The following is a 144,179-nucleotide window of genomic DNA, read 5'->3' as shown; positions in this document are numbered from 1 at the left end:
AAACTATTATCTTAAAAAAAAGATCAATATACGAAAGCCCATTGTATTTCTCTATACTAGCAACATAATCCAAAAATGAATTAAGAAAACAATTCACAAAGAATAAAATACTTAGTAATAAATTTAACCAAGGAAGTGTAAGATATATACTGAAAACTGCAAAGCATTTTTTAAAGAAATTAAAGATCTAAATAAGTGGAAACACATCCCATGTCCATGGATCAGAAGACTTAATGTTGTTGAGATGGCAATCTATAGACTGAATGCAATCCCCATCAAATTCCAATGGGCGTCTTTGCAGAAACTGACAAGCTGATTCTAAAATTCATGTGGTAATGCAATGGAGCAAGAACAACCAAAACAAGCTGGGGGAACAAAAAAGGAGGACTAACACGTCCTGCTTTCAAAACTTATTACAAAGCTACAGTAATCAAGACTGTGTGATACTGGCATAAGGATAAGACATATAGATCAACAGAATAGAACTGAAAATTCAGAAATAAACTCTTACATTTAAGGTCAACTGATTTTTTTTTTTGGCCACACCACACAGCTTGCAGGACCTTAGTTCCCCCACCAGGGATTGAACCTGGGTCCTCAGCAGCAAAAGCACAGAGTCCTAACCACAGGACCACCAGGGAATTCCCTAAGGTCAACTGATTTTTGACAAGGGTATCAAGACAGTTCAACAGGGGAAGAACAGTCTTCAACAAATAGTGCTGGCACAACTGAATACTCACATGCAGAATGAAGTTGGATCCCTACCTCACACCATATAGAAAAATTAACTCAAAACAGATCAAAGACCTAAATGTAACAGGTAAAACTCTTAAAAAGAAAACATAAGAATAAATATTTATTACTTGGATTAGGCAATGGCTTCTTAGCTATGAAATCAAAAGCACAAGCAACCAAAGAAGAAAGAGATAAACTGGACTTCATCAAAATAAAAAAATTTGTGCTGCAGAGAGCATAATCAAGAAAGTAAAAAGAACAACCCAAATAATGGTAGAAAATGTTTACAAATCATGTATCTGACAAGAGACTTGTATCTAGAATATATAAAGGACTCTTACAACTCAATAATAGAAAGACAAATAGTTTTAAAAAATGGGCAAAGGATGTGAATATACATTTCTTCAAAGAACACAGAGTGCAAATGGCCAATAAGCACATGAAAAAAACATTCGACATCATTAGCCATTAGGGAAAAGCAAATCAAACCATAATGAGATCCTCTGTCACATTACTTGGGTGACTCTAATCAAAAGGACATATGGAGTAAGAGTTTGGGGTTAGTAGATGCAAACTATTATATATAGAATGGACAAATAACAAGTCTTATTGTATAGCACAGGGAACTATATTCAATATCCTGTGACAAACCATGATGGAAAAGACTATAAAAAATAATGTATATATATATATATGTATAACTGAATCACTTTGCTGTACTGCAGAAATTAACACAACACTGTAAATCGACTATACCGCAATTAAAAGAAAAGGACAGATAATAATAAATGTTGGCAAGGATGTGGAGAAATTGGAACCCTCACGCACTGCTGATGTGAACGTAAAACAGTGCAGCTGCTTTGGAAAAACAATATGACAGGTCCTCAAAACATTATACATAGAGTTACCATATAACCTAGCAATTCTACTCCTAGCAATATACTCAAGGAAATGAAAATATATGCCCATACAAAAACTTGTATATGAATTCCATAGCAGCATTATTCATAATATCCGAAAAGTAGAAACAACCTAAATGGCCATGAACAGATGAATGGATAAACCAGATTAAATATATCCATACAATGGAATATTATCCAGCCATAAAAAGGAATGAAATTTTAATATATGCTACAACACGGGTGAACATTGAAAACATTATGTAAGTGAAAGAAGCCACATACTGTGTGAGTCCATTTAAATGAAATATCCAGAATAGGCAAATCCATAAAGACAGAGAGTAGATTAGTGGTTATCTAGGTCTAGAAGTGGGACGTGAGGGGAAAAGTAAAATGACTCCTAATGGGCATGGTTTTCTGAGGAGGAGGGTGATGAAGTGTTCTGAAATTGATTGTGGTGATCGTTGCACAATTCTGAATACCCTAAAAACCACTGAATTGTATACTCTAAATAGGTGAATTGTATGGTGTGTGAATTAGATCTCAAGCAAGCTGTTTATTTTTTAAAACTTCAATGGATCTGGGACCTCCCCGGTGGTGAGTGGTTAAGAATCTGCTTGCCAATGCAGGGGACACGGGTTCGATCCCCAGTCTGGGAAGATCCCACATGCTGCTGAGCAACTAAGCCTGTGTGCCGCAACTACTAAGCCTGAGTGCCACAACTACTGAAGCCTGCGCACCTAGAGCCCGTGCTCCACAACAAGAGAAGCCACCGCAATAAGAAGCCCACGCACCATGACGAAGAATAGCCCCCGCACACCACAACTTAGAGAAAGCCCTTGCACAGCCAAGAAGACCAAATGCAGCCATAAATAAATAAAAATTAGAAAAAAAAAAACCCACAAAACTGCAATGGATCTGACAGTCAGGAGGACTCTGGTGACACCCAGCCAAAGCCATTTCAGTGCCATGTCGGGGTGCTGGAAAGTGACAGGCTGGGGAGTAACGTGAGCGAGGAAGAAAGGAAAATACTTGCAGAAGACTCGGGAGGCTCATCTGTCGACGAGCAGGAGTGAGGCCTGATGCAGGGGAGGGCTTAGGGGTTTGCAGGCCTCCATGAGACACATTATATTCCTAAGCCTGAGATCCAGTTCCTCAGAGAAGATGGTGATGATGACTCTGTGGGCCTTTCCAGCCTCTATCCTGATGCTGGCTGGACTGGCCAGGCCAGGCCAGTCCTCTCTTCTCTATACCACTAAAACTTAGCAACCTGGAAAGGCTTACCACACACCCTGCCTCATCTTGGAGCCCTTCCCTGGAGGTGCTAGCTCCCACTGACCTCTTGCTTCTCAGAATGCTCTCACACTACACACAGGATGTCCTCACCATACTATATCTTACAGTTTACTGAAACAGCCTCCAAGTATGGGGAGGATGCAGGAACACACACACTGCTTCCCTAGCCTGTGAGGACAAGGGGACCCAGGCATGGTTCCAGCTTATATATCCCTGACTCTTAACTCCCACCTGCTCAAGCAGGGCTTCTGCAGCCCCCTGCTTGGTGCCCCAAGGATTTCTGGGAGCTCCAGGGAATGCTCTGGAATAGTCCAGGAAGGTCCCATGCAGGGTCTGCTGTCTCTTCCCTATGCTGTTCTTCTGGTCACTCTGTCTCCCAGTGAGGATGCATCTCTTGTTGGTGTTGGTTATGCTTTGTCAGAGGGGTCCCTGAGCAGCATAGCTTGGATGTCACTACTTCACTAAAGCAGTGAGAAAGCCCAGTTTTTAAGGACTACCTTTGCTCTTGTGCTTTCTATGGAGTCAGACATTTGGCCATATGAAGCTTAGCTCAGGGTATGTCCTAGTGGAGGAACTACATGGCATGCAGCCTCAATCAGCCTTAATGCTACAGCTTATAACCTCGAAGTCAGTATGTTCTCTACATAGGCCATGGGATTCCCTAACGATGACCAGGTATCCCTGATTCACTGATGCTAACCTGGGGACCTGATTTGAGGAACAGGATATTGCTTGTAACCCAGAATCGTGAATCTGCTAAACTCATTCATAAAGATTTCTCTTATGACCATTGCCCCTCGCCTGGGCTTCTACAGGTTGACCTCCCTTTGAGGAGATGGTCATTGAATCTGGGTTTCTAGGAAAACCATGTTTTCCTTGGTGACTACATGTGCCATCCATTCCACCTGGACCAGAGCCAGCGAGTAAGATACACTTGGGCCCTAATGTTTTCAGAAGAGCACCAAGTCCCATGGGGCTGGGCTTAAGATGGGAGAGGGCCTTCTGCATACCCTGTCCCCCTCTTGAAGAACAAAGATGCTTATTAATTAGCATATGAAAGAAAGGCTCTGATAAAGCCTACAGTAAATGGTATTTAAGTCTTCTGAATGCAGTGCTTCCCAAACATATTTTTCCATGGGACCCTTTTTTTGTCCACCCACCCACTACCATCCAGGGGCACATCACCCTAACCGTAAAGTCCAGAACTTATGACTGGCATTTGGGGCCCACCCTACAGATTTCACTGGTCAACCTCTCTCCTCTCCTGCCACCAGTCCTCTCCACATCTTGCATGTTCTCCTCCAAGGCATAGCCCACAGCTGTCTCCACCTGCTGGAGCCACCTGTTCCCTTAAACACCCAAAGACCCCTTTTCCCACCTCATACCCACTGTTGGCTACTGCTTCCAACCTTGAGTATCCTTGAGTACCCCTGGATGCCTGTCCTCTCTCCCTCCTCCTTTCCAGGTCATTCCTTGTTGCGTCCTGAGTTGCCCTTGTGAGGTTATGGGCATGGGATACCACACCTGACAACAAACCAAGGGGGCAGGACTGGGTCTTGAAGAGTTCTCAGAACCTGAGCCCCCTCACTCAACTTCCTACCCCACAGGGACTCTGCCTCAGGCAGCAGAAAAGCAGAGGGCGGGATCGGAGGTGAGATGGGGGTGGGGTGACAACCCAGTACCAGCTTCTCCCCTGGGCAGGGACCAGATGCTGTCCCCATGCCTGAATTTGACACTTGGTGAATGAACGATCAACGATGGTTCTTAGAGGGAAACCCCTACCCCCATTTCGGACACATTTCCCACGTGGGAACTGGCCAACTTCCCCAAACTCAAGACACATCCTGGCTGGAGCTGGCTATGGGCCGGGCACCTCCGGGGTTAGCGGGTCAGGGCGGGGTGTCCTGGAGAGCCGCGGATGGGCCTCACACCCAGCCTGGGCCAGGACACCCAGTCCTTGGCGGAGGCCCAAACCAGCTCTGTTTACAGAATCTGTCAGCTCTGTTTCCCCCTCCCCCTCCCACCACTTCCCCTAGAGTCCAGGGGGCTGGGAGATGGCAGGCGGGGCCTGAGGGAGCCTAGGAGGCAGCCAAGTCCCAGGCCGGCCTCTCAGTACTCCTCCCCTTCTTGGCTCCTAGGGTCTATCCGCCCCGTTCTCCAGTCTTCTGGTTTCCCCTTTAAAGCATTGAGTGGGAATGCGCATTTTAAAAGAGAAATCTGTAGAAGACAATGCTTACTCCCAAGGCAAGTTTAGCTAATGGTGGAAAGAAAGGAACAGTGCCTGTAGGCACAGGGAGACTTTTCTAGGCAAGGGGCTTCCTGGATACCTCCAGACAGCCTGGAAGGAGGTTCCCTCCTTCCTCAGGACCCCAAACCTATGGGACCCTGGGAGTTTTTCCAGAACTGCCGTAGGGACTTGGTGCAAATTAGCTGTAGCCGGGCGGGTAGGCCGGGGGCTTTCGAGGGGCAGACACGTCTTGAGATAAGGCCAACGGCCGGCCGGGCCGCAGTGACTCAGCTGCGGCGGCTGCAAGGAAGCTCTGCGGGCCCTGAGGAACGGGACACAGGAGGCGGGGCCCAACCCGGGACGCCCCGCCCAGCCCCAGGGCTCCGGGAAGTTCCGGCCCACCACCCCCAGCTTCCCAGAGGCGCCCGGATTTCCCACGGGTTTCCCCATCTGCTGCAAATAGTAACAAAGGCTGGCACTTTCAGAGCGCTCACTGTTAGGCACTTTGCTGGCATCGTGTCTTGTTACCTCCATCAGGGCTCTGAAGCAGGCGCCACTATTACCTCCATTAAGAGACATGGAATCTGAGGTCAAGAGATGCCCAGCGACTTGCTCAAGGTCACACAGCTACTGAATGGTAAGGGCTACAGTTTCCAAACCCCCAGACACCTCTTGCCCCTTCCCAGCTCCCATGTCTCCTATGTCTTGCCCCTCCAGGTGCTAGCAGGTCCCCTGGGGGGTGCCTCCCTAGGCAAAACCAGAAACCTGGACATCCCCTGGCCTGGGGCTAACTCAGTTGAAATATTTATCATTTTGAGGCAATTGCAGTGGTCTTGATTACGTGTCTGCTGAACTCCCAGCCTGGTTTCAGGTGGCGGCAAAGTTTCCCAGCCCTAAGTTTCCCTTTGACCTCCACTTTGAGGGGAAACTCCTAGGAACAGGGCTATCCCCGGGGAACACTGCCGTGACAGCACCCAGCTCTGTCCTCTGGAGAGACGCAGTCTCCAGAAAGCCCCTGCCTTGCTCACAGATTAGCTCCCCAAACCTGGGACCTTGCCAAGTGAGAAGCTGCTGGCTGACCCCTGCCTGTGTGGGGTCAGGGCCAGGACTGTGCCACAGAAAGCCAAGTCTGAGCCCCAGAAGGGGTGGAGGAACAAAGAGCACCCTGGGGCTGCCCTGGAAGGTAGTGAGCTCCCCGTTATCTAGGGTGGGGGAGCACCTGTGGAAGAAATGATTCAAAAAGAGGGTGGGATGAGATGACCTTTAAAACCCCGAATTTCTCTATTCTATGAGTCAGGCAGTGTCCAAGTGAATGGCTTGTTCTGACAGCTGCTTAAATGGAAACTTTCCCAGACTCTCCCACTTCCTTCCCCTTTGACCTCTTTCTGCTGTGCTCCATGATCTTCCTTCTGGAGACTCGGAGAATATTGGAAAGAAGATGACGCCCATGCATCCCTGCCTCAGTTTGCCACTCTGTCCCAGTGGCCATTGTGTGGGCTCTGGGAGGCTCTGATTCATGGGAAAAAGGAAGGAGGAAAGGAAGGAAGGAAGGATGGAAAGAAGGATGTATTTTAAAATGAATGACTGCCTCTGGTTGAGCTGGTTTGACCTGGGCCCTAGTCCCAGCTCCAACCTTTTCTCCCAGATATGTGACCTTAAACAGTGTCACTTTACCTCCCAGGTCCTCTGCAAAATGAGTGTATTTTAACATCAACTAACCTTCCTGTGAGGGTAGTTGGTAGCAACAATGAGTGACCACCATGGGTAAAGTCTTCCCAAGCACAATTGTGTGATGGCGCTCAGCGGGCAGCCCAGCTCTACAGGCAAACGTCATTCTTCGTGATTCTGTTTGAGGAGGTAAGTCCGCAAGGACAGGCAAGTTTTGGTGGGAGAGAAGGGAGAGAGAAGGGGGCCTGAGCAAGGGCTGCAGGGGATGGGTATCCTCTAGTGGGAAGAGCTGTCCTAAAGATACTACTGTGTATCACCTCTGTGTGCCATGCTTGGTGCTAGGGGCTTCACACACATTGTCACATTTAGTTCTATCTATACGGTAGGTACTAGTATTATCTCATTTTACAGATAGCAGTATCAAGGCTTAGAGAGGTTAAGACACTTGCCAGTAGAGAAGCCAGAATTCACAGCCAGGCTGGCTGACTTTGGAGCCCTGTCCTACCCAAGTCCTGACTTGGGTCTCTTGCCCCTTCCCCACAGTTGTCTTGGAGGCTGGTACCCAGTGGCCTGTCTGATTGTGCCTAGTCCTCCAAGATCCCTCCCCTTGCCTGGCACCCTCCTCTGCCAGCTGTCCTGTCCAGTCAGAGTAGCTTTGGCCAATGATGCCAGAGACAGTCTGGCATCATGGCTGTGTTGGACCTTGTACAGAGAGACAAGCGTTGATAGGGGCTAGGATCAAAGCCCCAAATTACAGGAGATAAATAAGATGTGAGGGATGGGTCCTGGGTGGTGCTGAATCTTGCATAGCAAAGGAAGAAAGGAAGACTGGGAGGCAGGCAGCCACCTCCGCCTACCCTGCACCCAGAACTAAGAAGTGACCTTGGGCACCTGAAACCAGCTCTGGTTCCATAAGGGCTGAGGAAGGTTTTAGACAGTTATTTAGGAAAGCTGTAAGACTTGAGGCTGCCCTAACTATAAGATGATATTGGAGGACCCCAAGATCTTCCCCAAACACTCCCGCACACATATACACACACTCTCCTGTCAGAGTCAAGTCTGGCCTGGGGCATCCCCTGGTCAAAGCGCTGCACTGCAGTCCTCCTGGCCATCCTGGAAAATCTCTGTCCAGTGGCAAAGAGCCCCCAAAGGGGGCCCCCTTCCCCTTTAGTAGAAGAGTCCCCTCCTTGCCCTCTCACCTCCACTCCCAGTCAACTCTTCATCTTTTCTTGGAAACAAATCGCTCCCAACTTCAAAGCATCATAATTCCCCCCAAAGAGCAACCTCAAGAATGTCAAGAGGAAATTATTGAATTATCCTGGTTGGCAGAAAAATCTAATTTATAGCAAAGCATTTCTCCTGAAATTTTAATAGATTTTTTTTTCTTCCAATGGATTTTAATGCTCATTTGTTTCCCGGGCTTGGAAATTTAGTTTGAAGCACTGACATAGCTTTTCAGTTCTTGATTTATTGCCAGCTCCCTGCTTTTGAGCCTGATAGTAAACCCAACATCCTATTTTCTCTTAAATGTGAGAGGACTGCTCTCTCTGTTCAGCCTGCTGGACCAGACATCTTATGGCACTGCCACTTCATTAAGGGTGTGAGGGAGTCTGGAGACCTGGCTGAACCTTCCCTGCCCTCCTTGACTGGCTCTCAGGGGCAAGTCCCCACCTTGAGGATTTTGCTAGCATGGAACCTCAATGCCATGTGTATGAGGATACCACTGGTGTCTGGGGACCAGTCGGGGCAATGGAATGGCTAACCTTCCTCTCTGCCCACTCCCTGCCTCCTAGCCTATCAAGGTGCCTGGCGCAAAATAAGGACTCAGCCAACAGGTGTCAGTTGACATAGAGGGTGGCATGGCTGAGTGTCAGAGTCCTGCTTGGGCCAATGACAGCTTAGGCTCCCATTAGCAAAGGAATGTTGTGTTGACATCTTTGCCCAGGCTGCAGTCCATTAGATTGGAATCATCTGGGCATAGCACAGGGTGCTGGCAAGGGTGCTACCTAGAGGTCTCAATTTATGGGGGCATGGTCAGCACTGGGGAAAGGGGCTAGAAGGCCCAACGGCATCAGAAAAATGCATCCTCCCCGAAAGATGAGAAACTCACTGTGCCCCCAACCACCTTTCAAGAGTATCTGGCTACAGCAATGCTTAACCAGAACTCGCTAATAAGGAGAGCGGGCTTTTGGAATGAATGACTGGCAGAGAAGGGAGATATTTAGGAACAAAGCCAACTTCTTTTGAGCCCTTGGAATGATAATATCGATTTTACAGATGCAGAAACTGAGGCTCTCAGAGAGGGGCAGAAGCTCACGAAGCTCTGGCAAGTAGCCAAAGTGACACTGAAGCCCAGATGTTTGACTCCCTGAGGGTTCATCTAACAGCGTGGGAGGCTGTACCAGGGTTAGTAGCCTGACACTACAGGACCTAGCAAAGATCAGGATCCTTTGGGAGGGCAGGGGTTCCTCAGGCCCCTATGGAGGCTGCCCCCCATCCAGTTTTAGAGCAAGCTGACAGGCCCATGAGGACTCCATCCTAGGTCATGGTTGTTCTCTGGAGGTTACTTCTAGCAGTCCTCCTATCTCTGACCCCATCTTTCCAAATATCCAGAGACCCTAGAGACTTCAGCCTCTTTCCTCCCAGAGATTGCTGTGGTGGCAAGTGGGAGAATCACCTGGCCAGAGAAGGGTGGTGAACAAGGGGCAAGAAGAAGAGGGTCTGCACCTTTCTACTCACTCCTCTCGGTAATGTGCCCTTCTCCATCTCTCCCTGACTGCCTGACCTTCTGTCCTCAGGGAATTTGGGTTTCCTTTCCCAGGGCATTGCCAGGAACAGAGAGACAAATGGCATGGCCCCTGAAAAGCTCTGAGGGGTTCCCTAGGCATGGAGGGCACACCCTGGCCAGGGTCTGGACATGGAAGTAGGGGGAGCACTAATGCCCCCAGGAGAGCCACAGGACACAGTCTCATGGGCAGAAGGGGCCTGGCATGTGGGTTACGTTGTTTACCACACAGAGTAGGATGGCAAGCAGGGATGGGCACTTCTGTCCCATGCCCAGAACCTGAGGCAGAAGGGTGGTGGGAAGGGAGGGGGCAGTCCTGACTTCGCTAGCTCACCTACTGGCTCACCCTTGAGAGACCAGGGCTCTTGGCAGTGGCTGAGAATGGAGATGAAGGTGACAGTAGGATTTAGGGCAGCCCTTGGAGCCGTCAGAGGTGGCTGCTGGGAGAGCACACTGGCTGAGTCTCCCCTGATGGCCCACCCCTCTAGCCATCAGCCCCTCTCTTGGCACCTCTCACGGGTCCTGGGCCGGCCTCACTGCAGAACACTTCTGCACACGGCCAGGCCCAGCCCCTGCCTGAAGTGGACCCTGGACACTTAGTGAGGCCCCTCCTACCCTGTCCAGCCCTCTGGAGCAAATCTAGGAGCCCAGCCAGGAGTGCGTGGTTTGAGGGAGCTCACAGGATTGTGGGGAGGAAGATTGGGGGCAGGCGTTTCTGTGTGGCTTCAGGGCAGAACCAGGCCTGAGGCTGAGCATCCTGGAGACCCTGCTCCCATGGGGAGGCGTCCTCACCACTCAAGCTGCAAAAGCACAGAACAGGAGGCATCATGGGGAAAGAACACCCTGCCAAAGGGCTCCTCCCCTAGAGGCCTGCCTCTCAAGGCTACACCACACAAGCTTCTGCTCAGGAGAGGGGGAGCTACCACCCGGGTGAATCTACTCTGTTCCTCCAGATTTAATGGCTCCCAAAATGTCATCTCTGCTGGGACAACTCCCTGGCTCTCTCCCAGCCAGGTGGAGCCCCGGTCACCTCTTCCCTCCCCAGTGCTCATCCCTTTACCCTTTGGCAGGCCTTAACACCAGACATGGCTGTGAGCCAGGCCCAGGAGAGCTAAGCGGTGGGTGGGTGGACAGGAGAAGGAAACCTGAGTAGGCTGGTCATCTGATCCCAGCTCCTGGGAATGGGAAGCTCATGAGAGGCCAATACTGGGACCCTTCCCTGAGGGTGTCAGGGAGCAGGCTTCCAGGATGGGGGCCGCTGCAGCACTGATAGACACTTTCCAGAAGGGCACGATAGGGATCGGGGATAAGGAAGCCACTGATGGGACCCCAAACACATGGCAAGTCAGTCTTGGGTAGGTCTGGGGGCTTTGAGGGTCCCAACTGGTCAGCTGGGGGGCAGATCCAAGGGGGGTTCTGCCTATGGCTCCCTGGTCGCAGTTGTAGTTTGGTAAGATGAGGTGTAGGGCAGCCCAGCTCTGGAAGGAGCTGTGCCCGGTCAGGGCCTTGGCCCCAACCTTGAAAGCCCCCTGTGCCACAGCCCCTGCTGACCAGCTATTCCGATCAGACTGTGGGGCAGGGCCCTTTTCCGGCGGTTCTGAAGCTTTGAACTCTGATGAGTAATTTCTTGGAGTTTGTCTGGCATCAAGATCAGAGGTTTTGCCCTCCACCTTCTATTTCTGAAGGAATCATGAAGAAGAGCCCTTCTTGAGGGCCCTGGGGGATGCTTCTGATCTGAGAGAGGGCTCCAGAGGCAGGATGAGGGGCATGTACCGACCTGAAGTGCTTGGGGCAGGAGGCTCCTGTACCGGGTACTCCAGCCCACGCACCTTGGCATGGGCTCCCTGGGTCTGAGTCTGACAGGCACCACAGGTTGATATGCTTAATAGCGGTCATGCAAAAGGCACACCTGCCTCCCAAGCCCTTGGCCGCTAGCCCATGCCTCAGTCCCACCACCTCTCAGCACCGAGAAGACTCACCAAGGGCAACCTGGAATGGCTGGAGCTCCAGTTGCAGCTGGAAGGTCAGGGTTAGACTCGAAGAACTTTCTGAATATAAGAGCTGTGATGTGTAACCAGCAAAGGTGAACTGACCACTCATTTCTCAGCAACCAGGTGCCAGACTTGTCCCTTCAACCTGTCCCACCACTGGTTAGAGCTCAGTAAATGGTATTACCATCCACCTATCCACCCAAGACCCCTGGGCAGCAAGCCCCTCAGCCCCATGTCCAATCTAGCCACAGGCCTTGGCATCTCTTCCTCCCAACACCTCAAGAATCTGTCCATAGCCCTCCACCTCCACTACCACCACCCAGGCCAAGCCACCACCACCTCTCCTCTGGATGCCTGCAGCAGCCTCTCACTGTCTGCCTGCTCCTACCCATGCCCCCTGCTGTCCATTCTTCACCCAACAGCCAGGGTGAGCATCTCAAAATGTAAGTCAAATGGATCTCTTTCCTACTGCAAACCCTCCAGGGTGCTATGATCCCCTTGGGTAAATGTCCTGCCCAATCTGACTCCAGCCCCATCTCCTGCTACCTTGACCACAGAACTCAGCTACAGTGGCCTCATTCTGTGTGCCCCTAGCTTGACTATGACCGTCCCATCTCTCTGGCCTCTTAACTGTCACTTACTCCTCTTTTAAGACTAGGAAGACTTTTCAATCTGCCAACCCCCTCCAAGGCTCTGAGAATCCCTGCTGAACCTGAATCTATCCCCCCAACACCTGTCACCTCTTGCTGTCATATTTCTTTATTCTTGAGTCTACCTACTTGAGAATGACAGTCACAATCTAGACAACACACATAGAACAAGACATGTGATATGACCACAAGTTAGAGAGGCAGAAATAAAGGGAGGTTGGTGGTAGAGGTGGGGAACAGACAGCCCCCTTCCTTTGCCCCCATCCCGCCCACTATCTCCTAGGGTCATGAGTAAGCTCTCAGAAGAGGACACTTACAGATTCAGGTGCCTACTCCCATTCAACTTTTTCTTTTTTTATTGTGGTAAAATATACATAACATAAAATTTACCACTTTAACTATTTTTAAGTGTATAGTTTAGTGGCATTAAGTAAATCCACATTGTTGTACAGCAATCATCACCATCCATCTCCAGGACTTTTTATCATCCCCAAATGAAACTCTGTATCCATTAAACAACAATTCCCCATACCTTTCTCCCCCTAGCCCACAACCACCATTCTACTTTCTGTCTCTATGAGCTCTACTCTACATACCTCATACAAGTGGAATCGTACAGTTTTTGTCTTTTTGTGTCTGGTTTATTTCACCTAGCATAATGTCTTCAAAGTTCATGTATAGTGTAGTATATATGAGAATTTCCTTCCTTTTTAAGGCTGAATAATATTCCATTTTATGTATACACCTCATTTTGTTTGTCCATTCATCCACTGATGTACATTTGAGTTATTACCACTATTTGCCTATTGTGAATTATGCTGCTATGAACACAAGTGTACAAACATCTGTTCAAGTCCTTACTTTCAGTTCTTTTAGGTACATACCCAGAACTAAAATCACTGGATCATATGGTAATTCTTTTTAATTTTTTGAAGAACTGCCATATCATTTCCCACAGCAGCTGCATCATTTTACATTCTCACTGGCAATGCACAAGTGTTCCAATTTCTCCACATCCTTACCAACACATGTTATTTTCTGTTCAGTTTAGTTTTTTGTTTTTTAATAGTAGTCATCCAAATGGGTGTCAATTAGTATCTCATAGTGATTTTAATTTTGAATTTCCTAATAATTAGTGATGTTGAACACCTTTTCATGTGTTTATGGGCCATCTGCCTATCTTCTTTGGAGAAGTGTCTGTTCAAGTCCTTTGTCCAATGTTAAATTTGGTTGTTTGTTTTTTGCTGTTGAGTTGTGGGAGTTCTTTATATATTCTGGATTTTAACCCCTTATATGATTTGCAAATATTTCTCCCATTCCATGGGTTTCCTTTTCACTCTATTGGTATTGTCCTTCGATGCACAAAAGTTTTTAACTTTGATGAAGCCCAATTTATCTATTTTTCCTTTTGTCGCCTGTGCTTTTGGTGTCATTTGCAAGAAATCATTGCCAAATCCAAAGACATGACATGGAGATTTTCCCTTATGTTCTCTTTTAAGAGTTTTATAGTTTAGCTCTTATGTTTAGGTCTTTGATCCATTTTTGAGTTAATATTTGTATATGGTGTAAAGTAAAGATCCAACTTCATTCTTTTGCGTGTAGATATCCAGTTTTCCCAATACTGTTTGTTGAAAAGACTGTTCTTTCCTCGCTAAATTGTCTTGGCACCTTTGTCAAAAACCATTTGACTATATATGTGAGGATTTATTTCTTGTATTTCTTGTATTATATTTCTATTATATTTCATTTGTCTATATGTCTATATGTCCATCTCTATGCCAGTGCCACACTCTTTTGATTACTATAGCTTTGAAGTAAGTTTTGAAATCAGGTGATATGAGACCTCCAAGTTTGTTCTTTTTCAAGATCGTTTTGGCTATTCAGGGTCCCTTGAGATTCCATATGAACTTTAAGATGGATTTTTCTATATCTGAAAAAAACATTGTTGGGATTTTGATAGTGATTGTATTGACTCTTGTGAGTTTGTTTAAGGAGGACCTGGGCCAGCTAGGGTGTCCCAAGGTGACCAGGAACCAGCAGTGCAGTAAGGATGAATGGTGGTCTGAGCAGAAGGAGAAGGCACAGAGCTAGCACATTGAAGAGTGGGGGCAAGGGGCTACCCTTCTTTAAAATACTGAAAGCTTTGGCTCTTCCCAGGTCTCCATCAGAGACAGGTCTCCATGGCAGGAGTTTACCCATTTGTATAATGGGCATTGCATTCCTAAGCCACTGAAAAGGCTCCTCCAGAATCAGATGCCTCCTCCTTTTCCTCGTTTAGGTTTTTCAGCTCTTGAAGAACCTTATTGATTTATTAGGACCTGGTACTCCCCATCCTGGCTAGGGATATTAGCGCAAATTTTGATGTGGCTGAGATTCTGTCTCACTCCAACCCCTGACCAGGTCATCCTTCCAGTCCAGCCAGCTACCCCTTCCAGGAGGAGCAAGTTCCCTCAAGACTGTGGGGAATAGGAATGTGTAGTTATGGGCCCTCAGGGAGAGGATGGCTGGGCAGAATCTCTTCGTGAAGATTATAAAGATGGTGTCCTCATCCTGGTGCATCTTATAAGCAGATCTGGACCTCAGCAGGTGAGGTCCACCTGCAGCAGTGAAAGCAATGGTGGACACAGGCAGCCTTCTTGTGCAGCCTAGACTCTTGGGAGATGATTCACTGGGCCCTAAGCCATACCTCTTGCTTTGCCTCAGAAAAACTCCTACACTCAGTCCATCACTGAAGACAGACAGAAGGATAAATGAGTAGACTCTGAGCCCCTGATGGGGCACCATTCCCAGTTCTGAGCTGTGACACTCATCCACCCTGCCTGCCGGGCCATGGGAACACAGGAGAGCCTTAACCACCCTAACTCTAGGAGGCATGGCTGGGGCTTCTGGCCACTCATCCTTCTCTGAAAGGGGCTGTCTAACTCCAACTCTGACAGAGGGCCCTGGGGTTTCTGGCACAGCCTGAATTTCTCTCTCAATATTCATATATATGTGACTAGGGGTCAGAAAATAAGGTCCTTGAGCCAAATAGGAACCTTTATCCCAGTTGTTTTTAAAGCATCCCAAACTTTATCAGACTAACTGGAGTCATTTTAGATACAGAAGTAAAGCAGCCAGCAGGGAACATTCTTCCTATTTCAGAGATGAAACGGTAGAGGCCTAGAAGGTTACGTCAATCCTGGGAAGGGTCTCATCCAATTGAGCTTTTGTTTTACCAAGTGAAATCTATCCATCTGTTCATTCACGCATTCATTCAGTACTTACTACTGGACAGGTCCCTTGCCAGGGCCTGGGGATACAACAGTGAGTAGGACAGAACCTCTCTCTCATGGAAGTCTGCTGGGGGAGGCAGATGGTAGCAAACAAACAAATAAACAAAAACCCCTAATGAAGGGAAAGAAGTAATGGAACATGGGTCTATGGGAATATTTAACTAAAGAATCTGACCCGGATCAGGAAGTCAGTGAGATGCCGCAGAGCAACTAAGCCCATGTGCTACAACTACTGAGCCTGCGCTCTAGAGCCCACGAACCACAACTACTGAGCCCTTGTGCCACAACTACTGAGCCTGCGCTCTAGAGCCCACGAACCACAACTACTGAGCCCTTGTGCCACAACTACTGAGCCTGCGCTCTAGAGCCCACGAACCACAACTACTGAGCCCTTGTGCCACAACTACTGAAGCCCACGTGCCTAGAGCCCATGCTCCGAAACAAGAGAAGTCACCACGATGAGAAGCCCACGCATCGCAACGAAGAGTGGCCCCCGCCTACTGCAACTAGAGAAAGCCCACGCAGCAACGAAGAGCCAACACAGCCAAAAATAAATAAAACAAAAACATAAATTTATTAAAAAAAAAAAAAAGGTGTTCCCCGAGAAAGCAGAGACCTGAAGGACGAGTCAGACAGACAAAGGGGAAGGGGAAGAGTATTCCAGGCAGAGGGAACAGCATGTGCAAAGGCCTGGGGGCTGGAGGGACAGGCCCAAAGAGGAAAGGTCACCTGGGGAGCTGGAGACCATAACCAAGGGTTTGGGATTCCTACCTGTATTCTTCCACCATACCCCACAGCCCAATGCCCCCATGTTTCATGGCCTCAGATAACACCCTCAGCCCCTATTGGGCTGCTCACTGCACCCGCAGGTGCCCAGGAGAGCTCAAAGAAGGACCACAGAGTATAGACTATCAGAATTGTGCGAAGAACATATAAGGTGTATCCAACTTTGTTGAAGCCCCTTCAGGCCCTGTGGCTGGTGGAGGCCTCTGGCTTGAGTTAAGACTAGAGGCCAAAGATTGAGTGCTGAGTAGAAAAGTTTTACTGCCAAACAAACACTGTTCCAGCAGAGAGTCTAGGTTGGGGAAGGGGGAGAAATGGGGTTGGTCATGAACTATCTCTGTTCTGTATTCAAAAAACAAAGTTTCTGAGCATTGCTGATTGACTAGGGATATTTGGCTTGTAGGTCAGGGGAGCACTGGGTTGGCTGAGAGTGGTCGGCTGTGGACCTGGGGTGTCTGCTTCAGGATTATGGTGTCTAGCAGCCTCTCTGTGTACATGATATGCCTGAATCAAGATTTGGGTGCCCAATCAGGTCTGCACTGATGTCAGCAGGCTAGATGGCCAGATTGGGGCTTATCACTGGCCACTGGCCTTCAATTCTTTACGTATGAAAGTATGTGGGGACCTCCAGATCCCTACACCCTGAGTCCAGTCCAGTTAATAATTGTTTGCTGAATGTGACTGTCGATCTGTGATCTATATCCTCAACACCTAAGCCAGGGTCACCTTCCTCTTCCTCACCCCCTTATGCTGTGTTGAATTCTATTTCCTCTCATCTTCCACTGTGCCTGCCCTAGTCTAGGTACCATTATTGCTCACCCAAAGGCATTCATTTCCTCCAAACTTATCACCTCCAGCTCATGGTCTATGAGTCATCTGTCTGAAATGTCACTTATCTTCTTAAAACCTTTCCTTGACTCCCTTTGGCCACTGGGACAAAGCCCTGAGGTTTGCACACCCAAGCAGTCGACCTCTCCAAGCCCACCCCCTCCATGTCCCCCTCACACACTAGGCTCAGCCACAGTGAATTTCCAGTTTCTCCAAAGTCATGCTCCCTCTCACCGTTAGGCCTTTGCCAGTGGTGTTTCTTCTGTGTGGAATGCTGTTCTCACCTTCACCTGGCCACACCCTGCTTATTTTTTAAGTGTCAGTGTGTATGCCAATACCTGGGAGCCTTCCCTGACATCTCTAAATTGGGGTTAGGTGTTCCCACCTTGGTGTACCACAGTCCCTTCTCTTCCTTAAATATTTTATTTGAATTGGAGTGTGGGGGAGAGATGTGGTACCTTGGGTTATTTAGGGAAGACATCTATCCCCTGTTGCTCAAACTGCCTAGAAACGTGGGCTGGAACCTCTGGAGAAGGAGATGCCAGCACAGCCCCGCTTCTTCCTCTAGTTCCTACTCTAAGGAGGGTGAGTAGTCCCTTGGGCAGATTATTCTCCTGAGCCATGCTGTAAGGAGACTCACTGCTTCGCCAGCAGGGCACACGGCGAGTAGAGGGCTCCAGGCTGACCAGCCAGAACATTGGACCTACAGGGGCCAGGCAAGGGCCCAGGCTGGAGAAAGGCAGGCCAGCGTTCAAACTCTGCGTCTCTCCATCTGACCGAGTGACCGTGCCGTTAAAGCTGCGTGACTTCCCGCTCAGCTCAGCCGGGGCTTATAGTGGGGGTTGTGCTAGGCCAAGAGGATTCTCAAGCAGCCTGGCTGCCTTTTGAACTTGAGTTTCTGGCTCTTGGGTGAACAGAATGAATATCTTCCTGTGAACTAGAAATGCCTCCCTGGGGCTCTGTTCTTTGAAAGGAATCAAGGGGTCCCACAGACTGACCTCGAGGCCAGTGATTTTTTCCAAAGTCAACACAAGTCACAAACTCTGCTCCCCACCACCACCACCCTGCCACCGCCATGTCAAGTGGTGATGGAAAGTTCTCAAGGGTCCCCTCTCCTGTTGTGTAAAACGGGCACCCATGTGCATGCCTGACTGTTGACTGGGGTGAGTTCTAGGGAAAGGAGAGCTGGGATGACACAGTCATTTTACTGTGTATGCTTCTATAATGTGGGAATGTTTTTACAAGCATGTATCACTCCTATAATTAACGATACAAATCTAGTAAAAAGTTCTATCTTGTAGGCCATAGGGTCGGAGGGCAGAGGGTGACAAGGAAGACTTGATAGGTGAGACGGCACTGGAGCTGGGCCTGGTCAGGAGGGCATCAGTGGCAAGGGGACCTTTGGGCCCCGTAAAGGCAAGATCCAGGGCTCAAAGATGAGAGAGCTATAGGGGAAGAGGGCAAAAAGGATGGGCACACACTGGGCTGGAGGAGGAGTTTATGGAAGACTGGTGAGAGGTGAGTTAGTACTGTAGTGGGTAGGGCCTTGGATGCCAGACCAAGGAGTTTATATTAAGGGGTTTTTGAACCAGAGAGATGTGACCTGAGCTAGGCCCTGGGGCTGGAGCTGGCATAGGTGAGAGAAACGCCAGGCCTGCCATGAGGCTGTTTGCATATCCCAGTGAGAAGAGCAACAGTCAGGGGAAAGGGGTTCCTGGATGAATGAACTGGGCTGGCCAGGACATCAGCACTGATGACCCACCCTCCACCTGCACCACAAATCCTCCCAAAGCCTCGCTGGGCACTGGCGGCTCTGCCTGAGGTTCCTGGTCCACCTGTAGCCAGAGACAGGGTGACATCCCAGTGTAACTCTGGTTCAGTCTCACTTGCCCACCTTGACCCAGAAAGGAGGTGGACCTCTTGGGGCCTCCAGTTCCTTTTGCCTTCACAGAAGAACTCCAGAGCAGCTGTTTGATTTTGGGTCACCTGGTGATTCATTTGCATATCACGTTTTCCTGGGTCCTAGAGGAAAAGCAAGCCTGTACACCACCAAAAAAGTTACTAGGATGTGTCAGCATGAGCCAGATGACGATTCTCACACTGTAGGGCCAACTGCAAGATGCAGGACGGTGCTTTGGCAATGCTGGGGGTTCCCAAGGGTTCCAGAGAGGGCCAGATACCTCAACGGACTGGGTCTGACAGCAGGGAGGGTAGGTTAGAGTGCCCCACCCGGTGCACCTCCCAGCCTTGCCTCCTGCCCCACAGAGGCTGCTGGGGACAGTCATGCCTAAGGGACCGTCCAAGGTCACTTGAGGACCTACATAGAGATGGACTGGGCCTTGGGCAGGTTCTTCAAGATCAAAGAACCCTTCTCCTCTTCATAATTATGGTTCCCCCGCCCTGTTATGACCAGCTACCAAGGACTCAAAGTTGAAAGAAAACCCAACAAGCAGGGAGGGAGCATCTTCTCCCCTCTCTGACTCCTCTGAGTTGTTTAATGGAAAGAGATCAAGGCTACTGCACCTTGAAAGGGCCCAGAAATTTCAGAGTCTAATGAACACATCAGGCAAGGAAAATCTCTTCCTCTACCGCTGGTGGTCTCACAGCTAAGAGCTCTGGGGCTTGCTGTTCCCTTTGCCTAGATTCCCTTCCTCACCTGGCCCCATCGCGGCTGAGGAAGTCCTGTTCTTTCTTGCAGGTACCACCTCTTCTGTGAAGTGAAGCTTCCCTTTACCACTCTACCAGCACATTCCCCTCCTCCATTGTTTCTGTGTCTTGTATTTAACCTATCACTGCATATTGCACCCTCTGCTGTTTTGCTTTACTTATGGTCTGGTGTGATGTCATATGAGCCTTCCTCTGCTCCGTGTACCCAGGGGGTAGCCAAGTGTCTGCCTCATTGAGCAGGTGCTCACTAAGCATTGCTGCAACAGAGCCAACAAAGCACAGTCCTGGATTTCCCAAGCCAATTCCAGGCCACTTTGGGATGCTCTACCCTTCCTAACTAGCCCCTACCAGCCCACCCTTAGCTTCCAACACCCCCCTACCCCCACCTGAGGTTGGAGCCCGATGTCAGCCACACCTGGAGGTGTCTTTCTTGAAAGGGTCCTCAAACTAGCAGTCTGTAGAGGTCCCCCAAATTCTCGGTGACCTTGGCACTCGGGCCAAGGCAGAGTGGGGAAGGCTGGAGCTGTGGTGATCCCTTACTGCTCTGGAGGTTGACCCTGGTGCACAGCAATGTGGTGATGATTGACAACCCACGTACAATAAGGGGCATGGGCTGTGACCCGGGTGAGTGAGCATCCTGCCTACCCAGGGTGTCCTGACACCCCATCTGGAGATGGCCCGGTGTGGACTTAGGACCCAGGACGTTACCCAGATTGGGCTACGGGCAGGGCACACGAGGCTAGCCAGGCAGGTAGGAGACTGTAGTCACCCTCCATGAAGCGAGCACCTCTGAATCCTCAGTCCACCTCTTCCACCCTCAAGATAAGGATCCAAGGTCTAGGCAGGCCTTGGCAATGAAGAGAAAGCCAGCTCCTGCCACAGGGGCCTTGGCAGTACTAGCTGCCCCCTTGGATGCCCCAGCTGTAGGCCTCTTGCTCCAGACTTTGCATTCCTCTAGGCTGACAGTGCCCTCTGTCACCAGCCACTCAGCCAAGTCAGAGCCTTGCCCTCCTTCTGCCAGGGCAGCTTTTCTGTGGGCTTCTCAAGCCTTAGAATCCTCTGGCTGGCTGATGGCTCATCTCCTGCTTAGCTAGGCTCCAATGTCGGGCTCACTCCCAGCTTGAGTCAGCACCCAGCTGGCTGCTCAAGCCTTGGCTCTGGTCTCTAAGAGGTCTGGGCGAATCTGCAGCTCGGCTCTAAACACTTTTGCATTTGGTCTCCTTGGTTCATTGATCAGGAATCATGCGGTCTTTTAAAAACACAGCTGGTAGAGTTGCCCATCTGGGCTTCTGCATTGGGGTCATAAGTTGGGCTACCTAGAATTATTTAAACCTGCATGTCTGGGTGCAGAATGAGGCTGCTCTCACAGTGTCTCCTGCGATGGTCTTCTCATTTTCTGGATCATCTTAATTCTTGGGACCACTCTTGGCTGGGTTTCTAGGACTCAGTCTGTTTTTAATGTTCATTTGTCTCCTGAGTTCTTCTAAGGACTATTTTCTCTTGACACTGAGATTCACTAATTACAGGATAAAGCACTTATCTGCACTCCTCCCCTGTCCCTGCAACACACACACACACACACACACACACACACACACACACACACACACACGTTTCCCAGACAAGATGGGCCAGAAGTCCTTAGCCAGGTCAGTAACCCAAGATAGTGATGTCCTCTGTGCTCCCCTCCCCACACCATCCTTTGAAATATACACAGGGACATTGCTGATGTGTCAGAGACTGCCAAGTGTCCCCCAATATCTGGTCTAGCTGAGTACATGGCACCCAAAATAAATACTAAATTTCCCAGCCTCCTTTCCAGCTATGTGACTGTTTTGGTCAATAAGCTATAAGTAGGATAGTGTATGCAACTTCTTGAAAGGCATGCCTTCTTCCTTTCTTCTTTTTTCATGCCAGCCAGAAAGTACCTTCTGTGATGTGACAGCTGGAGTTAGAGCAGCCATATTAGAATATTGGGATGAAGCCACTCTCTGAAGATGGCAGATATGGTAGCCCAACTTCCAAGATGGCCTCCAGTAATTCTCAACTACTGGAAGGTCCTTGTTTCATTCTCTCCCGTATTCAACAGGACTGACCCGTGTAACCGACAGGATATTGCAGAAATGATAGTGTGATTTCTGAGACTACTTCATAAAGGACACTGCAGCTTCTGCACTTGCTCTAGGCTAGTGGAAGCCAGCTGCCATGTTGTAAGCACACTCAAGCAACCCTACGGAGGATTATAGGTGGTGAGGAACTGAGGCTTCCTGCCATCAGCCAGAACCAATGTTGCAGTGCCATTCAAGCCATCAAGTGACCACAGCTCCATTCTGACATCCTGACTGCAACCTCATGAGAGAGCTTAAGCCAGAATCACCTAGAAAATTACTCCTGAATTCCTGACGCACAGAAAGTGTGAGGTAAGAAAAGCTTATTGTTGTTATAAGCCACTGAGTTTTGAGGTAATTTGCTACACAACAATAGAGGGAAAAAAACAAAATAGAAGGAGCCTTGACCCTCTGAAATTGTGGAGGGCCATAGCAGCCCTTACATTTACATCAGACTTTTTTTTTTTTTTTTACATCAGACTCTTTTTTAAGAGACATAAACTTCTCTTATTTTCACAACTATTATTTTGAGTTTTCTGTCATTCCTATTCCTAGTCTTATTTTGGAACTACTCATTCAGAAACTCTTAAGAATTGCTAGCTGGAAGTGCCTTTGGAGGCCATCCCCGTCATTCCTGCTGCCAGGGGTGTGTTGAGGCCTAAATCTCCCCAAGATGATGGGTAGTTAATGTCTAAAAATGTCTGTAAAAGGGATTTTATAATGAGGACCACTGGCCAAGGATCAGGAGACCTTGGTTCCACTCCCTTCTGAGTGCTATCATTTATTTAACACTTTGGTGACCTTACCTGGCACAGAGGGACACTGTCTTTAATATGGGATGTCCATGAGGCTCAAACAGACGTGTAAACAAGCAATTTGGAGAGTGCCAAGCTTCTCTACCAACTGAAGAAAGCACTCTTGCTGTGGGTCTGGCTGTTTCTGTTGCTGGATGGAGTTAGCCTGCCTCAGCATTTACAGGTGTTCCTTTTCATGGACCAGCTTTCAGGTGTGCATCTCTGTGGCCTAATGAACAAATCCTCACCAATGATGAGACACCCTGCTCAGATCCATTCAGCCATGGCAGCTGATGGGGCTTAGTGATGGCAGTCCTGATGGTTAGTCTAGTTTTTAACTAAAGCACTTCTTCCCATTGCCCTGGTTGCAAGACAGTGGCCAGACCTCTGACACTCTCTCTCCACCCCATGTCCTGCTTTGTCACAGACCACAATTTCCAAGTGGACTAACCATCCAACATGATTCCTGACCCCCAGCATCACAGTTCCTGGACCTGCTTAATGTTCCTTACCTTTTCCCATTGGCTCTTGCCACACTGCAGGATAGCCCCTCTCTGAAATGTTAGCCTCCTGAATTCTACCAGAGGCCTTGACCTCCTGCTTTCTAGATATTTCCAGTCTGCTCTCCACTCCTGCTCTTGCACTTCAACAAAGACTTTCTGTCCCAAGAGGCTTCAATTGATTCTCCAGTCTGGCCACATCAGAATCATCTGAAGAACCAACAACTTTCTTAAACCCTGTATTAGTCAGGGTAGTGCTAGATGCTGTAACAAACAAATCCCCAAATGTGTATTGGCTCAGACAATATAGCTGATTTCTTGTTCACAAACAACTCACGTGGGTGTTCCTGATCAGTGGTGTGTGTCCTCCAAGGGATGATTTAGGGACCGGGATCCTTCCACCTTGTGGCTCTGCCATCTCCAACATGTGGTTTCCAAGGGGGCCTTAAACTAGAAGAGGAAAAGAAGGGTGGAGAAGGCACATCTGCTTCTTAACTATTTGGGGCTGGAAAATACATGTCATCCCTGATCAACATTCCATTGGCAAGAACGTGTCACTTGACTCCTCTCAGATGTAACAGATGTGAGAGGAGGGGTATATGCTGGGAAATGTAGCCTCTGCTGGGACGCCCCTTCCTAGCCTCAACTCTGTTCTATGGCAGGGCAAGGGATACACTTTTTTTTTTTGGTGAACAGTTAGCTGTCTCTGCTACACACTCAAAAGGAAATGAACCTTCTGCCACAATTGTCTTGTAAGACTGCAGCCCAAGTACTACAGGCCGACCAACCTTCCTGCCTTCTATGTCCTGGAGAAGACCCTGAGGAGGACAGGTCAGTGCTAATGCAGATTTATGACCTCCAAAGCCACCAGGGCCCCTGTATTGTTAGGCCTAGGTCAGATTCTCTGGTATTTCCCCTAACGGGTGTTCCAAGCATCCTCTCCTTGCCCTTAGCCCCTTCCCCACCCTCATTCTCAGCAGGTGAGAATTTTAGGGCCGAAGGGCATGATGCCCCTCCACTTCTTCCCCTGCCCTCTCCTCCCCAACCACACTCATGTAAATTTGTCTGTGCCCACATTCCCTCCAGCTTCACAGCCTGAACTGCTCCCTAGATTTCAGACCTGTGTGTCCATCTGCCTCAGAATGCTTCCACCTGCATGTGCATAGGTCCTTCATACTCACCATGTCTCAAACTGAACTCACCATTGTCCAGCCCATCCCCCTCCCCGAAACCTGCTTCTCCTCCTGGGGTTTCTTTCTCCTGTGATGGCGACACCCTAACCACATGGTTGTCCTTGCTTAAAATCTGACGGTCATCATTGTCTCGTTTCTCAGGTTAAATCCTGGCCCAAACATTTCTTGAATCAGTTCCCTCCACTTGTTTTACTAAGTTCAGGTCATCACTTCCTGCTCAGATGCCTGTAGCCACCTCCTAACAGGTCTTTATGCCTCTAGTCTGTTCCCCTCCAACCACTCTTCACGGGCAGCCAGAGTAACAGTTCTACAGTACAAAACTGGCCACAGCACTCAGTTTCTTGAGTGAAGTATGGACTTTCTCCTGAGGCCCCCGAGTCCCCACATGACTGGCCCCACTGCAGCCAGCCCCTTACTTTCCATGGCACTCCAGCAACACTAGACTTTCCTCTGGCCATGCCCTGAGGATCCTTGATGCCACACTGGGGTCATGGGTGAGTGCTGCTAGAATATCCTTTGTTTTCCTCTCTCTGTTCTTATCACACTCCTTGGTAAAGCTCGTTTTGTATGTCTGCTTCCCAACACTGCAAGGGCAGGAGCTAACTCTTTGTCTCATGATTTCAGTGTCTGGGACAGTGCTCATCATACAGTAGGTGCTCAGTACATGCTCAGTGAATGAATGAAGATGGTGGAAAGGAACCCGTTGAAGGTATGGAAAATCTTGATTTAGATACGCTTGCCTTATGCTGAATGAACATTTCCTTCTCAAGAGAGCCAAAGCGTGTGTGTGTGTGTGTGTGTGTGTGTGTGTGTGTGTGTGTGTGTGTGTATTTATCTATGAAATCTGATCCTTTGCCTGAGAGCCTCCCATCAATTAATCATGACTGGCCATTCTGCACAAAACCTCTTCTCCCAAAGCACTTTGCACAGAGGGGCTGAGCTCTCCCACCCTGCCAGTGCTGTGGGCTTAGTTCCTACCACATGACTGGCCTGGGCAGTAGACTCACACCCATGCCTCCCACTGGACCTCCATGGGGACCAGGGAAGAAGCCAGAAAGGAGCATGGTGCCCCATTTTTAAGATAAGAAAACCTGTTCATAGGAGATGAGGTGATTGTATAAGGATGCAGATCACTCTACTGTATCATAGAGTGTACTATGTATCATAGACCCACTCTGCCCCCTGCTCTCTGCAGCTGACATAATGCCCCGTGGTGCCAACACAGACCCTGGGCTCTGTGGGAAACTGCCTCAGACACCACCCCAGCTCCTTAGGTCATAATACATCTTGCATGTCAGCTACTCCCTTGGGTAAGGAATTATTGGAACAGACACCACCCAAGCTGACGCCAGCATAAAGAGGACTCTCACAGAATCCAAATGCACAAAGTCATCCCAGGAACTGGAAGCTCATTAGGCAAACGTTTTGTCTTTTGTGCTGGACTACAGGCCCTTTCCCCCTGCATTTCTAATTTCTTCCCTTTTTCACAAAACCCTTAACCATCTTTTACAAGGCCCAACATGACTGCCAGTCCTGAGTCACCATGACTCACAACTCCAGGGCCCACAACCAAAGAAGCAGAGCGTCAGGGCCTTGGGAGCACTTGGCTGGCTCAGCCTGGGTGATTGTTGGTTCTCCCAGGCTAGGCTTTCAGCCCTGGCCCATCACCTGGAACATGTACAGCATGTCAACTGGTACAAACAGGGCAGCAGGGGTTGTCGGCAGGGGAATTCCAAGGAGGGATGTAGGTAGGGAGCCAATTACAAGTGTAGGGAAAACTGTGAAAGATGTTGAAATTTAGTGGTTGTCCTGAATAACTTACCCACCTAGGTTCTTTCTGCCTTTTGTGTCTTTGACTAGGTATTTCTCAGCTCTAAAGATGGAAGTGAAGCTGTAACACCTTAATAGTAATGCAAATAATTCCTGTTCACAGTTACACAGATTGTGTCTAGTGGAAGGCAACTGACTATTGCTGTGTGGATTCTGACCAATTTTGCATCCATTTCTGAAATGATTTCAGCATTCCTTATCTGACTATCATGTGTGATAGTTTTGAGTTCTCCTTTGAATTGGTTGTAATGTTTTAGTGGTTCTCTCGTTAATTAATGAGTTAAACTAAATCTTTGACACATATTCATTTTATATCTTGGGACAGACATGAGTATATCCTCTTTTAAAATTGTTAAATACAGACAAATCTTGTGTGATCACATACTCCAGAAATATTATTGATGCAGAGAAAAAAATTTAGGATACACCAGAAACTGTTAGTGTTCACCTGTGGGGCAGAGGGATGGAGGAGGCACTTACTTTTCATTTTATATCTTTTTGTACTATTTTAATTTTTAAACTATGTTAAAAGAATTTCAGTGGAGGTTGGCCAGGCAGAGGTTTAAGGGCCATCTGTTTTCTTTTTTTTCTCTATAAAAAAAATAACATTTTCTCTATAAAAAAAATAACATTAACTTTATAATTATTTGTTACGTTGTACATATGGTTGTTTGGACTTTTCTGATTGTATATTATATTAAAAAAAAACCTGATACATGTTAAAATTTAAAGGAAAAAGCAAACCAAATAGGAAAAACTACAGCTTGGCATATTGCTCCAAGCCAGCCCAGGGCAGTCAGTGGTGGTTACGATGTGCTGCCTGTCCTCTGGGAAGAGGATAAGGTTCAGGCTCCACCCACAGGCCAAAGGGTTCCAGGCACCCTCCCTTCACACCCACCTTGTGTCAGGGGCTGTGCAGGTGAGGGACCTTCCTCACTGTTCAGTAGCTGTCGCATCCCCTCCCTTCTGCCTTCCTGGCAGCCCAACTCAGGGAACACTGATGGAAGATCATTCCAGAATGGGAACATTCCTTCCCCCTTCCCTTCCTCTCCTGACAGCTGAGAGGCATCCCTCCCTCCCTGGCTTGCAGCTGAAAGGGAATAATGACTGCCAAACCACTGCTTACACAACAATGCACTTCTGAGCAGGGTACACACAATTTTTGTCAGTTGAATCCTGTCTTCCTCCTGACTTACATGATGGTCTAGATATGCTCTGGCTCCCATGCTCATGGGTGGTTCAACCACTAGTAATGGCTCCCAACGCTTCATATTCTCTGTCTTCATTAACCAACCTATGAACTGGCAGATTTTTAAGTTCATGAGGATAGAACCTTCCTTCTAGGGAATTTCCCCAAGCTTGGGTATTTGTCTCTGCTGTTTTCTTAGTGTGTGTGTGGTGAGGGAGGCAACACCCACAGGCAGTGGGACCGTTTCTCAGCCCCAGGAGCCTCCCCTGACCTTTGGCATGAGTGTGTGCAGTCCCTTGCATTTGGCACATCTGCACACAGGTGCCTCATTAATGAACTCTGGCCTAGGAGGACCAAGGAATAAGGCAGGCATGAGCCTCCTCTCACGTGCTGAACACCTGCAGCTAGCCTGACCAGAGCTGACCCTTCCCACACTTACCCACTAAGCACAGAGTCAGTCAGCCCTGAAATCCTGGGGCTGCTGCCCCACGCACTCCAGAACACCCTCCTACGCAGCACACCACTGCCGTGGGGAGGGGGGGTCTTTACGCCTAGTGCCACTACTTTGGATGTTTGAGCGCAGACGCTCAATGTCGTATGACTACATCACTCTCTCCCTTAAGTACTTCAGTGGCTCCCCGTTACCTGCAGGATCAAGTCCGAGCTCCATGGCCTGGCCTTCAAGCCCCTTGCTTCACAATCTGGCCCTAGGTATACCTCTGGCACCATCTCCCTACACCGTGTACCCCACTGTCTAACTACTCATTCAGCCCAGGCACACTGGAGTCCAACTTCCGTGTAAGTCTAAAGGCTGTTTTCCAAGCCCTTGTAGCTGCCCGAAATGCCTCATTTCAGAACTGCGTGATGCAGATGCAGATGTAGGCGTGCCAGGGTCTGTTCTAATGCAGGGCCTTACCCTGGTGCACACACCACCCCTAAGGCTGCACCTGGCTGAACACTGCACAGGTCACTTTCCGGAACGGCTCTCTCCACGGGAGCAGCTGCAGATTCCTCCCACCTCCCCAGAGCTCACTGCCGTGGAGCAGAGGCAGTGGTACTAGGACACATCACAGCGTCTTGCTGCCAAAGTGACAGCTACAATTATGTTTTGGCTGACAGCTAGAGAGGAGAGAATGTACAAACAGCCAAGGCCTCGTGGGCCTTCATGATTCAGCAGTTTGTGCTGTATGCCCAGCTGGTAGGTGAGGTGGGCCCAACCTGTCTGCTGTCCAGGCCCCCCCTTGGTAGGCAACCTGCTGGCTACAGACCTCAAGTTAATACCTGGGGCCCTCAGGTGAAGTCCTCCACTGGGCGGTGATAGTTAATGCCCCCAAGGGCCACCCCAGGCCCAGAGGAGTGGAAGAGTAGAGTGGTCAAGCCCAGGCAAGGCCCAACCCAAAAGATAGGCACTTGCTTCCTAGGCAAGGGCAGGGGCAGGCAGCGCAAAGGGCCAAGCTGCCCAGGGGTGGACTCCATCATGCTGGGCAGCCTGATGCGGGCTGTGCTTGTGAGGGACAGACGGTCTCTCTTGAGGCTCAGGGCACCACCTCCATGAGGAGCCTCAGGGCCACAGGCTATGGTGTCAGTGTAGGGGCCAAGACGCTGCACCAAGAACAAGCACGCAGCAGCGGCAGCTCCCACTTACTGAGTCCTTCCATGTGCCAGGCACTGCGCTGACCGCTTCACATACATTTCTTCTTTTCATCTTCCCCACAACCCACTGAGGTAAGTTCTGTTATTGCCGCCACTTTACCAGGGAGGAAACTGGGTCTAAGAGAAGAATGTGATGGTGGCCACGTGGCTGGCAAGTGTGGAGATGGAATTTGAGCCCAGACAGTCTGGCTCCAGAGTTCAGTTATGCCTCCTTATCCTGGTTCGACCCTTTCAATCCAGTCTTGGTTGACAAAGCTAAGAGACCCCCCAGCACATTCCTCACCGAGTGTGAGTTGAGTTGGGGCCTCCAAGTATCCTTTGGCCTGGAAGCCAAGATATTACCAAGGAAAATAAACAACAGCTATTTCAGGTGACAGGTACTGGGCTATGGAATTGGGGGGGAAAATTTAAAAACTACCAGGATTTCCTCATTGTACGTATTTGTATGTTCGGCAGAACAAGCGTCATCAGGAAGCTGCTGTGTGGCCAGTGTTGCCCCTGGAGACAGGGGGCAGGAGCAGGAACAGTCCTTTCTCTCTGACCTGCAGGCCTCCTGAGCCCAGGGCTTGCCTCTTACTCAGCCCTGACCTGGGCTCTGGCTGAGGCCCTGGGAGGGGTGGGCTCAGGGTCTTGGGGTTCTCTGAGGAGCATTGCTGCCCTTCTTAGGTCCCTTGTGAGGCAGAACCTGCCTGTCCTCGCATCCTGTCCAAAGGCATGAAGATTGGAGACGGTAGGCTTCCAAAGTGGGCGTCTGAAAGGCCAGCGGGGCTGGGACGCGGGAGCGTTTGTACTTCAAGTGGCTGCTGCCCATGAATCACCAGTTTCATTCTGTGCTCTCAGCTCCACAGAGGCATCATTTCCACCCAGCCTCACATGGAGCTGGCGGCCAGAGCCTCTTAGTGGGGCTATAAATAGCATATCATCAACTCACCTCTCCTGAGCTCATCACAGGCTCCTAGGTTTACTGTGTGTCTTCCTGCTGCCTGCACGTCACCATCACTCAGATTTCCCAGGTGAGGCCTGGCTGAGAGACCCAGGGCACACTCTGGGGGCTGCAGGGTTTGGGTTCTCAGAGCTGTTCAGGGTGACAGTGAGGGCAAGGGCAGACTTTTGAAGAGCTCGGCATTTAACGTGTCATAATTATAATCTCGGGTCTCTGAGATCCTCTCCAATTAAACGCAGCAGCAAGGGACTGTCATTTCTCCAGGAGTCCTAGAAATAAAAGGCAAAGGACTCATCAAGACACACCCAGAGAAAGCCACCCGGAGTGGATAGCAACAAATGAGAGGTTTCATGCCTTCCCGTGGACTTGTCTCCGAACACTGAATGAAATACTTTATGACTCTCTGGCTTCTGAAGTGAGATACACTGAATGAAATACTTTATGGCTCCTTGGCTTCAGAAGTCAGATCACATTTTTTTAGTATTACTCAGAGCTACCATTATGGAGTGTTCCCTGCGTGCCAGGCTCTGTGCCCAGACTTGGCATACAGCATCTCATCAAGTCATCACAACAACCATATCGAGTTAACTGCTAGCGTCATTGGCTTTCTGTCAGTGAGGAGGCTGAGGCTCCCAGAGTCACAGGGACAGGGCTGCTGGATTCCAGAGCCCAATCTCTGAACCACCACACTTTCTGCCTCCTGCTGAAGACGACTGTCTGTGTGTCCATGTCCGTGTCCACATGTAGCCATGCATGTGTCCATGTGCGTGTGCAACTGGAGGGATCTGAACCGTAGTCTCCTTTTCCCAGCTTCACATACCAAGTGGGAGCCAGATGCTTGCAGTCATCTTCCCCCAAGTCCCAGGCCCCTTTGGCATCCTAAATGTCCCCTGTCGCTATCTTCTCCTGCATCTGATCTGCTTCTAGGTTCTTCTGCAGGAGGGGCCCAGCCTCCATTTGGCTCTCCAGGCCCAACCTGATGGTCTTTCTCATGCCTCCCTCCGCTCAGGTCCTGAAACAGGCAGGGGTCAGGTGAGACTCCCTCTCTCCCCTTTGCCCTCCCCCCACTTCCCACCCTGAAGGCAGCCTGCCTCCAATCTGTGTCCTCCTTTGCCTCCCAGAGCCACAGTCCCATGTTTGAGGTCTGGAGCCCTTTACTGGCATGTCTCAATAGCCTTCTAGGGCTTCCCTGGTGGCGCAGTGGTTGAGAATCCGCCTGCCAATGCAGAGGACACGGGTTCGATCCCTGGTCCGGGAAGATCCCACATGCCGCAGAGCAACTAAGGCCCACGCGCCACAACTACTGAGCCTGTGCTCTAGAGCCCGTGAGCCACAACTACTGAGCCCACGTGCCACAACTACAGAAGCCCACACACCTGGAGCCCATGCTCCACAACTAGAGAAGCCACCGCAATGAGAAGCCCGCACATTGCAACGGAGAGTAGCCCCTGCTCGCTGCAACTAGAGAAAGCCCGCGTGCAGCAACGAAGACCCAACACAGCCAAAAATAAATAAATTAAATAAAAAATTAAAAAAAATAGCCATCTAGCTCACTGCTGCACCTGATGAATGTATTAGAACACAGATTCTTGGTCCCTTCCCCAGAAACCTGAAACAATCTAGCAGGGTGGAGGCCAGGGTCTGGATTTTTAAAAAGCTCTCCCAGTGGTCTATGAAGCCAGGATTAAGAGCCACTTTGTCTAACTGGCCACCTAGACTCCAGCCTCTCCCTGTTCCAAACCCTCCCACCCACAGCTATCAGCTTAATTTTCTTAAAGCACAGTTTATCTCAGGTCACTGTCCTGCTCAAGATTCCTTGGTGGCTCCCCACTGCCTGTAGGCTGGTGCAAAGTCCTTAGTGTGGCATTCAAGGCCCTCTCCATCCTGATCTACTCATCCTGCTAACCCCTTGCCCCACCCACAGAGCCACATTTCCCTGTGACAGCCTCCTGGCCCTGCTCTCTCTCCTTAGCTTGTCTGGACTTTAGATGTCAATTGAAACAGCAGTGATCCTTCCCTAAGACTTTGAGCCCTTCAATAAGAGGAATGAGGAATTATTGCTAAAATGCCCTCTTAATTCAAGAGACATGTGTGCAGCTTTAAATGAAGAGGGCTTGTGTGGCTGCAGATGAAAGGAGATCCGCCAGCAGATACAACACAATAGCAGTAATGTGTAAACACAGGATAGCAGGAGAGGTGGGGCTCATGATTAATTCAAAGAAGATGGTATTTCAGCATTCTCCCTGCTTTTATTCAAGCCCAAAAGACAGAGCAGGTCTGGTAAGCATTGGGGCCCGGGACCATGTTTCAAAGTGCCTCTCATGCTTTTCTGTCCCTGTTCCTAGACAAAAGCAGAGAAACCCATTTGGATCTTGTTCAAAAGGTCAGAAGTGTTTTACTAATATGATTAAACAATGTGTGTGTTTGGACTTTGCTCCATTTCCCACAAAGAAACACCTAGCCCCAAACACAATAAAAAGTGTGTTGATTGACAACAGGAGTTATTTCAGAACGTGGCCTGGAAATTGTTCCCCTCAAGTACTTCAGAGTGAAAGTGGACTCTAAAGAACTTCTGGCTAAATGTGACAAAAGAGCCTCTCATGAAGCTCCATCTGCTCCCTCCCAAAGCCCTACTACAAACAACCATAAAGGAGTAAAAAGAGTTACAAATCCACAAGGTTTATGCAGATAAGGGAGGACATGGCAGCAGATGAAGTATGTCAGCACATTTTTGGAAGGCAGGAAGCAGAGGAAGGAGTGGCGAGTCACATGGCAGCAAGGGGGAGGCTGAAGGCCTGATGCCTACAGAGGGCTTATGGGTGAGAAGTGAGCAGACTGCTGGGACAGGGAGGGCAGAGCTGCACATGGAGTGCGGAGCGGGGAACTGGTGGAGACTGCATGAGAGCACGGTCCCTGTGGGCAGTGGGGTCGCCACACCTCGCTGGCTCCTGCAGGAGACTTCAAGTGCCCATGGGGAATTTGGGTCAGCTCATCAGGCACTATGGAGGGTGAGTATGGAGTACAGAACTGAAAATATGGGTAATAAATGGAAACCCTGATACTAGGAGGTAAACTTGCAGCCCCTTTTCCTCACCCTGCTTCTAGGAAGCCTGGCAACCAGGCACACCGCAGGCTGAAGACTCAAGAACTCTTCTGAAGAAACCGAGCAGACTCAAGGGGAAGGCCTACAGATAAAGACATGATCCTGTTACAGACGCCCAATAGAAGAGCCAGCTCACCCTCTACAGGGCAATCCACTGGTAGACAAGCTCTACCCAAGCATGCTGACCATCCAGTCATCTCTTCAGCACATGACTCTTAAATATGATCTGAGAGCCAAGATCCCCAGACATTTAAGGGAAGCCTCAGGCATGAGAGATAGGTGTTGGGGAGGGAGAAAGAATGCATAAGTTTAGAGAGGAGAAGAAAGCTTTACAAATGCTATGAAATCTTCAGGGAAAGAAAAGAAGATTTCTCTCTCAAGTTTCATTTTCATGAAATGTCAGAACACCAGGGATAAAGAAAAGACCCCAAAAGGACTCAGAAAGGAAATACAGGTCAATTGAGAGGATCAGGAAAAGATCAGAAAGACACCAGACTTCTCAGCAGCAACACTGGAAGCTGGAAGATAATGGAGTCAGGACCTCAGAATTCTGAGTGAGAATTATTTATAGCTTAGAAATCCAAACCTAAACCATTAAGAGAAAGGGCAGAATAAAAGACACTTGAAGACATGGGAGATCACAAGTAATTTGCCTCTCATGCTCCCTTTCTCAGGAAGCTCTCCACCCAAATAAGAGAATAATCCAAGAATGAGGAAGACATACCCAGGAGAGGGCATAGGGATTCCCAGGATGATGGTAAAGGAGACCTGGATGCCAGGGGGGCAGTAGGCCTAGGGATGTCCCCCTTTGAGCCAGAGAACAGAGGACTCAGGATAGAGATGGGCCAGATGGATTACCTAACAGGTGTGACTAGGTGGAAAATTATGTTGAGGGGCTATTAGATGGTTGTGAGAATTAGTTGTGAGAATAAGTTTGTGAGAAAAAGTTTACCAAAAACTGAGTCAATAAAATATCTGAGGCAATTGCTACCTACAGAAAACCCCACAACACAAAAACTGTAAAAGAAGATAAAGGCAACACAAAAAAATTTACAGAGCCATAATAATGTTAACACAGATTATTGATTTAACCAAAGGCTGTGATACAGTGATGGGAAGCTGGAGGAAAGGGAAGGAGGATGTAGGTGGAAGAAGGTAAAAGAAACCAATCCTCATCTCCCATGATTGCAAGAAAATGGGTAATGTTTAAAATTGACAAATCAACAAAAGAACACTATAAATATATGATTTAGAAAGATGGGAGAGGAGGTTAAAACTGGGAGAAACAGCTGAAAGCGTTTAACTGGGTACCTCTGAGCATCAAACAGGGAGCTGGGGTTGGGTGGGATAAGAGACTGCTATTTTCACCATGTCTCTTTCAGTACTATTTAACTTTTTAATTTTGGGGGTATATATGTTATTTTTATGAAAATTTAAAAATTAAGAAAAATTAATAGAAAATATTTTAAATTGATAAAAACAAAAATTTTAAAAGTGTTAGACATGCATTAATTACACCTCTGTGATTTGTTTCTGTCCTATTGATCTTCCTCACCATTCATTCATTCATTTTTCTAAGTCTTAAATATTGATTGGAAAAATGTGGCAGATTGCCAGAGAAAACACATTCTGGATATACTTACACTAAAAAATTATTTGTTTATCTGAAATTCAAATTTAAGCTAGCTTCCAGTATTTTTGTGTGTGTACTAAATCTGGCACACTAAAATGTAGTTCTCTTTTCACTAGCCCCACAGGTTAATCCTGTGGCTAAAGAGATGGCAGAAGCAGAAAGTTTGTCTGCAATTAATATTCACAGTGTGGGAGAGTGTATAACAGGTGACAGAACTTCCTGGTTAGATGCTGAGAAGTGATCTGTTATCTAGTCGTGGTGTGGTGCCAACCAGTCCCTGGCCAGTCTTGGTGAGTCCAAAAGTATTAGAAAAGTGCAGTTCTTGCCCTGTGACTGGCAGCAGTGTCCACCCCAGGGCCCAATGCCTGGCTGCTTCCCTCCATCTGTTCCTCAGAGCACAGGAGATGAGCCCAGGCCTCTTGCCAGTCATCACCATCCCTTTGCTGCATTTTCTTTCTTGAGAAGGGGAGGGGCAAGATAAAAAATAAACTTAGCTAAATTCAGGAGTGGGACCACATCCATATCACCTCTTCTTGCTTTTTTAAAAACCCAAACCCCCAAAATTGCTAGTTTATTTTTTTTTTGGCTGGGCTGTATGGCTTGCAGGATCTCAATTCCCTGACCAGGGATTGAATTTGGGCCCAGCAGTGAAAGTGCTGAGTCCCAACCACTGTACCACCAGGGAATTCCCCTTCTTGCTTTTTATTGAAAAACTATCTCTCTCTCTCTTTTTTTTAATTGAAGTATAGTTGATTTACAATGTTGTGCTGGTTTCAGGTGTACAGCAAAGTGATCAAGTTATACATATATATGTGTGTGTATATATATATATATATATATTCTTTTCCATTATAGGTTATTACAAGATATTGAATATAGTTCCTTGTGCTATATGGTAGCTCCTTGTTGTTTATCTGTTTTATATACAGCAGTGTGTATCTGTTAATCCCAAACTCCTAATTTATCCCTCCCCCTCCCCTTCCCCTTTGGTAACCATAAGTTTGTTTTCTATGTCTGTGAGTCTGTTTCTGTTTTGTAAATAAGTTCATTTGTATCATTTTTTTAGATTCCACATATGAGTGATGTCTTGTGATATTTGTCTTTCTCTGTCTGACTTACTCAGTATGATAATCTCTAGGTCCATTCATGTTGCTGTAAATGGCATTATTTCATTCTTTTTTATGGCTGAGTAATATTCCATTGTACCATATTCCATATCTTTATCCATTTATCTGTCAGTGGACACTTAGGTTGCTTCCATGTCTTGGCTATTGTAAACAGTATTGCTATGAACATTGGGGTGCATATATTTTTTCGAATTAGAGTTTTCATCTTTTCTGAATATATGCCTAAGAGTGGGATTGCTGTATCATATGGTAACTCTATTTTTAGTTTTTTAAGGAACCTCCATACTGTTCTCCATAGTGGCTGTTCCAATTTACATTCCCACCAAAGGTGTAGGAGGGTTCCCTTTTCTCCACCCTCTCCAGCATTTAATATTTGTAGACTTTTTGATGATGGCCATTCTGACTGGTGTGAGGTGGTACCTCACTGTAGTTTTGATTTGCATTTCTCTTATAATTAGTGATGTTGAGCATCTTTTCATGCCTGTTGGCCATCTGGATGTCTTCTTTGGAGAAATGTCTATTGAGGTCGTCTGCCCATTTTTTGTTTGGGTTTTTGGAAGAACTAGCTCCTTAAGCAAATTTCTTACACAAAAAGTGTACTGTGTGCTTACTTAAGAGTTTCACTCTCAAAGGAGGATTTTGTTCTTGAACTGTGGGAAAATCCTCTACCACCACTGACTAACAGTAGGAATGTAATAATTTTCTCCCTTTTGTGCTGGGGAAACTGTTCTTTGGGGTTAATAGAATTAATACAAAGGATATGTGAGTCCTCCTGAAAGCTAAAATTATTTCTGGAATATATAAATACATAATTTGGAAATACATATACATAAATGTATATAGAGAAAGAGAAACAGCTAAAATTTAGATATTTAAAAATGAGGGAGGGGCTTCCCTGGGGGCGCAGTGGTTGAGAGTCCGCCTGCCGATGCAGGGGACACGGGTTCGTGCCCCGGTCTGGGAGGATCCCACATGCCGCAGAGCGGCTGGGCCCGTGAGCCATGGCCGCTGAACCTGCGCGTCCGGAGCCTGTGCTCCGCAAGGGGAGAGCCCGTAGCAGTGAGAGGCCTGCGTACCAAAAAAAAAAAAAAAAAAAAAGAGGAAGCATACAAATATAAAGCATTTTTGTTGTTTTGCTATTAATTATTCCTTATGTGAGTAGATGTCAAAGGCAGCCAGGCAGGCAACAGGTTTCAGAACTCCAATTGGGATTAAGATGACCAGCCACAGGGTCCTATTCAGCAAAACTAATAGAATAACAAAAGACTTTGCTTTTCTTAAACATTTTCAGGTCTTCCTAAAAACAAATAGCTGTGGCCACATTTTTTTTTTTTCTTTTTTTTGCGGTACGCGGGCCTCTCACTTTTGTGGCCTCTCCCGCTGCGGAGCACAGGCTCCGGACGCGCAGGCTTAGCGGCGATGGCTCACGGGCCCAACCGCTCCGCGGCATGTGGGATCTTCCCGGACCAGGGCACAAACTCGTGTCCCCTGCATCAGCAGGCGTACTCTCAACCACTGAGCCACCAGGGAAGCCCCCATATTTTTTTAATCATAAAATATTTAATTATGTATCTAGTTCAATCATGAATTTATGGTAGATGTGAGATGACTGGAAGCTCGGTTCAACCCAACGAAGCATTTTGTATTTTTCTGACATCTCTAATTGTTTAAAGTTCTTTTATTTAAAGATTAAACCTAATTGTATAGAGGTCTCACTCTTTGGCCTTATGCCTGCCTTGGAAAGCAACGAAGAATGAGCCGTATTCTAGAAAACAGCCCTTCCAAGATCTGAAGACAGTCCTAGGGCCTCTCCACTGTGTCCTTTGCTCCCATGTAACCTGGTCTCTGATTCCCCTCCTCCATCTCCTTCCCTGTGAGCACTTCAGTTCATCAGTGCTGCGCTTAAAATAAGGCACTCAGACTCAACTCCTGGTATGGCCCGAGGCGTACAAAATAGCGAAGAACTAGAACTTTCTGTGATCTGAGCGCTGAATATCCATTCAGTTAGGTTAAAGCAGCCGCTCAACTGCTGTTATAAGAATATCAATTTTAACGTTTCTGGCAAAGAGAAGACTTGTCTAATTCAACAGAAAACACTTAAGCTTAACATTTACAACAGGTTAAAACATTCATGCATTTTGATACAAAACACCATCTTATATGAATATAAATGATGGATTAACAAACTTTTGCAAAACAGAGGCTAACCTAATTTTAATCTTTACTACCTTTGCAGTAAGGAGCAGGGTAACTTCCTGCAGTAGGAAGCCTTTGGGGAATGTAATTTCCACTGCCTTGTGATGTTAATTTGAGACAATTATCATAAGCAGACTAAAAAAAGTTGTGCATATTATTTGTCCCTGTGAGAGCCCTCTGCTGTTGGCTAGTCGGGATATGGGAGAAGCCCTAGGAGAGGAATATCTAGCATTTAGATACTTCTTTAATAGCCATGGATCCCAGGGTTTCAAAACTTTTAATGTTTCCCACCTTTGGCTGGGAAAACCTGTACAAAGGCTTGAGAAGCCGGATCCAAGAGCTCCCTCCACTTGGTATTTTTAATGCACCTGCATTTTCAACTTTTCCAAAGCAGGATGGGCAAGAATAAAACCGCTTCTCCAGTCCATTTGGCTATTTTGAAATAGTTTTGTCATGTATGGAGGGGAACTAGGTATTTTTTTCCCTTTGAAACCTCCAGGACCGCTATGAATTTAGGTTATTTGCTGAGAAAAAGGAAACCCTGGGGGTCCATGGTTCAGTGCTCTCATCTGACCACCCACTAGGAGGCCTTCTAGAGCCATTTCCAGGAGTGTTTTCACCTGTTGGATTGACCCCCCCCCCCCCCTTCTCAAGACCAAAATCAGAAGAGAAGAGCTGAAAGTGCTGGAAGGTAAATAATGACAAGCTCTTTTTCCAGCCTCAGGCCTCCATGCCACGGCCTCTGGGTGGGGGACTTCTACAGAGTGTCAGCCACAAAGTAGGGGCCTGCACAAAGAGAAGGAAAGTTTTGCTCAAGACAGTCTGGAAATATTAGAATGTTCGAGCAGTGATTGCAGTAACTGTTCACCGGCTTTAAAGAAGAAGCCTGTGGCTGGTAGATATGGAAACTTAGGTATAAACTTTCTAGGGGGTACTTTGGCAAAACATAGTAAAAGCTTTAAAAGTGTGCATGCCCTTCTGAACCAGGAATTTCACCTTTAGGAGTTTCTCAGAAGGAAAAAAAAAAAGACCCTGATGTCCATTGAGGTTTAGTTGAAAGGATGTTTTAGTGGCATGAAGATTTTTTATTATAATTTTAAAATAGGAAAATGTTCCATTTCAGAAGGAACATGGTAGCAGTTTAGTTCTGAACTGTCTCACACTCAACAAGGATGACAACAAACCTGCCAACTACACATGTGGTGAAACCAGGAGAAAAATGCAACCTCAAAGTGTTGTTCAGAGCAGCCAGAGGTGAAAATGAGCAGCAAAGCTGATGAAAAACCTTGAGTGAGGAGGGGATGTAGAGCCTCAGAGAGCAGAAATCTCCAGCAATGATTCCCTTCTGGAAGGGAATGACCCTATTCTGAAAGGAAACTATGAGAACAAGGTCATTTTGAACAAAGCAAGATTACTGGGGACAGTGGAAAGTCTTGGAAAGCACTGGAAAAAAAGAAAACTTTTAAAAGTGGGTCCATTTTCCTAGAGACAAAGGCTGTAAAGAAATGTGGGAAACAGAGAAGCTCTCCTCAACCAAGCTCTGAAATCCAGAGAACAGGTGACTTCTCAAGGAGTCCATGTCAGAAGTCCAAGACTGTGGCAACGGAGAGGTCCCCCCCCCCCACCGGCCCCACCTCTCCACCCTTCCACCACTTCTCCAGGGCAACAATCACTACCACAAACAGTGGAGCCACACCTCAAGACCAAGAATTCTATCCATCCGAACTGATCTTCAGGTGTAAAGCCTGCAGACAAACATTTAAAAATCTGTAAGAAGTCAGGATATCATTCTCATGAGCTCTTTCAGAGGAACCTGCTAGAACCATGGGAGAGCAGTCTCAGCACCCCTAAGCAAGCCTGGGGAGATCAGGGTAAAAGGACCTTCCTTGAGCACTGAATGTATTAAACTAGAAATAAAACAAATATAGAGATTAGGGTGACAGATCAGGAGGCAGACGTTACATGCCTTACTTAATATTGTAGACATTTCTCATTACTAATAAAAAATTGAAGAAGAAAGAGAGAAGATAGGAATAAGAATGAGTTTACTGATCACCTCAAATTACTTGATTCAAAGGATAGTATTTAAAGTTTCCAAATCAAGTAGAAGCTTAATCACATGCAACATAAACACTACGATTGTTAATTCTATTGACTAAATGATGGAGGAGGGGTGAGGCAGAGAGGATGAAATTAAAAGATAATTTTATTGTTGCTCATAGTAGGGAATCAAGATACAGTCCCCAAAAAGAGTGGATTGAGGGTATTTTATAAAGGTAACTTTTAGACCAAAAATACAAACCTTCCTAAATATCAAAACTACATTAATAAAAAGGGCAAATTCAAAAATATATAATGAAAACACAACATAAAATAATATGACAGAGTTGAAACCAAATATATCTGTCAATTCAATAAATATAAGTGGGTTTAACTCATCTATTTTAAAAATGGTCTTCAAAGTAGATTGCAAAGCTTAATCCAACTCTAGGTTATATACACAAAATGATTCAGAAAGGTTAATAATGAAAGGATGGGCAAAGAAAAGCATACCAGAAAAATACAAACATTAAAAGTCTTAATATCTAACAACACAGAATTCAGGACAAAAAGCTTTAAACAAGGTAAAGAGAAGTACTTTTAAATGCTAAAGGCTATAATTCATCATGAAAATTTAAATTATGAATATCTATGTACCAAATAACACAGCAGGAACTTTCACATAATAGAACTATAGAGATACAAGGAGATTTAGACAAAGACACACTGTGGTAGGGCCCAGCGGTAAGGCTAGGTAAGAACACAGGACTGGAGATGTATGAAACAGCCAATACTCAATGCATAATCACTTGGTCTACTGCACACAATTAATGCACAACACAGGTTAGTCAAAGTAGTGAAAATAAAAAAGGGGTAATGAACCACTCCAAGCGGAAGTCCTCAGAAGGAGGCATCTCAGCAGTGGTCCCCAGTCCCTCAACAGGTCTCACAACAAGCCTGAGTGAGAAGTTGCCCTCTGCTCTGACAGTCTCTGGCAGTGTCAGTCTAGAACAGCTCTCAGCAGCCTGGAGTTGGGTCCTCCAGCAAAGAGCCTTCAGGTCACCTGACTAAAGGGTCTTATTTTAAGGAGTCCACCAGTAGGGTATAATGGTTACACTACAGGGAGTCTAGTCTCTATCTGATGTACCTTCTGTCCCAGTGAAGTCTTTCCAAAGATGTTACCAAACAAATTTCTTATCTAAAGTAACACTCTTAGTTTCTAACACTAAGACACTCACAATCCTACATCAGATGTTTCAAAACAACTAATATGGAAATTCACATTGGCCACTGTGACTCCATTTTGAACTACTTAACACAGCTTAAATTCTATGAGTTTCTCACAAGATGAGTAGGAATCATAACACAAAAGAAATCCCACCACAACACACAATAATAATAGAAGGCTTTGATTTCACCTTTCTCAATCCAAAACAGATCAAGTGGTCAAAATTAAATGAAGATCTAGAAGTCCAACAAACACAATAAAAAATGTAGATGTTATTGATATGCATCAAATATTGTGCCCTGAAAATAGAGAACATACTTTTTTCTCAAGTGCTCTGGGATATTCCTGCATACACACAAGATTATAAATAGGCCACAAACCAAACCTCATTAAATTCCCACTGTAAAAAGAATATAGATAGCATCCTATAATAGCAACTCAATAAACACTGACATGTATAACATATTCAGAAAACAAACAAAAAGTGCCCTTCTATTTGGGGGTGTGTGGGAGGTCTAAAATAATTCCATGATCAAAGGGAAAATACAAATTCAAAACAGTAGAATTTCTAGAAAACAATAATAATGAACATATCATATTGAAGAATCTATGAATATAGCTAAAGTAGTACTCAAAGTAAAATTAATAGCCTCCAATGTTTATATCAACATAAATGAAAGAATTAAACAGCTGATTCAAAAATCTAGAAAAATAATTTAAAAGTAAACCAAAGGAAAGCAAAAGGAAAGTTAAGACAAATACAGAAATTAATTAGTTAATATAACAAAAATAAAGTAGAACTTATAAATAAATAAACTTGTTCTTAGAAAAAAAATCTGTAAATTAGGTCAGTCTCAAGTGAATTTAATCATTTAAATAAGGAGAGGAAATATACAAATACCTCAAGCAAGAAATTACAGGTGGGAAATAGTCAAACAAACATTAGAAAGTAAAAAACAAAACAAAAAACCATAACAGAATACATTATACAATTTTATGCAAATAAAGTTGAAAACCTATATGAAATGTACAATTTTATCAGAAAACTAAAGATAGAAAACCAAAATACACCAATCTGCATAAAATAATTTGTCAAAACAATTTCAATGAAATAAATATAGTATGGATAAATATAAGTATACAGATGTAATATATAATTTATAATAAATAATTTATTAGATAATTTGTCAAAGTAAATTGATAAAACTTGTCAAATACTTACCCTTCACCACCCCCCAAAAAACCCCAAGAAACACCAGGCTCATTGTTGCACAGGGGAATTCTAACAAACCTAATCTTTAAAGAACAAATGATTCCAATGGATTCTAAAAAAAGAAGAAAAGCTTACAAATTATTTTCATAAAGCAAATATAAGTACATTAATACCAAAATATAAAGATTATAAGAATAAAGAAAAAAAGGCCAATCTCACTCACAAATATTAATGGAAAAACCCTAAATAAAATTTTAGCAAACAGAATCCAGAGAAACACACTGAAAGAATATATACAGCAGCCAAATGGAGTTTATTCTAGAAATGGAAATAAGGTTCAATATTAGAAAATCTATCAATTTAAATCATCATATTAATAGTTCTAAATAGAAAATCATGTAATTACTTTATAAATACTGAAAATGCATTTGATAAAATCAAATATATATATATATATATATATATATTTTTTTTTTTTTTTTTTTGCGGCACGCGGGCCTCTCACTGCTGTGGCCCCTCCCGTTGCGGAGCACAGGCTCTGGACGCGCAGGCCCAGTGGCCATGGCTCACGGGCCCAGCCGCTCCGCGGCACGTGGGATCCTCCCGGACCGGGGCACGAACCCGCATCCCCTGCATCAGCAGGCGGACTCTCAACCACTGCGCCACCAGGGAAGCCCCCAAATACTTATTCTTGATTAAAAACAAGACATTCAGTAAACTGGGAATCAACGGATACTTCCTCAAAATGGAAAAATAGGTTTTTCTTTCAGCAGAAAAGCAAAACTTTACTTAACAAGGAAATACTAGAGACACTAATATTTAGGTTCTGCTATACTTACTAACCAATGCAATGTAGACATGAGAAATAAATTTGTAGTAAAAGAATTGAATAGAAGTATTCTAGAGTATTTTCTAAAGTATCTTCTAGAATTCTCTCAAGGTTTCCAGGCCCACGATTAAAAGAATTGGTGAGGAATGTTCTAGAAGATCACCTTAGGAGGAGGAGGAAAGAGGAGGGGTAGAAAGAGGAAGAAGAGGAAGGAGGAGAAGAAAGAAGAGGAAAGAAGAGAAGAGAAAAAAATGTTTTAAATAAAAGAAGAGGGCTTCCCTGGTGGCGCAGTGGTTGAGAGTCCGCCTGCCGATGCAGGGGACACAGGTTCGTGCCCCGGTCCGGGAGGATCCCACATGCCGCGGAGCGGCTGGGCCCGTGAGCCATGGCCGCTGGGTTTGTGTGTCCGGAGCCTGTGCTCCACAACGGGAGAGGCCACAACAGTGAGAGGCCCGCGCACAGCAAAAAAAAAAAAAAAAAAAAAAAAAAAAGAAGATGTGGTAGTTTAAAATCCATTCACAGGGCTTCCCTGGTGGCATAGTGGTTAAGAATCCGCCTGCCAATGCAGGGGACATGGGTTCGAGTCCTGGTCCAGGAAGATCCCACATGCCACGGAGCAACTAAGCCCGTGCACCACAACTACTGAGCCTGCGCTCTAGAGCCCGTGAGCCACAGCTACTGAGCCTGTGTGCCACAACTACTGAAGCCCGCTTGCCTAGAACCCATGCTCTGCAGCAAGAGAAGCCACTGCAACAAGAAGCCTGTGCACCACAACAAAGAGTAGCCCCCACTCGCTGCAATTGGAGAGAGCCCGCGTGCAGCAATGAAGAACCAACGCAGCCAAAAATAAACTAAATAAATAAATTTATAAAATCCATTCACAAGTTCTTTGACACTCTATTTAAAAGGTGGAGCCTAAAACACCTTGCCCTCAAATGTGTACTGGACTCAGTGATTTACTTCTTTTTTTTAAAAAAAGATTTTTTTGATGTGGACTATTTTTAAAGTCTTTATTGAATTTGTTACAATATTGCTTCTGTTTTATGTTTTGGTCTTTGGGTCGTGAGGCATATGGGATCTTAGTTCCCTGACCAGGGATTGAACCCGCACCCCTTCATTGGAAGGTGAAGTCTTAACCACCAGACCACCAGGGAAGTCCCTGGAGTTAGTGATTTACTTCTAATGAACAGAATAAGTTAGAGTGATGGTATGTTACCGATGAGTCCATGTCATACAAGATACTGTGGCTCTGCCTTACTCTTTCTTCGTTCACTTACTCTGAAGGAAGACCTCTGCCATGTGAGGACACTCAAGCAGCCCTGCGGAGAGGTCCATGTAGTAAGAAACTGAGAACTGAGACAAACAACCATGTAATTGAGCCATCTTGGAGGTGGCTCCTGTGGCCCTAAACAAGCCTTCACATAACTAAAGTACTCACCAGCAAATGTACTGAAAACTCAGCAGAGACCCTGAACCAGAACCACCCAGCTAAGTCATACCTGAATTCCTAATTCACAGAAACTGTGAGGGACTTCCCTGGTGGTTCAGCGGGCAAGACTCTGCACTCCCATTGCAGGGGTCCTGGGTTTGATCCATGGCCAGGGAACTAGATCGTGCATGCTGCAACTATAGAGCCTGCATGCCACAACTAAAGATCCTGCATGCCACAACTAAGACCTGGAGCAGCTAAATAAATAATTTTTTTTTTTTTTAAAAAAAGGAGAAACTGTGAGATAATAAATGGTTACTGTTTTAAGACACTAAGCTTTGGGGTAGTTTGTTATGCAGTCATACAACTAATACAGAAGGCAAAATAAAGTCATTTTAAGTTTGACAAAAAGTGAGCTTGCCACTAACAGACCTGTACTAAAGGAAATGTTAACAAATTTTTCAGGTAGAAGAAAAATGATACAGATGGAAAGTAAGAAGTAGAGAATGAAGGAAGACCAAATAAAGTGGCAAATGTGTTTTAAATCTAATATTTCATCGGACTTTAAAATATACCATAACAATAAGACCTAAATACATGGAGATATACCATGTTTATGAATTGGAAGATTCAATATTGTTAAGATGCTAATTCTCCCCCAGTTGATCTATAGATTCAATACAATCCCAGTTAAAATCCTAGCAGCTTTGTTTTTCTAAAAATTGAGAAACTAATGCCAAAATTTGTATTGAAAAGCAATAAATTAAAATAGCCAAAACAATTTTGTGTAAGAACACAGCTGGAGAACTCAAATGATCTGATCTTTTTTTTTTTATAAACTTATTTATTTATTCATTTATTTTTGGCTGTGTTGGGTCTTCACTGCTGCATGCGGGCTTTCTCTAGTTGTGGTGAGCAGGGGCTATTCTTCGTTGAAGTGCACAATCTTCTCATTGCGGTGGCTTCTCTTGTTGCGGAGCATGGGCTCTAGGTGCACAGGCTTCAGTCGTTGTGGCATGCAGGCTCAGTAGTTGTGGCTCGCGGGCTCTAGAGCACAGGCTCAGTAGCTGTGGTGTATGGGCCTTAGTTGCTCCGTGGCATGTGGGATCTTCCTAGACCAGGGAATGAACCCATGTCCCCCTGCATTGGCAGGAGGATTCTTTAAGGGAAGTCCTTAAACGACCTGATCTTAAGACTGTATAGGGACTTCCCTGGTGGTGCAGTGGATAAGACTCTGCACTCCCAATGCAGGGTGCCCGGGTTCAACATGCATGCTGCAAATGAGAGTTCACATACCACAACTAAGGAGCCCGCGTGCCGCAACTAAGACCCGGTGCAACCAAATAAATAATAAATAAATAAATATTAAAAAAAAAAGAAAGACTATAAAGCTACAGCATGGGCCAAATTAGCCTGCAGCCTATTTCTGTAAGGCCCATAAGCTACAATGCTTTTTATGTTTTTAAATGGCTGAAAAAAGAAACAAGAAAAGTATACACACTAGTATGTATAAAATGGACAACTAATAAGAACCTGCTGTATAAAAAAATAAATAAAATTCTACAATTCAAAAAAGAAAGTATACAACAGGAATTATATGTAGCCCACCCTTAACAGAAGAAGCTTGCTAACTCTTGAGCTACAGTAATCAAGACACTATGGTATTGGTACAAAGATAGACACATAGATCAATGAAGCAGAAATGAGAGTCCATAAATAGATTCACACATATATGGTCAATTAATTCTTGACAACGGTATCAAAGTAATTGAATGGAAAAAAGGTAATCTTTTCAACAAATTGTACTGGACCAGTTAGACAACCATATGCAGAAAAAAAAAAATCTCAACCTATGCTGGGAAATAATTTTCCATGGGTTTCTCACGTATCTGCACATCTTAAGAGTTAGACACTAACTGCCCTTTTGTTCCAGACTGTCTTTTCAAGGATGTTTTGTCCATGAAGCATCCTAGGGATAGTGTCTACCTTCAGAGCAAAGGGTAAATTTGTTTACCATCCAGATAAAAAAGATAATGTATTGCTCTGGGGCAAAGGTTGAGCAGGTTTGCTTACAGTCCTTTATAAAAGACTGATGTTCCCTGGGACTTCCCTGGTGGTCCAGTGGCTAAGACCCCATGCTCCCAATGCAGGGGGCCCGGGTTCGATCCCTGGTCAGGGAACTAGATCCCACATGTCGCAACTGAAGATCCTGTATGCCACAACTAAGACCCGGCGTAGCCAAAAAAAAAAAAAAAAAAAAAAAAAAAAAGATTGATGTTCCTTAAACTTGAGGTTCCTCAGTGGTCATATAAACCCACTGTGTGTACCTGTTTGTACCTTATCTACCTGGGCCCTTTGGCATAGCCCCTGTGGGACTTACGGGACAAGGGGAACCAATACAAACATGAAACTCATGTTTGCTGTGCTCTGAGTCACAAAGTTCTTTGTCTCTGTTTTAAGAGTCTTAAGTATTTTGCCAGCACCCACTGAAACTGTGGAAGCGTAACCTATTAGCTTGTAAGTGGGATAAAATCTTATATTCTTTGTTGCTCTTGACAACTCATACCTTGCATCATATACAAAAATTAACTTGAAATGAATCACAGACCTAAAAGTATAATCACCAACCTATAACATAAAACTATAAAACTTCCAGAAGAAAACAAATTTTTAGGTCACTGAGTTAGACAAAGATTTCTTAGATAGGACAAAGATTTGTCCTTAGGACAAAGATTTCTTAGATAGGACAAAAAAGCATGGCTCATAAAAAAAATAATAGATTTGATTTCATCAAAATTAAAAACTTTTGCTCTTCAGAAAACACTGACAGGATTTTTAGGGCAGTAAAACTGTTCCGAATGTTAGTATGATGATGGACACATGTCATTATGCATTTGTCAAAACCCACAGAATGTACAACACCAAGTGTGAACTCTAACATAAACTGCGGACTTCGATGAGAATGATGTGTCAACGTAACAGATGTGTCTCTGGTGAGAGCAGTTGGTAGTGCAGGAGGCTGTGTGTGGTGGGGGTCAGGGGAGGATGGGATATATGGAAACTCTCTGTACTTTCCATTCAATTTTGTTGTAAACCAAAAACTGCTCTAAAAAATAAAGTCTTTTTTTTTTTTTTTTTAAAAAAGGGCAAGGGAACATTCCTGCACTGTTGGTGGGAATGTAAATTGATGCAGGCACTATGGAGAAGAGTTCCTTAAAAAACTGAAAATAGAACTACCATATGACCCAGCAATCCCACTACTGGGCATATACCCTGAGAAAACCATAATTCAAAAAGAGTCATGTACCACAATGTTCATTGCAGCACTATTTACAATAGCCAGGACATGGAAGCAACCTAAGTGTCCATCAACAGATGAATGGATAAAGAAGATGTGGCACATGTATACAAGGGAATATTACTCAGCCATAAAAAGGAACGAAACTGAGTTATTTGTAATGAGGTGGATGGACCTAGAGTCTGTCATATAGAGTGAAGTAAGTCAGAAAGAGAAAAACAAATACCGTATGCTAATGTACATATATGGAATCTAAAAAAACGGTACTGATGAACCTAGCGGCAGGGCAGGTATAAAGACGCAGATGTAGAGAACGGACTTGAGGACACAGAGGGGAAGGGGAAGCTGGGACGAAGTGAGAGAGTGGCACTGACATATATACACTGCCAAATGTAAAATGGATGGCTAGTGGGAAGCTGCTGCATAGCACAGGGAGATCAGCTTGATGCTTTGTGTCCACCTAGAGGGGTGGGATAGGGAGGGTGGGAGGGAGGCTCAAGAGGGAGGGGATATGGGGATATCATACATATAGCTGATTCACTTTGTTGTACAGTGGAAACTAACACAACATTGTAAAACAATTATACTCCAATAAAGATATTAAAAAAAAACAGGGGCAAGGGATCTCAATAGACATATCTACAAAGAAGATATACAAATGGCCAATAAACACATGAAAGATGCTCAACATCATACAAAACAAAACCACAATGTGATACAGCCTTGTACCCACTAAGATGGCTATAATCAAAAAAAGGGAAAATAATAAGAGTTGACAAGGATGTAGAAAAATTGGAACCCTCATACATTGCTGGTTGGAATGTAGAATGGTGCAGACACTGTGGAAAACAATCTGTTAGTTCCTCAGAAAGCTAAACCTAGACCTAGCAATCCACTATATACCAAGAAAATTGAAAATATATGTCCACGTAAAAACTTGTACATGAATGTTCACAGCAGCATTATTCATAATAGCCAAGACGTAGAAAAAACCCAAATGTCTAGCAACTGATGAAAAGATAAACAAAATGAAGTATATTCATACAATGGAAGGTTACTCAGCCATAAAAAAGGAATGAAGTACTGACACATGCTACAACATGGATGAATCTTGAAAACATTCCGTAAGTGAAAGAGCTAGTCACAAGAAACCATTACGTTAAACGTCCAGCATAGGAAATCCATAGAGATAAAAAGTTCATTAGCTGTTGCCAGGGGCTTGAGGGAGTGGGGAGCAATTGCTAATGGGTATGGAGTTTCTTTTTGGGGTAAGGAAAATGTTCTATATTCGTGTTGATGGCTGCACAAATCTGTGAATATACTAGAACCATTGAGTATTTTAAATTGGTGAATTTTATAGTATGTGAGTTATATATCAATAATGATGTTTTTAAATGAAGATGAAGTAGGAAAACTGATCCTTGTCTATATAAGTAAGTAACTTTAAGAAAACCTGAATCACAGAAACGAGTTAGAAACAATAAACTGGGCAGTAATTGGACTTGCCGCAGGGGCTGGTAAAATGTTAATATTATCTAATCATTTTAGGCTACTTTACGTTTTGAAAGTATAATGTTAACAAGATCATATTATAAAAAAAGAATACCTATTTGTGTACTTTTGAGTTGTTATAACCTGCATGCATGTCTGAATATGTTTGTATGTAGGTACACATATTCATGTCTCATCATTATCAAAGATGATGCTAAATGAGCCAGTTGCTGGATGACCTCTTAGCTTTTTCACACCCTAGGGGGCGGAGTTAGCTGTGTAGCTGCAGCTGTTGGTCACAAAGCCCAGGTTCCTATTTCTGGGTCAACCTCTCCACCATACAGTCAGGTGACCCAGAATTTGGTTCCAAGAACCCTCATCAACATTTTTCAAAGTTTGGCCAGCTGCAGATGGAATCAATTACCTGGAGCCTAGACTCAACATCCAGTGATGGGCCTGGGAGTCCACCATTTTTTTTTTTGCCACATAATGCAGCTTGTGGAATCTCAGTTCCCCAACCAGGGACTGAATCTGGGCCACAGCAGTGAAAGCACCGAATCCTAACCATTAGACCACCAGGAAACTCCCTGGGAATCTGCTATTTTAACAAGGCCCTCAGGAGATATAATGTGCACTCACTTTTGGGAGCCCCAGCTCTGGGCACCTCTTCCCGGCTGATGTAGAGTAGCTGAGTTTGTCTTTGGTTTCACAGCCCTGTTCACATTCTTCCTGTTCACCAGGGTGAGAGTAGTGTGCCTCCCTATTTTTAACCACAATGGGATGTCACTGAGCCTGATGCTGGTTCTACAGGCACAGTCTACTCATAAGACTGCCTGATGTTTCCATTCTATATGGGGTTTCTGCCTGTTGGAGGCCCTGATGTCTCATCAGAAGCTGCAGAAGCAGCAGACAACACATAGGTGGCTCTGCCCCTTCGCCTCATTCACAATATAGGACCTACACTGGAATCCTGGATCCTGGATTCTAGGCTCAGCTCTGTACTCTGCCCCACATTTGATGGGGGATGATGGGGAAGCCTATTAGGTCAATAATTTCCCAAGGCTGATGGAGGCTCAAGTGGTTTCCCAGTTATTGTACTTGAATGGGATGGGAAATGCACCTCTTATGAGGAAGCTCTTCTGTTTGTCGATGGGTATCCCTGACCCTAGGACAGACGGCAGAGTTAGGCCAACTCACCTGCTCATCTCCTCTTGACACATCCATTTTGGCTCCTCCCAGCATCTTTTGGATACACCTGGTTAAAATCCTTCAGTGGCTCCCCATTCCTTTTAGGGTCTAGACCACAACTCCTTCCATGACCTACTGTTCTTGGTGATCTTTGCAGCCTCATCTCCTCCACTGTCCCCCACTCTAGGATCTGTCATACAGATCTTACAGTTCTCTCACCAGGCCAGGCTCTCTTGCAGTGCCCTACTCTTTTTCATGTAATTAACTCTTGTTCATCTCTCTGCTCTCCAGCATCATTTCCCTGACCTCCAAGTCTGGATCAGGTCTCTTGCTTATTCATGGTCCTAGCACTCAGGGCCTTTCTTTATTAAAAGTTGTCAACTTAAAAAAAAAAAAAAAAAAAAAAAGTTGTCAACTTTGAAAAGTTACCCTTGAGCAATTAAATTTTCACGACTGTAAAGTTCGTTAGAGCAGCGCTCTGAATTTGCTCTCACTGCATCTCCAGCACGTAGCAAAGGGTCTGGCAGGTATTCAGTTGGATGGATTACTGGCTCCAGGAAGGCGGGCCACAACCTGGGTGGAGTGTCGAGACCTCTGGGAATCGATAAAAGTAGATCCAGAGCAGCTACACCTATACGTCCTCAGAACTGGGGTCATCGGTTTGCGGGCCGGGTGTCTGGGGAATTCCCAGGCCAAGGACACAGTACAGTCCTGGCTGGCATCCGGCTGCCGAATTGGAGAGGGCCGCCCTTACTCTGTGCTTGGGAGGGCCTCGGTTTCCCTACTGGTTCCCCGCGGGGTGGGCCGAGAACTGCCCCTGAGGCCCCGGGGAAGACCCAGTCCGGGGGCCGCCGCAGCTGAAGTCTGAGGGGCCGGGCCGGGTGAGTCCGCCGCGCCCGCCGAGGGCGCTCCAGACCAGTCTTCCTGAGCAGTCGCTCGCAGCTGCGGCCCCTCTAGCTGCGGGGAGGTGGCGCAGTGCGTGTACGGAAGGCGGTGGGCGGGTCCGGCCCTCAGCGGCGGAGGGAGCCATGGTGGGTGGCGAGGCGGCTGCAGCCGTGGAGGAGCTGGTTTCTGGTGTGCGGCAGGCGACCGACTTCGCTGAGCAGTTCCGCTCCTACTCGGAGAGCGAGAAGCAATGGAAGGCCCGCATGGAATTCATCCTGCGCCACCTGCCCGATTACCGCGACCCGCCAGACGGCGGCGGCCGCCTGGACCAGCTGCTGTCCCTCTCCATGGTCTGGGCCAACCACCTCTTCCTGGGTTGCAGGTGCGGACCCCTGGCGGCTGGCTGACCCTGTCCCGATCCGCAGTCCTCCCGCAGGGCTGACCCCTGCCCAATGCTGACCCTGCCCCCAAACTCCAACCGTACTAGACAGGCCTAAGGCAGGTTTCCACCGTAGCCAATCCTTTGGAAAGATACTTAATCTCTCTGAGCTTTAGTTTTCTCATCTGGAAAATTAGTTGTGATGACTACAGTCTTAAAGGGTGAAAAGCACTTAGCACAGGCTATCATCTCTCAAGAGCTCTATAAATACTAGGCGTTCGAGTTGCCATTGTTATTTATGTTATTATTATTACTTCAAACTGTCACCTTTGCAGAGGGCATTTTAAGTTCATTAGCTCCTTTCTTCCACATGGCAAACGTGCAGGGACAGAAACAGATCTCCAGTTTACATCTACGAAGCTGAGAGGGAAAGAGACATACCTAGGGTCATGCAGCATCTATCAGGATTGGTGGATTTTACCATTTATGGCAGGATGTAGTCTGCGGCCCTTGTCTTTTTCTCCCCATGTCCTAGTCTGCTGGACCCTGTAGCAAGAAGCAGTCTTTGCCTTTCTGCCTTTCCTTTTATCAAAATAACAAATGCCTTCAAGGGACTTTTTGAAATGGCACTCCCTCTGCCGCTCCATGTAGCAGGTGGCAAATCTTGAGGCTCCCACATCCTTTTATTTAGCATTTCCTGAAATTGTGTTAGGATAATGAGATGACTTGGCTTAGTCCTGGTTTCTGTGCTCCTTATGGCTGTCTGGTCACATGGTCCCTCCAGCCCTAAGCTGCTTGGTGGTGTTTTCAAATTTGGGGAGTTATTAGAACTGGATATGGGGAAGCAGTGCCTGCTGTATCCCTCCCTTTTCTCTGACTTCCAGGTTCCTCTAGTAAATTCTCGTTAACAGGATCCAAGATTAGGCAAATGTCAGAAAATTGGACAAATGAACAAATAATGTTATTTCGTTAGACCAATACTCCACATGTTCAAAAAAATAAGAATTTTGGCCCTCATATCATATCCGTGAATATATACTGCCAGAGGTACACTGCCTCTATTTTTGTAAGTCTTGTTTGTTTTGTAAATCTTAAAACACCTGCTCCATTGGCATCCCTAGTGCTGCTTCTGTATCCACACGCGCAAGAACTGTTTTCTGACTTGATACTGAACATCTGTCAGTTTCCCCAGTAGTATCAAATCGTTCCTCTGAGAGTTGACTTTATAGTCCAGCTACCTGCAATTTCTTTTTAGCCCACAGTGACAATAATTCTTCCACGGTTTTTATCTTACTACTTTTTATCGTGCAGTTACAACAAAGACCTTTTAGACAAGGTGATGGAAATGGCTGATGGGATTGAAGTGGAAGACCTGCCACAATTTACTACCAGAAGTGAATTAATGAAAAAGGTAAACAGGATTTCCAAGTGCATTTGAAATGGTATAGAGCTAACGGCCCCTGCCTTTATGATGATGTATTAGAGTATATTGTTTTCTGAATGCTCTTGTTTACTACCCCAATCTAAGCCCTTTCATTTTATTTCTCTGTAATTTGTATAAGCCTTTTCATAACTAGAGAACAACTCAGTAGATAAATTATGCATTGTTGGTAGAGTAACACATAAACTCAACCTCTTCAGTTACTTTAGGAAAATTCTGTTTTGAGCTTTTTGCTTGAATTTTAAGAAAATGTTGGTTAGAGTGCTACAGTTGCCCACTTATTAAAAAATCTTGTTGGTAACATTAACTCAACCTTACCCCAATCGTTGAGGACCCCACCAGACCTGTTTGGACCCTCTGACTTGCTGATGGAAATGTAGATGGAGTAATATCGTCATAGCTTTTCCCTATTCTGCCAGGCTTCTTCTGATCTGAGGCTGTGGATTTTTTACATGGTGAGCTGCTGCCTGTCAAGCCTTGTATCTGGGTCCTTTGGCTGGGGCCATGGAGAGTGTGGCAGAAGGAAGCTCAGAAGATGGGGCTGGGCGTCCCAACTGCTTTTCACAATCTCCCAAGATATGGTTTTTCTCATTTGCCCTGGTCTCCTCAGGCAACAAAATTAATTGCTTCCTCATCTCCCATAGTTTATTTCCTTAGCACTTTACCCAGACCTTTTTAAGAGCAGATTGTAAGCTTCTTGAGGGAAGAGATGGTGCTTAAGATATTAGTCCTTCTAATTCCAAAACCTAGTATAGGCATAATCCAGAGAAGATGCTCAGAAAATGCTTACAAAATTGACCAAAGCAAAAGAGTAAAGACTGCTGGCCTCTCTTATAGTTCTATTGTCAGAAACATAGGTAAGCCCTTGCTTCACCCTAGTTGGGTCTTTTTTTGGGAAGCTGGGCATATAAAAAGGTTCCCTTTAGTGTGAGTGTCAGGAGCTAATCAAATCCTCAGCTGCCCAGAAAGTACTTCAGCCCCAAACAGCACACCCTGCATGATTTCAGATATTTTTCTTTAAAAAAGTATTGTTTTTTAATTGAACCTGGAATCAAAAGTTCAGGTTGTGTTCAAGGGCCTATTTTGTTTTTAAAATCTGTTAACAGGGCTATTGTTTGTAGCCCGGGAGCCGTTGTGAATTGGGAGTTTGTGACTTTTTGGATTCTCTTATATAATATTTTTTAAAAACCTCTAGGAAGTCCTTCAGTATCCTAGCGGTGAGGTTCCTGGGGCCCAGGCATGGGGCGTCTAGATAATTTCCGGCCACCTGATTGCACCCCATTCGTCAGGGCAGGCAGGGAATAGGATGAGCCTTTACTTCCTGACTGCTCATGGCCGATTCTTTCCTCGGCCTTTTGGTCTTAAGAGGTATTCTGCTCTCCGTAAGATCCATTTTCACATAAATTTTGTTATACTTCTCTGTCTCTTTCCAGTCATACTGGGATATTAGAGGTCAGAACACTTCACGATATTTGGGCTTCAGACTCCAGAAGAGACTAAGGAGGTTTTGTAATTAATATGCATGTCCCTAACATTATCCATAGGCTAGTGTGAAGAAGTATATGTATGTGTGTTGAGGAGAAGAGTTTCTAAACTGTTATAAACATTGTAAAGGGGTCTTGAACCTCAGAAATATAGGGAGCCCTGTCCTGGGATGTTCATTTTTGACACTTTAATTGCAGTGTCAGTCTCCAGAGAAGAGTCTTCAGAAATGAACTTTGGCATTCCTGAAACCAGTTCTGCCATCAGACTAATTAATGATTTGGCACCTGGCTACCTGGAAGAAGCCTACAGGGAGCCTGTATTTCTATAGCACTTGTTGATTATATATGTTTGAACTTCCTTCAAATAAGACTTATGTTTTCTTAGTAACCAAGTTTTAGACTGTTGATGTCACTGAAAATGAAGCTAAGTTGATCCTGAAAAGTGAGACAGAGGATGTGTAGAGTTTTGCCAGTTGGTAAGAGTCTTTTAGATAAGCTTGTCCTGAGAACAAGTCATCTGGTCTGTGTGCCGTGACAGAACTGTGTAGTGTTGAAGGCTGTCCCTTCTCTATTGAAGGCTGCCCTGAGAGCCCACTGGAAAGAGCGCCCTGGGAGCTTTGCAGCAGTTTTTTTTGTCTTCTTGCTGAGGTTTTTGCATGTAATAGAGGCTGGCAAACATTAAGCAACATTGCCAGCCCAGAAACAAAAAACAAAAACAAAAAAACTGATGTTGAGCCATGCACCTGAAAAGGTCAGTTATAGTTCTTTGATCCTTAGCTCTAAAATTATTTTAGTTGGGTTTTGAAGCTAGCTAGCAAGTGGAAATGAATCGCCTGGCATTATTGGTATCCTGAGACTGAATAGTGAAGATAACTTAGGGACATAAGTTCTTTAAAGTAAGATTTTAAAAATACTTTATGGTTATTCTGCGGTTTTAAGGCCAGTACACCTCTGTGGTCTGTCCAACTCTCTTTTTTTTTGGCAGGGGAAGGGGGATGTGGAATCTGAGAAAAGAAATGAGCATTGGTCTCTGACAGGTGGTATTTGTCAGATATTTGCAGTGTATGATTTCTTTTTGAAAAAGGGGGATTCAGATACAAATATATTGAACAGTCTCAGTTATCTAACAGCCCTCCCTAGGTACCTACTAGCAGACTTTGTGATTAACCAACCAGCTTTACCCATTAATGAGCAATAATTAACAAAGAGCAGCAGCTCACTCAGGAATGATGTTATTACTAAGACTGTCAGAGTTTATATTTCCAAGGCATTGTCTTAAGGAGAAAGAGGAGTGATTGACTAAGAAGCTATCATTATTGGCTCAAAAAATCTGTCCACTTAATTACTTCATTTTTCCTAAGAACATTTTTTTAATATAAATTTATTTTTATTTATTTTTGGCCGCGTTGAGTCTTCGTTGCCACGCGCAGGCTTTCTCTAGTTGCGGCAAGCAGAGGCTGCTCTCCATTGTGGTGCATGGGCTTCTAATTGCCGTGGCTTGTTTTGCAGAGCACGGGCTCTAGGCGCACAGGCTTCAGTAGTTGTGGCACACGGGCTCTAGACTGCAGGCTTAGTAGTTGTGGCGCATGGGCTTAGTTGCTCCGCGGCATGTGGGATCTTCCCAGACCAGGGCTGGAACCTGGGTCCCCTGCATTGGCAGGTGGATTCTTAACCACTGTGCCACCAGGGAAGTCCCCCCTAAGAACATTTTTGTCCAAGAGGGAAAGTGGCAGTATGGAAAGTGACTAAATATGAAATGTGAAAGAAGTTGGAAACACAAGTGTGCCTGCCTTTCAAGAGGCTTTTTGTGCATTATATACAGTCTTGGCGAGCTCTAAAGTAATGGAGCAGCCACTCCACTGGTGGAAAGAGACGTGATTCTAATAAGATGGCAACTATTTGTGAGTATTCAAAAAAATTTTTTTTCAGCTTATCAGATTAGTTAAATCAGGTTTTGTCTTGTATCCTAAGATAAATGCTCCATGGAGCTACCTTTTCCCTTTATCCACAGAAATAGAAGAAGCCAGAAAAGCTCTGTCTGACCCCACAGGCCAGTCTGTTGCCTGGTGCCCAGGCGGAGTGAATCACCTGCCAGCACCTTGAGTCAAAGACCATACTTGCAGCAACCAAAGCCAGTGGCAACTCTTCTGCTATAGCCTTGGTCTATCCTATTGGAAATTTGAGAGATGGCTTAGGGGTTTCTCTTTCCTTTTGGACTAAAGATGGTTTCTTTAGGTGATACTGCATTCTCCTAAAAAGAGACAGCCCTCTTATATTTTGCTTTTGCTGAGGAATTTCGCTTCTTCACTTCTCAAAGACTGGAGTGACAGGCTTAAGCTAGGAAATAGGTCATACCTTGAAAACTCTGCTTACTAAAAAGAGTCTCAGACTGATTCACTTGCACTGCTAAATGTTAAGGAAATCCATTCAAATAGAAGGTGACAGACAAAATGATTTCTTTGCACCCTGCTTAAAAGTTGTCTAAAGCCAAGTTTAAATTTACCAATGGTGCTAGAGAGTACCCAGAAAGAATATATCTGCTTCAGTTCACCACTTTTAGAAGACATGCAGTTTCTGTAGTTTCTAACAGTGTGAAATCCAGAAACCTATAACCTTCACATCTCCTAAATATCCTGACTCAATGTGAAATGTTGTAAATTACTATCTGGATTTAACTGATTTTAATTTAGAACAATAAGTGTTTATGTGATTCTGTTTTTAGAAGCCTTCACTGCAGAGCATGCCATGGAAAAAGCTATTTTTTAAGTATTTCTGTTATCACTTTAAATTGTGAACATTTATAGATCACAAGTGACAAGACAAAAAAATTAGACTCTGGCTTCCAAATGGATAGTATGGTCAGTGTTTTGCTGAATTTTCTGTATGTAGTAAAATCTTAATAATTTATGAGTCTGCCTACCATCTGGGTAGTACATAAATATTGCATCACTGCTGTATTTTAATTTATGAATTTGATGCATTAGACTACATGGTTACTAACTTTGTCTTTTTTTCCTAGCATCAAAGCTAAGGCAGAAGATTCATCACATTTTCATCATTAGTTACAGGCTTGGAAAGGAGGCTGGAATGAACATGACATTGACCTCAGCAGCTCTCTTAAGACTCTTGATATTAACATGTAGGAAAGAGGCAATTGGAATGAAAGGGAATCTTGTCTAGATTGGCGTTTTAAAAGTTCTCATTCTTCTAGTAGCTATCATTGTAAAAGTATGCATGGATATTTATGTATTTATAAATCATGCCCTCTTTTTTATTTTCAGGTTTTGAATGTTGGTCAAAATGTTAAAAATGCCTATTTTTTTTTTAATGTTGATGTAATAATGGCAGGTAGTGAATTTTACACTTTGGATTTTTCAACAGCGTACCTTTATGTGTGATTCTGCTTTATGGTCTTTTTTTCCCCGCCGACTGAGGTAAACCATATCCCTTATTTCTACCTGAAGTTTACACCATCCATGTACCCTATTGCCACACACACTTCATCTTTTTTTAAAGAGTTGAGTGAAAATCAAATCATAGGCTTCAGGTATCTACCAGCTCATGGGAAGAGGCAGCCTATAAAAAAAGCCTTATTTTAAAACTCATTGACACAAGATTCCACAGCTTGTTCCAGGCAGCCAGTTGATTGTAGGTTCTCTACAAAGCCTTCCAGGCCGCTGAATAAAGCCCATATTCTCTTTTTCTGCAGGGAGCCTGAGGCTTCAGTATTCTAGGCTTGAGGAATTGCCTTGTACAAAGTCCCTCAAGAAATACTTGCTTATTAGTGCAGTGCTGCTTTGCTCTGAAATTCTGGTTTTATTAATTTCCCCCTTTCAGTTGATGTATGTTTCTTACCCCCTCCCTGTTCCTCTTTCTTATTTAGTACCCACTCTTAAGTACTTATCTCCAGGCATAAATACAGAGAGGGACTTCATTTGGGGGGGCAACAAGGTAACAGTCACAGCAGGATTCACTTATCACTGTACCGGACAGGGTGGCAGAATACAACAGTGGACCTGCCTTAGCTTAATCTACTGGTAAACTCAGGTCACTGAAGTGCTGAAGAGGAGAGCAACTGTGGGAGTGTGGTATCTGGGAGCAGAGAAGTAGGATGACTCTCACCCATGGCTCAAGGTTAAGGCCAAACAGCATACCAACATCTCTGTGCAGCTTCTAGCTCTAATCTGTAGTGACCACTAGGATGGGCCAAGTGAAGACCTCAGGACCTCTGACAGGCCACTTTTCTCCTATGGCCTTTCCTGGAAAATTAAGATCATAGAAATACCTACCACAAAGACCTATGGCAAGGATTAAGATGTTAGAGGGCCAATCACGGTGCTCAGTGAGCCTTGGCCTCTCTGTAAGATATAAAATAAAATGTCCTATCAGGAACATATCCATTGCAAAGTCTTTATATAGTTTTTGAAGACTTCTCTAGTTAATCAAATTTTCTGGTGCCATTTTCTAGTGGGTTTTCTCTATTTCCTCAGTTTAAGCTGCCCTTTTAAAAAAATTTTTTAGAAATAAGCTTTTATTTTAGAACAATTCTAGATTTACAGGAAGTCTGCAAAGATAGTTCAGAGTTCCCACATACTCTGCACAGTTTCCCCTATTACTAGCATCTTACATTAGTATGGTACATTTGTTATAATTAATGAACCAATATTGATACACTATTAACTAATGTCCACACTTCATTGAGACTCCCTTAGTTTTCACTTAATATCCTTTTTCTGTTTCAGGATCCCATTACTCTTCCCAGGATAAGCTGCCTGTTTTTCATCTTACCTTCACAACCTCTGTGGCTATCTCACCTATAAAATTAATCAGTATTTTAGAATTTTATCCTTTGTTTTTTCTGGAGTGGAAAGTGGCATAGAAATCTAAAATTTGCATTGCAGCACTCCTTGTGCAAGTAAAATGGCCCTCTCTTAGATCTGAAACTGGAGCTCACACCAGATATAAGCTGCAAGCTACTGGTCTCTTCATATATACAGCCCTCCCCAAGATGGGGTGAGGATCAAGTGAGATCACAGGAAGGGACATGGTAAATAAAGTATTACTGCAAGTAATGACTAGGAGAGGATCTTAGCTGTTAAAAGACATGTCTCAAGACCTTTTGAGAAGCAAGTACTGTTGATCCTTGAACAACCCATGGATTCAACCAACTGCAGATCCTGTACATATTTATTGAAAACAATTTACATATAAATGGACCTGTGCATTTCAGACCTGTGTTTGGGTGACCTATACTAACAGTACAGTTTAGGGTTCTCAGTTAATAGTGATGCCCTTTCATGTTATCCAGAAAGTTGCTTTTTGAAACATTCCTCAGAGTCTGTGGCCCACCTGATCAATACTCTCTACCTTTGCAAAGGAAAGGATTCCCTTTGAACTTTTCCAGGATCCATTCGGACCTGTGGCTTACCTATTCTGTGGGCACTGGGAGGAATCACATTAACTACCACTGCCCGTCCTCTGTTGCTTTGCTATCTGTAGTAAGTGGCAGTGAAAATACAAATTGTTGTATCTGACATGAGATATATATACCCTAACCATCAGGTGACTTGTGTTTCCCAGCTGTCCAGCTCTAAAGTCACTGCCTGGGTACCCTTATGTCTGGAAGGAGACTGTCAACTTCTGGGGTCTGAGGCCTGTCATCTAGTTATCTTGTCATCTAGTCCTGGCTCTCATTCTTGACTAGTTTAGGGATACCTTTCGGTTCTGTAGGAATAAGAGTAAACATAATCCTTAAGAGGCGAGAATTTTAGAACTTAAACAGGTTGGTGGTCGTATGGAAATTGCTTCCTTCAACAAATAAATGCATGCTCTCCCTCTCCCTCTTAAGAAACAGAACCTCGCCTGGCTTGCTTTTCATTAAAATAAATAGCCAGAGAACCTATTTATTTAAATGAAAGGCAAGCCTGCTAATTTCTTTCCCAAAGTTTACTCTGTCCCTTCTAAGTTATGACACACAGGGCAAGGGGTGGCAGTAGACTGCCTTTCTCATTTTGGTTTGGAAGGTTTTTTTTCACACCGCCAGCAGTAGAGGCACAGTCCTTTGCATGTGCTCCTATCAGAGATGGAGGTGGGCCTGAAGCCTTGCTCACAGACAAGAGTACCATCTGAGGAGGTGGGGTAACAAAGACTTCATCACCTGAACAGATTCCCTCGGAAATCAAACAAAGTAAAAGTTGAGACTCTTAAGCTCCTATTAGAAAGGAGCTAATTCCTACCTGTTCTAGACCTGGGCGTGTGAACCAGAGCTTTTTTCCTTGATAGTGCTGTCAGACAAGGTTACCTCTTTAGAACATAATCCAGGTAGTCACAGCCCAAGTCCCATCCTCCTTTCCCAGCCTAGTAAAAAAAAAAAAAAAGGCCAGTGAAGCAAAAGTATCCTTGAATATGGCCCTTCAACTTATTTGCCTAGGAGAAAGAAGCTGTTAGGGGCCTGAGGCGGGTCTTTTTTTTTTTTTTTTAATATTTTTGGCTGTATCGGGTCTTAGTTGTGGCACGTAAGCTCAATAGTTGCAGCGCGTGGGCTTAGCTGCCCTGCAGCACGTGGGATCTTGGTTCCCTGACCAGGGATCAATCCTGCGTCTCCTGCATTGCAAGGTGGATTCTTAACCACTAGACCACCAGGCAAGTCCACTGAGGCAGCTCTTGGTCCACCCCTGCTTTAGTGGAGGGGCAATTAACAGTAAGGTCAACTTTGAACTGCATGGGCCTAGTGATTAAAGCCCTTGCTTTGCTGTGAATGCTAGCACCAAAATCTCATGCTGTTAGGGCTGCATTTTTCCTTCCCTTCGGCATTTTCTCTTAAGAATGTCTAATTATCCCCAGTAGTTGTGAACTGGTAGTGATTCCTTCCTCTTGAGTTCCTCGGTGTAGGGATCTGCACTGTGTGGATGATTCCTACCTTATTGGAGGATTCCGTAGAAAAACCAATGTCTGTATAAGTACCTGGCACTTAGTGAATTGCTTCATTTCTGCCCTACTTTCCCTTTGAGGCCACGCTGGGAAGATATGAAATGTTTCAACTAAAATTTACATAAAATAAAAATGACCACCCATAAACACCCCACCAGACCAGTCTCCATTCCCAAAGCTGCAAAAGGGTGGACCTAACATGCAGCTTGGCACCCATTAGGTGCCAAGGTATCAGTAGTTATGTTGACAGAACAAATGGCAGCAGGCACTGAACAATGCAGCACAAATTAAATGCCAGGCTCTTTGGGACAGGGGGCAGAAGCAGGATGGGGAAAGGGGTCAGCACGTGGCCAGCCTTGGAATCCCTACCTCTAGGGGTCTGGGGCTTGCAAAGGCTGTGGGTATGCTCCTTTCTCCATGAACATAGCTGCCTGGCAGAAGGCTTACCCTGGAGTCTCATACTGTAAACTGACTGGATTCCTTATCACTTTGGGTGTGAATTTTGGGCCCCAGACTATTGGAAACATTTGGGCTTGGACCAACACCTACAGTCCTCACTTCCCCTTAAACCAGCTGTTCTCAACTTCTCAGGTGGTGAGAATGACTAATGCTTCCTTCTACCTTTGTGCTTACCAAATTTATTATGACTGGGTTCTACTTTTATAACAAAAAACAAAGCCGCTAATTAAAAAGTGTCCCCAGAGGATTCAGAGCTTGGACCCTTGGAGGTCCACTGCTGTCCTGTTGGCCTCCTCCCTAGGCCTGTGCATATACTGCCAGAGTTTATCTGGAAAGCAGTTCCCAGTGTTTGGCTCCAATCTTTGGTACTTATATTGTTGCTCTTACAGCCTGATCCCTCAAACTTAGGTCTTGAGAGGGTGCCATGGTGACTGCAGTCTGTTCTCAAGCTGCTCTGTGCACAATACCCAGCCCCTGCCAAAGAACCAATGTGTAAGGGCTAACGAAAGCTAGGAAGGAAACTTTCTCCCTAACAGATGGTATCATCAACTTACCACCAGGCCTCAGTACTGCCCTCGCTGATCTTTCTGGCTTGCGAGAGCTCTCTTGTACCCACCTCTGGGATTGACAGTCTTCATTCTAAAGGCAGCTTTCCAGCGGATGTTCCAGGGAGTCTCCACCTGAAACCACAGTCTTATGTGTTCATGCAGGTACAGTCCTATGGCTGAGGCCCACTACAATACAGCAAGGTCACTAATCTAGATTTTCTTTGGAGGCGATATTCTAGGCCTTTAGCTGAAGCTGAAGCCATGAGCTAGCCTCTGGATTCTTTTCTATTCTCTGCTCAGGACAGTTATAAGAACAAGAAGCTTCCTGTTCCTGTTGTCTTTCTACTAGCACCAACACAAAAACATAAAACATAAAAGCTCCCAACTCAAGTTTTGTAGAATGACTTTATGCAGATGCCAGCCAAAGAGCTGCAAACCTCTCGGCATGTGACATTCTTCTGTTCAAGAGTGCTGCTAGTCCAATTTAGCTGGTGGGCTACAGTATTCTTGGCACAAGGCCTTGTTTGTAAAGGGGGAAGGGAAGAGGGCTTCAGACAGGAAGCAGCATTAAGAGGTCTGCCTTAAGTGTGCTTACATTTGCACTTTGGCAGCCCTCAAGACACCACAAAAGCCCTCCTGCATTCCAGGAAGAATGACAACTAAATGATTCAGGTTGGTGGCGCCTGAGGTCAGCTCTAATATCCCCCCAAAGGACTACAGAAGCATCACACTTGTAACCAAACGAAGACCATCACCACAAAAAGACCTAACCAGCTAAAAGGTTACTTGCTTTTACTCAGCAAAGTACACTCTATATTTAGTCTTTCCAAATATATGATTCCAGAAGTCAATGGTAAACAAAGCATCTTGTGGCCAAGCTTTAGCACTAAGTCAACGGCAGAGTTCCTGACAGTCCATGCAGGCTTCTAGCCCAAGTCTGAGTCCTCCATATGCCAAAGGGGAAACTTGGAGCTTTTCCTTCCAGGGCTCTTGATTTCAACCAGCAAGGAACTAATGTTGCTGAACTAAGAGAGTTTTGTATAGGGTGCACCTTGTTCATCTTTTGGGCCCATCTAAAAGAAAGCCCTAGTCCATGCAATGAACAGAAAACTTAAAAAACCTCAGGTTATTATTGACAAAGTTGTTTTAAAAACCTGTAGTGATGGTGGGGAGAAATTACTGAAAAAACAGCACACACATCTGTGTGTGTGTTTCTAATATATCTTTGTGCTCTATATCATATGTTAGAACAAGATAACTAGAATTTCCCCATATCAGACAACAGTTTAGTTTTTCCCCAACTAGATGGGAACTGAAGTACCATCTTTGCACAAGGCCCCTGTCCTATGGACAATTTCATTTACCTTTAATAGCTTTCCACCTATGGACTTTTCTGTTTACATACATAATCCCCACATACCAGATTCCTTGGGGACTCTGCATTGCTGAATGCACTAGAAAGGAATTGTAATAACACCAAGACCTAAAAACTTGATCTCTCTTAAAACCTGGGAGAATTGGTTACCTTAGACATAACTCTAAATTGTTTTTGAGCCCCAGGCTTCTGTCTTTTAAAAGAGTACTAAATGGGGCTTCCCTGGTGGCGCAGTGGTTGAGAGTCTGCCTGCCGATCGATGCAGAGGACACGGGTTCGTGCCCTGGTCCAGGAAGATCCCACATGCCATGGAGTGGCTGGGCCCATGAGCCGTGGCCACTGAGCCTGCGCTCCGCAACGGGAGAGGCCACAACAGTGAGAGGCCCGTGTACCGCAATCAATCAATCAATCAATCGAGTACTAAATGAATAAATTAAGACAGGTACCTCGTTTACTGGGCACACAACAGACTTACTAAATAAGCCACCTTCAATAGCTTTCCTCTCCATTACCTTCCACTACATGAGGAAGAATTTTTAGATCAGTTTCAGAAGTCACTCATATTCATGGAACTTTTAAATTTTGCGGTGTGTGTGTGTGTCTGTACAGACTCAAGGATACTTCTAGGAAGGGGAAAAAAATTGGTGTATAAGTCAAGAGTGCTTTCTATCAGAGATTAGAGTGTTCCTATATCCAGACTTTACTTGTTTACATTACAAAAAAAAAGTGGAAAATGGTGAAAACCTCTTCACTGGATAGATACAAGTCTATATAAAACTCAATCAACATGATATTTTCACAAAGTGGGATGAATATTTAAGTTCAGTAGAATTTTAAAACTAAACTCAATCCCTTAACATCTCTTAAGGGATAGTATAGTTATTGGCTAAAAGACCAGAATGCTTGGGTTCAAATCCCAGCTCTATCAGATACTGGCTGGTTGACCTTGAGAAAGTTACTTGATCTGTACCTAGTTTCCTCATCTGTAATATGGTGGTACCCACCTCATAAGATTACTCTGAGTTTGAAATGTGATCATGTTAAAGTGCTTAGAATAGTGCCTTGCACAGAGTTATGTTAGAAGTACTGTTACAGAGGAATTGCACATCACAAATGCACTTAATCTTTAACATAAATCCAAATTTGTACCAAAATAAATTAGTTCTGGCCTCTTGCCGTACCATACATTTATAAAATTTATGTAGTAAATTTTAGAGTAAACATTCTTTGCATGACATGACTTTGTAAATTGAAGTGCATCTGGTATTCAACCAAAGAAATAGGAATCTGTTCCAAGGTTGAAGAAAAAAATTGTGAAGAGTAATTGAGAGATGGAACATTCCTAAGAATTTTCTCCAATAGGAATGGGGGCTAGATATGAGTTTTATGCATGTGTTGAATTTAGGAATTAGAGCTCATTAACTCCCTGCGAAGTAAGATGTAACTTCCTTATAATTATCTATCAATACTTGAAATATTTCAGTTTTAAATAGGGAAAACAGGTTAAAGATAAAAATAGATTTTGAAGTAGTATCCAAATAACATTTAATGAAATAAGAGGGGAGACTATCATAGCTACTGTATATTTAATCTAAGAGACAGTCACTGGAGTACATGTCTAAAGAAACTGTTTTAGAGCTGAATATAGAAGTATCACACATTTGATATGACCAAAAAGTACCTTTAAATAAAGCATCTTTTTTGGGGGGTGTGGGAGCATAATTCCAGTGAGTTAACTCTCAATTGTATCAAAAGTTCCCTAAGATCATACTTACCCCCAAATTTCCCAAGTATTAACTTTTAAAGGGAAACATCAGCACTTATCCTTTCTAAAATTTGCTTAATAAATAGAACCTATAGATATTGCCATCCTACAGTCTTCCAGTAGAGGAATCAGTCTTTCAATAGTAAGCTGTTAGCTTACTAAGCTAGTATGAATGTGTAAGAAACTCTTGGGGTTAATGAAATAGCTCTTTTAACTACTAGAAAGACTACACAGGTGGTTCAACAGAATTTACTTGTATATTTTCCATTTTCTATACTATCTGAAGGCATAGGATAGCTTTGTTATTAGCTTTCTTCACTATTGTGTTTTGTTTATCCAGTAAATGAAAATGCAGTACAAATTTTTTACAACTTAGGAGATTAAAAAAAAAAAATCTCCACAAGAGAAAGCAACTCAGCAGGCCCTGGTGTTAAAACATTTTTCCAGAATAAAAAGATAGGCAATTGCATTAAAAGGCAGTTTTCAAATATTTAAATTACACCAAGATTCCTTCCAAATATCTGCCTTGTTCAAACCAATGCAACAAGTTCTTATTTATTGTTAATAGTGGGGCATGAGTTTTTGGTAAATGTTGACAGTTTACTTTTTTTCATTATCAAAAATCTTTTAAAGTGCTATCAAGCAGCAAAATAAGTTGCATCAGCTCTCTGCTCATGGTAGAGGTGCCAATTCCTCGTGGTGGAGGTACAAATTGTGAAATCCCAAAAGGTAGAGTTTAACAGTAAGTAGTGCATGAAGAAACAGTAACAAGTGGCCTAAATACAGAGTTGGACAGAATCAAACCAGTTATGTCTATAATTGCTCAACTGAAACTAATATAGGTACATTCAAAATAAAGTTTGAGATTATAATTGGTGTTTAGAATCAAATTTGAAGAATTTCTTGATAAAATATAAATCTGTTCTTTTGAAATTAGAAATGAAACTATCAATTGATGGAGAGCTAGAGACTTATTAACCCCTCCTACTCAGATAAGGAAATAAGTGACAAAGTCTCTTGCACTGAAGTTATGTATTTTAACAGCTTTACATGTAATATTCATATATAAAAAACTTTAAGTGCTTTTCTCCAATTTAAAAATCTAAAGAATTCAAAAATAAGGCATTCAATATTTGAAAAAAGTACAGATTTACAAAATGTGTATATTCTGTCATGAAAACTCCACACCAACATTATACACTTGGAAAAAAATACAAACAGGATATATTACAAATTTATGTAAGCAATAACTTAGTTCACACCATGCAATAAAAAGTACATTAATCAAGATACACAAGCTTTTGTAGGTTCTAAACCGAAGGGTTTTTTTTCTGCAGAATCCTTAAAACCTGTGGCACTTAAAATTTGTTAGCCTTTCTACTGAGAGGTAAATTATACACAAAAATGATGAAAAAGATTAACAGACCAGTTGTCTATTATGAATCATTCCAGCTTTGTTCAACAATGGCCGAAACTCTTTTCTCATACTCTCGTTTGTTTTCCTGATAAAGCTGTGCTGCCTGGCTATTGGCTGGACTATTTGGATTTGGTTCATCCAGCAGAGACTAGAAGGAAAGACAGAGATAAAACATATTTGTGGAGTTATTCTTTATATTAACATGGGTCCGATATGGAGCACAGAAGTTGTATAAAGCAGAAATTATTCTATGAAGAAAGACAGAAATTAGTACGTCTTACATATTTTTAGATCTAAGTACTTTCAGAAATGGTTTGATAAATACAGTAAGAAGTTTCCTGCTGCTAGAAAACTTAAGCTTTCAAAACAGATAGTTCTTAATTGCCTTAAGCGCTCTAATCTCAAAGAAATTGGAAAAGAACAGTATTCTTCAGCATACTGAGACATTAACCAGGAAATAAACAACTTGATTTGGTTAATACACAATATCTATAAAATAGCTTAGCAACTAACATTTTCCAAAGTTAAACTCTATTACTGAGGTAAGTTTGCAAATTTCTGACAGTAAGTTGGGTGGTGTACCTTGTTTCCTTTAATCAACAAAACATATGCACCTAGCAGCAAGGGAATGAAACAGGAAAGCCGAAAACACTTTATAAGATGACCTGAATTAAAGCAGAAGTGTGACAGAAAAAACTTTAAAAAGGTCATAAACCAAAAACGTTACTTCTGCTCCTCTCAAATCCATATAACTAAAACATCACTCACCCCCCACCCCTCCCTCAAACTGTCATTCAAGGTCAACTCTGAAATATTCTGCCAGAGTACTTTGGCAAATAGTTATTTACTTTCGTTTAAAATAGAATTTCTTGGATGGGGCAACATACTCAATGCTTCTCTGCACTTCTGCAGTTTCTTGAGGTCCCTATGTTTTTTTCTAAACAATCATCTTTATCTCTCCCCAAGAAGACTCTTCTTTTTGGGCACGAATAATACTTGACCCGTGAGGGAATTCCCTGGTGGTCCAGTGGTTAGGACGCTGCACCTTCACTGCAGGGGGCATGGGTTCAATCCCTGGTCAGGGAACTAAGATTCCACAAGCCTTGTGGTGTGGCAAAAAAAAAAAAAACCCAAACGAAACAAAACAAACACCTGACCTGTGAGAACACTTTATACTTAAATTTGATCAGAATGTTTGTGTATTTGATCCAATGTGGTCACGAATGAAAAAGCAGATTGGTTGTATAAAAATCATGAGGGTTTTGTCCAAGCTCTGCCACTGGTTACCTTAGTGTTGGGAAGGTTAGTTTGCTCATTTGGGCTTTAAATTGATCCTAAAAGAGCCAATTATATCCCATAGAATCTTGAAAAGTTAAGATGCACCCTAACACATGCTTACCTGAATTGATGTTAAGATAGAAGATACATCGTATGTTGGACTCCATCTATTCTGAAGGATATCTAAACATATGCTACCATCAGCATACACTGCAAAGACAACACTAAAATTGGTTACATATTAACTTTGTCATTTCTAACAATTAAAGAGAAATTTTTACCACAAACTGAATGCTTGGCTCAGTCAGAAATCTTGAACATTAGTCAATAACTAAAACTTTTTGTCTCACAGGAAAATCAGTCTCAAACTAAGGACTCTTTACGTGCCTTTTGATCAGGAGGCTGAGTGAGAGTTAAATTTTTTCATCACATACCATATAGCAAATCTGTTTAAATTCTACATTTCCAAATATTCCTAAATAAAATTCTTGAGGGGATAAAAAAGCTGAATTTTTGACATAGCAATTCTACTCTAAAAGTAATAATCATGGACATGCAAAGTTTTATTTACAGGATGTTCACTATAATACTCTTCATAGAAGTGACAAACTGGAAACTACCTTTAGTCCACAGTGAGGGGACTGGCTAAATAATGGTACATTATTAACGGTACATACCAATACTGCCGCCAGAAATGATATACATCTACCATATATTAATTAATGTAGAATGACACCCCCAATATATTACATTAATAAGTTTCCAATTACTTATTTAGGATAATTCCATTTTTTATAAAGAATTATTTATAAATATTTTCATCTGAAGTATATGCAGTCACAAAAACATTTGTAAGACTAAATGCCAAAATGTAAATATCTGTAAATAGTAGGATTATGAAGGGTATTATCTTCTTTACCTTTCCTTGTACTTTATGATTTGTTTTTCCAATAAGTATGCATTCCTTTCATAATAAAAATAAAAATCAAGTGATTACCGTTTTAAAAGTCTAACATTTGAGAGGCTTTTCCCCCCTCCTGAACTGATTATGTGAGAATACAATAAACATAAATTTTTATCCAGAACTTGCCAGATTATTTATCTCTACAATAAATTTCCAGAAGCAGAATCGCTGTGTTGACAAAGGATAAATGCATTTAAATGTTATAGATACTGCCAAACTGTAGAATGCAGAACAAGCCAGACCACTCTGCATCCAACAGGAATAAGTGAGGCCTTTTTGGGGAGAGGAGGCAAATTACACTTAAGTACTGTCGTTCCTCAGGGCTCTATCCTCGGTCCTCTTCCTTCTTACCCTTTACACACCCTCTGGGCAATTTTATTCATGGCCTCAATTATTACTATCTATGTGCTAGGTACTTCCAATTGTTAGCATTAGACCAGATTTAACTCTCAGCTTTAAAGCAGCATACTCAACCGCTTACTGTGTATCCCATAGGAACATCAAACTTAGCAAGTCCAAAGCAAAAATCATCACCTCTGTAAAACCCATACAACTAAAATGATTTTAAAGTTTTGAACTAGTAACTATTTTTGAGAAGTAATCCAAAAGTAAACTAGAAACTGAACATCCATCAACTGATGAATGAACAAAATGTAGTCTATCTATACAATGGATTATCATTCAGCAATAAAAGGAAGTGAAGTACAGGTATGTGTTACAACATAGATGAATCTGAAAACTGTGTCAGCTGAAAGAAATCAATCACAAAGGACCACATATATTAAATGATTCCATTTATATGAAATGTCCAGAATAAGCAAACCTGTAGAGTGAAAATACATCAGTGGTTGCCTATGGCTGGGAGGCGGGGGGGATGGGGATGGGGAGTGACTGCTAATAGGCATGGGATTTTGGGGGGAGGGTGATAAAAATGTTCTAAAATTGATAATGGTGATGGTTGCACAACTCAGTGAAGATACTAAAAACCACTGAATTGTACAACTTAAATGGGTGAGTAGCACAGTATGTGAATCTTTTAATAAAGATGTTTCAAAAAAGCAAACTAGGAAGTTAACTAAATAAGGTACTGATAGTGGAAAAAAGGGAAACCATGTTATTAATATGAAGGGATAAAAATCAAATACGCTGTTTCCTTATAAATTTGTTAAGGCTGAAAATCTTAAACCTATACACATATACTCCTTGCACATTCCACGGTCTTTTTTACCTTGATTTACAGAGCTCCCTTACTACAGTTTGGGTCGATTCACTAACAAGTCTAAGCTAGTAAAGCTACAGTAGAATAAATGATAATAAGTGACTTGAAAATTTCCTCAGAACAGAAACAGAAAATAAAATTAAAGCTGCCTTGCCTCTGGGTGGGGGAAGACCTTGAAAGAAAAAGCAACTTCACAGCAATAAAGCACAAAGGCTGAATCTATGATCTAATCTATTATTGGGAAGTCACCTTGATTCCAGACACACAAACACACCTCTCTCCTATGAGTAGGGAGATCCCTATCTGCCTGCAGTTTTCTCACGTAGTCTGTAGTTCTAGACTAGATGCACAATCAAGAGGACCTCTGAAAATATTCCTCCTGAAAGTACGTTAACTGATGGAAAACCACATTTAAATGTGCAAAGGATATAAAAGGGAAAGAGAACTTAAATATTCTGGAAAATAAGTCTTTCATACAGTAATTTATAATCCAGGAATACAAATTTATTAGAAATAAAGAGCAATAAGTCAGGAAGAGCAAATTTAATTACAAAAGTCACTTAGCAATCATTTATGGAAAATAGTAATAAACTGCTAAAAGTAAAAATAGTAACAAGGGAGGAAAACTGTATTTAAAAAAAACCCTTAAAAACATACAAACCTTTGACCTAGTAATCCTACTTCTAAAAACTTATTCATGGGTATTTGAGAAGATTTATTTTCAAGAAAAATGTGCTGTTTAAAACTGTAAACAATTAAAAATCACCAACTGGACAATGATTAAATAAATAATGAAAAACTCATATAACAGAACATTTTGCAGCCATTAAGAATGATATAGGGAATTCCCTGGTGGTCCAGTGGTTAGGACTCTGTGCTCTCCCTGCCGGGGGTCCAGGTTCGATCCCTCGTCGGGGAACTAAGACCCCAAAGCCGCGTGGCGCGGCCAAAGGAGGAGAAAAAAAAAGATACAAAAGAATGTTTAATAAGTGAAAATGTTCATGTTATATATAATTACTTAACCTTACATACAACATGATCTTAATTTTGTACAAATTAAGCAAGCTAAATTTTAAGCTATAAATCTTTAGTATCTTTCACATTTTGATAAATAAATAGATATTACTTTAAAATCAGAAGTTATTAAAACAAAACTTTATCTCAAATCTGGAACCTTGATAAGATTCCAGACTACAAAAGTATGGTTAATATTGACATAGAAGCAACATCTAGAAGTGGGCCCTAATAACGAGAAGTATGGGCAAGACCTAAAAGGATGAAACAACTCTTTTTTCCTCCTATCATTTGCAAAGGCTAATAAATTGCTACTTACCATTTGGATGAAACATTTTGGATAAAAACCTAACAGTTGGCGGTTTATTTGGATATTCTTCAGAAAATTCTATTACTAGTTTAAAAGTACCTAGATAGAAACAAACCAAAATAATTACAGTAAAGACAAGCATAACTTTTCTCTCTCTTCATCAATGAACTCCCAAGCCCATGCTGGCTTTTGCACGACCATACAAAAATTAATGTCAATTTTGGTTTAGCGCATAAAACATACTAAATATACTATTTATCTACTGATAACATACAGCATTGGCAAGCACTTGGGGGGTACAGCACTTGCATGTGCTACTGGTGGGAACATTAACTGTCATATTGTTGGAAAGCAATTTTGCCCTAGCTACCAAAATTTTAAATGCACATTTGAGGAACTACAAATAACTTATTGTAACTTAGAAGGGGGTGCCAAATGATTTTGAGATGGGCTCACCACCACATGACAAAGCACTCAGATTGGAGGCATGGCCACTAATGTGAAAAGTCTGCTCTGTCCCTATCACTTAAGTATGCCAAGAATCAGTTAAGCATTAGTGTAACTGCCTACTGTTGGTTATAGACCAATACAGTACATTTTGGTCAGTCTAAATCATTATCTTATGGTCAAAAGAGACAGGCATTTTAAAAAAAATATGCATTTATAATAAAGTCTATCTGTTCAGAGTGTACAAAGAAGAGCTCTTAACTCAAATTCCAAATCTATTTAGCAGAAACAACCACTGTTAATAGTTTCGTGTTTGTCTTTCTAGCCTCCTTTTGCATTTATTCACTATCCAGAGTCCTTTTATTTTGAGGAAATCTACCTGAAGGTTGGATACGTGCTCCAACCACAACACCTTGGGCATAGTAAGTTGAGGCTTATTCCTAATGAAGTCAATAAAAGTTTAAAACCATTCCAGATGTCTCCACAAGCTTCTTTCCTTATTTCATCAATGCAGTTTAAAAAAAACAAAACAAAAACCCTTTCTCACCCTAAATTCCAAACTCATGACTCCAGTATCAGAGGCATGTGTTCAGTAAAATATTTAATATTTTATTTTCATTAGTCATATATTCAGTATGTAACCTCTACCTCTTTACATTTTTTGTTTGGAAATTTGGGATTAGGGAGGCCAAAGATGATATTTAATTCACATTTTGATATATTAATAGAGATTCTATGAAATGTACAGTTCATTAGCAAAGATAGCCTTATACCTAATTCTATAGTTTTACAGTTTTAATTTTAATTATAAAAATGTACAACATAAACACTTCAGACAAGCACAAATATGAAACAGCGTTTTTTAACCTTTTAAAATTCACATTATGGGGTCTCAGGACCCCTTTATACTCTTACTCCCAACCACACCAAGTTTCCAAAGTGAAGTCACTGAATGTGAAGTTGGGAAGAGATACATGCAACAGCATACCATTTTATGGTATTTCCACCAAAAATTGAAAATAATTTTAAAATATGGGCTCTTTAATAACCAACTTGCAAAAATTCCCCCAAATTTTTAAACAATCTATTCTCATAATCAGTATAAGCTGCCTCCAGCACATCACAGGCTCTATCTATATTTACTATATTAGAAACTATAACTCAAGGAAAACTTAACATATTTATTAACAACTGTATACACATTAACCTAAGTAACATTTAATGAAAATAACTATATTTCCCCCAACCAAGTTAGTGAGAAGTGTAACATTGTTTTACATATTGGCAAATCTCTTAAATGATTAGCTTAATAGAAGACAGCTGCATTCTCTTAGCTGCTTTTGCGTTCAATCTGTTGCAACATGCTGTTTTGGTTGAGGTACATGAAGAAAATCAGGCCTCACACAAATATGTAAATGAAAAAGGAAAAGACTATTTTCATAGCCTTTTCAGATAATTGTAGATATTCTTTGATATTACACCAAAGAAATGGTACGTTTTTAAAGGTTAGCTGCAATGTAGAATCTGAAACCACATAAACTTTCTGCATCAGTTACATTAACAACTGTTGCATACTGCATATATCTTTTATCCATCCATAATTTTCTAATACACTGGCCATTTGGAAAATATTGGTTCACTGAGTTATCCAAATCTTCTAAATGTAGCCATATTTCATTACATATACACTCCATCAAAAAAAAAATCACAACAGGTAATACCCCCTACTGATCTCATGAGAGAAGTCTTAAAAGTATTGGGAAGCCGTCATTTTATCAGCAGCTACAAATACTGTCAGTCACTTTGCTTGACCTAACAGTTTATTTTGGTAACTTTCAAGAATATGTCAACCAAATACATACTCGAGTCTAAATAACTGGAGTTTGTCTGTCAGTCATTCCTTCAAGTAAAAAATGTTCCATGAGAAGAGCAGTAATTGAAGTTGCAGCTCAAACGACTGCAGAAATGTTTTCCGTCTAGACGACTATCATAGTTTGGTATGCAAGAGAAGTGTTTCATGCATACTTCCAACTTCATCACACAGAATGTTAAAAAGATGCATACTCAACAGTCAGAATTTAGTAATATTAATAAATTCCGACTTTTTCATGAAGACATTTTAAACTGAAACTGGCATCTTTTAAAATGCAAAAAATACAATGACTCCCAGCAGTTTGGTGCCACTGTCTTGTTTTAACCACTATCCGTTTTAACTGATTTTAAACTACCAGTTTTAACCACTATCGCTTTTGTACCATCAGAGCTAATGTTAATACAATGAAAAAGGCAAATGTTTCACTACTGGTATGAAGACAGTTTTGATCCCATGGAACCCCTGAAAGGGTCACAGGGAACTTAAGGGGTTTATGGATCACCCTTAAGAATCCTCTGGTATAAAGTAAAAAGCTGAACTCCTTGAGTACCTCCCTTCAACTCCTTAACCCCCATTTAGAGGTAACCACTGGTAACAGTATGGTATATAACCCCCTTTAACCACACACACTTGCATGCATGTATTTAGTAAAAATGTGGTATTACAACATACATTCTGCAACTTTTTTGTCTCCTCAGATATATGTCCAGATCTACCTTATTCTTTAATAGGTACATAATATTCTAGAGTCTAGATATATCATAATTTGCTTAACCACTTCTCCTATTGAACATTCAGGTTATCTCCTTAAAAATACTTCTGCAATCATTATTTGTACAAATATCCTTGATGGGTTAATTCTGAAGCCACTGTGATAACTAAGACAAACCTGTTTAACAATTTTTTAAAATCCATGCTATAATTAGGGAAACTAAGTATCTGGTTAAAATCAATTTGAGAAGTTCAACTATAAAAACATGTTAGAAGGAGTTTTCCATTTTCCTCGCTCTTAGTGAAAATACTGAATTTAAGACGCAAAAGGTCCTGCAGAATGGTAACTATTTACGGGTGTCAAATGCTAGCTGTTACGTGAAGCTACTGGCCGCTGTGTATGATTAAGAACAATTTCAGCTCAGCACCTGATCAATATAAAGTTAAAAAAGCATGATTACCCTTCTGATGTTTACCTCAGGGACACTTTTAGCATGATACAAAGCCATTTAAACTATTCTCAACATAGACCCCACCATCTAATCTAGGCTTCGAGTTCTACAGCCAATATCAAAGTAACAGGGAACTAGTAATGAAGGTGATCAAGCTGATTTGAGAAGACAGTCCTTTGTAAAATATAAATTCTCAGTAGCATTATTTAGTTACAATTTAACCTATTAACAATAGAAACTAGTTAACTAGATAGGTTGGTGTAACAATTCCCTACTTAAAAGAAGCCTCTTAATAGAAAACATTGAGAATGACTTACCATCTTCAAAGGGTGTCCCTTCTGGTCTGAAAACAAGAAGATTTCTGATTAAAAGAAGTTTTTCATTCTGCTTTTTCCTGATTTTCACAAGTGGAAAGAATAAACTCAGAGAAAGAGGGGTTCATTCTGGTAATTTGTGGAGTATTTAAGTTATTATTAATTTAGTATCACCAAAGCCCTGGATTTTTATTGATGTAGACATAAAGGGTAACTTTAATTTTCAAAGTTTTCCTTTTAGGGTGGCTTTTCAAAAAACAAAACAAAAAAACTTGTCATAATTTTAGCACAAAAAGAATTCAGTTCATAAATACCAACGCTTTTGTAAATATCTGTATTCTTAAGAGGAAAAGTCTTACTTTCAATGTAAGATGGAAATCAATACCCTTTAGTTTAAGATAATTATGACACCATGGACTTCCCTGGTGACGCAGTGGTTAAGAATCCGCCTGCCAATGCAGGGAACAAATGTTCAAGCCCTGGTCCAGGAAGATCCCAACATGCCGCGGAGCAACTAAGCCTGCCTGCCACAACTACTGAAGCCTGCGCACCTAGAGCATGTGCTCTGCAACAAGAGAAGCCTCTGCAATGAGAAGCCTGGGCACTGCAACGAGTAGCCCCCACTCGCTGCAACTAGAGAAAGCCCATGCGCAGCAATGCAACCAAAAATAAATAAATAAATTTATATTAAAAAAAAGAAGGGCTTCCCTGGTGGCGCAGTGGTTGGGAGTCCGCCTGCCGATGCGGAGGATGCTGGTTTGTGGCCTGGTCCGGGAGGATCCCACGTGCCGTGGAGCTGGGCCCGTGAGCCATGGCCGCTGGGCCTGTGCTTCTGGAGCCTGTGCTCCGCAGCAGGAGAGGCCACAGCGGTGAGAGGCCCGCGTACCACAAAAAAAAATAAAATAAAATAATTATGACACCAAAGTGTCCTGCTTTTCAAAAGAGCTATAGCTCTTGTTCAAATCGACTGGATTTATCTGATGTCACCAAGAAAGCCAGTTTCTTTTGCCCAAATCTTTTTCTTGCTACCACATTCCAATTTCATCTTTCCTAAGCAGCAACATGAAGTTTAATTACCACTTGCAAGGCACATTCAGGATCTCAAAGAAACATGCTAACAGCCTGAATTAGAAGTGTAAACTACCCTCATTTTTCCACTAGTCTTTAACGTAGACTCTCATAACTGATTTAAGAGCAATTCAGAATTCTGTTTACAAAAAGTATTCCTTTAAAGTTTTAGTGCAAAACCCTAGTTTAAAAAGAGTGAAAGAAAATAAAATCCAGTTCTAGAAAACTAAAGAAAAACATATGGAAAATTTAAATTAAAAAGCATATATAAAATATATACTATCTGTAAAAGGTAAAAATGCATCTCAAAAGGCTCCATTCAGTTATTTCACACTGAGGTGTGAAACATTTTTCATTTAAATCCTTACCATGGTGGAAGTTCTAGTATTTTTGGTTCCTAGCCTTTTTACAGTTCTAGTAGAATGCAAGCATAAGAATGTGCTTGGCACATTTTCCACAAAATAATTTATCTTTCTCCTTTAGTCTCAAATGACATTTTTATCAAGTAAAGCCCAAAGTGATCATAAAATCATAAATTTTATGTAACTGCCGAAACTCTTCTCAGAATTCTTTTTTACCTTGCAATTTTTGTAAGATCGCTGATCCCTCAGCTTCCTTTCCTACTTGTTATACATTCACTTTTCTTAAAAGAATCACCACACCTACCATTTGTCATTTCTTTCAACTCACCCAAATATAACTGCATTCCACTGCATGATGTTGTTTTCAGATGGTGCACCACTGACACCCACAGGTGGGTCCTCTTGCAATCTAGAAATGCAGAGTAGAAATTTTAGAGTTGAATATTAAGGCCACTAAGAACGCCAAACGGAACACCTATGGACTGTACACCATCTACTTTGAGAAACAAAGTAAATCAATTTCCTTGTTCTTGTGCTGGGCTGGAATAAACCATGACTTAAAAGCGCCTTGGAGGCATCCCTCTTCAAATATCACCAAAGTTATCTGTTCAAGAACTGCCTTCAACAGTAACAACAAAGTAAAAACCTCAAATGAAAAAATGATTTTACTGTTGTGAACATGCAAAGACTTCGTGAGTCCTAACCACAGCTACTTGTGCAACAGGCCACCAAATATTCTTCCCCCCAAAACCAAAACAAAAAAACCCCCACCTCAGTGTAAACACTAAATGACTGAAAACACACGTATATCCAATTTAATTAGGAAACTAGTTTTAGGCAGTAGAGTTACTTTATCCCATTTGCTTCAATTGGCAATAGGTTTTAAAGTAATCAAAGCTTTGGTTAGGTTTTCCCCTCAGTCCCTATTTTAAAAGCTCTGCACCAACACTAAATCTAATCTCTCAGATCATGCAACTCAATACAAAGCTACCTTCCAACATTTGTCATAATCAAATTCTTGCAACCGAAGACCCTTGCAAACTACCAAAGATGCCAAGTATACAACTCAGAATTAAGCAGAGAATTGCAGTAAGAAACCAGGGTAACAATGGCCACGAACTGGGAAGTTTTAATATTTGAATTTCACTCACGGGAGCTAATCTGAAATCTACTGGTTTCAAGCTGTAGAAAATGAGTTCTGCACCAAAATGAGCATCTCCTTTTAAAGACTGTCATCTCAGTAAAAAAATAAATGCTACATTTTATATATATATATATATATATATATATATATACAGACTGCCATGTGGTATGATACTTGATATTAGTCACCCCCAAGAATGGCTTTTTAGTCAACCTCAAGCAGAATAGGCCACAACGAACAGAAGCGTTAGAGGATATGCTGCTTGAAGCCCGCCCACCAAAGATAAAGGCTAAGTTACGAATACACTCAATGATAAACTGGCCAAAGCCCCAAACAATGGTTTCCAAGTGCCTCATTTAAGAGTTTATAATGAAGTTGAGAGATTACTTCCTGGGCCGCCGTTCTAAGTTTTTACACTAGGTATTTTGCCTCAAGCAGGGCGGGTCTCCCTAGAAAAACACTTAAAAATGCGCAGAGGTGCGTAGCGCTAAGTTTTCTCGGTCATTTTTCTCCCCGTACCTCCAAGCATTCAATCAACGGGAAACAACTGTAAAAAAGTCACTTCCTCCTCACTAACCCCAACACCTCCTAACAAAACCCTACTTTACAAAAGGAGGCCCAGGGAGTATCAGGTTAGCGCCAGTCTCCAAGGCGGCATTTCCCCAGGCTTTGGAGGCTATAGATAGGGCTTTTATACACCAGGCCACAGAGCTGAGTTCCAGAAAGCACTGGCAGCTGGGGTTGCCAGCCCGAGTCCCAGCCCTCTAAGCCAGTTCTCAAGGTCCTTTCAGGAGGGCGGGGAGAGAGTCGGGTTTCGGAGGATCGGTTAACCCCCGGCCCCAGAGCATCAGACCCCACCCTCACTGCAGAAAGAATGGGGAGGGAGGGAGGGTTTCGCCCCAACCCTGGCCCTCGAAGGAGACCGCAAGGCCATCGAACAAAGCTAACTGGTGCATCTAGCGAGGGTAAAGGCTTCTGCAAGGGCCTGCTTTTAAGGCAGAGAGGAGGTACCGCAAGGTGCAGGGGCGGGGGATGAGGTTTGAACGCCAGGGCGAGACACCGGGCAACTGGGACAAGTGGGCAGCAGGGAATCCTAGGACAGCCCATGGCCATCTTTTTACTTTTTGAGGGGGAAGGGGTGGCGAGAAGGTATCGAAATTTCTTACGTCGGACGAATGAACAGGCAAGGACAAGAGTGCTAACAGGGGCTAGGACTGGGCTTCCATCCGTCCCGCTGGGCCCACAGCGGCCCTCTTAGGGTCATGAGAGGAAGGCTCCCGGATCCCCGCCCTGCAGTCCCGTAGCTTTGGGGAGGAGCCGTCATCCAGACGAAGATGAAGGCCCTTACCGCTTGAAATCCCGCATAAGTCTCCTCCGGGCCGGGGTCGACATGCTCCCCAGCTGCCCCACGGTCAGTCTGAAAAAAAAGAGTCCCGCGCAGCCCCCCCACCCCCCGGCGCGGCGGTCGAATCACTGTGGGTCACTGCCTCAGCCGAGGTTGCACAAACAACCCTGCAATGACGTCTCCCTCCGCCGCCTCCAGATCCCTCCGCCCTCCGCCAGTACCATGGAGTGAGGGATGGGGAGAAGGGGACGGGACGTAGGAGAGCTCGTTATGGGAGCCCTTTAGCAAGGACGCTACCCATTTTGGCTTCCTGAACGAATCGACCAATTATTGTTCTCTGTGCTCAGGCTGGAGATTGTGATTAAGAAATACCGAAACCGAAACACCAACCAGTTTCCCCCTCTTTTACTAGTTTAGGCTCAACCGGGTGGGGAGAGAGGGACGCATCCGGGGCCAGAGATATCAGGGAAAGGAGGTAGGATGACGTAAGGTCACGTGACTGCCGGCGGTGTTGTCAACAATCCACGCCTGAGGGGGAGGGGACGAAGTATCTAGAACCACGTGTCCCTATGACGCGATTAGAACGGATCACGTGAGAGCGTCGCCTGGGTCCGAGTTTCTGCCAGGTCTTTGAACCGGGTAGTTAAATTTACGGGGCTGAGGGCGGGTATACACCTTTATTAGTTTTCCGTCCAGTTTGTCCAATGAACGGCAATTGATGAGGTGGTGTCGGAAGCAAAAGTTTGTTTTGCTTCTTAAATCTTTAAAATAGAGCCAAAAATAATTTGAACTTAAAATGCCCCCTAGTTGGCTCAATGGCTTATCAAATCTGGTATGTGGGGAACACTGAAGGGACCTCCGTTTTCCCCAGCTCAATGCTGAGGCCCATACTAAGTAAAATCCCCTGAAATGCTTCCTTAGGGTCACCAAAAATCCTGCATGTGCATTGCAGTGGGTTTCCAGGGTTGGAAATTCTGGGCAGAGATAAAAGAACGCGTTTATACATTATCTAATATTTGTTTACAATCCCCATAGAATTACGGAATTGTTTTTCCTTTATGGGTCTCCTCTTATTTGAGGTTTTGTGTGAGTCCGTGGATTTGTGTACAATAGGGTACCGTCGTATTAGTCAGGAAATGGGTTGATCGCAAGAGAGTGTTATCAATAGGTGGTTGGTTGTCAGAGAAACCTAATATTGTGATTCAGATCTGGGGCAGAGAGCATGCAAACGTGGGTGGGGGTTATGTATCTAGCCTGAGTAACTTATTTCAGGTTTTCTACACTAGCAAGTAAATGACCTGAAATGTCCCCCCCCCCCCCCCCCCCCCGCCCCGCCTGCCTCTAGGGGGCTCAGGGATGTTGACCATTGGGATTCTGACATTACTTCTAGTCATTGAGTTCCTTTCCTCTATTGCCGCCAATTTCTGTTCTTCAGGGCTTTGCTGGTCTGAACTCTTGAGCTCTTTTAACCCATTGGGGCAATTCCTCAGCCCAAGGTGTTACAGGAAGATAGAATGAGGAATTTAGTGTTGCCCATACTTTCATGGAACCAGAAAGGGTTAAAGTTCTCTACTTTTCTGGTACCTCCCTTTCTTCAATCGCTGAATTCTGTCTCTTGTTTTTATAACTGCCTTGGTAATCAAGTTAGCCAGGCCTAACTCTTGATAGACACGCATTCACAAATGTAGTTCGCTAATAAGGTGAATATTCTAATTTTTTTTGCCTTCCTGCCACAGCAACCCTTATACTCCCTATAACTAAGGATGAAGACACACTGGTAGGGTTACCTACAGTGAAATGCCAAAGAGAAACTTTTATTTTAAAATCCGTTATGTCATTTGTCTAGCAATTTATTATAATTGTTTTGGAAATCTACAGATTATGATTTTCCAAAATGAAGAAACGCTTTTGAGAAAATCAAGTGAGGAGATTTCATTTAAGTCCTAGAGCTTTACTGTATAAGAAAGAATCATAGGCTGTCCTGGTTACCAGGCCTGCTATAACCTATTTGTAGAAAGAATAGTTTTAAAGCTATAAGTTTATACCGTAGAGACTGTAGCTTTAGATTGTGAGCTCACTGACAGCAGGTACTCTGATTCATGCTTTGTCCCTTGTCAATATTAAGCCAACAACAGATATTTAATAAATGTGCTTTACAGCAAGTCTGGGTCCACTGTAAGATTTACTATGATATTCTTTTTTTTTTTTTAAAAGAATTCTATTCTTAATTTATTTATTTTTGGCTGTGTTGGGTCTTCGTTTCTGTGCAAGGGCTTTCTCTAGTTGTGGCAAGCAGGGGCCACTCTTCATCGGGGTGCGCGGGCCTCTCACTATTGCGGCCTCTCTTGTTGCGGAGCACAGGCTCCAGACGTGCAGGCTCGGTAGTTGTGGCTCACGGGCCTAGTTGTACCGCGGCATGTGCGATCTTCCCAGACCAGGGCTCGAACCCGTGTCCCCTGCATTAGCAGGCAGATTCTCAACCACTGCGCCACCAGGGAAGCCCTACTATGATATTCTTATACATAGATAGAAAGTATTTTATAACATGGTTGAATAACTTTTCAAAAGGAAAGACAATTCTGAATATTTTGGTGGTGATAAGCAAAAAACCATGACCACCCCTCCTTCCTCCCCCACACGTCTCTCAGTATAAACCTTAGCAGCATAGAAAACACTTAGGAAGGTTTTAAAATACCAGTTCCTTTACCCTAACTCATTTAAATCAGGATCTCTGGGGATGGGACCTTTTAAAAAGCTCTGTAGGTGTGATTTTAACGTGCATGGTGGGGTGAGACCAACTGGATTAGCATTTACCGGATAGTAATAGTGCTTTATCTTATTTCCGAGCAGCATAGTGAGATTTGGCCTCTTACACTCAACTTCTTTTTACAGAAAAAAGAAATGAAAGCCCTAACAAAGACAGCACTCCTTGGGCGCTTCCAGTGATATTCAGTTTATTCATTGGAGGCTGGCACTCCAGCAGAACCTCATGTCTAGTTCTTAAGCAATTAGATTAAGGCCTCTTTTGCGGGGGTGGGGGAGGTGGAGCCCTCTGAATTATTTGCTTTTCAAGGGGGACTTTTAGAGTTTTGACATGTAGGAAGGGAGTTTTTTAAAAGGAGGATTACTATGAGTTCAAAAAAATGTTTTAAGCATATAAGAGGTGTTCAAGAAATGTTCTTGATTGATGAATCGTTTTATCCCTGTTTTAAGGATGAATGTCAACAACTGAGGTCGAAATCAGATCTATGGAATATTAACGTAACTAGGTAACTTAGAAAACTATAATTACACAAGACTTCCTTGGAAGTCTCGTTTTACAAGAAATCTCTGCCTGGTGACACCAGGCATCCTTTTAGGATCCGACACAAGTGGCAAGTGTTCACGGGCCTGGGGACATGTAAGACGCAGGTCGGATAAACTTCCACGCCGGTTCCCTTTCCCTAGAGGATCTGCAGTCACTCAAGCTGCGGTCAAAATGCGGCCCTCCCCCATCGCCGCTCAAAACCAACCTTGTGTAGTGGCCCCAGTTTGATCGACAGCAGCTCGTATTCGCCACTTACACCCTCAAGGAGGCTTCCAGTTAGTGCCCACCAGGAATCCTTTTCTGCTTGTTCCCTCTTTTTCCTTCCGGTTCGGGCCTGGCCGGTGTTCCGGTCTTGCGCCCTAGGCCCCGAGCGAGAGGCCCGGTGCACCGTTGCCATGGCAGCAGGCCGTTGGGAGCTGACTGGATAGGTAGGGTCGGTGTCTGGTTCCCGGCTGAGACTGCGCGGAGCCGGGCCGGCGGGACTGCAGAATGGGCTGAGGCTGAGGCGGCGGCGGCTGTCCGTACGAGGTCGACTGAGGGGCAAAGGGCGCGGCACTGGTCCAGAACCCTAAGACGCCTGGTTTGAGGAGCGGGTGGGACCGAGGTTTTCTTGGGCCCCAAGGATTGACCTGTTGGCGACTGCAGCTTTGCGGGAACCTCATATTTGACGCGGGCATGACTGGACGTGTTGGGGACCCCACTCATGATGAATAGGTGACATGTAGTGAGTGAATCTTAACTCTTGGTGGGAATGATCTTGACAGCAGGAAGCTCCCCAAGTTCTGGTGGGGGCCAGAGCCCCACAAGGACCCCTTACTGCCGAACTGGCAGAGTTCCCAAAGACAAACAGAATCTGTGAAAAGATTCCTACTTTTCCTGATTCCGTATTTTTAAGTATAGGTTTATTGTGGAATTGCATTATCCGCCTTGAATAAATAAAGGTATAAATGTTTAACCTTCTTTCTCCCCCCCCCTTTCTTTTTATAAAGAAGAAGCTGGGCTTGAAAATGGAGATGTATGAAACCCTTGGAAAAGTGGGAGAGGGAAGTTATGGAACAGTCATGAAATGTAAACATAAGGATACTGGGCAGATAGTGGCCATTAAGATATTTTATGAGAAACCAGAAAAGTCTGTCAACAAAATTGCAACGAGAGAAATAAAGTTGCTAAAGGTTTGCTTCTTTTGCCTTAATTGCTCTCTGTAAGTCAAAAGGGGAGTTGTTATGGAATAAAAAATTATATAATGAATATTTCAGTTAACATGTATTTGGACATATAATAGAAAAACAAGTGTCATAGCTTACCTTACTGTGTACGTTTTGTAATTTTACAGTGATACTAGATATATGTTCTTATGTATAATGTAACAAAAACTATGCCAAATATTGTGAAATAATTATTCAGAAATATCCAGGTATAATACTTAGTAAAAATGTCTGCTTTGTGCAGTGTTTTGTGCCAGATGCTGTGACTATAATGACGTAAAAGACAGTACCTGCTCTTCAGGACTTTTATTAATTAGAAAGACAAGAGGGCATATACAAATAATACTGACTATTAAGTGGCTGATAATAAAAGCCAAGTGATTAACACAAAGTCCTGTTGGGTAGGGAATGTTTCTTGGAGGAAATGGAACATGAATTTGGCCTTAAAGGGTATGTAGAATTTAGGAAAGAGGGAGAGACTGTTGTATTCCAGGTTAGGGGAACAGCATAAGCTCAGAGAGGCTGAAGGCAGGACAAAGAGCAGAGCAGAAAGGACAAAGTGCATTTGCCTGTAGAGTTTCTTATATGGAATAGAAGGAGGTGATTTTAGAGAAGTAAGCTGGAGGTAGGTTTTGAAGTCTTGTCTTTTAGGCTAAGGAATCAAAACTTGATTTTGTGAGAGGCGCGAGGTTTTGAATTCAGAGTAAAGAAACTGTAAATATTAATCTAGCAGTATTTTTTAGAATAGATTGGAGGACTGAGAAAGTAAAAATAGGGAGATCTGTTGTGTTTTTAATTCAGGAATCCTGTTATATGTGAGGGTCCTTGCTAGAATGCAGCAATTTGAATGGAAAGTAGAGTTAGAACATAATATATTACTAAAGAAGACATGAAAGTGTAGAAGGAAACAGAAGGGGAATCAAAGGTATCTTTGAGGTTCAGTGATTGCTACCATTGATGGAAATATGAAAGACCCAAAAGAGACATGGTTTGGGAACTAGTTCGGTTTTAGAAATGTTGAATTTGAGGTGACAGGAATACAGTGCAGTAAAGATGATAGGTAGGCGTTTAGAGGTGGAGAACAATAACAGGAGAGATCAGGGGACAAGATAGAATTTCACGTAGGTATGATTGGTCCACTGAGTGGAAAGACCTCAGGAGTGTAAAGAAAGGAGCATTAAGATTCATTGGCAATAGGGTACAAAACTAGTGATTTTAAAAATAAATATACATATGTATTTTGTTTATTGGTATTTATCTAGATGCTTTAAGGTTCATTGCCTAGATGTTTTTACATGTGATGAAGAAAACAGATACTATTCTTGTTCTTTTTTATCTGATACAAAAGTAATATTCTCTTCTTTCTTTGTAAGTCTATATTAGATATGATGGATCAATTTGCTTTCTAAATAGAAGAAATATATTAGGCATGTGTAGATTGTTGGAACTGCTCTATTTCTAGACAATGAAAAGGAAAGTTAAAGTCAGTAAAGATGTTATGATTTTGTGAGCGATACCTGTCCTTATCCTGATGACCTAAAGCATAATAATACTGTAAGGCAACTTGTGCACTGTAAGTGAAAATCTGACTAGAAGGAGACATTTCCCAGGCAATATCTTTTGCTCTTTCTTCACCTTTGTTGCATTTAAGCTAATTATTTTTTCTTCTTAATTGTTTTGTAAAAATAACCAATATGTGGCAAGAACACAGAGATGAAAATGTACTATTACAACTATTATGCAAACTATTTAGGGATAGCTTAACTATTTTTTCTCATTGGCTTATTTCTTGTAGAATTTTTAGTTTCATCAGATCTAATTCCACAAGAGATTTCTTGGATTAGTTAACATTCTTAGTCTAAAAACACTGCCATAATGACTTAATTAGAACTAAAGTTTTATCTACTGGAATTTCATTAAATAAATTACAGTTAGAGTAATTAGTGAGAATATCTGTAGAAAAGTTTTCTATTTATAAAGGAAAACAAAAGTAAACAACCTGAAAAAGGATAATGGAGTATTTCTAGTGGTTTTATGGTTTATCTGAGAAAGTCACTGATTCCTTACCCCTGGATGGATGTTCCTTAATGCTTGTTAACTTGCATTCATCCTTATCTGCTTTTGCCTTTAAAATTAAGACTGGTCAAGAAACCAGTAATTTTCCTTAGTTGAAGGATTAATATTATAATGTCTAAAGGCAGTCTTTTTTTTTTTTTTGCTACTGCCAGCATGTTGTTGCTGCAGCACTCTGGCACCCCACCAACCAGAGAAATTGGATTGGGAGCAAAAATAGGAAAGGAATCTGGCATTATATTTTGGCATGTTTTTCTATTAGTCATGTCTTGAGGAATTTAGTCTATATATTAGTACAGATAAGTAGAAAAATGGATGTTGTGCCATTGAAATAAAGGCAAACTTTTTTTCTTACAAGTATAGCTTTTTGATGAATCCAACATCAAAAATATACCCCTTAATTTTTAGCCAAATGAATAAATATTTTTGGTAATTTGAGAAAGTTAAATATTTGAGAATTGATTATAATTAAGTCAGTGTGTTAAAAAATAGAATTAGCAGCATAAAATGATAAACCTCTTTTGTTTTCTAAGCTGATACATGCCATTTTGAAATTATCTTGACAGTGAGTGCTTACCATTCTAAAAATGTGTTTGGTTGCTTAATAGAATATTACAGACAATGAACAAAAATATACCCACAAATAATTGTATATTTATGTAGAGTTCCTATGGATATAAATTGGTATCTCACATATATGAAAAGTTTCTGGATATTTTGATACCCTTTTGTTACAGTGTGGTGAATTTATAACGTCCACCTGGAACTTATATTTTACTCTTGAGAATTCAGGACAAATCTCAGAGAGTAATTAACTTCTGTAAATTCAGATTACATGCTCAGTGGCACTGGAATCCATGCTCATTTGAAATCATAAGGACCTTTTAATCACAAACCAATTTAGAAGATAGGAAGATATCTCTTAGCAGAATACCAAGTTACATTTTAGTACATTAACTCTGAATTGTTTTAGTAGGCAACCAAATGTCAACTTGAAGTAAAGCAATACATCTCCCTCTTTTCTATAAATATTAATTATTAAATAAATTAACATAAAAAAAATAGGAATGTAAGCAAACCAGTTGAGAAATTTTTATTGAAATGCATGGAGGAAAAGAAGCAGAGAATATTTCTTCTTTTAAAAATTATATGGGTCTTATATGTGCAAATTATGGTGCATGAAATACTAAAAATCCATTTCTCTTGTTAATAGCAATTTCGTCATGAAAACCTGGTCAATCTGATTGAAGTTTTTAGACAGAAAAAGAAAATTCATTTGGTGTTTGAATTTATTGACCACACAGTATTAGATGAGTTACAACATTATTGTCATGGACTAGAGAGTAAACGACTTAGAAAATACCTCTTCCAGATTCTTCGAGCAATTGAATATCTTCACAATAATAATGTAAGTGCTTCTGGGACGAAGTGAGAGAGTGGCATTGACATATATACACTACCAAATGTAAAATAGATAGCTAGTGGGAAGCAGCCGCGTAGCACAGGGAGATCAGCTCCGTGCTTTGTGACCACCTAGAGGGGTGGGATAGGGAGGGTGGGAGAGAGACGCAAGAGGGAGGGGATATGGGGGTATATGTATACGTATAGCTGATTCACTTTGTTATACAGCAGAAACTAACACAACAATGTAAAGCTATTATACTCCAATAAAGATGTTAAAAAAAATAATGTAAGTGCTTAAAAATAAGCCAAACTGTAGGATGAATATGAATTGTAAGTGCCCTTTAAACATTGTTCTGTTTTTATGAAAGTTGTTAAAATTATTTTTCTGGACAATATTAATTGACATCCTGAAAATGGAGAGGTCAGGGGAGTTACTACCTTATAATTCAGTTGCAGAACCAAAAAACGTATTGAACGCATAATATAACTATAGGGCAGACCAACTATGGGATGCTCAAGGAGGTATAGAGGAATCAACAGTCAACTGGGGCATCTTTTATTAATGAAAGTACATTAAAACATCGAAAGTCAAGCCAGCTCAGATGAAGGGAGGTTTGGAGGTAGGAACTGGAAACTAGGCCAGGGGAATGGCAAGAGAAGGTGGATGCCTTTAGGGAAAGAACAGAGAGAAATAAAGTGGCTGAGGGGTGTAGAACCGTGTCATTTAAGTCAAGAAAGGAAAGAAGATCAACTGTTGATTTTTAGTGCTGCCTTTTAGCATTGTTTAGTTAATGTTTATCTCAGCAGGTTTTTATGGACATACTTTGTTCGCAACATGAGCTCTACTTTCTGTAAAGTTAGATGTATGTTTGTGAAATAACAGTACAAGCTTCAAAAATAGTTTTATTAGTAAGTGATATAGGCATAACATCTATATACCCTAGGCTTTTTCAGATACCTTAATGTTTAATTTGCTGTCTTGGTAATAGTGCATCTCATGTTGCAGCTTTGAAAAATATGGTTGTGATAGCAACTGGAAATTCAGATTGTAATTTCCTTGCTGACTGGATCCATGGGGGGGCAGTATAATGTAATAGTTAAGAGCATACAGTCCTTGGAATCAGACTGTCCTGGATTTTCACCCACCAGTTTATGTATGGATAACCACACAACTTGTGGAGTTCACACTTGCACAATGAAAGGTGGTAGTCCCATTACTCTGTGGCCCCAGGAAGTTATCTAACCTCTCTGAACTTCATTTTCCTCATCTGTAAAATGATACTGTAGTACCTCACAGATTTTTTATAAAAATCAAATTAGGTAGTAGGTAGTGTTTAACACTAGGTGTGTTTTAAGTGCTTATTAAATAGTGCAGATAAGGAGTCAGGAATAGTTATATGTTATCTGTATCCCTATAGTGTCTTGCCTGTAGTAGACTTTAAAAATATTTGTTGAATAATGGAAGACACCAGTATGGTCTAGACTGAGAGTAGAAAACTTCAAAGAGGAGGTAAAACTAAAGTAACAATTTTCAACTTATATGGGTGTTTAAATTCAAGCACATAGGGAAACAACCCAAGTGTCTATCAACAGATGATTGGTTTAGGCAGATGATATATCTATATCTAAATAGATATATATATATAATATTATTAAGCCATAAAAAGGATGAGGTATTTGCCATTTGCAGCAACATGGATGGACCTAGAGAATATACTAAGTTAAATCAGAGAAAGACAAATACATGATATCACTTGTGTGTGGGATCTAAAAAATAATACTAATGAATCTATATACAAAACAGAAACAGGCTCACAGACGTAGAAAACATACTATGGTTACCAAAGGGGAAAGGGAGGGAGGGATAAATTGGGAGTATGGGATTGACAGATAACAAACTACTATAAAATAGATAAACAACAAAGATTTACTGTATAGCACAGGGAACTATATTCAATATCTTGTAATAACCTATAATGGAAAATAATCTGAAAAAAAAGTATGTAACTGAATCACTTCGCTGTACATCTGAAGCTAACACAATATTGTAAGTCAACAATAGTTCACTAAAACAAACAAAAATGCCTTAATGGAATCCAAATGGAAAAAAATATAAATGATCTTAAAACTAACAAAGAAAGTGAATCAATAGTCAAAAAAATTCAAGGGGAATTCCCTGGTGGTCCAGTGGTTAGAACTCTGTGCTTTCACTGCCAAGGGCCAGGGTTCGATCCCTGGTCAGGGAACTAAGATGCCACAAGCTGCATGGTGCAGCGGAAAAAAAAAATTAAACAAAAATATTCAAGCATATGGAGCAGAGTTATTATAAATCATTGTAATATGGAGTTCTATGTAGTTTTGGAGCATTTCACTACAAAATAAAGGAGAATTAAACTCATTGAATCCAAAGTCTGATAGTTCACACCATATACAAAAATTAAGTTGAAATGGATCAAAAACCTAAACATAAGAGCTAAAACTCAGAAGAAAACATAGGTGTAAATCTGTGTGTGATCATGTATTAATGCATCAAAAACAATCAAAGAAAAAGACAAATTGGACTTCATGAAAATTAAAAACTTTGTGCATCAAAGGGCACCATCAAGAAAGTAAAAAGACAGTTCACACAATGGGAGAAAATATTTGCAAATCATGTATCTGATAAGCAACTAGTATCCAGGATATATAAAATACGATTCAACATAAAAAGACAGCCCAATTTAAAAATGGGCAAAGGACTCAATAGACATTTCTCCAAAGAAGATATAAAAATGGCTGATAGCACATGAAATGATGCTCAATATCCTGAGTCATTATGGTAATGCATATCAAAATCACAATGAGGTACCATTTCACACCCAGTAGTCTAGCTGTAATTTAAAAAACAGACAAGAATGAATGCTGGCAAGGAAGTAGAGAAATTGGAACCCTCATACACTGCTGGTGGTAATGTAAAATGGTGCAGCTGCTATGGAAAACAGCTTGGCAGTTCCTCGAAAAGTTAAACATAGAATTACCATACGACCCAGCACATTTACTCCTAGGTATCTACCCAAGAGAATTGATAACATATGTTCACATAGAAACCTGCCCAGGAATGTTCATAGCAGCATTATGCAAAGTAGTCAAAAAGTAGAAACAACTCAAATGTATATTAGCTGATGAATGGATAAACAAAATGCAGTACAACCCTACAGTGGGATTTATTCAAACACAAAAAGGAATGAAGTACTGATACGTGCTACAAAATGAGTGAACCTTGAGAACATTATGTTGAATGAAAAAAGTCAAAATGCAAAAGACGTAAGTATAAATTCCATTTAAATGAAAAATCCAGAATAGGCAAGTTTATATTTGTATATCTTCTTTGAAGAAATGTCTCTTCAAGTCCTTTGCCCATATTTAAATTGGATTATTTGTTTTTCTATTGTCGAGTTGTATTTTCTGTATTTTGGATACTAGATCCTTATCAGATATGTGATTTGCAAATATTTTCTCCCATTCTGTGGACTGCCTTTTTGCCTTCTCGATAGTGGTTTTTTTAAAAATCATTTCTTTCTCTTTATTGATATCCTTTATGTGGTGAGATGTGTTCATACTTTAGTTCTTTAGACATGGTTTCCTTTAACCTTGAACATATTTAAAATAGCCAATTATAGTCTTTGTCTAGTGGCTTCAATGTTTGGGCTTCTTCAGGGAAAGCTTCTTATTGACTGCTTTTTTTTTTTTTTTCCTGTGCATGGCCATATTTGTTTCTTTGCACACCTATTTGGGGGGATTTTTTTTGGACATTTAATTTTTTGTTAAAAACTGGATATTTAAAATAATATGTGTTAACTCTGGAAGTCAGAATTTCCCATCTCTCAGGGTTTGTAGTTTTTGCTATTTGTTTAGTTACTTTGCTGAACTAATTCTGTGAAGTCTGAATTGTTTATCACGTGTGACCACTAAAATCTCTGCTCATTTAGTTTAGTGGTCAGCTAAGGTTTGGACAGAAATTTCCTTCAATTCTTGAAACCAGTAAATCTCTCAGCCATATTTACTGAGGGCTCTTTATCTGTGTTGGGCCATGTCTTCAATGTTCAGGCAGGCAGTTTACAATTCTGCCTTAGCCTTACCTTCCTGCTTGTGTAGAACCTTAAAGTCCGCCAGTCTTGAGAGCTTAGGGACAATCTCAGGTCTTCCCTGGGTGTGTGCACAGCTGTGCATGTACCCTTCATGATTCTCAGGAATATGTTGGAACTTTTCAAACCCTTTACGGCCATCTCACTCCCAGCTTTTCTTTCTTTCTTTTCTCTTGTTTTACACACATATTTTGTTTTAACTTAACATTATATCTTGGAGGTCACACCATGTCAGAATACAGAGAATGTCTTCAATTCTTTTTTACAGAAGAATCATAATAGTAATCAACATTTTTATGGCAGCATGCATGAGGCGCTATTTTAAACGTTTTCAGTGTTTTACAGATATTAAGGCATACGTAATGGCATATTCTTCAAAACCACACTAGGAAATATGTATTTATTTCACCCCCATTTATAGATGAAGAAGCCATGTTTATGAATCTTGCCCCACTCTCACAATATCAAGGGGTAAAGTAGGGATTTGAACCTGTTAGTCTCACCACAATTTGTGCTTAAACTTTATAATACCTTTCAACTCCAGCCTTTCTTTTGTTTTTTAATTGAAGTTGATTTACAATGTTGCGGCAATCTCTGCTGTGCAGCAAAGTGACTCAGTTATACGCATAGAGACATGCTTTTTTATATTCTTTTCCATTATGGTTTATCATGCAAGATATTGAATATACATTAGGACCTTGTTGTTTATCCATTCTAAACAGCCTTTCTTTTTAATTAAGTATTTTGGTCAGCTTGTTGTGTGTCCTGTTATAGCTTCCTCAGGTGGCTATAATGTTATATAGTGGCTGCTAAGAAGGCTGATTGCTTGGGCCAGCTCTGAGTTAGGTCAGTAAAGACAAGACTTCTAGTGCGATTTTTCCAGTGATCTGCCAGACATGTCAAATAATGACTATTACCTGGGGATGGCGCTTTGGAGGAGATACAGCCCTATTCTACTCCCTCTGGTGGCTGCTAGGCTGCTAGTTTTCACCATGATTTGGCGGGCTGTTGGTTTACAAAGCTACCAGAAGCTGGGGAGAGAGCAATAGAAATAGGACAAGCTAAGAATACTACTGCATCACATGGTTAGTTTATGTTTCAACTTTTTAAAGAAATTACCAAACTTTTTCCAAAGTGGTTGTACCATTTTACATCCCCATCAACAATGTATTCCAGTTTTTCTGCATCTTCCTGTTATTGTCTTTCGATCATAGCTATTCCAGTGGGTGTGAAGTGGTATCTTTTTTTTTTTTTTTGAGTAGTAAAACTGTCTTTATTCACAGATGACATGATCATCTATGTAGGAAATTCTATGGAATCTACAACAAAATTAAGAGAACTAACTTGTAAGTTTATCAAGGTTGTAGGATACAAATCAATGTACTGAAATTAATTGTATTTCTGTGTATTAGCAACAATCAGAAATTGAAATTAAAAATACCATTGTAACAGCATCAAAAATATAAAATACTTAGAGAAAATCTGACAAAAGGTATATAAGACCTATACACTGAAAACTATTAAACGTTGATGAGAGAAATTAAAGAAGATCTAGACACATAGAAAGAAATACTGTGTTTATAGAGGTCTCAGTGATTGTGGAAGACCAAGGAGGATGTTGTCAAAACACAGAATTTTAAAAGTTGGGATTCAGAGAGTGCTTGATTCTCAAGGATAGAGTTCTGCATGTAGTCATGGTGTTAGTTGTTAAAACGAGCGAGAACATCAGGACATCAGCTGAGTGAATCTTTCTCCCCCATGTTTAGAGCACTGAGGAAGAGGGTGATGGATGTGTAGTAGGCAGAATATGTGAAGTGGTATCTTAATGTGCTTTTCCATGTCTATTTTTTCTCATGTTATATCCTCAGATCTTGGTATAGTGCCTGGCATATAGTAGTCACTCAATAAAAGTTGTAGAAGTAAAACAGGACTAATGTAGTTTTATAGATGTCTCCTTTAAGGTGACTCATTACCCTAAATTAATTATTTGGCCGTTTAGGAGGAAGAGTGAGGCAGAACAAGAGCCAACCCCAAAGGCTAATAGCAGCAAGTTGTATAAAAAAGGAAAGATCCCAGATTTCTGTCACCAAGATATTTTCACTCGTGTTATGATACTTTTCTGGTGATGAGAATATGCTTAATACATTTGATAAAGATTTTAAATGCCTTCTTTGTTTTAGGCATTGTACTGGGCCCTGGCGATATAGCCTGAACAAAACAGACATACATCTTGCCCTCATGGAACTTACAGTCTAACGGGAGTGACAAAAAAGTAAATAGGCAATTAATAATAAGCATGACAAATGCTGTGAAGGGAGAAGTGCAGAATAATGTGAGAACATATAGAAGGAACATCTAATAGGAACATCTCAGCTGAGACCTGAGGAAATAGTTGGCCAAGCAAAGTGTTCTAGGCGGTTAGAACAGCATTAGCAAATGCAAAAAATGATGACACAAACCTGGAGAATTGGGAAGCTAATATTCAATAGGCTAGCGAAGGGACATTGAGAATGTGAGCAGAGACCAAATCCTATAAGGCCTTACCAGCCATTTTACATAGCTTCAAATTTATCCTGTCGGGTAGGGAATCCTTGAAGGAGTGACATAATCATACATGTGATTTTAAAATAGTACTGTGATTTCACTGTGGACAATGGATTGGAGGGGATTAGAGTGAATTCAGGGAGACCATTTGGCAAGCTAGTAATTTTGATGAGAGAACTGAGGGAACTTGAACTAGGGAGAGAAGTAGACAGGTTGAGAGAGTATGGAACCTGAGGGAGAAAAGTGCCTTGATTTCTGGCTTGAGCCATGGGATCTATGTTGGTCCCATTTGCTGAGCTAAAGGACTGTTGAGAACAAATGAGTTTGGGAGAAAAGATGATGCGTTTAGTTTTGGATTTGCTGAGTTTGTGGGATGTGTGGTTCAGCCCTGTGGGACTTCTTGTGGACTTCCATTCCTTGTGGAAACCAGGAAAGATAGAAATACGGAAGTCATCAGTTTATGGATAGTTACTAAGGCTGTAATAGTAGGTGAGATTGAGATGGAACAGCCAATAGATGGGAGGAAGCCCAAAAGAATATGGTGTTCCCATAACCAAGTGAAGAAAGTGCTAAAAAAAAAAAAAAAAAGTAGTTGAGATTGTGCAGGAAACAAGATGTAAGAGAAGAAAAGCCTAAGACCAGAACCCTACATTTACGGACAGATAGAGAAAAAGGAACTGCCATAGGAGGAGACTGGGGAATTTTAGGTCCCAGAAGTCAGGAATGGAAGACTGGTTGATATCTTTTACACTAAGATACCAAGTAAGGTATGTATTGAGGGGTGTGTGTTGGATGTAGCAACAAGGATGTTGATGACTTTGGCTAGGGCAGTTTGAATGTGGGAGCAGAAGACAGATTGCATTACCTTGAGGAGTGAATGAGTGGTCAGACAGAAAGTGAAGACAGTAAAAATAATATCTTCGAGAAGTTTAGCTGCGAAGGAAATGAGAGAAAGAGCAGTACTTGGAGTGTGGCATTGGGTTAAAGGAAAGTTAAACTTTTTCCATTAAGTTCTTTTAATTACTTTTCCTTTTACGAATGTGATTTACCTTTTCAGTATTATGTCTGTTTTCTTGGCTTTGGAGATGATGGATGGGGCAAGAACTGAAAGTATGTAACTATTTAGCTTTTGCATTGTGTACTTAATCATTTGCATTTGGTAAGAAAATAGCTTTCCTGTCTTAATTAGCTAGATTTTCTCTATGTAATTGTTGGGAGATTTTCTAGATAATGAAACCTCATTTTAATCTATTGCATCTTCTGTTTGTTTTTAGATCATTCATCGAGATATAAAACCTGAGAATATTTTAGTATCCCAGTCAGGAATTACTAAACTCTGTGATTTTGGTTTTGCACGAACGCTAGCAGCTCCTGGAGACATTTATACGGACTATGTGGCCACACGCTGGTATAGAGCTCCAGAATTAGTATTAAAAGATACATCTTATGGAAAGTAAGTATATTTGGGAATCCTGCTTGGCCTTTCCTAGCCGTCTCTTTTTTTCCCTTGGTGTATCTGTCACCCATACTACTGACACCCTCTGCCTTCTGCATCTGGGTTTGGGCTAGAAAAGGGACACCCCAAAATAGAGCAGAGAGACCCTAGGCACCTGCCCTGCTATTGACGTTACCACGCTTGCCCTCTGGGGCTGAGTGGCCCCAGCCCCAGAAGACCTATGCAGTCACCCCTCAGGCTGTATCCATGCTTGCTTTAAGCTGTGCCCCACTCTTAACAGAGTTGCCTTCTCTGCTTATCTGTAGGCTCTACATTTACTATACTCTGCCAGTGTTACCACAGGATCTGCCAGATTTCCTGCTTCTTGAATACGGCACAATCTTTGCAAAGACTGGCAAATAATTTTTAAATTGAACTGTTCTAGATGCCTCAAAAAGTAGAAAGGTCTCAGTCTATTGCGAAACAGTATAGGAAACAACAATCTAATAAACAAATAATGAATCTTGAAGACCAAAGGGACCAAGTTGTACAACTGAATACAAGAAATGGGAGTGGGGATAATTCTCACATGCTTTCCCTAGAAACCGTTGTTCTGTTATTATAATAATGTCTAACATCGGGGCTTCCCTGGTGGTGCAGTGGTTAAGAATCCACCTGCCAATACAGGGAACACGGGTTCAAGCCCTGGTCCGGGAAGATCCCACATGCCGCAGAGCAACTAAGCCTGTGCACCACAACTACCGAGCCTGTGCTCTAGAGCCTGTGAGCCACAACTACTGAGCCCACGTGCCACACTACTGAAACCCACACTCCTAGAGCCTGTGCTCTGCAACAAGAGAAGCCACCGCCATGAGAAGCCCGTGTACGGCAATGAAGAGTAGCCCTCGCTCACCGCAACTAGAGAGAAAGCCCACGCGGAGCAACAAAGACCCAATGCAGCCATAAATAAGTAAATAAATAAATAATTTTTTAAAAATCTAGTATCATTAAGTACTTATTTTAAAGCTAGAGACTGTTCTAAATGCTTTACATGCATTAAATTATCTAATTTTCACAACAACCCTCGGATGAAGGTGCTAGTATTTTATCCCCATTTCAAATAAGATGACACACTAAGGCAGGTAGTGAGTAAGACACTAAAAAAGTAAGAAAGTGAGTAAGTTTACTAAGAAAAGTAAACTAATTTACCCAAAGTCTATCCAGGGTATGTTTTCAACTGTACTTATCACTGATACCATATGCAGACCACCTCTGTGCCTCAGTTACTTTATCTGTATAATGGAAATAATAATGGAACAAGTTTCATAGGTTTATTGTGAGGATTAAATGATTTAATGAATGAGAAAAATGAAAAAACAGTAAATGCTCAATCAATGTAGCCTCTGTAAGATCTCTCCCAGTTTTACCTGTTGGTGATATTTACTTAAATTCCTTTCCTGATGTACCCCCTTATTCCTATCCCTTGCCCCCAAATCATATCCTTCTCTAAATCCTGTTGTACATTATATGTAGATTTTGTGCCAGTTAATATTTAATATGGCCTAGTTCTATCTATCTCTTTTTAAAATATTCTTCTTGCTGAAAGATAAATTCCTTGAGGATAGGTGTAATCTCTTGTATTCTAGAGAGCCAAAATTGATGCCTTGTATATAGTCAGTTTAGATTCTAATGCAAGGCTTCACATTGAGTTTGAAATAAATTTGCTAGTGAGTTTTTAAAACATGTTAAATTTTAACATCTTTACATTTTAAAACATGTAAGATAAAACACAGATACAAGAAAAGCTCACACAACAAATGTATACTTCCATCACCAGATGGAAAAATAGAATTTTGCAGGCTACCCCAGAAAACCTTCTATGTGCCCTATTCCACTTACAATACTCTTTCTAACCTCAAAAGTAGCCATGATATTGACTTAAAAAAAAAAAGATTTATTTATTTATTTTTGGCTGTGTTGGGTCTTCATGGCTGTGTTGGGTCTTCATGGCTGCGCATGGGCTTTCTCTAGTTGCAGTGAGCGGGTGCTACTCTTCATCTCAGTGCACGGGCTTCTCATTGCAGTAGCTTCTCTTGTTGCAGAGCACGGGCTCTAGGAGCATGGGCTCAGTAGTTGTGGCTCACAGGCTCTAGAGCGCAGGCTCAGTAGTTGTGGCGTACGGGCTTCACTGCTCCACGGCATGTGGGATCTTCCCGGACCAGGGCTCGAACCTGTGTCCCCTGCCTTGGCAGGCAGATTCTTAGCCACTGCGCCACCAGGGAAGTCCCTTGAATTTTATTATAATCAGTTTCTTGCATTTTTAATAGTTTTATTACACAAAAGTGTATTTACTTAGTTTAATCTAGCCTTTTTAAATGACAGCTCTTTTAAAGATATGATTCACATACCATACAATTGACAGATTTAAAGTGTACAATTCAGTGGTTTTTAGTATATTTAGAGTCATGCAACCATTACCACATTCAATTTTAGAACATTTTCATCACCCCAAAAAGAAATCCTGTGCTCTTTAGCAGTCACTCCCCATTTCCTCCCAACCCTTCCAGGCCTAGGCAAACACCAATCTACTTTCATTTTCTCTGGATTTGCCTATTCTGGACATTTCATATAAGTGGAATTATGCAATATCTGGTCCTTTAGGACTGATTTATCTCACTTAACTATTTTTAAGATTCATCCGTGTTGCAGCATGTATCGGTACTTTAGCTTTTTTGGCTGTATAATATCCACATTTTATTTACCCATTCATTAGTTGATGGACATTTTGATTGTTTCCACTTTTTGTCTATTATGAATAATACTGCTGTGAACATTTGTATACACATTTTACTGTGGACATGTGTCTTTATTTCTTTTGGGTATGTACCTAGGATTTGAAATTGTGGGTCATATGGTAACTCCATGTCGAATTTCTTTTGTTTTTATTTTTTGCGGTACGCGGGTCTCTCACTGTCGTGGCCTCTCCCGTTGCGGAGCACAGGCTCCGGACGCGCAGGCTAAGCGGCCATGGCTCACGGGCCCAGCCGCTCCGCGGCATGTGGGATCTTCCCGGACCGGGGCACGAACCCGCGTCCCCTGCATTGGCAGGTGGACTCTCAACCACTGCGCCACCAGGGAAGCCCCATGTCGAGTTTTTTAAGGAAATGCCGGACTGTTTTTCAAAGTGTCTGCATCATTTTACTTTCCCACCAGCAGAGTATGAGGGTTACAAATTTCTCCACATCCTCACCAAGACTTGTTATTATCTGACTTTTGGATTCTGGTTATCCTAATGGGTGTGAAGTGGTATCTCATTATGGGTTTAATTTGCATTTCTTTGATGACTAATGATTGTTGAATTTCATTGTTGATCTTTTATGTGTTTATTGGACATTTATATATCTTCCTTGGAGAAATGTCTGTTCAGATCCATAGCCCATTTTTAAATTACATTGGCTTTTATTATTAAATTGTAAGAATTCTTCATACTCTAGATACAAATTCCTTATCAGGTATATATTTGCAAGTATTTTCTCTCACTCTGTAGTTGTCTCTTCATTTTCTTAATGGTGTCTTTTGTCACACAAATTTTTTTATTTTGATGAAGTCCATTCTATCTGTTTTTTCCATTTGTTGCCTATGCTTTTGGTGTCATATTTAAGAATCCTTTGCCAAATCCAAGGTTGTGAAGATTTACCCCTCTGTTTTGTTTTAAGAGGTTTATACTTCTAGTTCTTACATTTAAGTATTTCATCTGTTTTGAGTTAATTTTTAATTAAATGTGAAGTTAATTTAATTAATTTAATGAAGTTAATTTAAATGAAGTTAATTAACCTCATTCTTTTGCATGTGTTTAGCCAGTTGTTCCAGCACCATTTGTTGGAGAGATGATTTTTTTCCCCTATTAAATGGTCTTGGCACCCTTGATGAAAATCAGATGGTTTATTTATGGACTTCTGATTCTGTTCCATTGATCTGTATCTCTATCCTTGTTCTAGAACCACACTGTCTTGATTACCATTGCTTTGTAGCTAGTTTGAAATCAGGAAGTGTGAGTGCTGCAACTTTGTTCTTCTTTTTTAAGATTGTTTTGGCTGTTACGGGACCCTTGCAATTCCATGTGAATTTTAGGATCAGATTTATCAGTTTTGTGGGGTTTTTGGCCAATAAGACAGCTAGGATTCTGGTAGGGATTGCATATCTGTAAATCGGTTTGGAGAATATTGCTGTCTTAATGTTAAGTCTGCTCATCTATGAACGTAAGATGTTTTCAGATCTTTAATTTCTTTCAACAATGCTTTATAGCTTTTAGCACATACATTTTACATTTTTTCATGGTAAGGCATTTTATTTTAAATATAGCAGTGTGTACATGTCAATCCCAAACTCCCAATATATCCCTCCCCACCACCCTTCCACCTGGTAACCACAAGTTCCTTCTCTTAGCCTGTGAGTCTGTTTTGTAAATAAGTTCAATTGTACCATTTTTTTTAGATTCCACATATACGTGATATCATGATATTTGTCTTTCTCTGTCTGATTTACTTCACTTAGTATGATAATATTCAGGTCCATCCATGTTGCTGCAAATGGCATTATTTCATTCTTTTTAATGGCTGAGTAATATTCCACTATATATATGTACCATATCTTCATTATCCATTCATCTGTTGATAGACATTTATGTCTTCCATGTCTTGGGTATTGTAAACAGTGCTGCAGTGAACACTGGGGTGCATGTATCCTTTCAAACCATGTTTTTCTCCGGATGTATGCCCAAGAGTGGGATTGTTGGATCATATGGTAGCTCTATTTTTAGTTTTTTAAGGAACCTCCATACTGTTCTCCATAGTGGCTTTACCAATTTACATTCCCACTAATAGTGTAGGAGGGTTCCCTTTCCTCTACACCCTCTCCAGCATTTATGTTTGTCAACTTTTTGATGATGGCCATTCTGACTGGTGTGAGGTGATATCTTATTGTAGTTTTGATGTGCATTTCTCTAATAATTAATGATGTTGAGCATCTTTTCATGTGCCTGTTGGCTATCTGTATGTCTTCTTTGGAGAAATGGGTCTTCCACCCATTTTCTGATTGGGTTTTCTGTTTTTCTGGTATTGAGCTGCATGAGATGTTTATAAATTTTGGAGACTAATCCCTTGTTGGTTGCATCATTTGCAAATATTTTCTCTCATTCTGTGGGTTGTCTTTTTGTTTTGTTTATGGTTTCCTTTGCTAGGCGAAAGCTTTTGAGTTTAATTAGGCCCCATTTGTTACATTTTACATTATTTTGTTAAATTTATTCCTAAGTATTTTATTCTTTTATTTTTTATTTTCTTTTATTTTTTTTTTTGCGGTATGCAGGCCTCTCACTGTTGTGGCCTCTCCCGTTGCGGAGCACAGGCTCTGGGCGCGCAGGCTCAGCGGCCATGGCTCACGGGCCCAGCCGCTCCGCGGCATGTGGGATCTTCCCGGACCGGGGCATGAACTCGTGTCCCCTGCATCGGCAGGCAGACTCTCAACCACTGCGCCACCAGGGAAGCCCTCTTTTATTTTTTTAATTAAAAAATTTTTTTTATTTTTGGCCACACAGCATGGCATGTGTGATCTTAGTTCCCTGACCAGGGATCGAACCCACACCCCCTGCAGTGGAAGTGCAGAGTCTTAACCACTGGACCGCCAGGAGAGTCCCAGTATTTTATTCTTTTTGATGCTAGTGTAAAGCAAATTTTCTTAATTTCATTTTCAGATTGTTCATTGCAAGTGTAAAAAAATTCAAGGGATTTTTGTGTATTGATCTTGTATCTTGCAACCTTGTTGAACTTATTAGTTCTAATAATTGTTTAGTGGATTTATACTTTCTGTATAAAAGATCATTATCTTTGGGTAGAGATAATTTTACTTCTTTTCTGGTCTGGATGCCTTCCATTTCTTTTTCCTGCCTAATTTCTTTGACCAGAACCTCCAGCCCAATGTTGAATAGAAGTGGTAAGAGCAGACATCCTTGTCTTATTCCAAATCTTAGGAGAAAAGCTCCCCATCTTTTCACAAGTATGATGTTAGCTGTGGGTTTTTCATAGGTACCCTTTATTGTGTTGACAAAGTTTCCTTTTAATTCCTAGTTTATTGAGGGTTTTTATCATGGAAGGGTATTGGTCAAATGCTTTTTCTGCACCTGCTGAGATGATCATGTGAATTTTTGTTTTTTAACCTATTGATATAATGTATTACATTAATTGATTTTTCCATGTTGAGCTAACCTGTGTTCCTGGGATAAATCCCACTTAATCATGGTGTATAATTCTTTTTATATGTTGCTAGATTCAATTTGCTAGTATTTTGTTGAGAATTTTTGTGTCCATATGTGTAAAAGATATTGGTATGTAGTTTTCTTTTCTAGTGATGTTTTTGTCTGATTTTGGTATCGCGATAATACTGGTTTCTAAAAAGGAGTTGGGAACTGTTCATACTTCTATTTTTTGAAAAGTTTGTGAAGAATTCACATGATCATCTTCTTTAAATGTTTGGTGGAATTCAGTAGTGAAGCCTTCTGGGCCTGTGCTTTCCTTTGTGTGTAGTTTTTTGATTACTAATTCAAAATTTTCACTTGCTATGGGTTTATTTAGATTGTCTTTTTATTTTTTATTTTTTCTGACTGCACCACACAGCATGTGGGATCTTAGTTCCCCAACCAGGGACCAAACTCGTGCCCCTTGCAGTGGAAGCGTGGAGTCTTAACCAATGGGCCACCAAGGAAGTACCTGTCGACTTCTTCCTGAACCAATTTCAGTAGTTTGTGTTTTTTTCAGAAACTATCCTTTAATCTGAATTCTCTAATTTGTTGGTATACAGTTATTCATTGTATTTTTAAAATATTTTATTTATTTATTTATTTGGCTGTGCCAGGTCTTAGTTGCAGCAGGCAGACTCCTTAGTTGAGGCTCACCGGCTCCTAAGTTGTGGCATGCGAACTCTTAGTTGGGGCATGCATGTGGGATATAGTTCCCTGACCAGGGATCGAACCCAGGCCCCCTTCATTGGGAGCTTGGAGTCTTAACCACTGTGCCACCAGGGAAGTCCCTGTTCATTGTATTTTTTGATAGTACTTTTTATGTTTGTAAGGTTGGTAGTCGTGTTACTTCTTTCATTTCTGATTCCAGTAATTTGAGTCTTCACTCTTTTCTTCTTACTCATTCTAGCTAAATGTCGATTCTGTTGATTTTTACAGAGAACCAGCTTTTGGTTTCATTGATTTTCTCTATTTTAAAAAATTCTGTTACATTAGTTTTCACTCTAATCTAATCTAATAATGTTCCTTCCTTCTGGTTGCTGTAGTTTTAGTTTGCTCTGTTTTTTCCAGTGTCTTATAATGGAAGGTTAGGTTGTAGATTTGATGTCTGTCTTAATTCTTTTTTAAAAAAATTAGGGCTTCCCTGGTGGCGCAGTGGTTGAGAGTCCGCCTGCCGATGCAGGGGACACGGGTTCGTGCCCCGGTCCGGGAAGATCCCACATGCCGCGGAGCGGCTGGGCCTGTAAGCCATGGCCGCTGAGCCTGCGCGTCCGAAGCCTGTGCTCCGCAGCGGGAGAGGCCACAACAGTGAGAGGCCCGCGTACCGAAAATAAATAAATAAATAAATAAATAATTTTATTGAAGGGTATTTGATTTACAATGTTGTGTTAATTTCTGCTGTACAGCAAAGTGATTCAGTTATATTGATACATGGATATATATTCTTTTTCATATTGTTTTCTATTACGGTTTCTTATAGAATATTGAATATAGTTCCCTGGGCTATACAGTACCACCTTGTTGTTTATCCATTCTATATATAATAGTTTGCATCTGCTCATCCCAAACTCCCAATCCATCCCTCCCCCACCCCACCAGCCTCTTGGGCAGCCACAAGTCTGTTCTCTATAACCTGTGAGTCTGTTTCTGTTTCTGTTTCATAGGTAAGTTGATTTATGTCGTATTTTAGATTCCACATATAAGGGATGTCATGTGGTGTCTGTCTTTCTCTTTCTAACTTACTTCACTAGTGTGATAATCTCTAGGTCCATCTGTATTGCTGCAAATGGCATTATTTCATTTTTTTTTTATGGCTGAGTAGTATTCCATTGTATATGTATACCACATCTTTATCCATTCATCTGTCAATGGACATTTAAGTTGTTTCCATGTCTTGGCTATTGTATATAGTGCTGCTGTGTAGATAGGGATAGGTGTGTTGTCTGTCTTAATTCTTAATATAAGCATTTATAGTTGTAAATTTCTCTCTAAGCACTGCTTTACCTACATACCCTAAATTTTGTTTTGTTTCTTCATTTTCATTCATCTCAAAGTATTTTCTGTTTTCCCTTTTGATTTCTTCTTTGATACATTTGTTATTTAGTAATGTGTCATTTCCCAAATTTTCCTACTACTTATATCTAATTGTATTCTATTGTGATAGGAGAATATACTTTGTATCATTTCTGTCTTTTTAAATTTATTGAGGTTTGTTTATGGCCTACCATATAGTCTATCTTGGTGAATGTTCCATGTGACTTGAGAGAATGTGTATTCTGTTATTGGATGAAGTATTCGATAGATGTCTATTAGGTCTAACTGGTTTATAGTGTTATTCAAGTCTTCTATTTCCTTGTTGATCTTCTGTCCAGTTGTTCTCAACATGTTTATGTTGTTATAGCTTTCTGATGAATTGACACTTTTATCATTATAACATTATCTCTAGTAACATTTTCTGTTTGAAGTCTACTTTGTCCAGTTTTCTTGTGCTTGTTGTTTGCATGATGTAGCTTTTTCATTCCTTTTACTTTCAATCTGTTTGTATCTTTGAATAAATGTGTAAAATTTATTAAATGTGTCTCCTGTAAACAGCATATAGTTGAATTATGTTTTTTTGAAATTCAGGCTGACAATCTCTGCCTTTTAAGTAGATTGTTGAATCTATTCACATTTAATGTTATTAGTGATATAGTTGGATTTACACCTGCTTTTTTTTAATATATCCTTTTTTTTAAAAAAAATAAATTTATTTATGTATTTATTTTATTTTTGGCTGTGTTGGGTCTTTGTTGCTGTGCACGGGCTTTCTCTAGTTGTGGTGAGCGGGGGCTACTCTTCATTGTGGTGCGCGGACTTCTCATTGCGGTGGATTCTCTTGTTGTGGAGCACAGGCTCTAGGCACGCAGGCTTCAGTAGTTGTGGCATGTGGGCTCAGTAGTTGTGGCTTGCGGGCTCTAGAGCACAGGCTCAGTAGTTGTGGTGCACAGGCTTAGTTGCTCCACGGCATGTGGGATGTTCCCAGACGAGGGCTCGAACCTGTGTCCCCTGCATTGGCAGGCAGATTCTTAACCACTGCACCACCAGGGAAGTCCATACATCTGCTTTATTTCTTTATTTGTGTCTCATGTCCTTTTTGTTCCTCTGTTCCCATTTTACTGCTTTCTTTTTTCATTAAGTGAATATCTTGTAATGTATCAATTCAATTTCTTTTTTTCTTTTTTTGGCCACGCTGTGCGGCATGTGGGAATCTTAGCTCCCCAACCAGGGTTCGAACCTGTGCCCCCTGCATTGGAAGTGTGGAGTCTTACCCACTGGACAGCCAGGGAAGTCCCTCAATTCAATTTCTTTAATGATTTTTTTTTTACTATAGGTTTTGGGGATTTGTTTAGTGGTGGCTCTAGTGTTTATTATGTGCACCTTAAATTATCATAATCAGCTTCAGATTTATATTAGCTTAATTCCAGGGATATATACATAGAAAACTTACTCCTATATAGCTTTATTCCCTTTTCTGTCTTTTTGTGGTATTTTTGCTGTGTATAATAATTTATTAATGTTACAAACCCAAAAATACCTTGTTGTAATTATTACTTTATAATCTATAGTAATTTCCTTAGCCAAAACAGTTTTGCTCTCTCTTACCTCCTTTTTGCTGTTATTGGCAAATAATGTTACACATACATTACATTTCTATATGTTATAGGCCCAACAATATACTATATGCATAGTATTTTATACAATTGCTTTTAAAATAAATCAAGAGAATAAAAGAGAAAAATAGGAATTTATACTGCCTTTTTTTCTTCTGGTTTTATTGAGATGTAATCGACGTACAGCACTATATAAGTTTAAGGTATACAGCATAATGATTTGACTCACATACATCATGAAATGATTATCACAGTAAGTTTGGTAAACATCTATCATCTCACACAGATACAAAATTAAGGAAGTAGAAACTAATTTTTCTGTGTGATGAGAATTCTTAAGATTTACTCTCTTACAACTTTTATATGTAACATACAGCAGTGTTAATTATATTTATCATTATCCCTTGTCCTTATTTATCTTATATCTGGAAGTTTATACTTTTTGACTACCTTCATCCATTTTACCCACCCCCCACATCCCCCTGCCTCTGCTGTAACCACAAATCTAATCTCATTTTCTATGAGTTTGTTTGTTTCTAAAGTATTGGATTGGCCAAAAAGTTCGTTCGGGTTTTTCATAACATCTTACAGACAAACCCGAACGAACTTTTTGGCCAACCCAATGTAATTGACCTATAACCCTCTGTGATTGATATTTCTATACATTTCAAATAATCACCATGATAAATTTAGTTATGATAATGTCATCATACAAAAATATTACATAGTGACTATGTTCACCATACTGTATGTTTCATCCCTTTGGTGCATTTATTTTGTAACTGGAAGTTTGTACCTTTTAACTCCCCTCACCTAGTTCTCTTCCCCCACCCACTTCCCCTCTGGCAACCACGTTTGTTCTCTGTATCTATAATTCTGTTTCTGTTTTGCTATGTTTGTTCATTTGTCTTATTTTTTAAATTCCACATATAAGCGATATCATACAGTATTTGTCTTTCTCTGTCTGAATTATTTCACTTAGCATACCGTCTAGGTCCATCCATGTTGTCGCAAATGGCAAAATTTCATTCTTTTTTACGGTTAAGTAATGTACAGTCTTTTATAATAACATAAGTACCTTTACTTGGGCTCATTGTTTTTTGTGTGGACTTGAATTACTGTCTGGGGTCACTTGTTTTTAGCCTGAAAAACTTCCTTTAGTATTTCCTGTTACACAGGCGTGCTGGTAACAAATTCTCTTAGTTTTTGTTTATCTGGGGAAGTCTTTATTTCACCTTCATTTTTAAAAGATAACTTTGCTGGATATAGGATTTTTAGGTAATAATTTTTTCTTTGAGCAGCTTGAATATGTTGTTCCACTGCCTTCTGGCCTAGATTGTTTTTTTAAAATATTTATTTATTTTTATTTATCTGTTTTGGCTGTGCTGGGTCTTAGTTGCAGCATGCGGGATCTCCTTAGTTGCGGCCTGTGGACCCTTGGTTACATCATATAAACTCTTAGTTGCAGCATGCATGCAGGGTCTAGTTCCCCAACCAGGGATCGAACCCAGGCCCCCTGCACTGAGAGTGTGGAGTCTTACCCAGTGGACCACCAGGGAAGTCCCCGGCCTAGATTGTTTTTATTGGGAAGTCAACTGTTAATCTTAAGGAGATTCTTCTGTAAGTGATGAATTATTTTTCTCTTGCTGTTTTGAAGTTTTTCTCCACACTCACCCAGGACTTAGCCTCAGGAACAGGTAACTGGGGGAAATATGAGAAATACTGAAGTTTTCCTCTTGGGAATAAAGCCCTCTGACTGGGAGCTAGGGAAAAAGGAAGCCTGAAGTTCTTGGCTGGAACTGTGTAGGGTAGTGTCTTTGCCTTACTGAGCTAGAGTGGAGGAGGGAGAGAGTGGTCTTGATTCAAATACCACAGACTCATCTTTTTAAACAAATTTTCATAGATTCTCTCTTTTTTTAAATATTTAATTAATTAATTAGGTTGCACCAGGTTTTAGTTGCGGCACTTGGGTTCCTTAATTGCAGCTTGTCAGCTCCTTAGTTGGGCATGTGAACTCTTAGTTGCAGCATGCATGTGGGATATAGTTCCCTGACCAGTGATTGAACCTGGGCCCCCTGCATTGGGAGCTTGGAGTCTTAACCACTGTGCCACCAGGGAAGTCCCTTCATAGATTTTCTTGAATAGATATTTCTTCATTTGCTGTTTGCCCTTAGGACTATTTCTAGAGGTTTTAATTGTTGTGGGGGTTTTTTCATAATTTTCACCAGTTTCACTGGAGAGTAGGTCAGCAGATCTCCAAGTCCTTCCCCCACTGTTTGCCCTTAGGACTATTTCTAGAGGTTTTAATTATTGTGGGTTTTTTTTCATAATTTTCAGCAGTTTCACTGGAGAGTAGGTCAGCAGATCTCCAAGTTCTTCCCCCATGTGATTCTTTTTAATCCTCCTCTTATTCCTGCATGTTATCCTAGGATTTATTCATACTTCAGATAATAGGGGAGCCCATTAAGATTAGCACTGCAGTGACAATCAACTATATGTATTTTGTCTCCTATTGCTCTTTGAAAGGCCTGCCTAGATAATTCTTTACAGTTTGCAGATAATGCCTTACCTTACCAAACTGAACTGTGAAAGTTCAGAACAAGCTGGGAAAAAGTGAACTTATTTGTGTAGGAGTGTTTTTAGTGCCTCTGTTAGAAGTGGAGGAGGTGAGTAGGAATTTCATACTGTAGGGAGAGTGCCTAAAAATAATTTACTTAAAACTTTGAAGGCAATAAGTTGGTCTTAATTTTAGTGTTTCTCACTAAAACTTATAAATTTCTATTAAGTTCTTTTCTTTTCTTTTCTTTTTTTCTTATTGGAGTATAACTGCTTTACAATGTTGTGTTAGTTTCTGCTGTAAGTTCTTAAAACTTGTGAAGTAAGCAAGCTTTTAAGTTCCTATTATCCAGTTTTTGTTGTAATGTGGGCTTAACAAATTGTATACACCACAGTTAAGTCGTTTGTTCCTTAAAATCATTATCTAGCAATACACACAGACACACAAACAGACACACATCTCCTTCCTTTTAAACAGAAATAGGAACATACTATATATATTGTATAGAATCTTGCTTTTTTTCTCTCTTTTAATTTTTTAAATTAATATACTTTACTTTTTTAGAACAGTTTTAGGTTTATAGAAAAATTGAACAGAAAGTACAGGGTTTCCCTATATCTCCTCTACCCCCACCCACACAGCACAGTTTCCCTATTATTAACATCTAACATTAGTTTGGTACATTTGTTAGAATTGATAAACCAATATTTATACATTATCATTAATTAAAGTCCATAGTTTATATTAATATTCAGTCTTTGTATTGTGTTTCCTATGGGTCTTGACAAATGTATAATGTCATGTATCTACCATTATGGTATCATACAGAATAGTTTCACAGCCCAAAAAATCCTCTGTGCTCTACCATTTTATCTTTCCCTCCTTTTCCCTGGACCCCTGGCAACCACTGATCTTTTAAATCTCTCTATACACTTGCCTTTTCCGGACTGTCGTATAATTGGAGTCATACATTATGCAACCTTTTCAGACAGCTTCTTTCACTTAGCAATGTGTATTTAAGGTTCCTTCATATTTTTTATGGCTTGATAACTCATTTCTTTGTAATCACTTAATATTCCATCGTATGTATGTCTGACAGTTTGTTTATCCATTCACCTGATGAAAGATATCTTACCTGCTTTCAAGTTTTGGCACTTATGGATAAAGCTGCTATGAGCATTCATCTGCAGGTTTTTTATGGACATAAGTTTTTCAACTCATTTGGCTAAATACCAAGGAGTGCAATTTTTGCTGGATTTTATGATAAGACTATGTTTGCTTTGTTAGAATCTGTCAAACTGTCTTCCAAAGTGGCTGTATCATTTTGCATTCTCAACAGCAATGAGTGAGAATTCTGTTGCTCCACATCCTTACCAGCATTTGGTATTGTCAGTGTTTTAGATTTTAGCCATTCTAATAGGTGTTTGGTGGTATCTATCTCACTGTTTTAATTTACAGTTCCCTGATGACATATGATTTTGAACATTTTTTCATATGCTTATTTGCCATGTGTATATCTTCTTTGGTGAGGTGTGTGTTCAGATATTTTGCCCAATTTTTAATTTGATTGTTTTCTTTTTTTCTTTATTTATTTGGTGGCACAGGGTCTTAGTTGTGGCCAGTGGGTGCCTTAGTTGCAGCTCAGCAGCTCCTTAGTTGCGGCTCAGCAGCTCCTTAATCGCAGCACGTTGCCTCCTTAGCTGTACCATGCAAACTCTTAGTTGCGGCATGCATGTGGGATCTAGTTCCCTGACCAAGGATCGAACCCGGGCCCCCTGCATTGGGAGTGTGGAGTCTTATTCACTGTGCCACCAGGGAAGTCCCTGATTGTTTTCTTATTGAGTTTTAAGAGTGCTTTGTATATTTTGGATGCAGTTCATTTATCAGCTATGGGTTTTGCAAATATTTTCTCCAACTGTGTGGCTTCTCTTTTCAGTCTCTTAACAGTGTCTTTCACAGAGCAAAAGTTTTAAATTTTAATGATGTACTTCTTAGCCATTTTTTCTTTTGTGGATTATGCTTTTAGTATTGTATCTAAAAACTCATCACCAAACACAAGGTCATCTAGATTTTCTCCTATATTATTGTCTAGAAGTTTATAGTTTTGCATATTACATTTAGGTCTATGATCCATTTTGAGTTAATTTTTGTGAAAAGTGTAAGCTCTATGTCTAGGTTCATTTCTTCTTGCATATGGATTTCTAGTTGTTCTAGTATCACTTATTAGAAGGACTTTCTTTCCTGAATTGCCTTTGCTCCTTTGTCAAAGATCAGTTGAAGGGCTTCCCTGGTGGCGCAGTGTTGAGAGTCCACCTGCCGATGCAGGGGACATGGGTTCGTGCTCCGGTCCGGGAAGATCCCACATGCTGCGGAGCGGCTAGGCCCGTGAGCCATGGCCGCTGAGCCTGTGCGTCCGGAGCCTGTGCTCCGCAACGGGAGAGGCCACGACAGTGAGAGGCCCGCGTACCACAAAAAAAAAAAAAAAAAAAAAAGATCAGTTGAGTATATTTCTGTGAGTCTATTTCTGGGCACTCTATACTGTTCTCTTGATCTTTTTGTCTGTTTTTTCACCAATATCACACTGTCTCACATACTGTAGCTTTATAGTACATTTTGAAGTCAGATAGTGTCTTTCTTCTGACTTTGTTCTTGTTCAACATCATGTTGGCTTTTCTGGTTCTATTGCCTTTCCATATAAACTTTAGAATCAATTTATTGATATCCAAATTGGATTTTTTAAAATAAATGTATTAATTTGGGCTATGTTGGGTCTTCATTGCTGCGTGCGGGCTTTCTCTAGTTGCGGTGAGCGGGGGCTACTCTTTGTTGCGGTACGTGGGCTTCTCATTGCGGTGGCTTCTCTTGTTGTGGAGCACGGGCTCCAGGCACGCAGGCTTCAGTAGTTGTGGCTTGCGTGCTGTAGAGCGCAGGCTCAGTAGTTGTGGTGCACGGGCTTAGTTGTTCCACGGCATGTGGGATCTTCCCAGACCAGGGCTTGAACCCGTGTCCCCTGCATTGGCAGGTGGATTCTTAACCACTGCGCCACCAAGGAAGTCCCCTCCAAATTGGATTTTGATTGGGATTGCGTTGAATCTATAGATCAAGTTGGGAAGAACTGACATCTTGACAATATTGAGTTTTCCTATACATGAACGTGGAATGTCTCTCCATTTATTATATTTAGATCTCCTCTGATTTCTTTAATGAATTTTGCTTTTTTTTTACTTGAGAGTTTATCTCAGAGATCACTTTATATTAACACATGCAGATAGACCTACCTATTCTTTTTAACAACTGAGTAATATTTCATTGTGTGGTTGTACAAAAACTTACATAGCTATTCCCGTATTGATGGATGTCTAGGTTGTTCCCAATCTTTCTACTACAAACAGTGCTGCAGTGAAATTCTCTTATAATTTATCTTTGTGCACATGTGTGAGTAGATCTTTGGATAAGTTCTTAAGAATAAAAGTGTTTAGTCAAAAGTATGTACATATAAAATTTTAGTAGCTTTTGCCAATTTTCCTCCAAAGAAGTTGTTTAAATTTATACTCCCAGAGCAGTACATGTGAGTGTTCATTTTCCATAGCCTCACCAACATAGCAGTTATCAAATTTTATAATTTTTGTCAGTTGGATCAGTAAAAAATGGATCTCATTATAGTGTTTATTTATAATTTCTTCTGAATGTAAGTTTGGGCATCTTTTTATCTATTTAAAAAACTGATTAGGGGCTTCCCTGGTGGCGCAGTGGTTGAGAATCTGCCTGCCAATGCAGGGGACATGGGTTCGAGCCCTGGTCTGGGAAGATCCCACATGCCATGGAGCAACTGGGCCCGTGAGCCACAATTACTGAGCCTGCGCGTCTGGAGCCTGTGCTCCACAACAAGAGAGACCGCGATAGTGAGAGGCCCGCGCACCGCGATGAAGAGTGGCGCCCACTTGCCGCAACTAGAGAAAGCCCTCGCACAGAAACGAAGACCCAACACAGCCATAAATAAATAAATAAAATTAAAAAAAAAACTGATTATGTGGGAAAAAAAGCTTGAATTATGGATGACTCACAATGCATTAAGATAAATAAATGAAAGTAAGTGGTAAAATATTTAAGATTTTTACTTTCTAAGTACAAGATGATTTTAGTATTCAGCTATTCTACATCATAAACCATTTATCATAATGTCCTTATATAAGTATTTGAAACAATTTTAGAATTATAATTAATTATTTTGGACTGCTACATGGCTTCTCATGCAATTTAAATATAAACTATTTAAGTTACTAATAAAACATGATAATATTTAATATATATCCTAAAGTTGCTATATGATATTGTAGTGAAAATTGATAAATGATACCACTTAACCATTCTGTTTTCTTTAACCTTAACTTTATTTTAAAAGTTCTTTTTTAGGGACTTCCCTGGTGATCCAGTGGTTAGGACTCTGTGCTTCCACTTCAGGGGGCATGGGTTTGATCCCTGGTTGGGGAACTAAGATCCTGCAAGCCCCACAGTGCAGCCAAAAAAAAAAAAAAAAAAAGTTTTTTCAGAAAAGATGTTTTGTATGTTTTTCTATGAAAAGTGATTTATTCTTGTCTGTTTCAGACCTGTGGATATCTGGGCTTTGGGCTGTATGATCATTGAGATGGCCACTGGAAATCCCTATCTTCCTAGCAGCTCTGATTTGGATTTACTTCATAAAATTGTTTTAAAAGTAGGTAGGTATTACTGAAATATACTGTTAAATGCCTCAAATAGGTGTTTCCAGATCAATTCTGCTTGATTTTCAAATTTAGTGTTTTCTTTATAAGAACAGGGAAGCGTATTTTTTTGATAGATGGGAGTAGATGGATGCTTTGGGCTGATAAAAAAGGTAGAAAATTCTCCTCCGTTTTTTTTTCTTAATATAAATTTATTTATTTATGGCTGCATTGGGTCTTTGTTGCTGCACACAGGCTTTCTCTAGTTGTGGTGAGCGGGGGCTGCTCTTCATGGCAGTGCTCGAGCTTCTCATTGCAGTGGCTTCTCTTGTTGTGGAGCATGGGCTCTAGACACATGGGCTTCAGTAGTTGTGGCACACGGGCTCTAGAGCACAGGCTCAGTAGTTGTGGTACACTGGCTTAGTTGCTCCGTAGTGTGTGGGATCTTCCTGGACCAGGGATCGAACCAGTGTCCCCTGCATTGGCAGGCGGATTCTTAACCACTGCACCGCCAGGGAAGTCCCTCTCCTCTGTTCTTGAAAATAATGTTTTTCTTTACCAGGATGCAAATAGCTATGCCATGTTTTGATGTTGATACTAAGAAAAATAGTAAAATAGGAACCTACTTCAATTTGTCTGAAAGTTGTTTTAAAATTTTGGCTTCTACAAATATTTGCTTCTTTCAAAGAGGACTTTTAAGTAATAGAGTTGATTTTGATGTTTTTTAAAAGTGCTTGGAGGACTTCCCTGTTGGCACAGTGGTTAAGAATCTGCCTGCCAATGCAGAGGACACGGGTTCGAGCCCTCATCTGGGACGATCCCACATGCCATAGAGCAACTAAGCCTGTGCACCACAACTACTGAGACTGCGCTCTAGAGCCCACGAGCCACACTACTGAGCCCTGACACCACAACTACTGAAACCCACGCACCTAGGGCCCGTGCTCCACAACAAGAGAAGCCACCACAATGAGAAGCCCGGGCACCACAACAAAGAGTAGCCCCCACTCGCCACAACTAGAGAAAGCCCACATACAGCAATGAAGACCCAACACAGCCAAAATAAATAAATTTATAATAAATAAATAAATAAAGTGCTTGGAAATAGAAAACTAATTATTTACTGAGAAAACTTCTTTTTAAACCACAGTAGATAAGCAGAGAGCTGATCTGCTTTGACTACCAAAACATTTTCATGGTTAGCATTGCTCATGGAGTTTCAAGGATTTTATATATATATACCTCTGAATGAGGAGCTTGAGGAGCCTTTTTTGTGGTGAGGAAGCTATACATAAACATGTAATTACAGGATCATGAGAAAGGTACTGTGAACAACTATAAAAACCGTGAATCTGGGTAAATATTCATTAAAGATACAGTTCAGAGCCTTAAAGCATCATACTTTTTTCTGTCATCTTTAAAGTTCTGGTTATGAGATTAATGTTAGAAGGACCTCTAGAGACGGTGGGATCAATTTTGTTATTTTACAAATGAGGAAACCAAGGCACAGAAAAGGAAGATTTGCCCAAGATCACAGAATTCGTTATAGCAGAACTAGTGCTAGAATTTAGCTCTCTCCATTCCTATTTATAGTTCTTTCCATTCTACTACTACTCTATAGCCTTGTTTCTTCTTTGCAGGATTCCTATTTCTATATAACTAGTATTTTAGCTGTTTTGAGTAGGGCTTTGCTGATGAACACTTGCTAGTTAAACCATTTATGTACCCTTATAGAAATATGTAAAAGTTTGAATGTGCCTTTTCTAATGGCATTATATGTCTTGTATTTTGGGAAAAGAATATGCACATGTGGTTTTATATTTTCTACTGCCTATGTACTATCAATAGATTACTGGGGAAACTCACATTTTTTTATGCTATATTCAGATAGTTCCTTGTTCCACTTTAAAAAATTAAAAGAACTTAACTGTTATTCTCCCTTTTTAGTAATTTAATGCAGACTACGTAACAATTTATTATTTTGATTGTAGAATAATTTCCCGGTTTTCTTAGGTATATATTTTTTCTCTTTTCAGGCAATTTGACACCTCACTTGCAGAATATCTTTTCCAAGAATCCCATTTTTGCTGGGGTGGTCCTTCCTCAAGTTCAACACCCCAAAAATGCAAGAAAAAAATACCCAAAGCTAAATGGATTGTTGGCAGATATTGTTCATGTATGTTAAGAGATTAAGGACTTATACTGGGAAATTTGCATAAATTATAATACAGTTTTAGGATATTACTTTAATGAGATTCCAAAAGGATTCATGAAGTAATGTTATCTGTTAAAAGTTACTATATTCCTCTGTCTTTATGTCTTAAGTTCAGAGAAATTAAAAGTCACAGACTGTTAGAAATGAAAGGCCCCTGGGGTAATCCTGTGTATTATTTTTTGTTTATCCCAATTTTATTGATAATTAGGGATAAACTGAAAAATTTTAAGGACTTACCGTGTTTATCAACACCTCTTAACAGCCAGTCTTCCTAGCAGTCTACCCAAGGGATTTGTTCCTTGTACAGTGGTATTCTAAGGTATGCACAAGGCGTTCGCAGCTGCAGTTTTAATGTTGTTTGAGGACACACCAGTACCAAAATTCAGGTTGAATCGGAGGAAGCAAAACATTATATAGCACTTTTAAGTTAGTTTAAAATTTAAATTTTATTTTGAACTACATAATAAATATACCAGCATACTTAGTACAAAATTCAAAATGTGAGAGAGTTACTTGCTTCTATTTATTTTCTCTTTCCAGCCAATTTCCTTTCCCAGGGTCAACTAAACAACTTGTTTCCAATGTACAGCCCTTACAAAAAGTGGTTACCTAAATTTCAAAGCAAGTATAGTGTGGTGTTTATAAGAAGGGGCTCTGGATTCACATGAACTTTGTTTAAAACTCAGCTCTGTCACTAATTAGCTCTGTAAACTTGAGCAAGTCAATCTCCATGCCTCAGTTTACTGGGCTATAAAACAACATTAACAATATTTATTTTCTGGAGCTGGAGGATTAAATGAGGTAATGGTAGAAGTATTCTCAGTGCAGAGCCTTGAATAAGCTATCAACAAATGTTAATGTTAACTGTTGTTATTTAGATAAAACTAAACATATGACATGTAACATCTAAAGACTATTATCAAAGGAAGAAGGTTGTTTCTTTGGTACTTGGAAAGAACTAAAGTTTATTAAAGGATAAGACTTGTTTACTACATTTTCACTTCAGTTTCTTTCTTTTTTCATGTCATAGTTTTGATCATACAAAGAATACATAATGATCATAAGAAAAATAGGAATACTTGATAAACAAAGAGGAGAAGTTAAGATTTTCCCAACCCCACAATCCAGGAAAAATTACTATTAACATTTTGGTTTATATACTTCTGGGCTTTTCCCAACCAACTACAAGCATAGAAATTTATGCTATTTAAAAGGTATCATACTTTACACACTGCTATGTAATCTGTTTATTTTCACTTAGCAGCATATTTAAGCATACTACCATGTCAGTAAGTATGGAGCTACATCATAATTTTAGGGCTTACATAGTGTTTCATTTTTATAGTTTATTTAACTGATCTTGCAATTTGGACATTTGTTTTCAGGTTTTTTCTCTCACTATTGGTAAAGTTGCTACAGTGAACATCTTTTTGTTTTTGTTTTTGTTTTGTGGTACGCGGGCCTCTCACTGTTGTGGCCTCTCCCGTTGCGGAGCACAGGCTCCGGACGCACAGGCTCAGCGACCATGGCTCACGGGCCCAGCCGCTCCGCGGCATGTGGGATCTTCCCAGACCAGGGCACGAACCCATGTCCCCTGCATCGGCAGGCGGACTCTCAACCACTGCGCCACCAGGGAAGCCCAGTGGACATCTTTTATATGTCTTTATGAACTTGTATTGTTGGGATAAATTCCTAGAAGTGTGACTAGTGGACCAAAGTGTTTACACTTTTTAGGACTTTTGATATATTTTGCTGTTTTTTTCTCCAGAAAGGTTTCATTAATTTATACTCAAGTAGCATTGGATATAAATCTCCATTCTCAATCTAACATTGACTATTATAATTTTTTTATTTTTAAATTTTATTTATTTATTTTTGGCAGCATTGGGTCTTCGTTGCTGTGTGCAGGCTTTTCTCTAGTTGTGGCAAGTGGGGCTACTCTTCATTGTTGTGCATGGGCTTCTCATTGCGGTGGCTTCTCTTGTTGAGGAGCACGGGCTCTAGGCGTGTGGGCTTCAGTAGTTGTGGTGCGTGGGCTCAGTAGTTGTGGCTCTCGGGCTCTAGAGCACAGGCTCAGTAGTTGTGGCTCACGGGCTTAGTTGCTCCTCAGCATGTGGGATCTTCCTGGACCAGGGCTCGAACCTGTGTCCCCTGCATTGGCAGGCGGATTCTTAACCACTGCACCACCAAGGAAGTCCCAGAATATTATAATTTTAAAAATATTTGCCAACTTAATAAACTAGAAATAAAATACCTTTCTTAAAATTGCACTTAGGTCGTTACAGGAAAGTTGGACATTTTACTAATATTAATTGGTCATTTGTATTTCTTATTTTAAGAATCCTTAACCTATTTGTCATTTCAAGTATCTTTTTATATTGATTTGCAAAATAATAAACATATTAGTCTTTTGTTGTATATGTTGTAACTACTTTTTTTCAACTTGAATAATCTGGTGATTTGGAATGCCACATTTATCGTAGACAAAATGCTTATACATGCTTGGGTCTGTTTCTATTTTGTTGATTTCTCTCTTTATTCTAGTACAGATACAGTTTTGATTGATTAGTGTAACTTTAAAATACATCTTTTTGTCTTTTGGCCACACCGCATGGCTTGTGGAATTTTAGTTCCCCGACCAGAGATTGAACCCTGGCCCTGGCAGTGAAAGCGCCTAGTCCTAACCACTGGACCACCAGGGAATTCCCTAAAATACATCTTAATACCTGGTGTAGAGCATGTAATTTTTTCCTAGATTAAAAATTTTTAAAACAATTTTATTGTGGTATAATTTCTGTACAGTAAACTATATGTACTTCAGGTGTATAATTTGATGAGTTGATAGATGTATACACCTGTGAAACCACCACTACAACAAAGATACCTAACATTTCCATCACTCCCCAAAATGTCCTTGCGTCCTTTTGTAATCCATCTTTCCCTTCATTCCTATCCCCAGATAACCACTGATTTACTTTGTAACTATAGTTTACATTTTCTAGAATAGTCTACAAATGGAATCAAACAGTATATACTCTTTTATGTCAGGCTTCTTTATCAGCATTGTAATCTAGAGATTCAGTTCATGTTTTTGTGTGTATCGGTAGTTTGTTCCTTTTTATTGCTGAGTAGTATTACATTGTATGGATATATCACAATTTTTTATCTATTCTCCTGTTTTGGGTTGTTTCCTCTTTTTGGCTTTTACAAATAAAATTGCTATTAACATTCACTTATAAGTCTTTGTATAGATGTGTATTTTTATTTTCAGGGGGAACTGCCAGTCTGTTTCTCAAAGTGTGGTATTTTACATTTTCCAAACTAGGGCAAGTATTTAAATTTTGTGAATTATATTATTCACAGAAAGAATATTTATCTGCTTCTAATAGGCTATGACCTTTTGGCATTTTTCTTCCTAAGTTTTGTGGTTGGATAACTATTATGTACTAAAATAAGCACGTATTTTGAGCTAGTTGCAGTCTTAAGGATCTGAATATTCCCACATCATAAAGATAATGGACTAAGTTTTACTTTGTGAGTCAACTTTTTTTAAATTGTGGTAAAAAACACATAGCATGTAATCTATCCTCTTACCAAATTTTAATATGTACAGTACAGTGTTGTTAACTATATTCACATTGTTGTATAGCAGATCTCTACAACTTTTTCTGTGAATCAATTTAAACGTACACCTTTTGAAATAAACAAAAGTGTAATATTGTATGCAATTACTTTGGATATTCTGGACTTTAACTATCTTTTATATTTATGAGATCTTAGACAAATTACTTGTCCTCTCTGGGCCTTAGTCTTCTCATCTGTACAATGAGGATAGTAATACTACCCACCTTGTAGGATTGTTGTTGGGATCAAGTAATAGGAAAAGGCTAGATTGTTGTATGGCACATAGTAAGCATAAATAAAAGTTAACTATTATTAGTATGTTTTGCCTTCTTTTAGAGGAAGAATGAATATTATAAGGTAAATATCTTTTATTCAAATTCTATCTAATATTTTGATTAAAGAAATGTGTTCTATTTATAATTATATCATTTAATTATATATAGATTCCTTATGTGCATCTTATTATCCAAAACTCTTTTTTAAAATAATTTTAAATTATTTATTTATTTATTTTTAAAGGCTGCATTGGGTCTTCGTTGCTGTGCGCAGGCCCTCTCTAGTTGCAGCGAGCGGGGGCCACTCCTCGCTGTGGTGTGCGGGCCTCTCACCGTGGTCGCCTCTCCTGCTGCGGAGCACAGGGTCTAGGTGGGTGGGCTTCAGTAGCTGTGGCACATGGGCTTTAGCAGCTGTGGCACGCGGGCTTCAGTAGCTGTGGCACGCGGGCTTCAGTAGCTGTGGCACACGGGCTTTAGTAGCTGTGGCACGTGGGTTCAGCTGCTCCGCAGCATGTGGGATATTCCTGGACCAGGGCTCGAACCCACATCCCCTGCATTGGCAGGCAGACTGTTAACCACTGCGCCACCAGGGAAGCCCCTTATCCAAAACTCTTACTTCCATTGTCTCTTTTTGTTTTGTGGGGTTTTTTTGGTTCTCAATTCAGTTGAAGTCCTCCCAAGTTAGGGAAACAGAAAAGAGCTGTTCTGATACTGGGTTATTGAAAGATTTGGGGGCTTGGATATTTGTGAAACTGTTTTATGCCATAGAAAGAGCACCAGATTAGTAATCAGACAATATGGATTAAAATTCTAGTTTGGCAAATCACTAATCATGCTTCTAGTTCTGTAAAATGGAAATGATAATCCATGAACTTTCCACCTTACAGGGCTGATAAGAGGATCAAAATGAGCTAATTAATTCCTGCTAATTCCAGCAGAAATAGACCGACTTCTGTTTTGGCTAGAATCACAGACCATTTAACCTGTAATAATGCCTTACAAGTACAAATTTCTTAGGGAAATAAGTGGTCAGAACTCACTGTCGGAAATTCCTGAGGTCTAATTCCATCTTTTCAAGAACTATTTTAGCTCTGGGTAATTAATTACACCTACATTTGTGAAATAAATTTAACATTTACCTTTAGGAGCCCTGTTAAGAGTTTGTTTAACATAGAATCTTTTTTCATCTTCTAGGCTTGTTTACAAATTGATCCTGCTGAGAGGATATCATCTACTGATCTTCTGCATCATGAGTATTTTACTAGAGATGGATTTATTGAAAAGTAAGCATTTTGAGTGAGTGTGGACTTTTTCATATTAGGATGTTTTGCTAGCATGAAAATTGCTATGTAGGTTAATGTTACACAACAGAAGAATTCAATTTATCAAAAACTTACTGAGTTTCTGTATTGACTAAGTATATGATAGATTTACAGGTGTCATGGTAAAAATTCTAATAATAAAAAAAAGTGTACATAACATTCATTACACAGTTACTATGTCCTAGGCAGTGTGCTAAGCTCTTCACATGCATTTTCAATTCTCATTATAGGCCAGAGATAACATTAAATAAACAATAAATACTTTCTAGCTTTCTTTCCATTTAGACCTCTGACTCAGAATAGTCCAGTTTTTCCTCTCTGATAGCATCTCTGATCTATATACTACAATTAGCATTCATTTCCCAGATGATTTTTTTTCTCTGCTTTACTTATTCTCTGTTGCAGTTCCTGTTGTTTTATTCTCCCCAGCAAACTGGAGGTTCCTTGAAGACAGGGACCATGCCTCTTAAAGCCTGTCTCTGTCTCACATTGTATCTAAAATATATAATGACAATGTAGATTCATAAGTCAGCCATGCTTTTTAAAAAAACACACCATTTTCTATTTGGGCTTTGAAAGAAACAGGAAAGGTTTCTCATTAATTGCAAAATCATTCAGTTTGCCTTTGGATACGAGGTCACAAACATGAATATTAATTAAAAATGTGATGGAGTTAAGATCATGCATAGAAAAGACCAGGACCTCCATTGAAGATAGACCAAAAAAGAAAAAGGCAAAGAAAAGGGAATCTTTGAGAGTAACTAGAACTTCAGGCATTTCAGGAATTTTAATCTAAAAAAATGACAAGATATATTAAAAGTGCCATTGAGGGCTTCCCTGGTGGCGCAGTGGTTGAAAGTCGGCCTGCCGATGCAGGGGACTCGGGTTCGTGTCCCGGTCCAGAAAGATCCCACATGCTGTGGAGCGGCTGGGCCCGTGAGCCATGGCCACTGAGCCTGCGCGTCCGGAGCCTGTGCTCCGCAATGGGAGAGACCACAACAGTGAGAGGCCCGTGTACCGCAAAAAAAAAAAAAGTGCCATTGATAAGAAGTGTCAGTTATTGAATAAAAAAATCGTTTCCTATCAATTCTACATAGACTGATTTCTCTTGGGTATTTAGATATTAGGATTTTACTATTATGGGGTGAAAGTTCTTGAGTTCCAATAATAGAAGCCTCAGAAAATGTTTGGGGGAAGACCTTTTAATTGGATAAGAGACCTCTTTTTTTCATGGACCTTCTACAATGCAAGGAAGTTTTAACAGAAATGTGCATTTTCTTATTCAGCCAAACTAATGATACTGGTTACTTTCTTCATCTCCTCACACTACCCTTTACTATAATTCTAGGGAAGAATTCATTCATGGTAGAATTCATTCAGTCCCAAACTGATGGCAGTAGCTGCTTCAAGGAGGGAAACTGTGCAACTCCGGGAGAGGGGTGGGAAAGAGATTTTTCGGTATAACCTTTTGAGTTTTAAGCCATGTGAATGGATTTTCTATTAAAAAATAAATAACTTTAAAAAAGCCTAACTAAAACCAAAACAATCTCCCTTCAATATTGATGTATTCTATTATATTTTGTTCTGAAAATATTTGTCTAGAGTAAGATTTTAGAAACTAGTTCATCTTTTAAGTCCTGTTACTTTGAAGAACTACAAAAGGGACAAAGTGGCCTGAGTCTTCCTTGAAAATAATAGTATATTTATCAAAATAAAAAACGATGCTTTTATTAAGTAAACTTTGTATCACAAAAGGAATCTAATTCATATAAGCCTATCTTGTAAAAGTTTTATTAATAGTAGATTACCATGGAACAATTTTAGAAAGATGTATCTTTACCAGGAAACAATTTGTATTAGGTAAATATTGTGCCATCTCTTGGCATGCATTACTGATAACTTATTTATGCTGTAGCTCAAATGCAAATTAATTGATTAGAAAGTCTTTTAAAGATAAAATACTCTATCAACATAAATAAAAGTGTTTGATATTGCTTGTTTTATCAGATTCATACCAGAACTGAGAGCTAAATTGCTACAAGAAGGAAAAGTCAATTCATTCATAAAGCCAAAAGAGAATTCTAAAGAAAATGAATTTATGAAAGATGATAGAAAAACAATTTATACCAATACACTGCTAAGTACTTCAGTTTTGGGAAAGGTAAAAATTGGTCTTCTTTTTAGCCAGTATAACTATTTTATAGTTAGTACTCTAATGATAAAAATAACTGTTCTCCTGACTCAGATTTTGGATGTATTTTTTCTAGAAAATGGAAAAAGAGAAAAAGCCCAAGGAGATCAAAGTCAGAGTTATTAAAGTTAAAGGAGGAAAAGGAGATATCTTAGAACCAAAAAAGATGGAGTGTGAAGGTGGACATTTTCAACAGGATGCAGTTGAAATTGCTCATACTGTGTCTCAAGATATAAAACCTGTAATCAGTGAACCACCAAACCTTGTCAATCCCAGCACTAACTCTATGGGCATGAAAGACGATCCACATGCTGGAAGTAGTATGGTGATGCCACCCATCAATCTAACTAGCAGGAATTTGATGGCTTCAAATCTCTTCCACTACAATTCAAGGTGAGTTTTAACAGAAAGAAACAGAAGGTAATGGACCTAAGTAATACAGTGTTTTTATATAATGGTATTTCAAAGAATCAACTTCATAGTATCTATATATAAACTGAATTTGAAGGTATATTGAAATTATAATCATATAATGGGCCATTACTAAGTGCTTCGTATGAATGCTACAGAAGAAATTAACTTTTCTTGGCTCTCTAGGTGTTTAGTTTTTCACTAATGCTGTTTGGAAAGACCTCATTTAAAAAAAAAAGTCTCTCAGAAAAATTACTTCCCATTTGAAGAGAAAAATGTAGTGTGACCTCAGTTTTGGTATTGATGTGCCTTTGAATAATAAAGTAAGCTTTATTTTCGTATCATAGCAAATTGTCTAAATGGAGAAAAGATAGTTGAAAATAATCATGTGTAGTCAAGTAGCTTTTCAAGGTCAAATTTTGGGATAAAAACAGCATATTGGACCAATTTTAGATTTAACTACTAATACAGATTGAGAGACTGGTACCATGAGTCTGGTTAATCAAGGGAAGTGTAATGGATGACAAGGGTCTGCCTAGCAAGGCATCAGGGCCCATTCTAAATTTAGGGAAATTACTATGGCTGTAGTTGGGGAAGGAGGCTTAGTTCAGTTATCCTAAGCCAATCCTAACAGACTGATTTGGGCTATAAGTTATGAAGCTTAGTGGTCTGCAGAGGTGGCAAGTGGACATGTCTGTACAACAGAATATAGACAGCAGGTGTCCAATCGTTCTTGAGGTGACTCCTAAACCATGGTTGCAATAACCATAGTTACAAACTAGCCTTGGTCAGAGAGCTCGGAAGGTCATGAACCCAGTAGTTAAGAGATCCAGGTTCAGAACAGACAGAAGGGACCAAGTAGGCCAGCTGGAGTAACCTGACAACATGGTTGTCACCACTGATGTTAGCCATGAGTGAGTTGTTCTCAGCACTGTTTTCGCCTCTTTACTTAGAGCAATTGGTACTTAAGGACTAACAGTTGCATTTTCGCACTTATTGTTCAAATAGTAGACTACCATGGTATAACATCATTATTGAAGCTAAAACAGAAGCAATTCTGGGAAGTTCTAATAACTTCTCATTTTTTTAAATAATAGGTTAACTGAAAGAGCAAAAAAGAGACGTACTTCTTCACAATCTTTTGGACAAGTTATATCTAATAGGCATGAGGATACAGGTCCCACTCAAGTAAGGCAAGAAGCTCATCATTAAAATGTGGCCTCTTTCAACATTATCCCCCCACCTTCTGTCATTTTCTCTATGTTTGGGGCTCTAACATTTTTTTTTAACATGCTTTTGGTTTCCTTTTTTTTTTCCTGAGGTGAAAATAGGTCATTGTTTCCTTAGTGCTTTCACAATTTTAATTTCTTATAACTTTATTTGTGTATTTAATGTGTGACTTGGGAAAAGAAGTTAAGATTTTCACCTTTAAAAGTCACAAGACTGAGTCGGAATCCGAAAGTCACAAGACTGGACTTCCCTGGTGGTCCAGTGGTTAAGACTCCACTCTCCCAGTGCAGGGGCCTGGGTTCAATCCCTGGCTAGGGAACTAGATCCTGTATGCTGCAACTGAAAAAAAAAAAAAGATCCCGCATGCCGCAATGAAGACCTGGCGCAGCCAAATAAATAAATAAATATTAAAAAAAAAAAAAGTCACAAGACTTTTTGGTTTTTCACTTCCAAGAAATGATTTTAATATCTTACTTTTTAGATTAAGAGCAATTACCAAATAGATACATCTTTTCACAAGAAAACATAGTCAATGTAGTTCATTTCCTCATTTTTCACATAGGAAAATAGTTCAATTAAAAATTGAAGCACACAGGCTTCCCTGGTGGCGCAGTGGTTGAGAGTCCGCCTGCCCATGCAGGGGACGCAGGTTTGTGCCCCGGTCAGGGAAGATTCCACATGCCGCGGAGCGGCTGGGCCCGTGAGCCATGGCCGCTGAGCCTGCGCGTCCGGAGCCTGTGCTCTGCAACGGAAGAGGCCGCAACAGTGAGAGGCCCGCGTACCGCAAAAAAAAAAAAAAGGAAAAAAAAAAATTGAAGCACAGTGTTATTTATAATAATAAAACATTGAAAACAACACAAATCCATCCAAGAGCAAGTGACTGGTTAAGTACGTTAAAGTACATCCACACAGTGGGATACTATGCATTACATTGTGGAAGAGTGTTCATTAACCTAGGAAAGTTTCTATCATCTGTTGTCAAGTGAGCAAAAACAGGTAACACAAAAGTTTTTCCAGAATGCTGAGTTCACAAGTAATTTTTTCCTTTGGGTTTTCCCAGTGTCCAGAGCACATCATTTTGTAAATAGAAAAATAAGTTATTAATAAAACGAACTGAAGCAGTTTGTCCAAAGTCAAAATGCAATGAATAGGATCAAAAATTAAAAGTTGAGACTGTGGTTCTCGTGATCAAGACTATTCTCAACGTATTGAATATGCTAGAAAAAGTTTACTTTATAAAATTTTTATTGGAGTTTGATCTGTTTATATGTTTGATGGTATTCTCTTCTACTTCTTACTTATTAAAATAACCTTGCAAAGATAGTTATTTGTATGCCTATCTTATACCATCCAAATGCCTGGCATTTGTAGGCTTGTCATTCAATTAGTAGTTACATACCTTTCTTCAAATTAACTCTTGTTTATTTGGTTTTTTTAGAGCCAAGTGGAGAAGGGTGTGTTTAATGAGCGAACAGGTCAAAGTGACCAAATGGCAAGTGGAAACAAAAGGAAGCTGAATTTTTCCAGAACTAACAGGAAAGAATTCCATTTCCCAGAATTGCCTTTCACAATACAGTCAAAGGAGATGAAAGGAATGGAAGGTACACATTTGTTGCATAGCTTTGGAAATCTACAAACTTAATCTTTTACAAGACCTTTTTTGGTAATATCACTTAGATGTTATAATGTGATTTAGGTAGAAAGGAGTATATTGCTATGCAAAATATTTTCAGCTGATGAAAAATTTTTTCCCATAGTCAAATAATGGGTAAGACTTAAAGGAGATAACTTTAAAAAAGGGTTAAGAAAACTTTAAAAAGTAAAATTTTCATTAGCTCAATTTTGTTGGAATGTTAGAACAGTATTTGAGGAAGGTGTTTTTGGTTTAATATATGACCTGGGGTAAATCAGTTTCCTCTGTTTCTCTGTGATAACTTGCGCATATAATAGGAGGAATGATATGTGTGCTTCAGGCATCCAAGGATTTAGTAGATTAAGATTTATAACATGTACTGAGCTCATAAAATGAAACTCATTTTTTTGCAGTGTTGTTATTATGTTTCTTTGAAGAACAGTGACACCTTGTGAAAAGATAATATAAGAGCAAGAAAATAGTACTTGCATAGCTCAAGAGGAATTATCTGATCCACTTAACAGTTATACTCAGAATTTTATAAATAAATGTCCTCTTTATTTAGAGGACAGACTGGTAGACTGTTAGTAAAATTATATAGCAAATCATTTATGTTTGGCACATAATACCATTACAACTCATGATTTGTTCAGTTCCTTTATAATAAACTCAGAAACTGACTTTAGCGTATATCAGAATTTCCATTTAAAACTCTTGAAAAGGAAAGTAAAATTTCAAGGTAGGAGTAACAAGTTCTCATTGTTGTATATATTTTTGCAAAAGTTAAACAGATAAAAGTGCTGAAGAGGGAATCAAAGAAAACAGATTCATCTAAAATACCAACTTAATGCAGATCAATATCAAGAAAAACAAGAGGTAAGACTTTTTTATTTATAGCTTTTACTAAGTAATGCTGTTTAGAGCCCTTGACTTAGTATATAATTTTAGTTACTACTGTTGGAAAGTCAGATAAAAATTCATAATTCTGTAATCTTTGACCTCTAGAAACAGAACTAAAATTTCCTAGAATAACCAATTACAAAAGATTTTTAAAAGTTATTTTTTGAGGGTAGTAAATACGAACTCTCATTTGAATGTTGAGTGACTGAATATTTGGTACCCAGGGAAAATAGTATGTGTGTTATGTATACTACCTGGTGGTGGGTAAACCATGCCAGAGGAAAGGAATAATGGTATAAACATAGGATTATACTGGCCACAAGAACATATGTATTTTGTCTTTAGACTTTTTCTTCCTGTTTTTTTGTATAATTTACTCCCCCATCTCTGCTCTCCACCTACTGTCCTATTTTCAAAGATTTGCTCTCAGCTATCAGATAATCTTGAATTTTATTTGGGAATCTTGAAGCCATCAACATCTAAATGGATACTCTTTAAAGGTACTCTTTTAAGGGAAAGGGATTATGCTGAGCACCCACTGAATTAAATTATATTGACAGCCTTCTATCCTGTACACCTGTGAGGTCATTAACTTTGTTATCTCAGTTTCTTATTTTCTAAATAAAATTGACTACATTTTTATTCATGATAAAGTTAGTACATACTTCCTAAGGAAATTTGAAGAAATTAGAAGATAGAAACTTTGATCTGAAATTATGTAAGGATGTATTTTAACTAAGTCTATTGAATCTCTACAACATTCAGGTAAGAGCTATCAGACACTGTTAGATATATTTTCACAGTGACATTTATGCCTTATTCCTGGCCTAGAACTTGTTAACAACTCCACAGTCAACTTTGCAGAAAAGAAATATTTTCTAGGTAGAACAAGAAAGGCATTAATGGTCATCTTTTAGTTTGTTATAAAAAGTAATAAGGTGGCTTTAAACTTTTAAACCTGGGTCACAGCATGTTGAACAGCACACCATTTGCACAGTTTTTGAATGATTGGGTGAGTTAGGGCTCTTAAGTTTGGGCAGACTAGTAATGTGCTACATGTGTTTATCCTACTGTCCTATGAGAGCCCCCAGAACTAAAATTACATTTTAATGCAGAAAGAAAGGAACTCTTAAGACAGTTCTGTCATTTTAAAAATACAAAAGTAAGTAGGAAAGGATAACCCCTTTTTGTACATATGGTGTAGAACTCCTGAAAAGACGCTCTTTTTAAGAGTAACGTTGAGGGCTTCCCTGGTGGCGCAGTGGTTGAGAGTCCGCCTGCCGATGCAGGGGACATGGGTAGGTGCCCCGGTCCGGGAAGATCCCACATGCCGCGGAGCCATGGCCGCTGAGCCTGCGTGTCCGGAGCCTGTGCTCCGCAATGGGAGAGGCCACAGCAGTGAGAGGCCCGCGTACCACACACACACAAAAAAAAGAGTAACGTTGAAACAGTTGTAGGTGTTAGGAATATCCAGAAGTCGTCAATGATGGTCGTAGTTTATTTGTACTAATCATTCAAATGCAGTTCTGACAAGCTACTGAAATTGCATATGACTGGTTCAAATGCTTTCAATAAATTAACGTCAGAATTAAGAAAATTTCGAGTTGGTAGTCTGCTAATTTAGAGCATGAGAGACTATGACATGTTTTAAAAAACTAAGATAGGGAATGGCAACTTATTTGTTCTATTCATTGATTTCTTTTTGAATTACCAAATCACATCCAGACACTTCCCAGTTAATAGTGTATACATGAACTGAATAAACTCTGTGACCTAGAGAGAAATTCTAATTACTGCTGATGAGTGAGTTAGGCAAGAGAGAAGAGTCCGTAGAAAAGCCACCTTCAGTTTTGTCTCATGATGATAATAAGGAATACTTTGCTAAATAGTCTTCCTGTACCTTATAAAATAACCCCCAGGTGCAAATTACAAGTACTTATCTGTGGCTGTATTTCCTTAGCCAAAGACTCACCATTTCCCCAATTAAGGTCCTGTTTCTATTTACTTTTTAGAATACAGGAAATGCACAAACTGAAAGGAAGAAGAACCTGCCAGATGTAGAGTAGAAAATGCAGCAGCTGAAAATTCAGGGAATCCCAGAATCACTATATGGTTAAAAAAAAATCCTTTTTATTAATATTACATACACAAAAATGCTGAGTAGAGAATTCTACAGATATATCGTAAATCCTGTATAGTTATGTGTATACTCACCTAAATTTGTTTTAAAATTTATTAATCTTTAAATTATTCATGTTTTCTTAATTTGAACATTAATTTATAAAAACTTCCTGACTGGTACATCCTGATAAAACTACAGCTTACGTTAAGTCATATAATTTTATTTGATGACCTGTTATCTCAGTCATGTTTGATCAGTGGTCATTCTTAGCTTTGGTTCAGAACTTTATAATTATAGATGGAAGAGTTTCTAAATGTGTAATAAAGTGAGATCCCAATGTCTGGGAGCACCAAACATTTCTGAGCAAACAAATACACTTGATAAACATGAAATGTGGGTTTGGTTTCACACTGGACATTCTGGAGCAGTATTTAAACATCATGAAGGTTGTTTAAAAGGATGGAAATTGAGCAAAGCATTGAAGCAAATCTTTTGGCTTGACCAGCATGTTTATCATTTAGTAGTTTATATAGAATATATTGTTACATATAATTTAACATTAATACAGGCAAGGTTTTGGCAACATGTATTTACATTCTTATCCCACTTATTGGCTTGGTTTCTAATTTTAGGGTGGAGATGGCCATTGTAAGGGGAAGAATTTGAAGAGGAACAGATTTTTTTTTTTTGGTAGTGTCTTTTCTTTTAAATCTTAAAAATACAAATTGGCAAGTCTCCTCTGGTCTGGGGTCTGGGAGGGCCCCTCCCACCTGCCTCTCCTGATCCCCCCCCCACTTCCCCCTTCCCTTCTATGCCCCCAGGACCAATGCGGCCGGGGTGGGGGGAGGGCTAAGGGCGGTCTTGGAGGGCAGGGGACCAGCTCAGCAGGCTCCCTGGGCCCAAGTGGGTGGGGCAATCACCCTCCGCTCCTCTCCTGCTCTTCCTGGAGAGTCTCTCCCATCTGCCTCTCCTGATCTTCCCAGCCTCAGGGATGCTGATCTTGTGTGGCCTCCACTTCTCCTCCCCCCTTGGTCCCCCTACATCCTACCGGTTCACTCTGGGCTTCCTCCCATCTTCTTGGGGGTCAGTGTCCCCTACCAGCGGCCAGCAGGAGCCCTAGTTGTGGGGAGACACTAACTCTGTGTCTTCCCACACTGCCATCTTGACTCCTCCCCCTGCCTGAGTATTCTTAATAAAACATAAATCAGATGATGTCATTGCTCTGCTCAAAACCCCCCATGCTTCCCACTTCACACAAAGTAAAAGCACAGACATTACAATAACCTCCACGACCCTACACAGTATGCCTCTACCCTCTCTTTGACGCTATTTGCTACTTCTCTTCTCTATTGCTCGTTCTGTTCCAGGCCCACTGGCCTCCTTGCTGTTCCTGACTATGCTTCTGCCTCAGAACCTTTGTTTTTGCTGTTTCCTCTGCTGAGAAATATCTTTCCTCAGGTCGCTGCATGGTTCCCTCCTTTACCTTCTTCTGTTGTTCAGGACAACCTCCTTTTACTCGTATATGAAGCTTTCTCTACCATGTTACTTAAAATGACAACTTTCCCCATTCCCATTTCTGTTTCCTGTTTTACTTCTTTATATAGCATTTCTCTATCTGACAAGCTTTATTTATTAATGGTGTCCCTCCAACAAACTATGAACTACATGAGGGCAGGGAATTTAGTGTTTTGTTTGTTGCGATCTTCCCCAGCATAGAATAGTGCCTAGCATATATTGACACTCAGCATTTTCTTTGTGAATGAATGAATGAACTTATTAAGCACCTACATAGTAATCACTTGAAAAAAACCAAAGAATAAAATATGAAATAATTTTATTGGTGTGGTAGAATGTGCTTCCTATAGCATGCTAATATTCATTGTTCAAGTAGCTGAACAAGGAATGAATAGCATTCAGCATGGAGTTTAAAGGTGAAGTAGACAAGGTGAACTTACAGTTTGTTAGTGTTTTAATGGAGGAATTGAAACTTAGTTACATTTATAGGTAAAACTGAAAGATGCTTTTTAGGAACAGAATTCAGAGGAATCTCATAAGTTAGAAAAATTGTATCTCAAAATTCATAAAGAGACAAGGAAATTCAGGTAAGACAAGTGAAAGGGTAAAAGAAAATAATGCTCTACTAAGTGAGTTACAGTATCTGGGTCAGAATTTTAGATTATCCACTGCAAGTCACCACATTTCTGTTTCTTTAGTGACTGCGTGTCAGGAGACCAGGCAAGTCCTAAATTAGTACCCTTAGTACTTGTCATAGAGTGAGAAATTATGTGAGTATTGTCTCAGTGTTATGAAGGTCTCTTAGTTAACTCTCTTGGCTTAGAATAAGTGAGGTAATTTGCTTGCTTAATTGGATAGTATCGAAAGAATAAATGAAATATATAACTCAAAGAGGTAAATAAAATGAACTTTGCTTCCGATTGACTTTCAGACTAACTTTGGGTTAAGGTGCTTGCTCTTCACAATTGGCTTTTCATTTAGTGGATAGCAGTGTAGAGATTCCAGCTATCCAGGGGCTATTACATGGTCTCTGTGGCCCTCTTGCCAAAGAGAAAAGGTGATTCTGAAGTTCTCTTTGAAGTCACTTAGTCCTAGTCTCCTCCAGAGGGAGCTCAATGTCCAGCATTTTCAGGACCTGGAGCTAGTGTCTGCCCTGATCTAACAGGACTAGCCATTCAGTTCCCTGTTGGACTGAACTAGTGTATGAAGATGGGATCCTAATGAGGCAGTGCTTTTTGCTCTAAATCAGTGGTTTTTACTCCCTGAGATGAGAAATGTAATAAAAATGCATGCTAGGATTTGGGTTTCCTCAGGTGAATGACTCCAAAGTCTTAGGACCTTTCAAACCAAGCCCTAGATTATTTATATACATTTCAGGCAGCATCTCTTGGGCATCTCTGAGTAATTTCTTTGTGGCTACTAATTATTACATTGAACAGTATTATTAAAATGTTTAAAGCATCTGCTGCCTCATGAAAAACCTTAAAACCCAGATTTATAATGGAATAATCTGCTATCAATAGACTTCCTTGGATTGTTGTTTGATAGATTTGAGTTTAGAAAATTGGTTCCTTTTAATTGCTCTCCTTTAAACAGAATATCTAGTGGTATCAGAATATTTATTGAAACTATACCTATAAATTTCTGGGGCTTTTTTCTTTTTAAAAATATTTGTTGAATGAACATTCAATTTTTATTAAAAGCCATGTGGTATGGGACTTCCTTGGCTGTCCAGTGGTTGAGATTTCTCCTTCCAATGCGGGGGGTGAGGTGGTTTGATCCCTGGTCAGGGAGCTGGGATCCCACATGCCTCGGGGCCAAAAAGCCAAAACGCCAAAACGTAAAACAGAAGCAATGTTGTAACAAATTCAGTAAAGACTTTAAAAATGGTCCACATGGGGACTTCCCTGGTGGTGCAGTGGTTAAGAATCTGCCTGCCAATGCAGGGGACACGGGTTCGAGCCCTGGTCCGGGAAGATCCCACATGCCGCAGAGCAACTAAGCCCGTGCGCCACAACTACTGAGCTTGTGTCTAGAGCCCGCGTGCCACAACTACTGAAGCCTGTGCTCCACAAGAGAAGCCACCGCAATGAGAAGCCCGTGCACCGCAATGAAGAGTAGCCCCCACTCACGTAACTACAGAAAGCCCGCACGTAGCACCAAGGACCCAACACAGCCAAAAATAAACAAATAAAACAAATTTAAAAAAAAAAAAAAAAATGGTCCACATGAAAAAAAAGTCTTAAAAAAAAAAAGCCACATAGTATAACAGAGTCCAGATTATAATCAGATTGCTTAAATTAAAATCATGGCTTTTACCACTTCTTCACTGGGGAGTATGTGTGTGGTATTTTGTTGCCTCAGTTTTCCTCAGTTGGAAAATGGGGACAAGAATAGCTTATCTCTTAGAGATTTTGTGAGGACTTACTGAGATAAAGTTTAATACACACAGGACATAGTGAGTTTGTACCGTACTGATGAAATTTAGTTGTCTCCTTCAAAGATGCAGAATTATGGTTTTGTTTGGCCACACCCATGGCTTGTGGGATCTTAGTTGCCCGACCAGGGATTGAACCCAGGCCACAGCAGTGAAAGCACAGAGTCCTAACCATTGGACCACCAGGGAATTCCCCAGAATTATGGTCTTTAATCTTAGTTCTTTTGTCCAAGTTGTCCGAGTTTATCCTGACTTCATTCACTTTGGTAATAAATTAGGTCTACGGGTGCCCTTTACTGTTGTTGTACACTACCTGTGAAATTCTGAGGGGATCTGTGCCTTGGTCTCTATTTGTTTAGATGTGAAGTTGGCATGGATAACAAATACATGTTTGCTCTACATGTATAAAATGTTACATTACTTTTTTTTTAATAAATGTATTTATTTTTGGCTGCATTGGGTCTTTGTTGCTGTGCTCAGGCTTTCTCTAGTTTTGGCGAGCGGGAGCTACTCTTTGTTGCAGTGCGCGGGCTTTTTGTGGTGGCTTCCCTTGTTGCAGAGCACGGGCTCTAGGCGTGCGGGCTTCGGTAGTTGTGGCTCGTGAGCTCTAGAGCGCAGGCTCAGTAGTTGTGGTGCACGGGCTTAGTTGCTCCGCGGCATGTGGGATCTTCCTGGACCAGGGCTGATGGGATTGCCATTACTTGGTTCTCTGTGGCTACCAAAAGTCATGCAGAGAAATGGGAATAGCAGAGGCAGTGGCAGCTGAATTGGCAGTCAACCAGGTCAAGTTCTGAAATCTGTTGGGTAGATATTCATGTGATGATTAGGAGTCCTGGTTTCAATCCTTTGGCCAAGTGGAGTTGTTGTAAGTGGAAGGGGTTACAACTGGTAGCTCAGTAGGTTGCTGCTATGTGACACTCATTTCCTTTCATTTGGAAGAAGGAACATAGAATATAGTCACAGTGATAGGAAGTACCCTGATGCATTTAACACCTTGAAGAATAAAATTAGACTACCGTTTTTTATTGTTTAATATAATACTATATATTATATATAAACAAATTTATATGTTTCACATCCTGCTTTATGATGCTAGTTACTTACCTCTTAATTTATATCTTTGTACCTTTACATCCTACCCCCCAGTACCTTCATATAATTATGTACCTTGATATGTATGGAACAAATAATTTAAATTCAGAATGACCTTAGTAGTTTGAAGACTTGCTGAAGAATCAATGAATGATGTTAAAAATGATCAGTAAGAATCTGGAGCATGGATGTCACAGAGCAAGCTTCTCAGAAGAGATCTTGGGTTGGCAGTTAGTGGTGTCATGTTGCAGTTCTTTAAAACTTCAGAGCACTCACAATTCTGTGTGCCTTTAGGAGGGCTTAGTTGAAGTTTTTATCATGTTTCAGCCTTCTCAGATCAAAAGCAATTCTACTTTTTCTTGGCAATACGTGTACTAGATATCTGACTGTATGTGTTGGATATCCTGAAAAATTCCAATTATGAAACTTCTCATTAATGGCCAAAAGTTACTGGTGGTTTAGAGCATTGGAGATAAAGTCTAGGGCCTAAGCAAGGTAAGAAGTTGTATTGGAAACTACACATAAAGCTGAGTCCTTAAAAAGTGATACCCTTAGTAAAGAGTGAATCAGACAAAATATACTCCTCAAAGAGTGATAATAGAGAAATTTGTTTGTCTTGTCCTTGGCTCTGGATGGAAAAAAAAATCAAACCAACAACCTTTCCCCTGAGAACTCATAACCATCCTTCATACAGGTTTGGTGTCACATTTCAACTACACGTGTGATCCAAAAAACCCAAGATTAGAATGTGGTTTAAAGTGCTAATGGGTTAAAAAAAAAAAAAAAAGTGCCAATGGGTAAATAATGAATCCAGTTACCTATCAGAATCAATCAAACACAAATACTCTCTGGAGGAATGCACTTTATTTTTTTAATTTTTAAAAAAATGTTATTTATTTTGATGTTTGAGGTTTTTTTTTTTTGGCTGCGTTGGGTCTTCATTGCTGCGTGCGGGCTTTTCGCTAGTTGCAGAGAGTGGGGGCTTCTATTATTGTGGAGCACGGACTCTAGGCACGGGGGCTTAATAGTTGTGGCACATGTGATTAGTTGCTCTGTGGCATGTGGGATCTTCCTGGACCAGGGATCAAACCTGTGTTCCCTGCATTGGCAGGTGGATTCTAACCACTGCACCACCAGGGAAGTCCCAGGAATGTACTTTAAATGAAGGTCTTAAATAATTTCCACAGATACTTATACTGTGAACATGGGCTCACTATTAAAAATCACAAACACACAAAAAATAAGCCAACATGAATGAGAGTTTGCAGAAACAGCAAACAGAAGCAAATCTGCTAAGACTTTATAAATTAAACTAGTCAGATACACACAGAGGCTTATTTACTACATATAAAGAAATAAAGAGAATATTGATTATATGATTAAAAAAAACAAGAGACCATAAAAGATAACCAGGCAGATTTGGAAAAAGAAAAAATGGAACATCCATCTAGAAATAAATATATAATAATAGAAATTAGAATCCTAGTGGATTGGTCAAATGTTAATTAGCGCTGAAGAGAGAATTAGTGAACTTTAAAATAGATCTAAAAACTAGGGTGCCTTCCAGCTGCTGGTGGGGGACCCTGATGCCCAAGGACACAGGAGGGACCCCCAGGTGAACTGGTAGGACGTGGGGGGACTGAGGGGGAAGGAGAAGTGGAGGCCAGATAGGATTAGCACCCTGAGGCCAGGGAGCTCAGGAGCTGCAGGTGGGAGGGGACCTCTGGGAGGAGCAGGAGAGGAGGGCGTTTGCCCCGCCCACTCAAGCCCAGGAAGCCTGCTGGGCTCCCAGGTGAGGTCCCCCACCCTCTGACACCAGGGGTGGGGGGCACACCTGGCCCCTTCTGTTGAGCCTAGGCCCCATCCCCACAGCCACTGGGGCTTTTTCCAGCCCTGTGGGTTCTGAGCATTGGCCCCGCCCACCACCCAAACTTCACCTTTTCTTAGGCCCCACCCTCCACAACCAAGACCTTCCCCCCATTTTCTTTTTTTTTTTTGTGGTACACGGGCCTCTCACTGTTATGGCCTCTCCCGTTGCAGAGCACAGGCTCTGGACGCGCAGGCTCAGCGGCCATGGCTCACGGGCCCAGCCGCTCCGCAGCATGTGGGATCTTCCCGGACCAGGGCACGAACCTGCGTCCCCTGCATCGGCAGGCGGACTCTCAACCACTGCGCCACCAGGGAAGCCCTCCCCACCTTTTGCTTTTCCCTCCTCCTCTTTTTTACTATTGTGGTACTGTTGTACCTTCCAGTTGTTGATTCATCTATATTTTTATATGCTTTCTAACATATCTGTTAGTTTCCTAGTCTAATTTTATTTTTTACTTTGTTATTGTCCTTTTTTTTTTTTGTCACCCCACGCAATTTGTGGGATCTTGATTCATGAGCCAGGGGTCAGGCCAAAGCTCCTGCAGTGGGAGCTCCGAGTCCAAACCACTGGGCTGACAGAGAACCTCAGACCCAAGGGAATATTCATCAGAGTGAGGTCTCACAGAGTTCCTCATCTCAGCACCCAAACCCAGCTCTACCCAACAGCCTACAAACTCCAGTTTTGGAAGCCTCAGGCCAAACAACCAGTAAGACAGGAACACAATTCCACTCATAAAAATTAAAAAAAAAAAAAGAGACAGCAAAAAAATATGTCACAGATGAAGGAGCAAGGTAAAAACCTACAAGACCAAATAAATGTAGAGGAAGTAGGCAATCTACCTGAAAAAGAATTCAGAGTAATCATAGTAAAGATGATCCAGAATCTTGGAAATAGAATGGAGGCACGGATTGAGAAAATACAAGAAATGTTTAACAGAGATCTAGGAGAACTAAAGAACAAACGGATGAACAACACAATAACTGAACTGGAATGAAAAATACACTAAAGGAATCAATAACAGAATAATGGAGGCAGAAGAACGAATAAATGAGCTGGAAGAAAAAATAGTAGAAATAACTGCCAAGGAGCAGAATAAAGAAAAAATGAAAAGAAATGAAGACAATCTCAGAGACCTCTGGGACAACACTAAGTGTACCAACATTCAAATTATAGGGATCCCAGAAGAAGAAGAGACAAAGAAAGAGTCTGAGAAAATATTTGTAGAGATTATAGTGGAAAACTTCCCTAACATGGGAAAGAAATAGTCACCCGAGTCCAGGAAGCACAGAGAGTCCCATATAGGATAAACCCTAGGAAAAACACACCAAGACACCTATTAATCAAACTAACAAAAATTAAATTCAAAGAAAAAAATATTAAAAGCAGCAAGGGAAAAATAACATACAAAGGAATTTCCATAAGGTTATCAGCTGATTTTTCAGCAGAAACTCTGCAGGCCAGAAGGGAGTGGCAGGATATACTTAAAGTGATGAAAGAGAAGAACCTATTAGCAAGATTATTCTACCCAGCAAAGATCTCTTTCGGAGTTGATGGAGAGATCAAAAGCTTTTCAGATAAGCAAAAGCTAAGAGAATTCAGCACCACCAAACCAACTTTACAACAAATGCTAAAGAAACTTCTCTAAGCAGGAAACACAAGCTACGAAAAAGACCCACAAAAACAAACCCAAAACAATTAAGAAAATGTAATAGGAACATATATATTGATAATAAACTTGAATGTAAATGGATTAAATACCCTGATGAAAAGACACAGACTGGCTGAATGGATACAAAAATAAGACCCATATGTATCCTGTCTACAAGCGACCCACTTCAGACGTAGGGACACATATAGACTGACAGTGAAGGGATGGAAAAAGATATTCCATGCAAATGGAAATCAAAAGAAAGTGGGAGTAGCAATACTTGTATCAAATAAAATAGACTTTAAAATAAAGACTGTTACAAGAGATAAGGAGGGACACTACATAATGATCAAGAGATCAATCCAAGAAGGTATAACAATTATAAATGTTTATGCACCCAACATAGGAGCACTTCAATACATAAGGCAAATGCTAACAGCTATAGAAGAGGATATCAACAGTAGCACAATAATAGTGGGGGTCTTTAACACCTCACTTATACCAATGGACAGATCATCCAGACAGGAAATTAATAAGCTTTAAATGACACAATAGGCCAGATAGATCTATTTGATATTTATAGAACATTCCACCCCAAAGTGGCAGAATACACTTTCTTCTCAAGTGCACACAGAACATTCTCCAGGATAGATCACATCTTGGGTCACAAATCAAGCCTTGGAAAACTTCAGAAAATTGAAATCGTATCAAGTATCTTTTCTGACTACAACACTATGAGATTGGAAATCAATTACAGGAAAAAAAAACTGTAAAAAACACAAATACATGGAGGCTAAACAGTGTGCAACTAAATAACCAAGAGATCACTGAAGAAATCAAAGAAGAAATAAAAAAAATACATAGAAACAAATGACAATGAAAACACAGTAACCCAAAACATATGGGATGCAGCAAAAGCAGTTCTAAGAGGGAATTTTATAGCAATTCAGTCTCACCTCAAGAAGCCAGAAAAAACTCAAATAAACAACAAGAGAAAGAAGAACAAAGAAAACCCAAAGTCAGTAGAAGGAAAGAATCATAAAGATCAGAGCAGAAATAAATAGAAACAAAGGAAACAATAGCAAAGATCAATAAAACTAAAATCTGGTTCTTTGAGAAGATAAAAAAATTGATAAATCCATACCCAGATTCATCAAGAAAAAAAGAGAGAGTATGCAAACCAATAAAATTAGAAATGAAAAAGGAGAAATCACAACGGACACTGCAGAAATACAAAGGATTATAAGAGACCACTACAAACAACTATATGCCAATAAAATGGACAACCATGAAGAAATGGACAAATTCTTGGAAAGGTACAATTTTCCAAGACTGAACCAGGAAGAATTAGAAAATATAAACAGACCTATCACAAGTAATGAAATTGAAACCATAATTAAAAATCTTCCAAGAAAAAAAAGTCCAGGACCAGATAGCTTCACAGGCGAATTCTATCAAACATTTAGAGAAGAGCTAACACCGATCTTTCTCCAACTCTTCCAAAAAATTGCAGAGGGAGAAACACTCCCAAATTCATTCTATGAAGCCACCATCACCCTGATACCAAAACCAGAAAAAGATACCACAAAAAAATAAAATTATAGACCAGTATCACTGATGAACATAGATGCAAAAATCCTGAACAAAATATTAGCAAACAGAATCCAACAACACATTAAAAGGATCATACAGGGCTTCCCTGGTGGCACAGTGGTTGAGAGTCTGCCTTCCAATGCAGGGAACACGGGTTCGTGCCCCGGTCTGGGAAGATCCCACATGGCTCACGGCTGGGCCCGTGAGCCATGGCCACTGAACCTGCACGTCTGGAGCCTGTGCTCCACAATGGGAGAGGCCACAACAGTGAGAGGCCCACGTACCGCAAAAAAAAAAAAAGGATCATACACCATGATCAAGTGAGATTTATCCCAGGGATGCAGGGATTCTTCAATATATGCAATTCAATCAGTGTGATACACCACATTAACAAATTAAGGAATAAAAACCATATGATCATCTCAATAGATGCAGAAAAAGCTTTTAACAAAATTCAACACCGATTTATGATAAAAACTCTCCAGAAAATGGGCATAGAGGGAACCTACCTCAACATAATAAAGGCCATGTATGACAAACCCACAGCAAACATCATACTCAATGGTGAAAAACTGAAAGCATTTCCTCTAAGATCAGGAACAAGACAAGGATGTCCACTCTCGCCAGTCTTATTCAACATAGTTTTGGAAGTCCTAGCCACGGCAATCAGAGAAGTAAAAGAAATACAAATTGAAAAAGAAGAAGTAAAACTGTCACTGTTTGCTGATGACATGATACTATTCATAGAAAATCTGAAAGATGCCACCAGAAAACTACTAGAACTAATAAGTGAATTTGGTAAGGTTGCAGGATGCAAAATTAATGCACTGAAATCTCTGGCATTCCTATACACCAACAACGAAAAATCCGAAAGCGAAATTAAGGAAAGAGTCTCATCTACCACGGCAACATAAAGAATAAAATACCTAGGAATAAACCTGCCTAAGGAGGCGAAAGACTTGTACTCAGAAAACTATAAAACACTGATGAAAGAAATCAAAGATGACATAAACAGATGGAGAAATATACCATGTTCTTGGATTGGAAAAATCAATATTGTGAAAATGACTATACTACCCAAAGCAATCTACAGATTCAATGCAATCCCTAACAAACTACCAATGGCATTCTTCACAGAATTAGAACAAAAAATTTTACAATTCATATGGAAACACAAAAGACCCCAAATAGCCAAAGAAGTCTTGAGAAAAAAAAAAAAAAATGGAGGTGGAGGAATCAGGCTCCCTGGCTTCAAACTATACCACAAAGCTACAGTAATCAAGACAGTATGGTACTGGCACAAAAACAGAAATATAGATCAATGGTACAGGATAGAATGCCCAGAGATAAACCCACGCACATATGGACACCTAATTTACGACAGAGGAGGTAAGAACATACAATGGAAAAAAGACAGCCTCTTCAATAAGTGGTGCTGGGAAAACTGTAAAGCTATATGTAAAAGAATGAAATTAGAACACTACCTAACACCATACACAGAAATAAACTCCAAATAGATTAAAGACCTAAATGTAACACCAGACACTATAAAACTTTTAGAGGAAAACATAGGAAAAACACTCTTTGACATAAACCACAGCAAGATCTTTTTTGACCCACCTCCTAGAGTAATGGAAATACAAACAAAAATAAAAACTTGGGACTTCATTAAACTTAAAAGCTTTTGCACAGCAAAGGAAACCATAAACAAGATGAAAAGACAACCCTCAGAATGGGAGAAAATATTTGCAAATGCAACAACGGATAAAGGATTAATCTCCAAAATATACAAACAGCTCATGGAGCTCAATATCAGAAAAACAAACAATCCAATTATAAAATGGGTAGGGCTTCCTGGTGGCACAGTGGGTAAGAATCTGCCTGCCAGTGCAGAGGACATGGGTTCAAGCCCTTGTCTGGGAAGATCCCACATGCCGCGGAGCAACTAAGCCCATGTGCCACAACTACTGAGCTCATGCCCTACAGCCCGTGCTCCACAAGAGAAGCCACTGCAATGAGAAGCCCATGAACCACAACGAAAAGTAGCCCCTGCTCACCGCAACTAGAGAAAGCCTCGCACAGCAATGAAAAACCCAAAGCAGCCAAAAATAAAATAAAAAAGGGCCGGAGACCTAAATAGACGTTCCACCAAGGAAGACATACAGATGGCCGATAGGCACGTGAAAGGCTGCTCAACAGCACTTATTATTAGAGAAATGCAAATCAAAACTACAATGAGGTATCACCTCATGCTAGCCAGAATGGCCATTATCAAAAAATCTAGAAACAATAAATGCTGGAGAGGGTGTGGAGAAAAGGGAACCCTCCCGCACTGTTGGTGGGAATGTAAATTGGTACAGCCACTATGGAAAACAGTATGGAGGTTCCTTAAAAAACTAAAAATAGAACTGCCATATGACCCAGCAATCCCACTACTGGACGTATACCCTGCGAAAACCATAATTCAAAAAGAGACATGTACCACAATGTTCATTCCAGCACTATTTATGATAATAGCCAGGACATGGAACCAACCTAAATGTCCATTGACAGATGAATGGATAAAGAAGACATGGCACATATATACAATGGAATCTTACTCATCCATAAAAAGAAACGAAATTGAGTTATTTGTAGTGAAGTGGATGGACCTCACTCTCTGACTGTCATACCGGGAGAAGTAAGTAAGAAAGAGAAAAACAAATACCGTATGCTAACACATATATATGGAATCTAAAAAAAAAAAATGGTACTGATGAACCTAGTTGTGGGGCAGGAATAAAGATGTAGACATAGAGAATGGACTTGAGGACACGGGGTGGGAGGGGGAAGCTGGGGTGAAGCGAGAGTAGCGTTGACATATATACACTACCAAATGTAAAACAGATAGCTAGTGGGAAGCAGCAGCATAGCACAGGGAGATTGGCTCTGTGCTTTGCGTTGACCTAGAGGGGTGGGATAGGGAGGATAGGAGGGAGGCTCAAGAGGGAGGGCATAGGGGGACATGTGTATACATATGACTGATTCACTTTGGTCTACAATAGAAACTAACACAGTATTGTGAAGCAATTATACTCCAATAAAGATCTATTAATAAAAATAATAAAATAGGGCTTCCCTGGTGGCGCAGTGGTTGAGAGTCCGCCTGCCGATGCAGGGGACATGGGTTCGTGCCCCGGTCCGGGAAGATCCCACATGCTGGGGAGCGGCTGGGCCTGTGAGCCATGGCCGCTGAGCCTGCACGTCCGGAGCCTGTGCTCCGCAAGGGGAGAGGCCACAACAGTGAGAGGCCCGCATACCGCAAAAAATAAATAAATAAATAAATAAAATAAAATAGATCTAAAGAAACTACCCAGAGTATAGCCTAGAAAGACAAAGAGGTAGAAAAGATAAAATAGAAGTTAAGAGACATGGATGAAGTATGAGAAGGTCTAACATAATACTAATCAGAATTCCAAAAGGAAGAAATAGAAAGAATGAGGAAATGCAATATTCAAAGAAATAATAGCTGATAATTTTTCCAGAACTGTGTAAAAAAACCCAAGAATCCTCAAATTCAGGAATCCCAGTGAATCCAAGAATAACTAAAATGAAACCCACTCTCAGATACATCATCATGAAAGTGCAGAACGCCAAAGAAGTGAAAAAAAGATTAAAAGTAGTCAAAGACTGATAACTACAAATGAATGATGGGTAATGACAGTAACTTTTCAACAGCACAATGAAAGTCAGAAGAAAGTTGGAATAATATTTTCTAAGGATGGAGAGAAAATAGCTGTAAACTTGGAATACTGAGGCAGGTTATTAATAGTCATCTCCAAATATCTGTTCTTTGCTTCTTCTTTTGTAATAAAATCCCTGATTTTTAACTGAGCACATGAATGCCTGGAATAAAATCTACTTTTCCCAACTTTCCTTACAGTTAGCGCTATCAGAGAAGTAGTGAAAGTGGTAATTTGTATTAAACTCTAACAAGTCAAAGGTTTTGCTTTATTGCTGCCAACTTCTGAGATAATAGAAAAAAATATGAAACAACTGTCTTGGACACTGGGCAACAAGCAGCCCAGGACACTGATCTCTGAGAGAAGAAAAATGAGTTGAAGCAATCATTATGATCACACAGGCTTTCTTCAATTTCTGGATCACTAAACAGGGAGGTGGTGATTCACCGATAGCCTGGCACATTTGGTGAGTTTATGCGGTAGGGATATAAGTTTGGGGAGGTCAAGGTGGCTAGAGTTTGCAAGGCAAAATACAAGAGAAGAGAAAGCTATGTAGGGAAGGAACTTAGAAATCTGCGTGGCTTCCCCTCCAATCTTTGGCTGAGTAGTAATCTGTGCATGTGTTGCAGCCATCAAAATGCACCTCCCAGAGCTCCAACTGCAGGGAGTGTAATTTAACTTAAACCAAAAGAATTAGAAAAATTATCTAGGGGCTGCTCTGGTGGTGCAGTGGTTAAGAATCACCTGGCAGGGGCTTCCCTGGTGGCGCAGTGGTTGAGAGTCTGCCTGCTAATGCAGGGGACACGGGTTCGAGCCCTGATCTGGGAGGATCCCACACGCCGCAGAGCAGCTAGGCCCGTGAGCCACAACTACTGAGCCTGCGCGTCTGGAGCCTGTGCTCTGCAACAAGAGAGGCCGCGACAGTGAGAGGCCTGCGCACCGCGATGAAGAGTGACTCCCGCTCACCACAACTAGAGAAAGCCCTCACACAGAAACAAAGACCCAACACAGCCAAAAATAAATTAATTAATTAAAAAACTCCTACTCCCAACATCTTCTAAAAAAAAAGAATCACCTGCCAATGCAGGGGACACAGGTTCAAGCCCTGGTCCAGGAAGATC

General features: G+C 41.2%; 3 protein-coding genes across 3 annotated transcripts; 2 read left to right on the top strand and 1 right to left on the bottom strand.

The window, feature by feature from the left end:
- The first annotated feature begins 51,804 nt into the window (after nt 1-51,804).
- On the top strand, nt 51,805-58,356 carry CDKN2AIPNL (CDKN2A interacting protein N-terminal like). The gene is made up of 3 exons (XM_065875147.1): nt 51,805-52,053; nt 53,362-53,461; nt 57,995-58,356. Exons 1-3 carry the CDS (start codon nt 51,815-51,817, stop codon nt 58,004-58,006), a joined length of 351 nt encoding a protein of 116 aa, XP_065731219.1. The 5' UTR covers nt 51,805-51,814; the 3' UTR covers nt 58,007-58,356.
- Nucleotides 58,357-66,290: 7,934 nt separating this feature from the next.
- UBE2B (ubiquitin conjugating enzyme E2 B) lies at nt 66,291-80,146 on the bottom strand. The gene is made up of 6 exons (XM_065873614.1): nt 79,974-80,146; nt 77,810-77,890; nt 76,055-76,080; nt 72,264-72,353; nt 68,869-68,957; nt 66,291-67,617 (listed from the first exon to the last, which is right to left on the bottom strand). The coding sequence occupies exons 1-6, from the start codon at nt 80,015-80,017 to the stop codon at nt 67,489-67,491; spliced, it is 459 nt and encodes a 152-aa protein (XP_065729686.1). The 5' UTR covers nt 80,018-80,146; the 3' UTR covers nt 66,291-67,488.
- Nucleotides 80,147-84,284: 4,138 nt separating this feature from the next.
- On the top strand, nt 84,285-129,874 carry CDKL3 (cyclin dependent kinase like 3). The gene is made up of 12 exons (XM_065874226.1): nt 84,285-84,449; nt 87,769-87,963; nt 95,902-96,080; nt 113,164-113,276; nt 115,295-115,434; nt 120,567-120,655; nt 122,702-122,855; nt 122,962-123,278; nt 124,394-124,484; nt 125,965-126,127; nt 126,943-127,035; nt 129,814-129,874. The coding sequence occupies exons 1-11, from the start codon at nt 84,285-84,287 to the stop codon at nt 127,005-127,007; spliced, it is 1,671 nt and encodes a 556-aa protein (XP_065730298.1). The 3' UTR covers nt 127,008-127,035; nt 129,814-129,874.
- The last annotated feature ends 14,305 nt before the right edge of the window (nt 129,875-144,179 follow it).

The sequence above is a fragment of the Phocoena phocoena genome, chromosome 3 (genome assembly GCF_963924675.1).
Source record: "Phocoena phocoena chromosome 3, mPhoPho1.1, whole genome shotgun sequence".
Taxonomy (NCBI): Eukaryota; Metazoa; Chordata; class Mammalia; order Artiodactyla; family Phocoenidae; genus Phocoena; species Phocoena phocoena.
This window is presented reverse-complemented; position numbering and strand designations above follow the sequence as displayed.

What these genes read in the sequence shown, in the direction of transcription:
- CDKN2AIPNL (XM_065875147.1), top strand. Translation starts at nt 51,815, where the DNA reads ATGGTGGGTGGCGAGGCGGCTGCAGCCGTGGAGGAGCTGGTTTCTGGT. An exon ending in CACCTCTTCCTGGGTTGCAG is followed by an intron (nt 52,054 to 53,361) that starts GTGCGGACCCCT and finishes TTTATCGTGCAG; the next exon opens with TTACAACAAAGACCTTTTAG.
- UBE2B (XM_065873614.1), bottom strand. Translation starts at nt 80,017, where the DNA reads ATGTCGACCCCGGCCCGGAGGAGACTTATGCGGGATTTCAAGCG. An exon ending in CTTATGCGGGATTTCAAGCG is followed by an intron (nt 77,891 to 79,973) that starts GTAAGGGCCTTC and finishes CTGCATTTCTAG; the next exon opens with ATTGCAAGAGGACCCACCTG. An exon ending in CTATCTTAACATCAATTCAG is followed by an intron (nt 67,618 to 68,868) that starts GTAAGCATGTGT and finishes CTTTCCTTCTAG; the next exon opens with TCTCTGCTGGATGAACCAAA.
- CDKL3 (XM_065874226.1), top strand. Translation starts at nt 84,285, where the DNA reads ATGGAGATGTATGAAACCCTTGGAAAAGTGGGAGAGGGAAGTTATGGA. An exon ending in AATATCTTCACAATAATAAT is followed by an intron (nt 87,964 to 95,901) that starts GTAAGTGCTTCT and finishes GTTTGTTTTTAG; the next exon opens with ATCATTCATCGAGATATAAA. An exon ending in AGGATACAGGTCCCACTCAA is followed by an intron (nt 124,485 to 125,964) that starts GTAAGGCAAGAA and finishes TGGTTTTTTTAG; the next exon opens with AGCCAAGTGGAGAAGGGTGT.